This window comes from Chanos chanos, chromosome 5, assembly GCF_902362185.1.
Source record: "Chanos chanos chromosome 5, fChaCha1.1, whole genome shotgun sequence".
Lineage (NCBI taxonomy): Eukaryota > Metazoa > Chordata > Actinopteri > Gonorynchiformes > Chanidae > Chanos > Chanos chanos.
The window spans coordinates 34,857,639-35,001,817 of NC_044499.1; the positions used below are offsets into that span (position 1 = coordinate 34,857,639).

At 41.3% G+C, this 144,179-nt stretch overlaps 2 protein-coding genes and 1 non-coding gene across 3 annotated transcripts; all 3 read right to left on the minus strand.

Annotated features, from left to right (window-relative positions):
- Positions 1–6,726: 6,726 nt before the first annotated feature.
- On the minus strand, positions 6,727–26,283 carry gramd2ab (GRAM domain containing 2Ab). Its single transcript, XM_030774908.1, has 12 exons — positions 26,238–26,283; positions 24,240–24,310; positions 23,201–23,379; positions 15,331–15,388; positions 13,140–13,212; positions 11,880–11,983; positions 10,124–10,219; positions 9,604–9,675; positions 9,174–9,236; positions 8,539–8,698; positions 7,363–7,456; positions 6,727–6,838 (listed from the first exon to the last, which is right to left on the minus strand). The coding sequence occupies exons 1-12, from the start codon at positions 26,281–26,283 to the stop codon at positions 6,727–6,729; spliced, it is 1,128 nt and encodes a 375-aa protein (XP_030630768.1).
- Positions 11,565–11,646, minus strand: trnas-gcu (transfer RNA serine (anticodon GCU)). Its single transcript has one exon. It is a non-coding gene; the product is annotated as a tRNA-Ser (tRNA).
- Positions 26,284–35,546: 9,263 nt separating the features above from the next.
- znf609a (zinc finger protein 609a) lies at positions 35,547–89,131 on the minus strand. Its single transcript, XM_030775276.1, has 8 exons — positions 88,385–89,131; positions 51,954–52,179; positions 41,769–41,856; positions 37,566–39,918; positions 36,882–37,320; positions 36,345–36,680; positions 36,018–36,096; positions 35,547–35,811 (listed from the first exon to the last, which is right to left on the minus strand). The coding sequence occupies exons 1-7, from the start codon at positions 89,129–89,131 to the stop codon at positions 36,023–36,025; spliced, it is 4,263 nt and encodes a 1,420-aa protein (XP_030631136.1). The 3' UTR covers positions 35,547–35,811; positions 36,018–36,022.
- Positions 89,132–144,179: the final 55,048 nt, after the last annotated feature.

Below are 144,179 nucleotides of genomic sequence, written 5' to 3' on the forward strand. Positions count from 1 at the left end.
ACACAGTGTGCACATGACATGTATATATGTCTTACAACATGTTTTGAAATGTCTCTGTGGTTATTTTGTTTAATCAGCAATTCTTTGAGCAAGGAAGTAATGATTCACAATTGCATCATCATTACTGTTCCATTTAAACAGTTAAACAGCAAATAACCGGAAAAGGTCTTTTGAAACATGTATTATGTCATCGACTTTGTGTTGTCGGGGTTACAGGAAGGCAAAAGAACCTCCTGGTCTTGTAAAGAGGGGTACTGACACTGAGCAATGAAAGAAGTGCAGTATACCAGCAGTAAAATGGAGCAGTCAAGTTGACCCTTCTCCTGCCCCCTCTCTACTCCTCCAACCAGGTAGGCCCATAAAAAAACGGACTAGTGTCGTTACATAGGTATAAAACAAGAAGCTTTCATTCTGAGGGCAGTTATGCTTTCATTCATTTAAACTTCCTGCACAGGGAGGTTGCATTTTTAGATTTGAAAAAAACAAAACAAAAAAAAGAATGTATTCGTGTAGTAACTCTATGTTCATAGCAGGCTAATGTAGTGCAGACAAAACGTGGGGAGCAAAGGTCCTGAGAGGAGCATTCCAGAAACAGACTGGGCTCCTGGGATGCTTGTTTGAGACAAAATGTACATCTGTTCATCTGGAACATTCTTCTCTCTGACCAGACTGTCTTCACAGGACAGACTGTGACCACAGCACCTCAGTATGTCGGAACCCTGTGAGGTTTGATGTCTGGTACTTAGTATCCGTCTGAGGTGGCAGGGTGTTTCAGGTAGTAAGATCATATATAAATGCACATTACACACAAAATTTGCCTTGTCAAGGTACTCTTTGATAGTGTCAGTGTCAGAAAGATTGCGCTGGGCTTTTTCATTCTATCTTTTTATTTCCTGATAAATACATTCCACTCCATTCAAGTAAAATCTGCCGCACGTATGCTTGGTTTGTGCTGGGTATATATGGCACGCAAGTCCATTTCACTCTACTAAGGTGGTTTTTTGTTCAGCATGACTGAGAACATGAGACTGCAAATTTACCACCATGATTGTTTTTTTTTTTGTTTTTGGGGGGTTTTTTGCTCCCAGATATATCTCCCAAGTACATTCGTGCATAAAGAGAAATGCCCGATTCATACATAACCACTTTTTAGGCTGAGGCACGGGTGGTCACTCTATAGTGTTGTGCCCACACTGTTCCTAACTCTCTCAGATATCCTGACACCCATTTCAGAGGCCCCACCTGTATGTCCACCATATGCTTTCTTCTGAATAGCCAAGACCTCACTTGGGGATGCTCATAAAGACGGTGTGTGAGGCCCCACAACCCCTGTTAGCTATCATACAGGAATGTCCCATTACAGCACCGCTACAGCAGAGGAGGGCCCCCCTTACTCTCACTCCTCAACATCTTGACTCTTAATGTCATTGCACAGATTCAAAAAGGGCAATTACCCACATAGATGTTTGAAGGCAGTGAGATTTAAGACCTCGTTTTTTCGGTGTTTCCCAAGAAAACATGACATACACAAGTAAGTTTCCCTGCAGATAACACGCCGGAGTCATTCAGTTACACAAGGACAAGGATACAAGTGAAAAAAAACTGTAGTCCCGTCATCCCCCCCCCAATCCAGTTCCCGAGAACCAGGTGTAATCATGACCCTCCCTGCAATGAGGCATGGGAAAGTACACTGAAGCTGATGAGGTGACTGAAAAACTTATTTCCTCTATTTTCCTGATTAAATTTAGATAAGAACACATAATGTACACATGACGAGAACATGCAACAGCAAAATGCTCCACAACACTGCTACATGAATACGTTAAACGCTCTGTATGTGTATATGTGTGTGTGTGTGTGTGTGTGTGTATATATATATATATATATATATATATATATATATATATATATATATATGTATAAAAATGATACATCAGGCAAAAATCTGTCGTTCAGTCTATGAAACTCTCTTACTTTTCGGCATAACTTGTCTGTGTCTGTCGTCCTCGCTCAGACATATACACGCACACACGTTCAAGTCCGAATGCAAAGGCATCACAGTTTTTATGCAAATAGGATTTCTATGCACCGTTTGAGCGGATTCATGACAGCAATGTGACAAGGGAAGCTCCGATGAATATATCTCTTTGGTCAGACTACACCTGGGTCTTGTTTATCATAGAACTGTAAACGAACTCTCGCGCCAGTATATTAGGTTAGAAAAAATGGGATGTACTTCGATATATGTTTTACTTCAGAAACATACAACGATAAAGTTTAACTGTACGGGGAAGAAACACATTTTGTCTTCGCGCCTTCGTCGGTTCGTTTCGTTATTTCGCCCAAACACAACCACTTGTCATATTTAATTTATCAACCTGAACTTCATCTTCTCAAAGACCTGGAAAAGGTGAACATACCAACCAGTGTGCATGTTGCAGCCAACCTAAATGACCTTTGATCTTAAACAAATCATTTATTGTGACAGAGTGGAGAGCCTGCACTTTCTCCAGCATTAAGTCTGTCATCAAGAGAAACAATATCCACAAACGCTGCTAATGCAATCGTGTCAGGTTACAGCCCCATGAACTCGTGTTGTCCCCTCTCTGACTTTACACAGAGATGGACATCTGAATGTTTCACTGTCATTCAAATAATCTTGGAAAAATACATGGGAAGTAGGTGAGGAGAAGCAGGATTTATTAGAACTGTCTAAGAAAGAAAGAAAGAAAGACAGAAAGAATTTTCTTTAAGAGTACAATATCGACTAACCGGGATTTGAACGTCTCCAAATGGTGTCAGTCATGAAGACAGTGTTCGATACAGAGTCTGCGTTGCCCCCTAGTGTCTGAAATGATACCAACAAATGTAAAAGATATTGGGTTATTAGCTCCATATTCCTTTTGAATCTTCGTACCTCTCTTGAGTCATGCAAATCCAAGGACGAACCATGATTTCTATAAGGACTATGAGGTAAAAGAAAACAATCATTTTAAAACTACTTCATGCATCAGTCCTTTCATTGAACATCTTGGCTGGTTTTCAGATGGCCTGCTCCTGTCCTGAACCCTGACGTTGGGGTGTACAGACCACTGGAACATTAAGGCAAAGCACAAAGAAATTACAAACTCCCTGGGATGTAAGCTCTGTGGCGAAGCCCTTATCCGTGTTAACCTCACAAATTGTCACACAGGATAAGAGTCAGTATTCAGTGACACTGTTCTCTCCTTCATATTTCCAATTAAGGATTGAAATCAGAGAACAGAATATCTATATGCATTTGTTTTTTTGTTTTCTCTTAGTTCTATCAATTACATTCTTCATCCATGACAGTTGTTGAGTGCTTGACTTTCTTGGATCATGCAAGTATATATATAGGATTTCTTAGCTAGCCATACAACATGAGTCGTAGCCTTCCAGTTAGCTGACCAGAGCGGATCCTTCCTTCCATCTTTTATACTAACATAGATCAAAGCCATTGGTGATGAACACAGACAGGAATTAACTTAAATGTTGAATTTTCAGCAGATATACAATCACACAGGGTGGATCTTATTACCAGACGCTGAGTTGAGTTATTGCGTTAGTCATAAAGAAACTTTACAGTTAAAAGGCTGCGGCAGTGATTCACCTAGTCTGTTGTTTTTGCTTGCATGTTACTGGAAAACCTCCCCAGTCAAACTTGCATCTCTCTCTGTCTCTGAGGGGTGCAGAAATCCAATAACCCCAACAGGAGGATTCCTTAACCATGAAAAATAATCCATCCAGTGCTTTTCTGGTCTAAACAACAGGGTCCCTCTGAAAATTCAAGATTCCAAACATTTATGATATTTATCTTGAGAGTTATCTTGAGCCGGGAATTAGACAAATACACAAGGGGGTTTTGCTCCTTTTGAGACGGTATAGATAATTAACATAAGCTGCAGCTTCCTCTGCTCTGATTACATGAGACCAGAGAAGTCCTGCTCCTGGATGAAAACTTTTCCCACATTGTTCACTACATACTTCACATAATGAAGTCTCTCTGCAAATAAACCTCTCTTTAGATCTTTTCTGGGCCAAGTACTTCCTCACTTAGTGAAATTTTCCTCAGCATGTCAATCTAAGCAAAAATAATGCTTGTGTGATTTGTAAGCTAAAATGATAACTGTGACAAATTGACATATGACTGTAATATTAAACACAATTTTAGGAAAAGAATGGGTAAGATTAAGTAAACTCCTCTTACTTTGTTTTCAAGTGGGTCATGTAGTAGGTATACAGCATAATTTGTTTAAGTTACTTTTATAGATATGGAGGGGAAATTTGTCTTCTTAAAGAGTACACTTCTCTTGAAAGTCGCAGCCAAATCACTTATTTCTTGTTTCAGAAACAGTAACACTTGTGGCTTTATTTTCCAACATAGTTTATGTATATTAACAATATTTGTCTATGAATATGACCCAAGGCTTGAATTTTCCAAGTGCCAATCCTTGAGACATTAATCAGGCTTGCATTGTAGTACAAATGTTCAGTCTCTCTCACAGACAATGAGAAATACAGGTCATAAAATTGTGTAATTATGAAATGTGTTAGGGGTTATTCAACAACCTCCCAGAATCCATAAATAAATACCCTGAGGGTGCAAGGGCAGTTATCTCCATGCACAAGTGCTGTAACATGAATGTAGCATTAACTAAATGAGATAGTAGCATATCTCTATCAATCACAAACCCTTTGCCCATGTGTGTCAGAAAGTGCTGTTTTCCAGTGTTTTAAATTTATTATTACCTACAGTCCTACAACTACCTTTGGGTCGCGCTATTAACTTTGCATTTACTTTACTGAGTGAACATTGAAAACTATGGATAACATAAACACTCTTACAATTTAACACTGACTGGTTTGTTGTGTTGCCCTGCGATGGACTGGCGACCTGTCAAGGGTGTTTCCCCGCCCTTCGCGCAATGAACTCTGGGATAGGCTCCAGCACCCCCCGCAACCCTAATTAGGATGAGCAGCTTAGAAAAAGAGTGAGTGAGTGAGCGGTTTGTTGTGTAGTGTTTTTGCATGTTTATTGCTGTTTTTTCCCTTTTAGTACAAAGAGCAACGCATATCATCAATCAGTGAAGGCAGTTTATTAGTCATACAGCCAAATAGCCATATTCTACTGTAAGACAGATACACTCCAGAAATTACTGAAGGCCTATTCTCATCTAGGAACAAAATGCCCCTAAAGTGTTGTACAAACGTCACACAAATAAATACAGGAAATAAAAGCACATTCTAATCATCTCTGTGTGTAACTGTCATCTCAAATACAGTCACAAGGGTGAACCAGCATGTTAAAATGGACAGACACTCTTCACAATCAATTGAATAACATATCCCACGTACATTACACTTGATTTTTGTCCAGTATGAAATGCTAGACGACATTCAAGGTACATACACTACACAGCAATGTTTTAGCATGATAAGACTTGGAGTCAACTAATCTTCAACTCTGTCAGTACTGAAAAATGAATTGGTAATCACTTATCATTTACAATTAATGATTTCCATTTTAGTACATTTCCTGGTTTGATACTGAACTGACCTTAAGTGTTTTGAGAGTAAACAGACATGTCATTCAATGGCAAGGTGAACTATCACCTTTTAGCACATCTATTAGTCACACAATGTTCCGTTTGCCTAAACCTGACACCCACATGCACTGTGTCACCTCACAATGGCTTGCATTGTGATTTCACGCCTTTTTCAATTGGTCATGATACAATCATAGAAATCACACAAGACGTCTGAACATCAAACCACATACATGCTGTTCACTTTAGGTTAGAGCTACATTCAAAGGATTGCTGAGTCTTGCAAAATGAACTGAAATACCATTGTAACAGTTATGCTGATGAATTCCATCGTTCAGGCAAACATAAGAAAACAGATCATCTCTTGTGAAATGTTTTTTTTTTTCCTCCTTCAGTGTGACCCACAAAGAGAAACAATGTGTTATCAAAAGTGACACCTCTCATAACCCTGAAAAAGTTTCCTGGTTTTAACAATGGAAAGATAAGACCAGTGTTCCCGCGTGGCATAACACGAAGGTCTGGATTATGTGTGCAATTTATGTCCAGTGAATTTGGCAGTGCTGTGAGAGGCAAACCTCGTGATCCTCTGAATCCTCATCCATTGTCCTTTCGGCTTCATGCAGGTAGGCTGCAATGTCCAAGCATACTATCGCCCTCTGGTGGCACATATGTTAGTTGCTACTTTTGCCTACTTTAGTTCGGTTAACTATACTTTCGGTTCTGTTGTTATCTCTCATCATAAAAACCAGCAGCGAGAATCTTCACTCCAACAGTGAAGTGTCAGTTAATGAATGTTAAAACACGTCCTCCGTGGACTGATTCAGTGTCATATACATTGGGCTCTGAGGACTCAGCATTGAGCCTGTGTTACCTGAAAGCAGGAAAAAATTACGCATTAACAAAATAAGAATGTTAAGTCGTTTATCACACATCTGGAAACCATACATTATTTATTAAGCTATCAGGATGAAACTGTGACGTCCTGCTGTGTATGAAGTATTGAGGATGTTGCTTTAAGCCTCAGTCACTGACTGAATGAATAGTGCGTTACACTGTATGTTTGTGCTGCGTTTGTGGTGTGTGTGTGTGTGTGTGTGTGTGTGTATTTGTTTATGCATCACAGGGGTGTGGGTGTGTAAGACTATGTACATGTGTTTGTTCACCTCTCTTTCATGGGTAGTGTGGGCTGTGTGTTGAGGAAGGACAGCTGCTGCTCCAAACTACACACACGGAAAGCCAGATAACAGGATGACAAGATGAGCAGGATTATACTGCAGAGAGGATGAAACAAATACACATATATTTAATTATAAAGGACATTCCTAAATACAAAGTATCCATTAACTAAAATATCACCATGATGAAATCATGATAAAGATTTCAAACCATGATGAAACATACTTAAATGGTTAGGCATACACAGAGGCAACCATACCAACCCTATGAATTCACACCAGTTTGCACAAACATATAAACATACACATAAACATACACACACAGAGGCAACCATACCAACCCTGTGAATTCACACCAGTTTGCACAAACATCAGAAACATGTATAAATAAACATTTTACAGACATGCCTTTGCTTAAACAGAATTTGGTTCGGCACTATTTATAAACCTAAAGGATTCAATAATTGTCTGTACTATGGTCAGTTTTACTTATTTATTTATTTTATTCTGTACATTTACAAACAGTTAAGAATGAAATGAGAATGGGGCTGGCTTTTGGCCAGTATGGAGTGAGGTTTTCCCCAGAGAGAGATTCAGGTAAAATGGGATGCAATACTCACAGCAGGATGAAGAACTTAAGCAGCTGGTACTCCATATGGCCCAGTTCTGGTACTGGCTCCGTCAGGAGAATCTTTTCCTTCTCAAGACCCCTCTCTAAACAAAACAGATAAGGGTGTCATTCTATTGGCCTAAAGTTTATTCGTAATGTAGATTCAGCCACAAAGTAGCTTCACAACATATCCAGGTGCAATGCCCAGGGAACAGATCAGTGAATACTAATAAAAAATCTCCCTGAGACTGGAGGCAAGAAGTGAATGCACTGTCAGGGCTTTTGAGACTGTCAAACCAAATACCTAGATAACTGGTATTTTCTGAGTTTAAAATTGTTGCTTTATGAAAAAGCCTAAAACAGCATATGTGGCATATAAGGTAAAGTCATTTGCTCAGGGGTCTGATCTTTCATCAGTCTGAAGGCTATCTCCCCCTTATGCAACAATGCACACATCCCCACACAGTGTAAATGACATGAAACAGCCTGGTGGAGAGAAGATGAGAGAGAGAGAGAGAGAGAGAGAGAGAGAGAGAGAGAGAGAGAGAGAGAGAGAGAGAGAGAGAGAGAGAGAGCGAGAGAGAGAGAGAGAGCGCAAGGGGAGACCACTAACCCCTAAAAACTGATGTCACACTGTTATCAGAGTCGACATGCCGATGTTTAAACACTGTCTGTGGAACAGGTCACTAGCCATGTAAATGAACTTATCTGTATGTCAACATTGTTTAACCACTGACATAGAAACTTTTCTTTTGACTGCTAAATGCAGGTAACATCGGCTTAATGCAAACAGATTTAGAGGGAGGGGTGTTACATAATGGTGGTTTCATGTATGTAACAGCTTACATACAGCTTGCATTGTGGCTGATTGTGAAACAGAATTGGTTTGAATAGGAGTGTTTTTGTTGATTCGGTAAGGCTCCGTTGTATGAACATTACACAGGGGACAGGCCCAGTGCTGGATAATTGCCCAGGTTATATAGCCATCTTATGTGGACAATGCTGAATCAGTTTGTAGCCTTTGTGATCTGTCATTATAGCACAGGCTTATAGAAAACCTGACACAGACTGTGATGCACTAAGATGCCAACATAGTTCATGAAAATGATCTTGTAAGTGAACGACTAGGCCAAAAGGTTGGTTTTGGACCGGCATTTTGGACACCTTGATGCTTTGGGAGCCTTACCCTCTAGAGGAGTGTCTGTCTGGAAAGCTGTATCCACTGCACTGAGACTGCTGGAGGAGTTTCCTAGAAGGTCAGGCAGAGAGGAAGACACGGAAGGAACAGATGGCTTCCTTCGCCATTTCAGCACCGGTGGGAAGTCGCCAGGGACAGGAAATTCGTCCTACAAGTGAAGGGGTGTGGGTCAAAGAGAGAGAGAGTGGGGGAGAGAGAGAGAGAGAGAGAGAGAGAGAGGCGGGGGGGGGGGGGTGAGACAGTGAGAAAGAGCGAGAGAAGATTAGGGAGCGGGAAGGAGATCTTATGTAACCTTTCCACTAGTGTCATTACTAATACAATTAATAAAGATCTGATAATTTGACCTCTTAACTGAGTCAGAGTCAGGTTTTGAGAGACTGAAGATTTGAAACATCTCCTAAGCAGTATTTATGAGAAATCCCTCAATAACCCTGCATACACACACCACACACACACACACACACACACAAAGATGCTGAAGTCAGCAGCACATGTTCTACTAGAGCTTGTTCATTCAGCGGTCATTGCCAACTGATCAACAAACAGCAGCAGATGAAGGTAGACTGTGTCAACACTGTTGTGTAAAGTGAGCATAGTTGCCCTACAAAACCAGGGGTCCATACCATTGATAATGAACTTGGCTCCTCCAGGTACTGCTTTAAGCTGAGGCTCTTTTTACCATTGACCTGTACAAGAAAAAGGAAAGTTAACTACGGTCCACCATTCACTGTGAAACATTCGGTCCAGTACATTTCACAGGATCCAGTATACAGTGCATATCAATGGTCAATATAACTCAAGACAGGGCTAGGACAGAACAGCCCTGTGGTCACATATACACTAGAGATATGTAAATCAAGACATTGGATCAAATGAATGGTTATATTGAGGTCAGTCAAGCGGTGTGTGTGTGTCTGTGTGTGTGTGTATGTGTGTGTTTTGTGTATGTGTTGTGTGTGTGTGTGTGTGTGTTTGTGTCTCATGTCAAGGTATAAGTGTATTTCAGTTAAAGGGATCTGCATGTGTTTGTTTGTGTATGTGTGTGTGTCTCACCTGAAGGTGTGTACAGATTCTCCTGAGCACATCATACACACTGTCCCGTGACAGCAGAGACACAAACACATACTGCAGAGAGGAGATCACGGTTATTTTGGTGTCATTTCACTATTGCAAATCACACTGAATATTTGTTCATCTGCACTGATGCATGATGATGCATTGTGTCATCTGTCAGACACTCTTCCACACCTCAGCTTAATATATGTCCTCCTAATCTGCTCTGATCACCGTACAATGTAGTATTAACTATGATGAAAACTCTATGACACATATGTGTGCCATACAAATAAACCTTAGTTACATAATCGATATTTCAATGCTCAGAAGTGGTTGGATTTAAAAACTGGGTTGAAAATACAGGACTGTATTCACATCTAAAGTGATCACACAGGGAAAAGAAATGATATACTTCAATTCTTGGCACAGGTCACAATCTCTTGAGGCCCTGTGCCTTTATGCTGTAGTGGTGTTGAATTGTTTGTCTTTGGCCAACATTTTAGTGTCTGTGCTTTACCTTACTGGTGTCAGTTGTGATGGCCAGTCCGTTTGGCACTAAGCCAGCTGTTTTATGCTTCTTAACTAGTCGAACAGAGACCACTGGTATGACCACCTGAGAGAGAGAGAGATGCTTTCATTTCTGTGATCAAACAACATTTTTCTAATCAAAAATCTAAACTATGAGACGTCCTGTCAGATTTATTCTGATGTGTTTCAGCATGTGAAGTGGTACACACATTAACACAACACTACATTTCCAAAATTGTTATTATTACACTAGCTATTTCTTCTTAAACACCAAAGAGTTTGAGGCGTCAACACTGGAACCAGAAAGAGGTCATGTATCCTGCCCTTTTCTACCTAAAACCTTTGAGCAGTACAAGCCAGCTGGGTTGAACAGGTGAAAAACAAATAACCAAAAAAAGCAGGCCAAACAAAGGTCTAGTCCAGCAGAAGAGCAAACACACAATGAGGGAGGGTAGTGACTGAAAGGGTGCAATGCAACTTCACTACTTCCTCAATTCACTTCAAAGACCAAAGGTACTGTGTTAAAGAGAGGAAGATTCTCTTTAAGATCCTAACCTACATTTTTGTGGACTGACAACAGCAACTGTGATGTTTTAAACATACTGAAGCGTTATTAATATTACAGTCATCCAATTCAAAGGCAAATAAAATAGCTTATTTTGATGTATAAATGCATTTCAAAGATATCTGGGGGTTTTTTTTGTAGGTTTTCAAGAGATGTCTTTCTCACTATTGCTTGAGAAACAATATAAAAGACTGCAACGCTGACAGAACTGAACAAGGTTAAAGGATATAGCTAATATACAGGTATATGAGATTATCTGGACTTTGTTGTTTTGTTTGTGAACACTGTACTTGATTTGTCACATTCTTTGATATCTTACAGGAAAGATTAGCCTTGTCATCTTTTAAGAGATACTCTTTAGTAAACAGTAGAGTAGTGATTAGGAGAACTCAGTGTGTAATTCTGAATTCAGTGTGGCAGCACACATTTTAACATTTGCATTTCTTAAAGGAAAAATCATAAAAAAGATTTCAGAAACACCACAACATCATTAAAGCTCACAAAAATTCATCTTGACTTGACAACAAAAAACAGTTACCTAACAGAGAAACAAATCCCTTTTCCTGAACCTGCTTTAAATTTCCATCCAGGAAGAATTAGAATTAAACTTAGAATCTCTGTGATCACACACACACTGCAAGCAGCGAGTGGTGAATTTAACCTTTGCATTTAACCCATCCTATACAACTAAGTGCCTTGCCCGAGGGACCTACAGCCCGGAATGTGGGAAGGGAAAGCGCTGTTCACCCACTCCCCCCGCCCACATATTTCCTGCTGGTCCCAGGAATTGAACCAGCGACCCTCTGGTCGCAAGTCCGCTTATCTAACTAGCAGGCCATTGCTGGCCCAAAAGCAACAAGTTTCACGACGAGGATGGGATTCGAACCCACGCATGCAGAGCACAATGGATTAGCAGTCCATCGCCTTAACCACTCGGCCACCTCGTCAGCAATAGCGTTATTTCCCCTTCCTCCATAATTAATGTACAATGCTTACCCACACATCAGACGCAAAACCACAATCTAATTAGCTTTCATAAAGGAGCACGCCATCATTCAAGGTCTGGAAATCTCCCATTGGGACATGGCGAGAAGAATACATCTGCATTTGTGTACTGACATCAAAACAGGGGTCAGTTAACAGCAACACAAAAGTGGTTTATCCACTGTGATACACTAACCTTTATGTCCTTGCCAAAGAGGTTGGCATAGAAACACAGCCAGTTGCGAGAGATGTATAGTCGTCCCTGCAGAAGGATGTCCCTGAGCAGAGCACAGGAATACACTGGGAATAGGAGAGAACCAGGAATTAAACCAGGAACAGGCCAAACAGGTTGTACGATCTTTGAGGGCATCCCTCTTTCAACACATCGGACGTTCCCTTCAGTTTTGTCCATAATGTCAGGACAATTAATGCAAATGCACCTTATCCATTCTATCACACATGGACTCGCCCACATACAAATCTACCCAAGTTCCTCTTGGCAATATTAAATAAATACAGAGCGGACAAGGGTGCATTTGAAAGTACTAGGATTTGGAAAATCATTTAAACAAATATAGCAAATATCTAACAGATAGCATGTAGGGATATTAAGAAATAATAATGACACAGGGAATAAGGGACCAACTTGGAACATGATGTGGTTATGAGTTTAAAGAAAAACATTTATAAAAATACTTAAACAGAGTTCACATAATGTAGCGAGCAGAGGAGAGGATTTCTAAGGTGAACGTGATGAGGCAGCTGTTCAGTGCAAGCGGATGTCTAGCCACTGGTTGTATCATATTTAGGTATTACATAAGAGAAAAGAACATGAGGAAGTTACACCACCATCCATCAAATGGAAAGAAATGATGAAATCATCAAGATAGGCGTAATCAGTGAGAATGTGAGCTGTTAGACACGGCCTTAGATCTGGCCAGTAATGACTCAGTTAGTACTGAATTTGCCTGATTGTCTATCATATGAGAATGCAATACTACCTACAATATCAATGTGAATTGGAAAAGACTGGTGGCTTCCATATGAACATACTGTATTGATCTCTAAGGCTGCGAGAGTTTTCTTAATATGGTTTTTCAACTAATAGGTTAGGAGCAAAATATTCTTTCAATTATTCAAAAATGTAATGATAAAAAAAATGTAATTATAAGGTGCATTCACTGAGCAAATTATAGAGGAGAGTCTTATTGCTCCTTGATATGGTTCATATGAAATGTCAACAGCACTGTAATTAACATCATAATAATAAATCCCAAAATAAAAAACTTTACAGTCCAGTCATCAAATTAATTGCTATTACGTGTTACGAAACACATCGTGACAAAAATGACTCAATGAAATCATAGATTTTCATAGTGCATTACTTATGGTACAGTATAGTATCTCAAACCAGCCAAAAAAAAAAAAAAGAGGAGATGAAAGATGGATACTTTACCTTTCATGAGGATCTCTTCCTTGGGGACAGTCTGGAAGAGTTTGTGATACTGAGAGTTGTACTTGCTGACGGTCTGTGAAGGAGGACAAGAGAGTGGCATGAGTGCGTGAGCCGCGCCAACCTGCCGAGAGGTACACTTCTTCTTCCCGGAGCTGGCATTCTGCACCAGGCTGAGCATGTCAATGTCAGATCGCTTTGCTGGCGGTGCGGTTGTGTTCATCAAGCACTTCCTGCCACTCTGTTTTTACTTCTTTGATATGTCACAAGAGGCAATGAGTCCACTTCCTACACTTTGGTCTTACCCAAAACCCTGTAATTTACCTTTTCTTTTTTCTGTTCTGAAGCCTGGGCTTCTGCTTTAAGCCAGATACTACCCTTACTACAACTTCACGGTTATGAGTATTCTTAACTCCAGAGCTGTCCGGGTTCCACTTTAATATCAGTCCAAGAGACATAGAACCACCCATTGCATATTAATCAGGGTCCATCAGTGCTGGAAACTCTTTTGCCACATCACTGGAAACATCTACACTGATTTCCACCAGATGAAAACTCCCACATAGAATTTACTCCTGCTCACAGAGGCAGAAGACAGAGCTGTGTTGTCATGTGACTTTTTAAGACTGGGAGGGGCTGACAGTTTAAACGGCTTGATGAGAGAGTTCTTTTAATATTTAACCTATGTTGTTGCATCAATGGAGCGTGTAAACCATTAAGCTGCTCATTGGTACACAATGAGTGTAATGATGGAAACTCACGAGGTGGGACATGATGGCAAGCCTAGTATCTTTCCTCGTAAGTTTCAAACATACAATGTCCTTGTTTTATAATGAGGGATGGATACCCAACTACACCACACATGTACTAATGACAGTATTTTCTACATGAACCCTACAGACATTTGATGGAGATTAAGCTTATATGTGCACAAATGGAATGTCAATTACCAGAATACAGGTTTAAATGGAACCTACTCTTGCTACCTAATAGGCTATGGTGTTACATCTTTATTAATTAAAATGTTGTGTAACTTGCAATTGTACATTACTGTGTTCAAAGATAAAGATGGTTCCCATCTTAGGTAGTGTACATAGTGTGTGCACAGGGTGAGAGATTTTACAGAAGAGGATTTTTTTGTCTTATTGTAACAGCACTATGTATAACAAAGACCCCCGTAGGAGGTACTCAAGGAAATGAAAACACCTGGTAAAAAGGACTCATATTTTGAAGCAACGAATCTTATATGTGTATCATATGTGTATCTGTTTGATATAATGTATAAATTTCTGTTATATGTGAGTTTCTAAAAGTTGAGATCCAGCAGATTCTGAGTGAAATGAAATGACTGGTGCCTGAATACCTGAATGCCTGAATACCTGGTGCATAAATTACAAAAACTGCAATTGCATGTCACTGTAGAAAGTTTTGATAATCATACACTAAACAAGATAAAACTGCAACATGAACATGAAAGAACATTGAATAGGATAGCTGTTTAAAAAACACAACAGAACTACCTAAAAATTGCTGTAACACTGAACCTACACTCCACATGGCCCGACCTGAGGGAGAAAAAATTGCATGTTGTGTATTTCACAAAGCTGATGTTTATGGTAGGCTTGCCATTTGGAAACAACTTGTCAGATATGCCATTATGCAACATTGCATATCTTAGGGTAGCCAGGCCCCGCCAGGGCCTCTGGGCGGTGGTAGAAGGTAATACAGCCTGATGATTCATCTTTTATCATTTATCCTACGTTTGGACAAGTTTACATTCTGCGAGACCTAAAGTAAATTTACAATTTACTTCCTGTTTCCAGGTTTCAAACGTGGTGTGGAAAATCAGCTCATTGGAAACTTTGGTCTATAACTGATTTATGTTCTACATAGTTGACTTATAACTACAGTTATATTTAACCAATTTTGGTATGACTTATGCAGTAAACATTGTTTCTGCAATATTTATCCTACTGGATATAGCACAAAATTTGTAATACAGTATTCCAATATGGACTGAAGCTGTTCCCAACACAAAAATTGCCATAACTCCTTAGTGAATAAATGTTCCCATATTTTTTTTATATATATATAATTATTTGGGGTTTTTTTCACTGTTTTTTTCAGTCATTTTCAGTATTGCCCCCCACAGCTAAGAAGGAAGAAACTGAAGAAATGAAATAAGAGTACTCACTGAACCACGGTAGCATTTCTTCACATCCTCATAGGACAGGTCATCAATCAGCTGCAGCCTGCCATAAAGAGAGAAGGTCAGTGTCACTGAAACGACAGTGGGGGAGGAGTTTATTAAATCAAAACGGTTACAAAAGCAGTAAACAGATAAACAGAAATACAGATGCTAGATCTTATGGGTAAACATACACCCATACACACACACACACGAACATGCGCCGCGCGCACACACACACACACACACACACACACACACACACACACACACACACACGTTCAGTACGCCCTCTACAGCTCAATACGCACTTGTGAACCACTGTATTATGATATGCCTGTCATTTTCCTGTAATTTCCAAAACTTGCTTATTGCGCTGCAGACTACGCACACATTGTACATTCAGATCCATGTAACATCTCTGGAGCCTATCAGAATTTCTCTGGAGCCTATCAGCGCTCTGTATGCAAATACAAGCTGGAGAAGAGAGGGGAAATCAACAAATACTGTCTCAGCTCTGATCTGACGGTGCGAGCGCTAGTGAGAAGCAAATTAGACGAGGCACCGCCGTCTTTCAAGTCTATGACGGAGTATTAGGGCCACGTTGAGGGACAAAAAATTGAGATTTCGAGACTAAGGTCATAATATTATGAGAATAAAGTTGTAATGTAATGAGAGTAAACCAAAGCTGGTGAGAGAACAGTCAATGGTAGCCTGCTTCTGGCAACTGCTGTTTGTCTCAGGCGCCGTTACCTATGAAACCTATACTAAAGTATAATTTCACAAAGATGCTACATGTTCTTCATTTTAAAGCAAGGAGTAGGTTGTTCCTCTGAAATTTTCCCACTAAAATAACATGTAGCCTAAAATTACGACTTTATTCTCAAAATTTCAGATTTTTTTTTCTCTCAGTGTGGCTCTATAGGCAAAATAAAGAGCTCATTGTTTAAAGGGTGATGTGTTTTTTATTCTTTTTTCTTAAATATAAAGATACCGAAACCGTACCATTACTGTGGCCCAAAAACCGTGATACATACCGAACTGAGGGCCCACTGTACCACTGCATCCCTAACACATACATGCACTCACACCCAGCGCACGCACACACACACACACACACACACACACACACAAAACAGCACGTTGCGCATTTCACAGAGCTGATATTTAGGGTAGGGTTCCCATTTGGATTCCCTACCTGTCCTCAAAGCCACATACACACACATACCAGGGGCAGATGTAAATCTTCCCTGTTTACATGCCCTTACATTTGTACATGCAAACTAGATTTGAATGTTTCCAATGAGAAGCCAACACGCAAGTACTTCACAGTCCATAATTTTCAGGGACAACTGTGAAAAACAAACTAATAATCTGCTGTGTAGACACTAACACAACTATTTCCAATAAACACTCTATTGGATGTTTGTTGCTGACGGTTTTTAGATTTCTGTATGATTTCCTTAAAATATCTTATTACCTCAGGTTTCATTATCAGATTTGGTCATCTCATTACAATTCCAGGATGAAACTGATTCCAGATTTACTCCATTAAATGAACTCTATTAAATTAATTCCACATTCTGAAAATGGGATCCCTTTATGATCTCTCTGTCTTCTCTCTGTAATACCCAAGAGGTATAATTGTGAAGGACTGTCCAGCTATCATTGGTCCTTGTCCAATGCATTATACTGTTCACTCTTCTATTGCATATAATTACAAAGCTCAGTTTAGCATTCGGTGTCATCTAATCTAAGGGTAAAAAAGACATTTCAGAGCTACAAAGGTCCACAACAGAGTCCATGACAGAGTGTAGTGTATCTTGGCCTGGCAGTTGAATGCTTTTTCCTGATTAGGGAGGCTTTGTTGTCCCTATCACTCTTTCCAGGCATATGCAAATTCCTGACATTGAGCACGGAGACAAAGTTTCACTGGAGGTAAGATAACACACGGACTGAAGGCAGCAGCACATGCCAATGTCCGGCTCCATTAATCCGTGGGGAGACCGACACACAATTTTAAAAAAAATGAAACAAAGGCCTAAATATCAGACAGAGGTAAAGCCCATGTTTCCCCGCACAATGCTTTTTTTCCCCCAGCACACTCCCATGTAACAGCAGTCCAAAGTGTTCTAACTCAGTCAGGGGTGCTGTGCCAGATATAGCACCCTCTCAGAAAAGAATCCCTCTATTCACATCCAGCTGGGACAACAACACTGGGCCTGTGTTGCAATGTTTGAAAGTGGATCTGAGAGAGAGGGCATGAGAGTGTTCACTGCTGACCTTCTGGGTAGTCCTTACGAACAGAGAGAAAAGGTCAGGAGGACAGAGATTGCTAAACAAAGATCAAGAGAGAAGGGAGGAAGACATGGAGTATACAACAACAACTTAGACAAATCTTTTACACAACAGAACAACATACACGTACACGTACACACACACACACACACACACACACACACACACATATATACATATACATACATACACACACACACACACACACACACACACACATATATATACATGTACATACACACACACACACACACACACACACACACACACACATACATATATACATATACATACATACACACACACACACACACATATATATACATATACATACACACACACACACACACACACACACACACATATATATGTATGTATTACACTCTGCCTAAGTCCTATGACCTCTTACACAAATTTACGGCAAGTCATATGAGAATCCGTTCTGACGTCAATTCCCAGTGAGCAAACACAACAGTGAAGGATGGTCATAAAACTTGACATCCATGGCTCATTTACTGCTTGCTTCTTGCCCATCCATATTACACACAGAGCTGCTCTTTACAGGAAGCGATTGATATCAGGCGTTTTGTTAATCTTCCAAGGTGGTTAACAAGTTCATAAAATCTTTGTGTATTTTGCAACAAGTTTAAAATGTGCAAACAAAAAAAGGGAGTAGTTGTTAAGTGACTGTAATAGTGACTTTTTCCTGAATGGCACAAGCCAAACTTATTTCTAAATCCAAACTGGTTTCTGATATTGAGTCAAAGAGGTCAGGAGTGTCGATTTTCACATAATTATGAGGAAAAAGGAACAGTATGATACCAACCTTTCTCTTAATATTGAGACTGTGCAAGAAAATTGATAAACGACCACACATTGTTTCATAACTGCAATATAATTTAGTCTGGAGTATAAAGTACCTTAAAAGTAAAGGAGTCTCACATCTTTGTTTGTTTTATTAAGCAAACAAATTAAACAAATTAAACAATGAAATGAGTATCAAATGGCTTTGATTAAAGTTACATTTGGCAGATTAAAGTTATACTTCCTGACGTAAAAAAAAAAAAAAGCAAGCATGGGAAAGATGACTTCTCAAGCAGCAATGGGGTGGAATTTAATAAAGAATTTATCCCTCTTTTAAAGCATATACCAATTCCTGATGTTGAGCACAAGGATACTCAGTATTTAGGGACATTTAAATCTAAAAACTGTTAAGCATTTGTAAAACTAAATTTACGGGAATAGTGATATGAAGGACCATTTTTTATCAACAAATAAAAGTTGATAAAGGCTGAACAAAACACAGATAAAACCTACACAACTGCCAGAACACAACAACACAACCACACAACTGCAAAAATTCTGAAAATGATTTACATATCAATTACATATCAAATCATTTTTGCCCTGGATGCCAGAAATATTGCTATACAACTACTACTGACAACACACATTATCAGTACAGTGTCAAAAGTAAGCAAGTTCTCAAGATTGTTTTTAGCACATGTCTACTGATGGCCATGTGACAGGGTTTTTTGTAGTCCTTGATCTGACTGGATGAAAGGGCCAGTGTTTGTGTGTATGGGATTTGTAGGGCTCCACTATGTGTGAGAAGAGGCGCTCGAGAGTGAGTGTGTGTGTGTGTGTGCATGTGTGTGTGTTTGCACGTTGGCATAGCTCACAAGAATTTGGGTGGCCAAACATGTTGCTTTGATTGGTAACTGAGATCTGCTGGCACAGATAGGCACACGGAGGTCCCTTTAATTCATGCCCCAGATCAAGGCATAAGTATTCCTATTTGCAACCTTTTATCTGATCCTAACCAATGCACGGTGCTGATCCCAGATCAGAGCTTAGAGGCAGAATGTGTCAACTCAAAACAAAAGCCTTAGATTTGGAACCAGAGCCACTGATCAGTATCCCACAGTGACAGAGAGCTAAGGTGTGTAAAAGCACTTTCCTAAATTGTCTTTGAGACTTTGAACTGCATGCTTCTGCATGATAGGGGTGTGAAGTAAAGACAATAATGACAATGTACAATCCATAGGAATTCATGATAAAATCATTCACATAAAGTCCTGCTACTTAATAAAACATTAAAATTAATGTCACAACATGAGGTGGTTCATCACCTCCAAAGAGGTACAAATGTGTTTTGTAATACTTCCCCACACTGTTGTTTCAATTACTCTTAATTCCTTTTTGATTCAGTAATAAGATGGGGGCATTTTTTTCTGTAGTTATTTTGATGATCACACCAACAGGACAGAACAATACCCTCTTTAATCACTTACATGAGCTTTCTCAAACCCTTTCTTTCTACCGCTTTAATGAGATGGGAACTGAATGTTAGCCAACGTTTTGGGGGCTCACTCATCCCAAAATACAAAATTAATGATTGTATAAGCCACCCATGCTGCCACAGACTCTCTCTCTCTGTGAGTGTATGTGTGTGTCCATGTGTGTGTGTGTGTGTGAGTGTATGTGTGTATTTGTATTCTTGCTCACTTTGACATTTGAGTGCCACACCAATGATGACAAAGAAGCATGAGAAGCATTTACGGTAGAAAAAAACCAAAAACATTCAATGGTGCCATTGCACTTTCCATAAAGAACACAAAACCATTTTAACAAACTGACAGCTGGGGGCAAAAATCAGGTCTTTTAGGACATGTTGGAGCACATCAGTTCAACAAAGACTTTACAACACATAAGAAAACCACAAGCCTGCACAGCCGGTATGGAGATGATGAAAGAAGGTAGAGTGGGTGTAGGAGGAGAGAAAAATGAAACCAAAAGGAAATCCGTAGAACCTGACTTAGAAAAATAAAAAGCGGTGTTGGTGTGTGTGTGTGTGTGTGTGCGTGTGTGTGTGTGTGCGTGTGTGTGTGTGTGTGTGTGCACATGTGTATAATATGTAGCTGAGGTGTAAGAGGCAGTACTTTGTCACTGAACCTCATGGTGTCTGTGGTAACAGAAAAAATACAATGACTCTGCAGGCAAAGGCACACTGGGTTATTCTCCTAATATTAAATAAGTATTAAAATGATCCGCAGAGTTAAAATTGGGGAATTAGAGAGATAATTATTGGGTACCTAACTCCAGAAATCCTCTGTAGTGCGAGGACAAACACCCTTTCTGAGATATTTTTCATTAACACGTGTGCCTGTCAAGACACATTCAGCTACTGTGAAAATCAATTACATGGAAAAGTTAATGTGTGAGGCGATATATCCAGGTCTCACTCCAGTCTGGAGTCTCTGGCTCATGTATATTCAAATAACTCTATTTCAAGCCTGTTTGACAAACAGCTGCCTGAACTAGTTCAGTGGAAAGTGCAGGCTCTATTTCAGAATTTTCCTGTAAGATAGAGAAGCTCACCACAGCATTGGGAAATCTCACTCTTAACTGATTCTGTTCTGTTCTGTTCTGTTCTGTTCTGCTCTGCTCTGCTCTGCTCTGCTCTGTTCTGTTCTGTTCTGCTTTGCTCTGCTCTGTTTGCTGTAATAACAGTTGGGATGGTAACTACACAAAGTCAAGCCATATTTTCAAGCTATTTACCCTTGTACCTGTTACTGGTGATGTGTGCATTCACATCTTAACGAAGGTGATCAAGTGCTATTAGCCATATACTGGTGTCACTTTCGCCTCATGCAGGTGGACCCAGGATTTTTAGCAGCTGTGTGTGTCTGTGTATGGATTCTCTTGGAGCACTCTGTTACATAATTGGGACTGCGCTACTAAAAACGTGAGCGACTGGCACGTGGAGTGTGCCGCAGTATTCATGCTGGGGGTGGGGGCTGGGTGCCTTACAGCAGCTCTGCAGTTCCAACATATGTTCCTTCTTCTGGGTGTGATATACGAGCATACAGCAATACAGCAGGTGTTGCAGCTGTAAGCTCAGAGACATTATAAGCTTCTTTTGATTATTCAATCTATTGCCACTGCGTTTGCTCAAAAATGCTGTGTACTTGTAAGCATATAGCGTGATTTTTTTTTTTTTTAAATTTTATTGCAAAGGTGTTGGGTTGAAGGACAACTCTGTAAATGAGGGATGAGAGCAAGAGACTGGTGTATGTAAAATACATTCTCTGAACTGAAAGAGCCCTTTGTGTGAGGAAAAACCTAGATTACGACACTTCCAGTTATATGAGCCACATGTCTCTCTACTGTTTGTAATTGTTCAGCTTCAGTTGCAGACAAATCCAGCCTAATACCACATATATGATTTCCACTAAAACTAAAAAAAAAGAAAAAAAAATCCCATTACTTCTTCATTGAAGACTAGATGGTTTGACTTTCACACTGAGATAGTATGTTCAACTGTTTACTGTATACATAATTGCATTTAAGACCACAATAACAGACCAAAGCAGTAACACACTGAAGTAAAAGTAAATCAGAAGAAGTTCCCTTTCTGCTCCTTTTTCCACTTTTCATAATATGTGCATGCTTGCCACTGTGCTAATGCTGGCACACTTGCAAGATCACCACAAAAGCGTATCTGTTGAGACCAAGACCCTACTGTGATCCCCATACCTCAGATTCTAAGCCCCTGTGGTCCATCTGCATCTCAAACTGTTTAGCTCTACTGTGGAGTCTGAAACAAACAGTGCAACGCTTCTGGATGGAAAATGTGGTACACTGGGTATAAACAGTGAATGGCACTCATATAATAGAGGTGTTTCAGGACATTTTTTACATACTTTTTCTCTCCCCTGTCTTTCACCATTCCATTTACCATGGTCTTTCGGATTTGGCTCAATGAAGAACTAACTAACTAACTAACTATCATGTAGAACAAGCACCTTAAAACCTGGTCGCTACAGTGCACATTTGTTCTATAATTCCATTGACAGCAGTGACTAAGACACTAAATGTGCGGTCTCCAAACAACTCTCTATATACTTATACCACACTGGCATCTGGGATTCTGGGAACTCTTAGGTTCCACAGTGGTCTGTTCCGAAGAAACTGTTCTCCTTACAGTGAGGTAAGGGAGGCAATGTGTTTTCTTATGCCCTCTCAAAAACCATCAACATTATTCACTGGAGACAGTGGAATTAGTGATTCATAAACACCATTCGCTTTGCCAGTATCTGTAAGGATGAATGACAAGTAACTTCAAGCAGGGAGAGTCCTAGGGTAAGTGTTCTGGCAGCACATGCTGCTGACTAGCCCTGAACCAGTCAGAACAGTGCATGCACAAACATGCAGATAGGGAGGAGATTTTCTTGATGATAGAATCGAAAGATGACAGTTGAATAACTGATGTTCAAGTCAGAATTTGAGTAGAGCTCCACTATGTGAGTGTGTGCTTCTATATAGAGAATATCACCACCACTGATCAAAATTTAGCACTCTACAGAGCTAGCAGTTGATACAAGAGCATTCATCTGATATCCCCAAAATGAAGTTTCTAGTCTGGCCCAATATACCTTACACTTAAAAGATGAATCTGTCCAAATGTTTCCCACACAAGATCAACTCTTCTGTTACTAACTACTGATTTTACGACGTTGTAACCGACAAGGTAAAGAGTGTGTATTTGTAGGGATGGTGTGTGTTGTACACTTACATGATGCTTTGATGGAAGTGTGGTGGGCACTGTGGGTCGTCGTCTTTCGCAGTGTCTGTCAACTCCTGTGGGGTCAGGAGGCTGACGTCATCACTCTGCTCCAGGTGCTCTGTCATGGTCCTTGTTTTGGGGAGACAAAGATAGAAAGCAACAGAAGGTGTTATTTTTGGAGATACACACTTTCACCCTGATGAATACTAAACCAAATTAAGCGCAATGTGTTTTCAAGTGACTAACATGTCTTTTTTTTTTTTTTTTTTCCAAAATCACATAGGTTTCTTAGTAACAACACAATATCTGGATACATTCGTTTTACAAATCCGAGAGTGACTGAAGACCTCAGGCTGCTTGCATCACACTTGAGAGGGTGAGATGGAGGAGTGGCCAGTCTCTAATACTTGTCAGGCATGGATCTGTTTACAGTCATCCAGGCAGACAGGGTAAAACTTTCCAGAGTCTCCTTACTAGATTGTACACAGAGTTTAGTCTGAAGGTCCTTTCATAAGGGCTTAAATAAATAACGTAAGAAAATGGGGTAAATTGGTATAAATAGCATTACGCTAATCTTTCAACACGTGAGTCTGAGTTGGCATATAAGAACAACAATTCCTCTGTCTTATAACCTACTTTAAGAAATGTGTGTGAAGAGGGTGACCGAGATCTCAAACAGTTTCTCAGGGTATAAGCAAGAAACTTAAGGCAGGTTATCTATGGGTTTCTTTACTGAATGGGATGGTAGAGCACTCCTAGCTTTGTTGCAGACATGTAACCTTATGAAAGGAGCCGTCAGCCAAGCAGTTCCTCACAATTCACACGCCATAAAAACAATAAACGCCGTAAGACAGAGATGAAAACGTGGTAACACAGTCAACTGAACATCCAAGGAAACTTTGGGACGTCATTTAGATGCTCCAGTGAATCAGCTTTGTCAGAACAAAATATTTTTCTGTTGCCTCCTTTCTCCTCAGCTTGCCGTCTGAGAAAGAGACAGGGATAGAGATGGAGTTGTAAAGCTGAAGATGACAGCTGGCTGTGGTACACTCAGGCACTGTGAGCACAGGTTGAAGATTGAGCTCTCGTTATAGCTCACAGGCAGTGCCCTCTGTGCCTCTAAGGTGCAGGAAGGAGAGAGCGGGAGGGAGATAGAGAGAGAAATGGAGGGATACATCGAGTACTGCTGATAACAAGCTCTAAATATAGAGGTGAGAGTCTGGGAAAAAAAGTAGCCAGAGAGACAGGCTATCATGTGAGCTGAGTGACATTTCAAAGCCTTCGGCATACAACTGGCTCCTTGACTCGCTGAGAACTTTGTGGGAAAATAAATACAGCAAAGTGCTAAACCGGGGCTACTTCTGTTTGTGAAAAAGACAAAATGTGGCATTAAACCGCCCAGCAGTCACAGTGTCAAATCAAACACTTGAAAAGAAGCCACATTAATACTCTTAACCTGCCTGATGAAGCGTATGAGAATGTAGGTTCTTACTGCATTCCATTGCTGTCAGAATCAAGGACAATTTGGTATTTTGTTAGAAAAGTCTTGTCTACCTCTATCAAACAACCAGAAAGATCTACCTCACCCTGGATTAATCTAGAGTCAGGCTGTTCTGCCAGTCTGTAAAAACATGGGTGGCACAGCCGGGAAAGTGTTTTTGTGGAGCGTGTCCAGCATGTGAATGTGCTTCTGGGCAGGCTGGCATTTTGTTTGTGTGTGTGATTAGAATTGGGGCGGCAAGAAAGCAGCTAGAGCTTGGCCCATCATGTGGCCACTAAACAAAAGGGTTTTTATATTTAGTGTCCTAAGAGACTCCAAAACAGTGTAAAAAGAAAAGAGAGCAAAACATGGCTAAGAAGTGGCCATGTCATGAGCTGCATATTACAGAGGAAAAAATAGAAAACCGTGGGGCATAAGGAAATATCTTCAACAGCTAAAGGGTTGGTTGACTCACAGAATGAAGACAATGGAAAAGAAAACATAAACAGGCTTTTCTTTCTTCAGAAATGCCAGCCTTTTTTTCTCTTTTGACAGTTCACATAACTGCTTCAAAGCTTCCTGCATCATTCTGATCAGAAGGAAGAAAAGCTTCGATAAATGAGAAATTGAGAAAAGAGGAAGCTGGTTTGTCCAAAACTGTCTGTGAGGTTTTAACTCATTGACATATCACTCACACCTCTTGCAGCCCATTTACCCTGTCTGATATGGCAAAACCATGAGCATATGGGTTTCTTTCATCACCTTGGAAAAAGTCACAGAAAAGGACATTTGACAAGGCATTTAGTGTAACTTGTCATGTTGACCAACAACAAAAAAAAAGACAATCAACAATAAGATACAATCTGTTTTAATGCTGACTGTAGAGCTCATCATATGAATTTTTATTAAAACATGAGCTTTGTCAGCTACAAATCATGTACATTTAGCCATACCTGAGATTAATCTTTTATGACAAAAAAGAAAAATGCAATTACCATGAATATCAGGTAATCAGATTTTGTTGTTGTTTTTGTGTTTGTTTTTTGTTTTGTTTTTTTTGGGTTGTTTGTGTTCTTGTTTCCAGTAAGGTTGAGACGTTTCTTTGTTATACACTCCGCGTTAAGAACTGTCATATGTGAAAATACCCAAGCTTTCAGTACTCTCAGTGGATGTTTCTAAGATGCCTTATTAGGCATTTGTTGAACAGCAGATATAACTTCATTTTGAAAAGGGGCATATCAGTACCTACGGTGTATTTTATAAATACAACATACATGCAATTTATATCTCACACAAGCCACAATTGTAATATTATAATGTCTCCTTACTCACTAACACTGATGGATCAGTCTCTCATACACAACTGGACAGGACTTGAGGCAACAGTAACAGAGCCCCACAGTGTTTTCAGTGATAGTACAAGGCATATATTCTTTGCATATTGTGCATACTGAATATGAATGTAGCAACAGACCAGTTATTTCATAAAACATACATCCTTCCATACTGCAGTTTCATACTGCGGTGTCTACACAGGCAGAACCTTGGGCTTAAAAAAAAGTGAACCTGATCCTTTGTAAACGTGAGAACCGTGCAGTTCCGGCTTAGCCATTTTCTCAAGCTTGTTTCCTTTTAATACTTGCACATCATTTGTTATTTGCCAGCCCTTCTCTATACCATCATATTAGCCTATAATTAAGAATGATCCAGAATTATCCAAGAGGAATGAACAAAGGAACCCATCATTCGTTAAAGAGATGATTAGAAAAATAAAATCAATCTGTGGTCTTCATGTAACCTTTGGTATACTGGGACATATTACTGAAATCTCTGTTTAAAGAAAAAAAAAAAAACAACAACAACTCCCAAACATTTCATACTTCTGTTCCTTCTCTAAACTAGAACCCCTGGTTTGTATCATATATGACAGCATGAATAATACATACACAGGCTTGAATTGAGTAAATGTTTGAATTAAATAGCAGTAAACCTCAAGGAAAAATGGATACCACACTTGTAGGGGCATGGCATACGAAGCATATTATACAACCTAGGCATCACCAGCAGACTCAGCTGTGTCCATAGAATGTTAGTCACTGACACGCCCCACCTCAGAACTTTCCCCTAATTTGCCAAGTTGGCAGATAGAATTCAGTTAGAGCAGAAGGGGCAACATCCAAGCTCAAAGCACAGTATGTCTATGTGAGACAGCATAAAATTTGATTTTTTGTGGTTACCTTTAGCGGTAACTGACAAATTAGCTGTCATTTTCATGATCATCCTAGCAACCAGGAGAGCCACTGCAAAGAGCAAAGACATACCAACTATTTTGGATTTCAAACTAAATGACATGAGACAGAAATAGATGGGGAGAAAATTCAATACTACTAAAGACAGTGCTAACTAACTGAATTGCTCCTCTGCAAAGTGTACCTGAAAGCAAAGAAAAGACTGCAGAAAATGATCATACTGATATAATATGATACTCTACCTTGAGCTGAGAGTATGAAATAGGGCTACAGGTACATCTTGTGCCAGTGCATATAATTGTATCCTGAGACATGAAAATAATGATGTAAAACGACAGGTACAGTTCTATCCTGGCAAACATCACAGGGCTGTAGTCCAGAGCGTGAGACCATAAATACATGACAATTTCCATGATTTTCAACAGTCCATTTCAAATGATAACATCACGCACAACCATAAGAGTATAATTGACACCTGTCTAGTTATAAAATTCATACTAAATTATGTTAAGAAGAGTTATGTCTAACATATGTTTGCATTTTAGCAACTGGTTTAATAATTAATATACACATAAAACTTCAAACCAAGTCTCACTGAAACAGCAGCAGTGATGGGTCACTTAATTAAAATATTATTCCAATTTCACTTGTAACAGTCAACTGCCATCAAAAGAGGAGGCCAGTCAGCATGAAAGCATAGATTTACCTGTCCATCACAACACTGTCCATCGACACAACCTGTCCATCGACAGACTGAGGAAAGAAACCATGACCCTCACAATTTTCTGCTGTGATATCATTCACCCTTGCTCTCAGACACACACACACACACACACACACACACACACACACACAGACAGACAGACACACACTTGCTGTTTTACCTCAGTCAATACCACAAGAGAGGGCTTAGCTGTAAGATATTTACATAGGCAACAATGCAAAAAAACAATATACCCTTTGTCTACACATTCTGCACCCATTTCAATCTCTTTTTCCATTCTCTTACCACCTACTTTGACAGAAGGTGAGCATAATAAAACAGGCAGCAACAAAGACACAACCCCTGTTGTTTGGATGTTTGGTGACCATTAGGGCACCACAGGAAAGAGATGAACAGCAGTATGTGCACTAAGACTGACTGTGTTGTGAGTCATCTTACAAAAATCCAAAAAAAAAAAAGAGAGTGGTGCTTCCTTCAGTGGGTGACTTGTTTATCTGACCCTGAGTGATCCCTATGCCTCATTGCTCTGTTTGCTAAGAGATGGCGGCTAAACATAAGGGTCTCCCCATTTACGTGGGGCCACTTCTCTGGGCCTGGGCTAAAAAGAAAGAGGGCCTGTTTCACACTCTAACTCTCAGGGTGCCAGTGCAATATCAGCATGTGAGCACTGTATGAGACACTTATTATTATTACTATTATTATTATTGATTGTGCTCTGTGCCTGTAATATCCAGAGCTTAATTTTCTTTTTGTTTCTAGTGTACTACCTGCAAAAGGAACGACTTGGAAACTCTCGACAAAGGGACAAAGACATTTAGTAATGGACAAAAATACTTAATAAATAAATACTAAATAAATACTTACAGGTGCCTATGAAAATAATCAACAAACACACACTGAAGCCCTTCCATAGGTCTGGATCAGGCCTGGTTGCAGAATTCTGTCAAAATTCTGACAGTGACTCTTTTAACTCATGGTTTTGTAGGATGACTGCATGACGATTTAGACGAGAAGTGTTTATGAACGACTCAACAGCGTTTTATTCATGCAGTCTCTGATATATCCATTACAAAACGCAGCCTTCCAAAATGCCCTATAGACTAACTGATCTTTGTCCATTCTGGGTGGAGTAGGTATACGGTGGAAAAATCAACAATTTACCGAGTTGATCTTGGTAGTTTCATATCAAGAGACAGCTCCTGTTTCATTTCACTGAAAATAATAGACCGCGAGCCCGTGTTTACCAGTCTATGCCTACTTTAAACAGGGATTTCAGCCGAACAATGTCATTAGTAATTAGACCTAATAATGGACAGTTCTCAATAAGGCTTTAAGGACGTCACGGGAAGTGCAGGTAAGCCATTCCTATTGTTTTCTGTTCAATATAAATGCCAACGTGCCATTTACAAAGCACAGATGTACACATACGTAGAACTCGTTCTGATCATTTCCACCAGGATAAAAATAGCTGATTAAACAAAATGTCTACATAATCTACTGGAACACTTCTGCCACATTGATATTAACCCAGACACAGAAAGAGGGGCGCTGGTGAAGACTCACAGATAACCAAGACAAAGTAAGTGAACAAAAGTAAATAAACAAAATAATCTGGAAACGGACAGATTTAGTAAAATAAACCCAACAACCATGGTAAAGATGGTAGAAGTTAGCAATTCTGGTCGAGATTTAGATGAGTAACCAAACCAACATCGTTAAGCACTCTAGCCCAGTCAACAATGAGTGAATATTTAATCTATTGAAGCCTATATACGGGCTACGTAACGGAGAGAAAGTAGCCTACGCGTACGCATCTGTCTTTCCCTCTACGTCTTTCTACCACGATAATCAAATTGTAATACTGACTCCGTTACTGGAACCGTTCATACTAGAACTGTTTTGGGGAATATAGCTTGGTGTAGTTATCATATTTCTGAATGTAGGTTTTACTCATGAAATAAACTGTACCGTTTTCATTCGAGATTAAGATTACAGATAGTGAGAAACTCGCTAAACAGTAATGGCCCGTTTCAGTGAATACATTGTGTGGCATTCCATGAAACGGCTCAAGCGATAAATTCTTTGCATCTAGATAATCCATGCTCCACACGACTCTGTATATGAAATCTGTAGGTTATTTATTCAGTCCTGGAAAACACAACAGGGCAGTAACGTCTAATAAACACTGGAATTCACAGTTCGGAGCTGCGGTGTTTCAGAACTGGACGTAATGTACGTAAATTCTGCTGAGAGTCAAGGTGATGAAATGACTCGGAACTTCAAAAGTAATTCTCTACTTCTCTACGCTTGTGCAACGAGAACCTAATTGAAGCACCGTGTTACATGTTCTTTCTTTTCTGATTTATAATTTCACAATTAAACTATTCATTTAAATCATTCAGTTAACTATACCGCGAGGTTCGTTGCATAAAGCCAAATTCAGTTGTGATTGTTAAAACTTGCTGTACTGCAAACCTTGTCAACATACCTCGGGTTTCAGGGGTCGTTAGAGCTCGATCTGTTTATCATTCTTCCGATGCACTCCGTAGGGCCAGGAAATTCCGTTTAGTCGACAAACCCAGCGGCCGTAAAAATGGAGGAGTTACTGGATATTGTTCAGCTGACAGTACACAGGCTACGAAAGCTGCGAGGGACTCGATTCGCATCAGATCGTTTGGACTCGAACTTGTTGCACTGAGCATCCACGAGCGCAGTGGGAAGTGGCTTATTAAACGCGCACGCCTCCAAGGAGGGTAAGCCCGCAGCTCTTCATTATTATCACCTACCTACCTACCTGAGCAATCCTGCACTGAAATAATTTCTGTTCTAATACGATTAAATGATGCGTTATAGTCTTGAAGTGGGACCTTTGTGAGGATCTAAATGTCTAACCGGCAACAGAATATTTGAAATTATAGAAAGCCGCTCGCCACAACGTTACAAAACAGTTTAATGGAGCATTTGTAAACCGAATTGAACAAACCGAATTGAGAGTCACACTCATTCACAGTGTATTACTGAGCTGGCTGAATTGTACCAAATAAAATGAAACATCAGCTAAAGACTCATAAACCTACTGTGAGCACTCGACAGAGCACGCACTTCTCACATAGAATGTACCCAGCATAATGCTAGTGGGCTGTACATGGGAAAGAATGGACAGGCTTGTGAGGCACAACCCTCAAATCCCAACTCAATATTCGATTAATTTATTATTCAGACCTTGCTGTATTGTATGTGTGATGATCACCACCTGGCCATTTTCTAACCTTGTAAAAAACAAAACAAAACAAAACAAAACAAAAGAAACAACAACAACAATCAAATATCAGACCCACTTCATCCACTTTTGCTCTTCCATTTAGTGTGTTCTGTATCTGGCACGTGTTCACGGAACTGACTCAAGTATTCACAGTGCTCTCTTTCTTCTCTTGAAACCTCTCGCGGAGTCTCCATGGCAACCGTTATGTTCGCGGCAGTAATTGTAAGGGGATTTTTATTTTCAGGCTGGTCACCTGATTGCAGGAGAGAGCTGGAAACGAGCTCTATCGAATATCGAACCCCTCCCGACACTGTGATTTTCAGAATGCGCACATTCTAATATGTACAGTTTTCACTCTCAAACTGGTTTGCTCCATTCATTTAACTTTCTTTGAAAATGAAGTTCTTTACAGTCTTGTAATCTTTTACATTCTTGAAAAATTGTCACCTTACATCAAACTTGATAAGTCCATGAATTGAAAGCTTCTTCATTGGAGTGCAGTCCTTAAAACTGTAAGTTCCCAAAATACTGTTGTGTATATAGGCCTACTTCTGATACACCTCTAAGAAAATATACTTCTGTGTTTCTATATATATATATATATATATATATTTTTTTTTTACATATTTATGTTTTCTTACTTTGTAAATTTCACAAGCCAGTCTTATATCTCCAGTGGTGATCCAAGCCCCACTTATTTAATTTAACCAGTTTATGAGCCATGGCTGAAGTGTTCACAGAGCTGCATAAATGGGTAATGCTTCCTGACTGCGTGGCATTAAGTGGATATGCTGAAACATTACATACGGCGAGAAAGTAAACTAGGGCCCCACTGTGGAGAGAAGGCCAAACTGCACTCAAACGCTTAACAGAAACACTGAGTCTAACAGTACAGAGAACCTCCGAGTGCACTTTAGTCTGTCTGACTCCACTGTATTCATAACACCAATACAATACTTTGTTCAAAATACTATTCAGTTAGTGTAATGGAAAACAAAATAATCCCACTTTCATAGCAGTGCCAAGGTGCTAATGGCACTCAACACACATCAACCTCATTGAAAACCAACATTCGTGACCTTACACTTTTGCCTTCTTTCTCTAACATAAAACAGAGACAAGAAGAATAACAGGAGTGATTGTCTCATAAAAAGATTTATTTTTTGCCTAAATGTACAAAGGCAAGTTACAGTATTGTATAAAAAAAAAAGAAAATGTGGCAATGTACACTTTACATAAGAGGACCCCAGAAGAGTGAGGGACTGAGGCAGGGGAACAACAGAAAGTAGATAGAAGACTGTGTATCCAAACATAGAAATTCAAACAAAAAGCTGTAAACATCTTTCTTTCAAGTACCGATGACTGATACTGAGCCATTGCCCTCAAACAGAGGTGGGTGGGGAGAGGTGGAGTAGGACAAACTGGAGGAGGGGGTGGGCAGGGGTGGGTCTGCTGAGAACAGGAAGAGGAGACCGGAACAAACAGAGCACATTTCCTCTTCACCTGGAGGATCACACGGGGCCAGATATAATAGCACCGTCTGAGACGAACGTGAACAATGGCTGCCAAAGTGTCAAATAACAAAACTGACCGAGTCATCTCGCTATGGGTCATAAAGTACTACAAAAATATCCCTCAAAAATAAATTAAACAATCAAGCGCTTTTTTCTTGACATATGAACCAAGTCACCAGACAGCACAGGTTTACTGGTTAAACGTTCAGAGAACAGCTAAAAAATGAAGTTATTACTATATTTATATTTTAATATATATATATTTATATTTATATTTATATCTATATATACTTGTTTTGACTTTCCATCCCACATCCCGTTCCATAGGTACAATAAAAATATCAAAATGATCTGGCCCTGTCCCTTCTGGGTTCAAAAAAAAAAAAAAATGATCATGGATGTCAATCTTCACCAGATCATGAAACAGAGCCAAATCAAAGACAGTTCAATAAACAAACTGAGAGGAACCTATGAGAGCATTTCAAAAAAGAAAAACAAACCTACACAGCTAATACTGCTTGTATTTTAGTGTTTGAGTCAGGGGGATAAAACATGACTGAGACCTCAACAAAATTAGATGTTGTAAATTGAATATTTTGGAACTGAGCACATGCTGATAGATCTGAAATGTTCACAATGACACGTAACCTGCAGCACTCCGCACAGAAAAATGCCTCTCAATTTTTTCTCTTAAATGTCGCTGAAAGGTTAACTGCCCTCAAAAGAAAAAAAAAAGAGAAGGAAAAAAAAAAGAACCCAAGAAATTCTTAACCCTGTAGCATTGCTCAATCACATTTATTTACCGCTGCAAAGTACCAAAACAATTTGAGTTGTTTTCAGCGGTCCATGTCTGTAGATATCGCTTTATAAATGGCAATAAAAGCATCATATTGAATCAAATTAACTAGTTTCCAGCCAGCACCGGACAGGGTGGGATAGATTGATTGGGGTCAGTAGAGAAGAACAAATGATGATACACTATAATGTTCATCTCCATTATTCAGACATGGCTCTTCTTGGAGTGTAGTGAGGAGGGACTGCCTCTTATTCTGACATGGAGGTGGACCAAAGCTCCTGTAAATCACCCCGTATACAGTTTTGAATTCAGTTACTATCTGTGAATGATGGCAAAGTAAAATCAAAATGCACTCTGCTTTTTAAAAACGGGACCAAAAAGGAGGCACAGATTAGGAGGGACAAAGTCATTGGAAAAAAGAGAAATTGAGAAACGGGGGAAAAAAAAACACAACACTTCAGTTATAAAGCCATTACACCAGCTACATATTCATATTATAATCATCAACGGTATAAAAAAAGAGAAGGCTAAGAGACCAAAAAAAGAGTAGGAAATTCCAATAGCATCCAACAACCTTTTTAAAATATTCCTCTGTACAGTATATACAGACACCACATAGTGAGTGCGTGTGTGAGAGGGCATGGGACAGAGACAGTAAGAGAAGCAAACGTGCTAGGCTTGCTCTGCTCAGTGGGGACATTCTGAATTAGTTAATGGTTTAATAGTGCTATTTTACACCATGCAGATGCACACAAGAGAACGGCATCTGGCTCCATTATCTCAGCATTAGGGCACATGCTAACTGCTAACTCCTGTCGCTAGCACCCAATGACTGAGACTCTCAGGTTAAACGTACGTCCAGAAGTGACCCCCAAGTATTTCCATCACAACAAGTCTGCAGCTCCAAAGACAAGTCATACTGGGGCTTGTAGTAGAAGCTGGTGAAGCAGATCCAACCTCAAAGCACACAGACATTCACTTGAACAGCCAAAGCAGTCCTATTCCTCTGGGCCCTACGCTGGGCTGTGTCCAGTGATCTCAGAGCTCTCTAGACAGGCTTGTTTCATTTGCCCTCCCCTGGGTATTCATGTTGTGTGGTGAGTCACAAGATACCAGCAGCAGCAGCAAGGCTGTGAGCACAGGCTGGAGTCCACAATCAGACACACACAGTTCAGGGTGTCCGGCCACTAATGCCACACAGAGCATGCGGCATGTATACACTAAGAATGCAAAATCCCACAGGGAATGACAAACTCAGTCACAGTGCCTGGGCATCAGAGGAGTATCCACACCATGAAGGACTGCAGAGCATTTCTCCACTATTTGCCCCATGGCCTGATAAGTTTGACTGTGTGTGGAGGTGCAGCTGAAGTACTCTCCCGCAACAGATCAGAAAATCCACAGTGCTCGGTGTTACCCTCCAGTGGTAAAGGAAATCAACGACTTTTTCCTCCCCATCCCATGAACCACAGCAGCCATGTATCAAAGAGTCTCCTTCAATCATCACTGAACCCAAACAGGCAGTGACAAATCAAGTGGATGCACTGTTGCTGTTTTAGAAAAACGGTTTTCCCCACCCCCTGGAGGAAAATGTTTCACCACTGCCACTTGCATACACAAGTCAGTGTAGTGTTCAACGCAAAGCAGCAGATGGAGTTTCACCATTTAGGGCTCTGATGATGGGAGCCTGGTCATCAGCTATTATAGATTTAAAAAAAAAAAAAAAAAAAAAAGAAAGAAAGCAAAGGAAAGAAAAAAGCATTTCCCACCACAGAATGAGAAGCCATAGAGCATGGAAACAACAGAGGGGAAAATCAAAAATACATTGGAAACAAAATTGAAAAACATATTAATTACTCCAACTCAAGTGATTGGACAATAACCTTTCTTCACAATGCAGAGTTAATATGAAGTACAGTTTATCCCCTTAAAACTGAGCAGAGAGGAGTTTGACATTGCTTGATAGCACAGGGAGATGAGCAGCATTAGCTTGCATAGACAGCCCAGAGTGTGGGTGTGTAGGGGGGTATGTGGAAAGGGTAAACTAATGAACCCTTTTGAACCTCTCTGAAAAACAAAAATGACAGAAAAAAAGAGGATGTTGTAAGAAAATGCAAAATTAAAAAGAAAAAAAAAAATAGTATCCACCAGTTTTGAAGTCGTCTGGGGGGTGAGTGACAACTCGTCAAGCTGCATACAAAAACCCAGACAAGCAAACAGAGCAGTTTCAATGTAGTGACTTTCATTCCACACTGTCCTTATCTGTATGATCCAAGTCCTCCACACTCCTAAATAGAAGTTGCTAAGCATGGATGTCAGTGTCTGGTTGTGTATCCTCTCACAAGAGTGTATCCACTGGTACAGAGAGGGAAGGGAAGCAGCCAGGCAGGCATTTCCAAAGGAGGGTGAGTTTGACACCCACTGTCCCTTTCTGTCCAAAGTGTTGGAGGATCAAAAATGCCGGGACATCCAGGCGGAGAAACCAAAAAATACAGGAACACCATTGAACTGATGTCTAAACAGGCTCCACACACTTCTTCATGTGATCCAGTCACATGGCTGCAGGCAAGATTGAGGTCAGGCAGTCACTTGTCCCTACAAAATAAGAAAACATTTATGAGAGGTCATGTGTTAATAATGTTGAGGCATAGGTTTTCACCACTAGAGGCCAGTAAAGATTGGGCAGTTTACCTGAGAGGACAGTTGGAACACTGGCTTTATTCAGAACAGTGTACTTACTACTCAATGCAAATTAAGAAAATATTAATTGTAATATGGCAGTTGAGAAGGAAATTCCTCACCATTCTCACCTCCGTGCTGGCGGGTAAAGGGATGGGGCAGAAGCTTGTTGACTGGCAACAATAGCTGATGAGGGGAGACCTAAAAAAGGTGGTAAGAGAAGGGTAAGTAATGAACTGATGTTTTTCCTCATAAGAAGTCACACTGAAATGATTTTACTCTGAGAACATACACAGTGGTCACAAAAATCATTTTTTATGCTAGAATCTAGGCATTTATAACTATACATTCAACAACATACAAACCTAGGGCTTCATCTATGACAACTTGGATATGAGTGTTTGGGAAAAGCACCGATGTCTCAGAGAGGCTGTGCTGGAATCACTAACCTGTGGCATAGGACAGGTCGTACTGCCCTGAGAGCAGTGGGTAGCCAATGTGATGGTGAGGAGGCATGATGCGTTGGGATGGGGAGGAACGAGGACGGTCGATGTCTCGTTCCCGCTCACCTCCACCCCGCTCTCTGTCATGAGGGGTCTTGTCACTGACTGTGGGAGATTTGCTCTTGTACTGGCTGGCATGCTGATGCAGTATGTCCAAGGCCTTGGACTCGGGCGCCGATTTGCCGCTGACCGTTGGGCTAGCTCGAGCCTTCTCTCCTTCCTCACCTGGAGGCATTTTACTTCCATATGGTGAGAAGGAATATCCTGCTGACAGGTAGGAACCTGGAGGGATTACATGAGATCGGACTGGATTAAACAATGTTGATATTCTCCAAGCCTCTATTTTTAAGCAGCAGGATGCATCATGATGAACACAACAAAATGAAACAAGTCACCTCCTCAATTGGAAAACATTATACTACATATGGCAAAATGTAGTTCTTGAAGACAAATCTTGGGTATGGCTTAGACCTGCTGACCAACCTGGATAGTTCTGCATCATCACTGACGGCATTCCACGGTATCCTGGGTGGCTGGGGTCATAGCCCTGGCCGTACGGGTATCCATGCATGTAGGGCATATAGGACTGGTGCTGTGGCAGGGGAGAGGAGAACTGCATGTGTGCCACAGCTCGAGGGTCTTTCCCCATTCCTCTGTGCTCCTCTGAGGCAGAAGAGGTTCGTGGTTCAGCCCCCTCCTTGATCTCCTCTTTTGGTGTTGCCTCTTTGGGACGTGTCCGTTCATCTTTGCCTTTCCTGTCCCTGTCACGGTCTCTCTCTCTGTCTCTTTCCCTATCTCGGTCTCTGTCCCGATCCCGTTCTCTGTCCCGATCTCTCTCTTCCTTCCACCGTTCCTCATCTTGAGGTTTCTGAGCCTCAGGGTATTTACTGTAGACATAGGGCCACAGTCGAGAATCAGGCTCCTAAAAGAAAGGTAAAACCAGTATTAGAACCAAGACGCAATTAGTCTTAATAACTCATTGCAAGCAACTGAAATATTCAGCCTAACAAGCCAGTTATCTGATGCAATATTCCAGATATTTAAATACTATAACACCACTTAGGAACAAAGGCGAACTCCAATTATTATTCTGTTGCCAGCCAAAGGAAGATATACCAAAGGCTAACTTAATATTTATGTGAGGTCCAGGCAGTTGAGACAGTTTACCTGTCTGTACCACATGGCTTGCTCCATAGCTGATGGCCTGCCAGACTCCATTCCAGGCTTCTGTTCCTCTTTAGCATGGTGCCCACTCTCGCTAAGTTTCATCTTCAGTCCTTCAGCCTGTTGAGGTTGTGCCTTAGCATCTTCACCTTTAGGAATTATGACTGACTTGGCTGGTTCTGAAGAGGGGTCTTTGGGCTTTCCCTGCGGTTGAGGTTTGCCCAGGTCTGAGAGGCTAGGGGCCTTAGACAGGGTTGGGGGAACCGAGGCTTTCTGCTTCCACTCCTCTGCCTTCATGGATGCCTCCCTGTCTTTCTGAACACTTTCAGATTTCTTCTCTGCAGCACGGTGCTGTTCAGCTGCCTGCCTCTGGCGATCCTCGCACTGTTGCCTGTAGGCTGGGTTTGTGTTCATCAGATGATTATGGTAGGCTTGGTCTGGGTAGCCATATGGTGGCACATAGGCATACTGGTTATAGTAGAGTGGTTGCATAAACATGTTGGAGCGTTGCTGGATTACTGAGGGCTGTTGTTGCTGTTGCTGGCTGGAAACATTTATCTCCACCTTGCGATCCTCCTGCTGCTCTGGTTTTCCTTTCTCATCTCCTTGCTCCTGCTCTTCCTCTTTCTTCACCTTAACAGGGCCACCATCCTGTAGTGTGGCACCAGAGGTAGAAACACTTGGACTAGGATTGGGGTTGGCATAATTGGGTGAGTAGTAAGTGTCGTAATTGGGGTAGTACGGGGAGTCTTTGCTGGGAGGCTGGGAAGAGAAGAGTGCCTTCTTGGCTCCCTCTCTGCCAGACTGGTCCTCAGTCTTGGTCTTCATGCCCTCCACCTTGCCCTCGCCATCCTCCCCTGCATCAGAGATGTCTGAATATGCTGGACTGTTGGTCTTCACTGAGGAATTATCCGCTCCATTTTGTGTGACCACATGGAGTGGTGTGAGAGGTTGCGTCAAGCCTCCGCTGTCCATTCGGCTGGCCACCCCTATGGACGGACTGGGAGCATTGTCAGTGAAACTGTAGATCTTATCTGCCTCAGCCTTGATGCTAGCCAGGCGACTCTGGTGGGGGTCTGCAGAGCCATTAAGGAGTCCATCACTCTTACTTCCTGGGTCTGAGGACTCAGAGTAAGGGCTCTTTCCCCCCTCAGGTTTTCCTACTTTCCCCTGAGCTTTGGGGCTGTCACCCTCTTTACCACTATCCTTCTTTTTCTTGTCCTTCTTCTTCTTATCCTTGGAAGCACTCAGGACGGGATTCACAGAGGAGGAGTCTCCCATCACTGCAGGCTTGGGCTGAATGGCTTTTAACTGAGGGCTTTTGGGGATGGATTGCACCACTGTAGTCATACCTGGAGAGGAGCCAGGGTTTCCAGAAGGAAATCCAGATGTTTGGAGGGTATAGAGCTGCTGAGGGGGCATAGAGGGTGCTACAGGCCGAGCAGACTTCATGCCCTTCTGGACAAGCTTGTCAGCCTTTGAGCCACTACTGGACTTCTTAGCTTTGTCCTTGTCCATGCCTTTCTTGTCATCAATGCCATCATTGCTGGCCTCATCAGTGAGACAGGGGCCATCTTCACAGCCATCCATGGGTACAGCCCCAGTGTCGTGGTCAGCCTCACATGGCTTCTTTTTGCTTGACTGCTTAGAGGTAAACTTGCCTGAGGAGGGGGATGGGCTCTGAGCATCAAATCCTCTGCCTTTGGGTGTGACAGAACGGGCTGGAGATAGGCAGCCTTTTTGAGAGATGGAGGCCCCATTGCAGTTGCCAGGCTCCGGGTGTAAAGTAGAGTCCTCTCCATATTCACTGTCACCATCCATGTCCAACTTGATGTCATCATCATTGTGGGCACGAGCCTGGTGATATTTCAGACCATTGATGTGCTTGTACTTCTTGTTGCAGTTTGGGTGGGGGCAGTCAATGAGTACCGGTGACGGGCAGCTGCGGTCCAGAGAGGGGGGAAGAGGCTCGGTCTTGATGGTAGGGATGGGGAGGACGGCGTGCGGCATTCCGCTATTAGAGTTGGTGCGCATGCGCTTGCTACCCTTAGTGTCCTCTGAGCTTGAGTTCGGCTCCATATCAGAAGCAGGTTTGTTCTTGCGTTTGTTGGCAGATGATGGGCTGGCTTTGACATCCTCTGTATTGCTGTTGGGAGGAGTTCGCCGCTCAGATGAGTTCTGGCTGCCTCGCCGACCTTTGCTGTTGGATGCTGCACGGGTCTTGCTGCTTCCGCTGCCTTTGTTGTCAGAAGAATTGCTGTTTTCGTTAACTGGAGTGTTGCTGTTGGGTCTCATCCTTTTGCCCCGGCCCCGTCCATTCCTCATCTCTAAATCACTTGTAGGTGACTCACAAAAGCTGGGTAAAAAGGGGAGAAAAATGTCAGGATTTACCAACCTGTGTCAAAAATTACAGACAGATAAAAAATATAAAAAGAGAGATAACTAGTACTGGCAAAACAAAACAAGCCTTTCAAGAACATTCAATTCAACATCTACAACTGTCATAAAATTATCTACATGCAGGGTGTGAACACTGTCAGAGACACTCATGTGAGCAATGGGCTCTCCTCTGTATAATGCCACTCCACTCTGAGTTCTGTAAGTGCTTCTGGAATGGCCCCATGAGAGGCAGCAATGTGCTGTGCTTTTTTATCCTCGCATTATCCCTGATCTTGACAGCTAGTGTGCTCAGATGGATAGCACACAGCGTCAAAGTCCTGCAGGATTAAGCCAGGGTGACCTGGCTACAGATCAGATATGTTGTGATAATATCCTCCAAAAGACAGGATGCAGCCTCAGATAGAAAGAACAGCCGTGGAGTCCAGTCAGAGGACAGATACCTCGCCTAGATCACCAAACCCAGGAAATATAGCAAATCATACTAATACTAATACTTTCCCAAACACTGGTCACAGACACACTATGCTTGTAAGAGTTTTGCAGTACCTGAAAACCTCATCTAAACCTTAACTGGCCTCCCTCACAATACAATCTCATGCAAATGCCAAACCTTTGTGAAAAGGGCTGCCAACACAAGGGGTCCAAATAGAGAGATGTATTAAGCAAAGTGTTGCCACTGTCATCGCAGCTGTCATGAGGCGAGAACTACATATTCATTGCATGCTATCAATGAATGTGTAACACAACTGCATTTTGTCTCATCAAAGGAGTAGAATCTGAATTCCCTGGGTTATATTACTCACAAAATAACAGTCTACATCATTCTGAGCAATAGCTACGGGGGCAGAGAATGCAACACTAGGCAGAGCTCAACAAACAAACTGCTTGGCTTCCTCAGTAGAGCTCTCTCCAGGGACTGCAGCTGTGTTTGCAGAGTTTGATGACGACCTCCTGCAGCCCTCAGATTAAGACTGCCATGGCAACACAGTCTTCCCCTGAGCACGTAGAAATTAAACTAAAAAACATGCACAGCATTCTAGCCTCTATGGCTGAGCCTGTTAAATGTGTGAACCACTTACACCATAAAATCACTTGTTCACTTGATATATATATATATATATGTAAAACCTGTGCGTAATATATCGGTAGATGTGTGGGTTAAGTGCGCACTTTCTTTCACACCAGGTATATGGGGGAATTCAGCACCTACAGCCAAACCTTATCAGAAGCCAGTCTTTCCCCTATTCAATCTCATAAGAGATCTGTGGGTTTTTCTTGTGGTGTAAGGCTCTAAGGCCCAGGGGGCTCAAGGCTGAGCTGAAAATCAGCACAAGCCACTCTGCTTTGATGCCTCTGCCAGGATCGATAGCACAGGAGGAAGAAAAATCAATTCCACCCTGATGTTGCATTTCAAAAGCTTGATGTCAGCAGGGAAACAGTTTTTAGACATTATCCTCAGACATTTCATTCTTAATGATGAATGCAGAGCATACAGATCAGAAAGGACAAGAGGTACTTTCTGCATGTGTAAAAAGTCATTTCCATCAGAAAGGCAACAAAACCATTTTCAAGAAAGTCGAATATAACTTGATGAAGATAATTCTGGCAACACACTAAATATTTCAACACTATACTTTCGTAGTGAAGTGGTAATAATTGTGGACAATCCATCATTATATAAAGTTCAGAAGTAATCAGTACTTTGTTCACATTTATTTCACATATTGCCACTTTGATACACCCTCTGTTTATCTCTGTTATTCAATATTAATATCTACTTGTCTCCACGTTCTTAAGTTGTCTTACCGTGGTGGGGCCCAGTCATGCCGAGTGCAATCCAGAAGAGTGCCCACGTATGTCTTGTTTCTCCATGTGACGTTTACCACCAGCATACCTGATGAAAAAGAGAAGTGTGAGTGAACGGCAGGAACATCTGAAACATTTACTTCATCATTACAAACACTCACATATATGATGATGTTACCTTTAAGTTGCTACCGCATCAAGAGGTGATTTGTGAGCTTTACAATGATTGTTGAATTTTTGCAAGGAAACACCAGACATGTTGAGAGTGAGAGATAAAGCAGTCTCTTGAGTTGGAGATAAAAACTGGCATCTAATGAGAAGTGGTCTCTTATATCTCAGATTAATGCACTATGCTTCTGAAAATAAGATACACTGTAATGTCTAGTCCTTCAGAAACACTGAATGGCTCCCAGAATGGCAGTGTAAAAAGTACACATGCTGCCATTTGTATGCAGCTAAGCAAGCAGGGTGGGGGGAGAAATCATTGGACTGCCAGTGTCCTCCATCTGACATTGCTGCAGTCTGCAGTAGCTCTCTAAAAATGTTGTGTTTTGTGTCAGGGAGGAAACAGCTGAGGCACATAAAAGAGTAGTTCCCCTGGTGGTGAGAGCCCATGTCTGTCAGCTTCAATTTGTCTCTTGAGTAGTTTGTGCATCATCTGCCTAACATTTTGATACCAGTGTGTGTGTGAGAGAGACAGAGAGAGAAGATACTGAGTGAGAAATAGAGTGAGGGGGAGAGGCAGAAGGAGAGACAGAGAGAGGAAGAGAGAGAGAGAGAGACAACAGAAAATGGTTTCAGTATGATCCTCAGCTCTTAACACAAGGTGGCAGCAGCCACTTTTGGAGAAATATGACTCCTGGACAATATATCTTTGGAACACACCCACACAGTGTTTCTCCTACTGAGGCAGCTCTCCAGGGGCATTCCACTCGACTCAAAACTGCTATGCTGCAGACCTTCCAGCAATCACTTCAACTGTCCTCCACATACCCTTTGAAAATTTCTGTAGTTTATCAATGCCAGTATTCATGATCATTTCACTTCAGTCAACAACACACTACAATTCCAGTTGGATTCATGATTACAGATTGCTGTCAGCTTTGAAGCACATATCTGCCAGTCATTATTCGGCCTCTGCATAAACTGCCTACCAGCACAGCATTATAATAAGGTGCTGAGCAGTAAAAATATCACTCTTCTGTCAGTCAGGGGGAACAAAATCTATATTTGGCCAGTCTTTTAAGCAGCACTTCCCTGTTTACTGAAAAGTGGGTAAAGCATTCTAAGAGGAGATAAAAATGGTTAAACAGAATGCAACACTAAAATGATGTATACACTGAACAGCACTGATAATTTGCCTGTGCACAAAGTATGTCGAGGGGAACATGGAAGGAACGGCTGTTACATCTGTATACAAGTAAGGTCATATCAGCTGTTACTGAAAAGATAATTACTGACGCAGAAAATGAACCCAGGGCCGGTCTTTGTGAGAGGTTTACAACAAGTGAACAGGGGTTGCCCAAATAATGCCATTTCCTTTGGATTGTGATGTAATTTCAGAAGACTTGCCAGTTAAGCACTGGACTCCAGTGTCTCATAAGGCAGGTCACAGTGTCACCAGAAGCACTGAAAAGGCCCATCCAAACAACTGTATACTGCATTGCCTTGGCCCTTAAAAGAGTTGAGTGAACTTGAACAGCCTAAATACAACAGAGACCAAAGGAGAACACAATCCCACATCACACTGACTCTGCCATAGCATGTCTCACTGTTTTCACTTCAGCATAACTGTCTGAGTGTGTATGCATACACACAGCTGCAGAGAAAACGCTGTGGTACAAACCGACTTGCCTTACAGAGCTATGACTTATACGTGGGTGTACATATGTAGCCTAAATACTCTTACCTGACCGTAACCTCTGAAAGTCAAGTAAGTCCTTAGTTCTAACTGGAGTCAGAATGAAGCAAGTGTGGTAACATTTGCTAACGGCACAGGAGATCCTCTCCAGCAGCTTGCAGACTAATTTAGTTTTTATTAGCTAGCCTAAGTGAGAGTCCTGCCACCCTTCTCCACTTTCAAGCTTTACACTCCCACCCCACAGCACTCCCTTTCCTGTAGTGCAGAGCGCCTTCTGCTATCAGTCTACAGCACTGTTACACCGATGCCTCTCTGGCATTAGGCCGAGTCCACTGTCTCACAGAAGCATAGGTTTCTACTGGCAAGGAAAGAAACAAATGGAAGTTTCAGCCTCCTGTCCTTTGGTGTGCTAAGCAAATTTTCAGTGTGTTAGCCCTGGTGTAGAACAAACCAACCCAAACACAAACGCACATATGCTTAAGCGTAACAGACCAACCGAAACCTTTCAGCTGGCCTTTAAGACTCAAAGGTTTAGTCTTAGCCAGATTAGGAGTTGTGTTCCTCCGTGAGGCGATTAGGAGGCCAGTTTAGAGGGCAGGCTTGATGGACTGGTGAAGGCCTAAGACAAAGAGAGGTAAAGTGAACCCACCTCCATCTGCTCATGAGGGAGAAACACTGCACAGTCATTAACCAAGTCATGACTCTCTCTGGGGAGCCAACCCAAAGCAGTTTCATTTATCTGAGGACGTGCTCAGGCAGTTACTTATTTTCTTAGAAGTCTAAAGCGTGAAAGGCTCACTGAGCCTGTTAAAATGGATGCAAACCGTAACTCTTCCATGACTAAAGCATGGAACTATATCAGTGCAAAAGCTTAGGCAAAAGCTCTGTAATATTGGGTAAACTGTAATTTGAATCAATATTGTCTTTTTTTATGCTTCACTGAAGACGGTCTGAGATCTAAAACAATTATATTGTTTAAATGTTCATAAACAAGGTTTGTGTGTTTATTTTAGACACTGTTATTGGCTGTGTCTTTGGCTGAAAGATGCTTGAATGGCTCAGGCTAACCAGCTCACTTAGTGAATCCCTTTTCGGAGAATAGCTCATTGTGCTTGCCCTGCATGTTTTTCATACTTGTGGTGTGGGTCTTTCCACTGCTGTTTTGCATACGTCTTGAATGTAAGACTGCCAAGAGCAGCAAATTGGTACGGCGGACAAGCCCAAACTCAAACAGTTCTGAGCTAGCAAAGCTCTGAGGAAGCACATGGCGCTTGACATGACAAGCTCTTTTTTTTTTTTTTTTTTTTTAAGGGCAGGAAGTATATGTTTACTTATTTACCTTTGATATGTTTACAATACAGTCCTGAAAAACACACAGTTTAAGAAGCTTCTGTATGCTGGTGGCAGGATTTTAAAAAAAACAAACAAAAAAAAACCAACCAACAAAAAACACCCTTCTTTTCCCAAGGCCCCTCCCCCCACCTCTTTCTTTCTGTTAAACTACCAGTTACACTAGCCTAAGAGTCAAACGTGACTATGACTACAACTGAGAAGAGACACAGCTGGCCTCTTTGCTCCCATTCTAGCACAACCTGCTTGTCATTTCACATCCCCTTCCCACCCACTGCTCCTCAGAGCAACAAAAGGCCACCTCTGTCGTAGAAGTTTCCCCCAGTTCAGCTACCCCCTTGGTGCTGCCATCAAAGAGCTCCTAAAGGCAACAAAGACCTGACAAGCCCTGCCAAGGGGGCCGGGGGCCTCCTCCTTGCCTGGGTCACCAGTTTCATCTTCCCCATGAAGAGTTTCAAATATGGACAGGAATGGCCCCCATAATCCCCCCCCACCCCCCAACGACTCCCTCCTTCCTTTTCTCCTGCTGCGGGTCAAGTCTCTGGGCCAGGGGCCTCCAAGCACTAACCTCCTGCGCTCTCATCCTTTCTCATTTAACTAGTCTCATTCTGTTCTCCCCTTTTTTCATTGACTGAAGGTCAAACAGACCAAAGCGGGGAAAAGCCATCTATGCAGTGGTGGGACAAAGGGCTGCTAACGTCACCTCTAATGCACAATTCAACACCCCAAGTTTCTTTCCTAATGGTCTTTTAAAGGTCATTGTGCTGTCTACATTATGTAGGATTATGCCAATTTTGAGCACTGATAATGAGAGGCAACAGGATTATGAGAACACAATGAAGGCCATAATCTGTACATACTCAACTGAGGAAGGGAAAGGAGCTGACGTAATGAACTGAAAGGCCACGTATGAAACGAAACTGCTCCAACTCCTAAACTGCACCTTAAAGTCACCTTTCCGTCAATACTGGACAGTTCTCTGGTGATACCTGACTATCACAAATGCAGTATTACAAGTAAATGTTCCAGGAATTTACCAGGACAGGTTTGTGTGCAGACCTAAATGTAAACCAGAGTTGAAATGCTGGGAAAGTTGATCCTGCAATTACTGCAGACCTAGTACAATTCCCGGCAACATTCTGGCCAGACTTATGTGTGAAAGAAAAAAAACAGATAAGAAGATTAAGTTTTTGATGATTTATTTGTCCTACAACATGCCAATGGTAACTCAAGACAGGAAATTTAAAACAGTTAAACAAAAACTAGCAAACCAGCCATATGTATTTGTGAACCCAGTATTGTATACAAATCAGCTGCCATCAAAATGTGTTGTAAGTTAACAACACTGTCAGCAAACCAACACTCAATGGGATCTGTTCACCTGCCATTTTGTTCAAAACAAAGTGTCTTCCAACATGTACTTCTGACAGGCTGATATGGCAATATTCTTGGTTTTGTATGGTGTTTAATTTAATGAGCAGGTCTCTGAAATTCCATAAGAAAATATTTCTGAAATCAAAAAATAAATATTTAGTTATTCAGATGTAGCTGTCTAGTAAAACAAATCATTCAAAATGGTGAGCACTGTGTGTAGAGCTGTTTCAACTGGAAAAATGTGTGCTGACGACCAGTAAAACATATTTCAGATGTATGTTTATATGCTGAGAACAAACAACTGAAATCTGCAATACTGAGACAATAGTCCATCAGTGACAGAGATCCTCAAGCTACTCGTGAGTGATGTGATTTTACAAGGGTTTTGATCCTCTGACACAGCCGCTACGCTGACTGCCTCCTCTGATTATCTGGGTCACATGATCCGGGTGAGCATTCCCCCCCGAGAGTAGGGGGTTGGGGTGTGTTCACAGTGGCTCCTCTTTTGTAATAACCACACTGGTGATTTAGCACAGCTGAATGACCCCCACTCAATAGCAGGGTGAGAACATACCCCTCCCCCATCCCTACTCATTTTTTCAAGCTCCCCTGAAGGGGAAGTATGGTTGCCAGGTGCTGTTTATAAGCCCATGAGTAAAAAGAAAAGGAAAACAGAGAACACGACATACTGATCTAAGAAACTGAGCTGATCCTACAGTGAGAGAACAGGTCGTATGTACCCACATTCTACAAGAATCGGGTATTTGCTTCTGCAGTTTCTGGTACACTTTGTATGTCTAGAATTGGGGGTGGGTTTTCTGCCTACATGTCTTCAGGTTTATGTAAGCTCTCCAACATTCATACCTTATACACATTATAGACTCATTCCTTGCTTCAATTAAGCGAAGAGAGAGAAAGAGAGAGAGAGAGAGTCAAAGACAGAAAGAAGGATCCTTCTGGACAATGTAAATCCCCATTTTAAAACTGGCGGTGCCAAGCACAACATACTTGCTGGACAGTCGCCACACACACAACCTGGCTATAGCCCCAAACAGAGTAAAAAACACTAGGGTGTAAGCACAGAGGGAGAGAGAGAGAGAGAGAGAGAGAGAGAGAGAGGTGCAGAAGAAGGTTCCAAACCACACGCTGAGGGAGGGAGGGTTGGCTGAGCTGAGACCTGACCGCAGGCTCAGAGACAGGGGCAACTCAAGCAGTGGGCATGCAGCCTGGCCCAAGTCTGACAGACAGAATAGCAGAGTCCCAGGCAAACACACCACCCCATCAAGGTCTTTGTGTATTTTGTTTTCCAGACTGGCTTGCCTGAGCAGACATCCACATGTCAAGTGTCTGTCTTCATCACATTCCTCATGAGCAGAGACAATAACAAGAGTCCTTAGAGACTGCTCGTGGTTCCAATGTCTCCATGGAGTTTATGACAGACTGGTTAGAAAAGTGTTCAACACGGTGACTGAGAAGGGAATGCTTTCCGACAGGTCTAAGGACCTTATAAAAGCTGAAAGTAAATAAAAACTAATTGTTTGAAGAATATTCGGCAGCTAGCCAAAACAACAGTTTACGCCTTTTCTCAACACTTCCTTATCAATTCTGTAGATCCATCTTGCCTCTAAGACATCCACCTTGTTCTATTATGACAGAGAGCAGGGTTCAACATAAGCGACGGCCCAGGGCCAGTAAAAAAGCATGTTGGGCAGGTTGGTTGGCCACATGCTGGCCCATTTGGGCCAGTGACCGTGTTTCCGCCAATCACAGTCACAAGTCAGTTCAGCCATGACGCTAAAGCTAACCCTTGATTCCCTGACAAGTTTTTTCTTGCAGTCAGTATTTTCACCTGGTTAAAGTTTCACCTCAGCCAACAGTTCGAAAATAATGTCACAGGAAGTGTATGAGGCTATAAAAAGAAAGAAAGGGGGTACGCCTGGGTGGAAGAAGCTAATTCACCGATGTTGGGAGGCATTTCTCATGCTTAGTAAAAAACCAAACTCTTTTAATTGTGGTTTTGTGTTAATTTGGTGATCAAGTCAGGGATAACAGTTGATGAGCTGTCCCGATATGAAAAAAACTGGATGAGACGTAGGCAAACTCGAGTTTCGAGTCGCGGTGTTGCAAACTCGCCCATGTCGGGAGGCATTTGGCATGCTTAGTAACAAAAGAGCCCCAGATGGCTTTTTAAGAGAAGGAGACATCGTACTTTGTTACCTCGGTTAATTGTAGTGTTGTTAATTTGGTGACTGTCAGGGATGAAGGTTGATGAACTGTCCTGATATGGAAATACTGACCGTGGCGCAGGGAAATTCCGCTTCAAGTCGTGCAGTTTGCTCCGCCAGTGTTTTTCACTGTGTTTAAGCCTATGCATTTACGCCTGCGTGTGTACAAAGGAAATGTTACGGTTAATCTAAAAAAAACCCACCTGTTTGTGGTACTACTTTTGGCAGATTGCTTGGTTCATATAATGATTCTTTGATTCTGCTGTTAAGCCCAAATCCTTTTATAGCTGTTGCTATGACCATGTAGCTTGTGTTAATTTGGTGATATAGCCGTGGGTGCGAGGGCCTGCCATCGCCGCTTGCAGTGAAAGATCCACAGTCCTCACCGAATGTATTAATATGAATAAAATAAAAAATTACTATTAAAATCTTTAAAATGTTGTAAGAAGAAAATGAATCAGTTCTCCGTCGTTTCGATGAATCATTACAATGTATATACGATTAATAAATGAACAGATTTATGAAAAAGTTTTCTGTTCTCTTTTTTTTTTTCCAGGCCAGTAAAAATATACAAGGGGCCAGTAAAACTCTGATCTACTGGCCCGGGGGGGTCAGTGGAGGAAAAAACGTTACATTGGACACTGCAGAGAAAAGATCAAGTCGCTAATTGGCCTGTCTAAGGCTTGTCTAAGGAAAAAAAAAAAAAAAAAAGATGTTATGCACCGAAAAAGAAAAAATCATATAAAATTAAGCAACACAACAACAGAAAGAAGGAAAGGGGTAAAGAAAAAAACTCCTCAAATTGAAGCTTACAACCAGCTGGAGTCATTTATAGACAAAGACTCACAGGGTGAGAGGACGCCTGCCACTGGCACTTGGCCACTGCCACCACTGCCTCGCCTAGCATGGCGCTCCAGCCTACTGTGAGAGGGATTTTCTGGGCAGCACTTGAGGAGCGATAAACCTTCAGAAGATTTAGAGCTGACATTTTCAAGTGCCAGCAGGATGAGCATGCAAGGGCTGATGCTTCACTAACACGACCTGCAGGTCAACATCATATCATTGCACAGGCAGGGGGATTTTAGTGTCAGAGCCGCCTTCAAATGCCACTCTCCCGTCTCTATCTGTCTCCCGAGAGGGGCAAGGGAGCTGTTAGACAACCTTGGCTGGTGATGGGGGGGGGGGGGGGGGGGGGAGGGGTCAGGGCTGACAGGTCAGGGGTACCCTCTGCTCCCTCCTGCACCTCACCCTGACAGACCAGCATGAAGCCACTCATTGATCCAAACAGCTCTCTATAAATAGTGTGCTCAGAAAGGTCACCATTTGGTAGTCAAATTCTTCCGCAAAGGTTGTTCTGTGTTTGGGAGAAAATGAATATAACTTAGTGAGACACAATCGTCTTGGAAATCTCATGCAGGGATATCACCTCAGATCTCTCAGAAATCTCTCTATGAGAGTGCAAAGAGGATTCCAATCAATTAGTACTAACTTTAAACTTCTTTATTACATGACATTACTTACACTCATCACAAATTCACAAATTCCCAGCATCATTAAAAATGTATGCCCTGTAACTATGTTGCTATGAAGTACATTCGTGTGTATAGCAAACCCTAAACCTTTTCCTCACTGAGTCTACTACTTTGCTGCCAGTAGCTAGTCCAATGATGAACTCAAACATTGTCTCTGGATGCTATTGTTCATGTCCAGAGTGCTCTCGGGAGGCTGCTCTAACTCCTTATTCGGCTTATTCTCTACATTTGTCAGGCTGAGGCTGCTGTGCAGCACTGAGCCTCCTGAGGCAGCAGCACTGATAAGACCATGTGAGCAGTGCTGAGGTGTCAAAGTGATGCACTGAATCATGAGATCTGAGGAGCAGGAGGAAAAGAGAGGAGGAGGAGGAGGGGGGCATGGAGGTGGGAGTGGGGGGGGGGGGGGGGGGGGGGGGCTGAGTATGAGTGAGAGAGCTGGCTTGTCACGCATTCCCCTCCTGGGTTAGCCACAAGGTTTAAATCTCGTATGCTGTAGCTAATGGAATGTGTGGGAGGGTCCGAGCGCACACACCAGCAGTGTAACGCCTCTTGACCTTGTCTGCTGTTTTAAATCACAGTCGTTTTGAAAGCACATTATGAGACAACCAGCTATCAGTCATAAAGGGGGAGGGCTGGAAATACGACAAACATATATCTATTAGAAGTGCTTCCAGCCAGCACGGTACATTGACTTAGTTGGACTAACAAGTAACCACTTAGCCTGCAAATGAGCTTTGATTTTTTTTTTGTTGTTTTTTTTCTCCCCTTTCACATCACAGCTCTGGTAAGCAATTGTAAACAAATTGCTGCTTGTGCAAGCTCATGAAAGGCAGCATGAGCTGAGCCTCTTCTTTTCAGCTAAAACAAATTAACACTGCAGCAGGGAAATCATGTCAGAGCATGCACGCAAGATGTGCTCAGGGAGGTGCTTCTTCAAAACAACCAACCTGGGAAAAAAAAATAATGAAATGGAATCACACAGAAGAGATGTAGTATTTTGGTGCTGCAAGAAGCAGGTATTATGATACCCTCTGGTCTGTAACCTCAGCCAGTCAATTCACCACAGAGCTGTGGGAAGGTTCAGCAGAATAAAATACCAAGAGACTGGGGAGTTGAATCTGAGCTTGGCAGAGTTACTACTTTACAATTACTCCAGTTTAAAAGAAAGACAGCATAATGAGGTGGACAGTAACATTACTGTCAATCATCGTAAGCTCTTAGTCCCAGAGCGCTTATGCTAAAGTCCCAGGGACTATACTATACTTAGTCCCAGGGAGCTTATAGTAAAAACCACATGTCAAACTGAAATTAATGTCTGGATCGAAACATTTGTAAATAATGGCACACCTTAACAATTAACGATGCTTGTATGAGTTCACTACATCTTTGTTACATCCAGTCTCACTTGCCATTTCAGTGGACAACATTTTTGTTTTGATAATGCGAAACAGAAAGCCCTTGTTCTGGCAAGACAATAGTGAAAAACACAGCAGGGTCTAAGTCCTTTCTCATTTTGTTAACTTGGTTCAGGGGTAAGCTTGTAGTTCTTTTTCTTATTCGGGTGCATACGTTTTCAGTGAACACTCTAGCACTAGTTTCCTCTTGCCATATTAAACAGCTGCACAAAGTTAAGACACTTAAAACATGGCAAGTTGGACTGAATTTGCAGCTCAGAGTGAGGACAACAGGAGACCACACCTACACCCAATGGCTTCCGAAATGACGTTACTAAGTTTCAGTTTCCCAGTTTGCATGACCCCCCAATAACTGTCATTAAAATGTCTTCATTTCCATTGGAATCCAGCCATCCACATAATAACTGAGCTAAAATGGCGGTACTTACCATCCTCTGTCTCCTGCCACACAATTCCTTCCAGGTTTACACTAGTGCCTGGTTCACAAGGCCCTAAGCATTCTGGTTCAGTTGCCAGGGCCACGTCTGAGGTGTTGACGGCCACGGAGCGTGTGCGCACCATGATCTGCTCGCAGGGAGAGGAGATGTCACTGTTGCCCACAGGAGCCAAGAGGTGCAGAGGTGGAGGTGCTGGTGTGGAGACTGGAGACTCCATCTGCAAAGACAACACATATGAAGTTTAGTCACGGTTAAGAGACTCAAAAACCATAAGACAACACAAACAGATATTCACCGTCCCCATGTGTAACATGCTAATGCTAATACAACTATCAACAACTATAACAAGCCATAGAATGACTATATACTTTGCATCAAGTGTTTTCTGGGTCTCAGTGATACCTAAGATAGTTAACAGTAAGCATGAAAGCAAAAGACAGAAAGCAAAGACTATAGTCACCCCAACCATTAACAAAGTCAGTTATACAGAGAAAACATGGAGAAAAGGAAGCAGATAAGGCCATACAGGCAGAAGAAGATAAGTCTATACAAGCAGATGGTTTGATAAAACGAATGAGCACAAAAAAGAGCATAAGATGCAAATCTAAGTAAACATGAAGACGCCTGGCCGAAACTAAAATTGCACAAAAGGATCAAATAAAAACTATATCAAACCTGAAACCATCTACGCTGACAAGCGTAAAAAATATCTAAGCTATTGCCTTGAACAGTTACTCTGGCTAATTTAACCTTTATGGTGAGGATCATTAACGATCCCCATGATTGTTATTCATGGTTGACAACGTTTAAAGCACGCAGTATGATTAGAATATTTAAGCCAAGCCAAAGAGGTAATGAAGCATCACAGCTGTTTTTGCTGCCTCAAAAAACCCATCTGATTTCATACATGTTATTGCAACTTCAGCATAACACAGAAAAGAGAATATGATAATCTAATTACATAAGTTTATTGACTTTGCTCACATGAAGAGTGCAGTATTTAGTGAACTTCTTCTTGGAAGGCCTTCTCTGCCACCAGCCCACACAAAGAGAAATAAATGCATTGACAAGCTGAAGGCCAAAGGGAAACAATGGTCATCAACCTTCTGCTGTTAGCAGATACATAACCTCAAGCTTAGAGATTTCATCATAGGGAGCACAGCCAGGTCAGACAATCTACAGTCAATGACATGTTGTTGATCTGATTGTGCTGGTGCTAAGCAACAGATATTGACATCATATGCACCTATCCTGAAGGAAGGCTGAAGGAACAAATGCTGTACCAATGAGAGACGAACCATCAGCAAGGACGCAATAAATCAAAGGCAGTCCACAGATGGTCCAAACTAAGTCTCTCAGGCCGTCAGCGTGGGACCACCTGCTTTTTGTTCCAGTTGCTTTCCTGGAAAACGAGCCCCTTGTCACAACTGGCAAAAGCCTAAGTTCAAAAAACCAAGTGATCTAATTATTTAGCCGCACTCAAAAGCAGCCAAACGACTGGTCAAAATCCACTGAAGGCATCTGAGTTTACCATTATGAAAGAAAGGCCCGTTTAAATGACTGCGAAGTTCAGCCTCAGTCTTACTGGTTACCGTACAATTTCTGAGAATGGGGGCAGTTTTCTCATTGTTTGGTCAAATTTGCAAGATCTGTGGCCTAGATTCTACACTTATGCATTTCTTTGATCAAGAACTATATCTGAATACAATGCCTTGCCACAATATTTTCAATGCCAATGTTTTTTGACTGAGATACAACAGTCATCTTGTAATTCATTCCCTGTTTTTCATGGTTTCTAAGTGGACTCTATGTTCTGAGGCTATGTTGACTATTCTTTATTACAACACTCCGTTTCAGAAATATGCTGAAAACACACTGTAAGAGAGGATCATAGTGGAGGAGTTTGCCAGGTAATCTCAAGGACTCTTCAAGAAGAATAAGAAAGAAATCATTTGAAAAAACACTTCTACCTTTTCAAAATATAAAGCCCTAGACCCTGAAGATACTCAATGTGGCTAAATATGAAAAAGGCAAGATCAGATAAGGGGGTTGTTGATGGAAACAGTGAAAGGCCTTAAAATGTTTGTGGGTATTGTGACTAAGTTGTATGTTCACCAGAGGCGACACAACCTCTAATGAATTGAGCTGAAAGAAAGGCTTTTACCGATGGCTGAGCAGCTGGTGTTTTCATCAGCTGAGAGACCTCTGGTGTCAATCACCAAAGCTCCCATCAAGGATGTTACTGACCCAATAGAGACTACCACAATAAAGCTTGCACAAGCATTATGTGGAGAGCATAGCAAATCGTGGATTTCATGCAGGTTGGAGAATGAAAATACCAATTACGAAGAGCTATTCTATAGGGATTAAAAGTGATAAAACAAAGGACCTCACATCCAAAGTGATGTCTTCAACTGAATTAAAAAAAAATCTCAAAAAGGAATTAAAACAAAACAACAATCAACCCTCCCCTTGCCTATTTGTGGAAAATGTGTGTCAGTTCAATAATGCCAGTGCAATGTTCGACGTTCGTTTCTCACCCTGCCTTGTTCTACTGAGCACTCAGAATTTACAGCCCGGTTGCTAAAAATTCACAAGACCACAGTGTTTGCGAGGGCTCTGCGGAGTCACGCACTCTAATTCCAGTTCAGTGTGAGAGCCACCCTGTCTATGTGTCTCAACCAAACCCACCCTATAGGCCTCCTCTCTCTCTTACATAAAAGGAGAAGGGTTCAGCGGGCTCCAGAATGAGGTTAATCTTGTTGAACGACGGCATGTGGCAGGCATTCTCCACTGGCTTCTATGACAGTGAAGCTGTGGGGGGGGGGGGGGTGTGAACAGAGTTGCTTCCCCCCTTGGTCCACTTAATCTTGAGCCCTGTTCTTTTTAGACCTGCTGGCAGCAGGGCTGCTTGTACTGCTGGACGTGAACCCTTGACCATACTTTGCTGTTTACTCACTACGGCTGTAAGAAACTGAGCACATGGCAGCAGACAGGATTACCGGGGGATTACACCAAGGGTGTCGCATTCAAACACCTGTCCACTAGCACACTTCTTTTAAGTGTTGTTTACGTAGATACCATTACGAAAAATCTTGCAAGCAATGGGCTGTCGAAAAGGTCAAATAAAATGCATGGCTTCAGGCAAGCCAGTAAATAAATTAATAAAAACTGACAAAGCAGCAGAGGTTTTTTAGGCTATTATGCAGCAGTGTAACCAATCCAAGCAAAACGGATCTGCGAACAGCAACTGTGAGGACTTCCTACGTACAACCGGCGGCACGTTGCTTACTGACCCGAACTGAGACTGGTCCAAAGCACCCCTGCCTCCCCTCAGTGTCAAGCATGAACCATAGGCAGTGCTGAGACAGAGAAACAGCGTGAGAAACAGAGAGAAAGAAATAATGCTAAGCACAAACCCACCCTGAGCTTACACACACAGTAAAATCCTGAAAGAGGAGGAGCAGGAGGAGGTAGAGGCACTGGAAACAAGAGCTAAATTAATGCATAACCTCAGTGGGAGCGACAGCAGTGTTCAACAAAAACAAAATCCACTTCCTGGCTGTGTTTCTTCTTTGCGGGCTCAAGCACACCATTAGCGGTTCAGTGCTAGTTTTTCTTCAAGGGGTTTAGGTTTTGCCAAGTAACATACACTAGTCTTGCATGCTGTCCACACCCTGGATCTTTAAGCCTGCTTTGTGGTTAACAAGAGATTGAGTCTTTCAAACAACTGACGGGCAAAGCCAAAAAAATAAGCTTAGGGCTTTTTCTCCTTCCTACACCTATCATTTAAATTGTTTTGAAACTACATTATGGTGATGGGAAATGTTCTGATGACAGGTTTTACTTATCAGATGTTGCACATTAATCCTGGAGTCAACTGGGAACAATGGTTTTTGGAAAACAACTGAAAAAACCAAACAAACAAAAAAAAAGCATGCCTGGCCCTACACTGAGCGAATTTAATGTTAAAAACCCAGCTTCAGACTAAAAAGCAAAAGACAGAGCACCACTTGCAAATCTGGCTCTGTATTGTCCCAGTTACCACAGAGAGGCCTGAGGTCTCAGCAGTCCCAAGACACCGTTTAGAGGCCCCTCCTCCTTTGGGATTTGCCTGCTGCTACTCAGGTCTGGAAAGCATCAAACAACTGTATCCCCTTTCAGCCCAGTGGGGTGTGGAGAATCAGTGCCCCTTTGGATAGCATTTCAGCAGTGGAAAATGATGGCTCTGCCAGACAGACAGAGAGAGAGAGAGAGAGAGAGAGAGAGAGAGAGAGAGAGAGAGAGAGAGAGAGAGAGAATGTAGGGGAAGTTGGAAATGCTCTGAGGCTGAAGATGGGTATAATAGGAAAGGAATCTTTCCCAATGGTATAAGACATTAGGCTTTGGCAGGGATGTGTGTGTTTCAGCTTCAACTCCACTGAGTTCATACAACATTCCCCTCAGGCCCCCCACACCCTCTTTTCAGCTGTGAAGTAAGTGTTTCGGGTTCAAGAATGTTCCACAGACCCCCAGCTGTATGATGTCATCTTCCCAGTGTCATATGCTGAATGCTGGGAGCGCTGGAAATGGTTCTCCAGCCATGCTGAAGGCCTGAGTCAGGCCAAGGTTAGAGGGTAGAGTTCAGACCAGGCCACACATCTCTGGCAACCACAACCTGGCCTCTAACCGTGATAATTATACCAGCTAAAGAAATGGGTTGCACACCAACAAGTGAAGGGAGGAATCCTGTTTCTTGCTAAAATTACACGGAAGCAGAAGAGTATCTGCTATTCACAGAAAATGGCAGGCTAAAAGAGTCTCACAGTAAGCAGCTAAAGTGAGTTAGTATGTTCCAGTGTGTCTTATGTCGTTTGTCCTATTTGTCCTATAAATAAATCAGTATACATGTGCGTTTTCTGATGTGAATAGAACATCAGATATTTAAAGGGCTTTGTGCTCTCACTCTACTATTTCTGATCTAGATTTTTAAAGCAAACTTTAATGTACAATTCAGTACCAGTTAATCCTATGGGTGTGGCCACAATTATTCCAATCATGTTTTTCCCTTATGTCTGCAACTGATGAAGGACGGGGGAGAAAAAAAATGCAAAAAATTAGGCCATGTTTACAAAAATATCACAGCGCTTCCCTGTGAGAAGCTATGTGTATCCTTCATCAATCACGTGTGACCTTTCAACTTAAGCCACGAGGTGTTGACACACTAACTAATGTCACACTATGTTTAGATAAGACTTTTCTCCAAGTAGCCTTTCAGGTTTGGAATGCTAATCCAAACAATGCAAGCAACAGGGTACTAAGGTTTTAAGGTAATGAAACCTTAAGGGGGACACAGAATGGAAAAAGAAAGGTGTTTGGAGACCTTAAACACCCTACTGTCATCCTTAACATCCTGTAAGGTGGGAGTTATGTTAGTGGATCTAGAGCTGAGAAGCCCCATAACACTGGCCTCCTATAGCCTGAATCCCATTCATTTCCACGCAAGAAAAAAGGAAAGTCTGGAAAGCCAATCCCAGCTGAAAAACAAAGGATAAGAACAGCCAACTAAAACACTTTTCCACAGCTTTGCACAATAGTCAGATTCTTAGTACAGGAAGTGTAACATGAACATTCAGTCAGAATTAGAGGGGACCGAGCTAAATTCTTTTACGTGTTGAAAACACTGGACGTTTAAAGCATATGACTTGTTGCCAAAATATTTATGGCCGAGATTTACGTACCGCAAAAAGAATTCATTTAAGATTAGAAAATAATGCCATTCTCAAGAGGTGAGTCCATCTTACTTTTAAGAAGTTCAATCAAGTTGAGTGTATCTAGGCAAAACAACCAGCAAGTATTTGTTAGTGTCTATGTCTCAAGCCTTCTCTGAGTTAGACAGCTCAGAACAATACTCGAGTCAAAACCGACACGACAGAGTTATTTTATAACACATCAAAAAGACTACATTTATTCATGTAGACCTACTCACAACACACAAACACTTGAATCACAAAGAAAACCCATTAGTTTCAAAATTAGCCTTGGGGCTTCCTCAGAATACCACCATCACTAAACACAGCTTTAAACAGTACCACTAGTTGTTTCTTTTTTTTTTTTGTAGAATGTAACGCCAGCATCTGCAAAACACAAGGCGCAAATGCTGATGGACAATTACCCAGAGAATCCTTATGGTGAAACTGAGATATTCGGTGGTGAATTGCATTCAGTGGGCCTCTGGACTGTGGCAACTTTCAGTGGCAACTCACTACAATTTATTGCTTGCACCAAGTCTGCCAATTCAGCGAAAAGGTAAAATAAAGCAGCTTAGTAAATGTTGCGAGTGGTTAAAATGTTTATGTTGAGCGCTAACTGGCAAACAAAACTGAAGTCTTAAGAATACGACAATACCTCCGAGCTGTAAAACAAATCAGGCTCTAACTGCCCGTGCCTATAATTAGAGAGCAGGACTGATCGAAAATCTGATTCATGGAAACCAAAAGCCATCTGTAATTTGAGTTTCTTTGGTCTCTGGAACCCGTTCAGGTGACCACATTTGAGGAACTAAATTGGCATGTATAAAACAGCAGAACCCTGTGCCAGTCTGTTGGGGGAGGGGGGAGGGAGGTAGGCTGAATCTGCACCAGCCATTTTACGATGACATGCCGAACTGTCGATGACTGACTCTCCGGCAAACAAGATAAACAGCTCTGTCATAACCGAGGAAATGAACGATCCACAACCCGTTTCCTATGACCCAATTCACAAAATGACACTAACCCACAATGAAAAGAAAACAGGTACAGAAATTGACACATTGGTGACAAATAAGACAGACAAGACAGTCATAAAACAATAATAAGGAACAACCTCAAATCAATCCCAAACCCGTAGCATAAGAACAAGCTCTGATTTTCTGAGCAACGAAAAGAGTGAAAAAAAAAAAAGAGGGGGTGGGGGGAAAAAAAAAAAGAGGACAACCGCCACAGTTACAGTGCCTTTACAGTGGGTAAACAAAGCATGCAGACTTACAGACAGTCATTACCCTCTCCCTTGTAACCTGGATTCATGTAGAGCTACTGCTTATTCACAATAACCAAGCACATCATTAAAGAAAGAAAAGGCATCTTTCAAAAACGATAACGTCCTTTCCTAACATATGGCTGCTAGCAAGAAGTGCATCTGTCAAACACACATACCGTAATGCACAACCTAAGCCACGAAAGCGAATCTTCATTGTTCTCTAAGAGAGACAAAGCTGCTTTAAAACGTAACCTAGTCAAGTCTAGCAATTATTCTTGGACACATGCAATTAAGATAACAAAGATGCAAGCTGATAGCTTTTTTTTTTTTTTGAGAGAAATACATCTCACCTTCTTTAAGACAGCACTGCTGTTTATCTAACACAAATTAGGACTAAAACAGACAAACAAATGAGCAAAGAATGAAATCAAATCACAGTTTGATTTTTGCAGCAGCAGGACTCCAGCAGGTCTCCTTATCCTCTCATCTTGACAACGAGAAACTGGTCTTTGAATTGAGGCCACACACACACACAACAGGTTTTTATCATTAGTGAGACTGTCGTTAGTTCTCGGTGTGAGAGCGTGGGAGCTTGCTGCAGATGAAAGTCAGACAAAGATGCAGGCTAACAGGTGAGTGAGAAAACAGTGGGCAGGAAAAGCCTGTCTGGGTAATTTAGCCTCGTGTACCACAGAAACCGTACTCCCATACTTCAGTCAGCGTGCAGCACTGCAGGCATGTCAGTCAAATAAGCAACATACACCACACACAATTTCTGACATTTGATGCGTGTGTAAGTCAGGTGTTTAAAAATTTCAAGAAATCACAAGTCTTCAGGCAAACAAACAAACAAACAAACAAGTAAAAAAACATTATCTAATGTAGGTTACAAGTATTAATCAGGCTTTATCTGTATTTCCCAATCAAGACAGATTAATAACCTTAATAACCTTAAAAAAAACCCAAAAACAACAACATCAATAACAAAAACAACATACATATTTTCAATACCTTCTCATTGATCAAGCCCTTCCCCACTTAACTAAAATATGTGCTGAACTAGGCCGTTTCATTTGGACCTAGCAGGGAGCCAATCACTTTCTTTGGTTTCTGAGCAAAAGTTGACTGAGCGGGCAAGAGACCAAACAGACAAACTCTTAGAAAACAGAGAGGTGGAGCCTGTCTGCAGCTCAAAGGAGGGAGTCTCCTGCATCGTTTAGCCCTTAGCAACAGCCTCGCTGAATCTAGTCACCTGTTGCTAAGAACAGAGAGTCTGTTCTCAGCTGCCTTACTTCCTAGCAACACCAAAAAGTGTTAGCAGAAGAACAAAAGACACAGAAATACATTATCAGCTATAGGCTACTGTGCAAAGACTATTTCCCTAAAGGCAAGGAGGGAACGCTCACTGACATAAAACACTACCCCGTTTATTGACAATTCCACAGGTAATACGATCTCAAATGCTAAATATTGGTTTATAAAGCTAATAAACACCACCAGTCAATCTTTACCTGAAAAAAACCTTTTGTTCGCCACATAGGAAAACACAGCTTCCATTAAACAGAAAGAGCTCCCTCTTTCCATAACAGTTACTTCTACTGTGAATTCAGTCAATGTTTATGTGTGTGGGGGGGTGTGAATGACTGTGTGTGTGTGTGTGTGTGTGTGTGTGTGTGTGTGTGTGTGTGTGTGCGCACGACAGAAAGCACCTTAGAGAGAAATAAGGAGTGGTAAGCTTGACACCACCTCTGCACAGTCACTATCAACTCCAGTAGCCTGCTTCTCTCCCAATCAGCAGAGGTTAAATTTGGAGACACTTAAACACAGAGAGAAAACCACTGAGTATATTTTCTCCTCGTTAATTCTTTACTCATCAATGACTGTCAATTACCAGTAACACAGAATTATTGGAGGTAATGGTTTATTCCTCTAATTAAAATGTCACCAGGTGGGTGGACCGCTTATGGTAGAAAATGAACCACAAATGTATCTTACGACATTTATACTGCTCTAATAAAAACCAGGACATTTGTACAATACATTTACTTAGAAAACAACCTCTCATTTGTGATGGGACTAAGAGTACTGTACTGTATAAGCTTTGTGCTTTGAGATGAGCCATGAATGGAGACAGCGCCTGTAACACACTAGCACTAATACAGACATCAGACAACAATGGCGCTATTCAGAGTTTAAGAGCCAAAGCAGTCAAGCACATCGCCAGCAGATTAGACGATGTGGGATTTACAGACAAGATGCATGGGGGGAGGGTAACAAGCAATAACCAAAGCCTTATTCAACTCTCACCTTCACCTGCAGAAACCGAAAGGAGTCAGCTTTGTGAGAAAACGATGTCCACACTACCGGTTTAAAAATAACTGAGGAAACTGTGGTACATGTGAAACACACATCACATTGTACAAAAAAGACATTTTTTAAAAATTTTTTTGTTTTGCCTGAGTTTCACTATGAAGAATCGCTGCCAACTCCACCTCCAAAAAGGCTCTTGAATTTTAGTACAGGCAGGAAATCAAGCAATCAGAGAGAAAGAGTAGTGAAAGAAAGATGCGCGTGTGTGAGACGACAGGAGGGAGGGTTTGTGAAGCACTACTGTGTGTGTGTAACATGACCTTAACCTAAGCGACAGCAGACAGGGAAATGTTTTCTACAGTAGGCACGACAATCAACATTTTTGCAAAAGAAGAAAAGAAAGTTGCAAGCTTATCAGTGTTCTGGGCCAGGAATCTGCGTGTGAGCATATGGCAACAGGGCAAGCCTGTCCTATCAAAGCAACCTCAGATCATCTGATAACCATAAGACCTTCGACAGATGGCTTTGCATCTATTGATTCCGTAAGGGGAGTCTTCTTTGCACTTTTTCATCTCATCAGTTAGAGGTCTAAAAGAGGGAATGGGGGAGGGAACAATCTCAAATTAAAAGAGTGTGTGTGTGTGTGTGTGTGTGAGGGGGGCACACTTGTTACAAAGCAACTGAAGGGAGGAAAAAAGATGGGGGGGTTGAGAAATCTTTCCCTCCTTATGTGCCTCTCTTTGCTTCCTCTCAGCTGCACCCCAGTGCAGCCTGGAAAAGCCCCTAGCTCTGTAATACAATGATGAGTGAAGAGAGCTGTCCTGCAGCTGCGAGCTCTGATTCCTCTCCTCTAAGTCAGCAGGGGTTCTCTCCGTTTATTGTGTGGTCACAGTGCAAGCCTGGCTGACAACTTCCTTGTAACTTCATTCTAAACCGAGGGGTCCATTTCTTCTTCATACGAGTGAGATAGACTAGATCCGGATATGTGCACTAACTGCACTGGGCGAGAACATCCACTTTAAGAGAATTCTCATACTGTTGTGTGTTTCCAGTGTGTGTCTGTGTGTATGTGTGTGTGTGTGTGTGTACGTGTGAGTGTGGGTGGGTTTTGTTAAGCAACAGCACAAACCGGATTCCAGGATACTTCAGATACTGTGTTGAATGCTATATGTGTCAGACTTTCCAAATGTAGAACCTCAGTTCACCAAAAAGAATGACATCTTTACGTAGTTCCAAAGTGGTTTGACAGTAGCACCGGTTCAGCCATGACGACAAAGCGATTCCGTACCTGTTTTTAAAACCTTTTGAAGAAAGCAAGTCTTAAAAGTTATACTTCTAAAATCATATTTATTTCCTCATTCACTTCCTCAAGGACATGACCGTTAGATCCTCACAGATAAAGACACTCCACACTGTGAAGCACAACTTCTTAGATACTCCCCAAAGAAGTCCATTGAGGTTGAAAAATCTAGTAAAGAAGGTAAAGACAATGTTCTTGGACCAAAACTGATCTGTTTGAAAGAGAAAAAAAAAAAGAGAGAGAGAGAGGCTGGTGTGCTGTTCTCACAAGGCCAGTCTCTCAGTGACACGCTTCAACAAAGTTCCATCTGTGCTGAGAAAAATACCGGAAATCCCCCATTCCCTCCCCCTCTCTATCCACTCTGCCTTGTCTCCCCCCTCCGACCTCAAGCCATTCCACAAGAGCGGTATTTATTACAATAATAATCCACATTCTTGTCAAGGTCAGCCTCCGAAGCAGTATGGCAGGTTGGGGGAGGCGGGGGGGGGGGGGGGGGAGACAGGGCACGCAGAGATCCAGATAAGAAACCCAGAGGAAAGGGGGAGTTCTTCCTGGCCAGGCCGGACCGCTTAGTCATGCACCTTATTTTTCCGCAGCGTGCCCCTGTACAAAGACAAATCGCTGAGCCTTGGGAAAACAGCAGCTCAACCACCTATTACAGCACAAGCCAGCCAGTATACACAACAAACAACGCTGGGGCCAAAGGCAACTTGAGCAGCTCGACTAAAAGAGGTAATCAACAAACAGACAAATGGAGCAAAGCTGGGAAGTTGTAATTTAAATGATTAACCAGGGGAAGGGAAATCTAAATATCTAAATGTGTGACAAACCAAAGGAGTGATTAATAAACAGAACAACAAACAAGCAAACTTGATTTTATGAAAAGCAGGCACGTGCCAGCCAAAAATGTAAACTCAAAAATGCGTTCCATTACCCAAACATGTTAAAAAAAATTCAACAACGCCCCATGTGGAAATGCAAGGTCAAAAGGACAAGCGGTAGTTATCGTGGTTTGCTATTACAATTCTCAGCTATTGCAAAATTCTATTTATAGAAATGCCAGTTTAACTCAATTTCTCCACTCCACTTACAATGTTTAGGCCTAAGGTCAGCTGAGTGTAATCTGTCATCAACTTGTCATTCAAGTGAAATGAAATCAAATTAGCAAAAAAAAAAAAGTGTTTTATGTCTGAGAAAGAAGAATGTTGGGGGGTGTTAACGGAGAGAAAAGAGGGAGCAGTTTAGAGAGAGAACGACAAAGAAGAATTAAGAGGGTGAGGCCAGAAGGGGGATGAGAGGTGAAGCCAGCCGTGCATTCCTGTCGACCCTCACGCTTGGCTGCTTCTCTTGCCCTGGTTCAAGCCTCGGTTTTAAGACCTTACATCACCTCACTGCAGTGGAGATCACATAAATACACACACAAAAAACCACACACACACACAGACAGGCAGACACACACAAAGTTTTATCTGTCTATGAGAGCACTTACTAATCTTACCTCTCAGTGCAGCCTGGCCTTCAAGAAACACTTATTCTCTTTGTCTTCTTTTCCTCTTTCTGCCCCTCCCCCTTCTTCCTCAACTCACTCACACTCTTTCTTTCTCTCCTTCCCTCCCTCCCTAGAGGCAAATCTCTGCATAAAAAAAACCCTGTACAAATTAACACAATTCTTCCACAGTGACGAATAGTTATAGAGGACATCTCTGGCAATCACAATAAAGAATTGTAGGGGTTTTTTTCCCCTTCTCTCTCTCTTTTTTTTTTTTTATGAGACAAGCATCAAGACCGGTTGAACCCACCGAGTGGAGATCTTTTGTCATACTTTATCTCCCACTCTCCGGCAGGCTGCTTCAGCCGGGGAGAGTTGGCCCCTTGCTGCTGAGAGAGCCAAAAGAGTCTGAGAAAAAGGCTTTAACTGCATGTTCAATCAGTAAACGCGCTGTAGCTCTGGCTTTGCTGCCACCTCCCAGGAGAGCCCCACCGCAAGCTAAGCTATTTATAGCTGTCCTCTGTCTTCGCTTGGGCTTCCTGTTCTACTGCAAGAGCCCAGGTGGGAGGGGTGCTCTCCCTAAGAGAGAAAGCAGCCAGCAAAAAAACCAAGAAAAAAACAAAACAACAAAAAACTACCCTCTCTTCCTACTCCAGCTACCCCCCCCCCCCACCTACCCCCTTTTCCCCCACATCCTGATGACCCCCTACCACCCCGCCTGACAGCTTACACTCTTTGACTGCCAGAGACTGGAAAACATGGTCACCCATACGGCATATGCAGGAGCTATGCAGTACAGTGAAAAGAAGAGACAGGGATATGTTTCAGAATAGAGCGGACATCATTAAACTGGACAGATATGTAGCGTTAGTAACAACAAATGTCATATTTTAAAGAGTGGCCCATATTTTGAGACCATAACTCGAAGAGAATCAGTGACATTATCTGTCTAATAACTAGCATATGAAGTGCAGGGTAGCCTTTCATTTTTAGTCTAAGCAGCACTTGACCGTGTAACAGCCTCCTAACCAAATGAATGGATGATTCATAACATCATATATATATATATTCTACTCTTAAAGAAAAAAATATGCTTTGAGCATTTCTTAGTCACTCTAGACCCAGAGGTTCCCACATACTCTTGAAAACCGTGGTGGGAGTGTGTTGTAAAGGTTACCCATGCTTTAAATTACAACATAACTGAAAGTATACTGTTTTCCCATTTCCAAAAGAGGGCACTATGGGAATATGAGTGTCTGTTCACATATTCAAGCTAGAGTCACCACCGCTCTTCTTAATGATGTATCTGTGCAGTCCACCAATGAAGGGAATTATCAGCAGGGAACATCACCCAGGGTTAGCCATGGCAACAAGCTCAGATTGGCTCTCAGAGGAGAACAAGACTACACCACACTGCTGATGAGGAGGTTTTTATGCACAGTAACTGAGTAAGGAAAAACGCGGTGACGCTTTAGAGAAAAGTGTGAGAAAAAGCTCACATACAACAAAGAGCCACAACTCCATGCTTAGGGCTCCACATTTGACAGCTGCTACATTAGACATGTGTGCTACATCAGATATGTGTATTTACATTACATAGTCTTTGGCATGAATGTTTTACACTGTGGGACAGCAGTATAAACGATAAAAAAAGCTCTTGGCAAAAATAGAGGGGAAAGGACCAACTGTAGACAGAGTGAGTGAGATTACACACTCAGGACCCGCTGCAAAGGTGGTGACAACTGAATTGCTCATACTCACTATGCAAATCCCGCCTGTCTGTCATCCTCTCAAGGACAATTTTTTCCCATCCAACCCATTCACTGAGTGATAGGCAAAAACAGGGGGTGAGCAAGTGGGCTCAAAGCCAGATCCAAATGGGGGAGCAAGCACCCCCCCCCCCCCCCCCCCCCCCCCCCCCCCCCCCCCCCGTCTGATTAAAACAGAAACAGGACAGGGGAGGGAGACACTCTAACCGCCAAAGCGTCCTTCAACACAGTTGGGCAGCTTAAACGCCTAGGGGGGTGGGGGTGGGTAGTCAATGGACAGGAGGAGGAGTATTTAAAGAGCTGGACTGTTTCGCTCTTTCTCTCTTTGCCTCTGGGCTCTTCTGCCTCCTTTGAGGGGGGGCTCACAGTTTGATGACCTCGTTAGTTCAAGCACTTAATCTGTTAATGCCTAGATAAAAATAAAAAGGGTTATGTAGGGCCCTGCGGTTACCTTGATGCAGAGAACACGAATGGAATCACAGAATTCAGTCTTTAACATAGGATTCAGAGATCCACACAAAATTCATGAATGCTTAAAAATACAACCCAACATTGTTGAAATAATGTGAATTCAGTGGAAGGTGTTAGTCGTGTGCTTCAGTTAATCTGACCATGCAATACTGATTTTAATGAATAGAGATGATATTGTGATGCAACCCACACATGTGCCATGAAATCAAGACACGCATACACTAGCTACACAGTTTGTTGAGCTCTGCAGCTGCGTCTCAATTTACATACTATCTATCTTTTCTCTTCGTATACAAGCACTAATGTGATAAGAATGCAGAGTTTAAATACGCAAGAATTCAGTTTTAGATTTATTTCAAGTTCTGTCATAATTCTTATAGATATGAAAGTCACTTCAGTGAAGTGCTGGAGACAAACAAGCTTTAAATCTGAAAATGCTGAAACCTTATGGTAATATGAATTTCATAGGTCTCCCTTGAAAATGGGCTGCTCTATCATCCTGCATGAGGAGGTAGTATAGATAAATCCACACATCAGTGATGGTGGAACAAAGATAGGAGGCAACGAAAATACACAAAGCAATTACTGAAAGAAAATATGTTAAAGCATACTGTCTGCTTCTAGAGTACGAACAATACACTGCTAATTCACATTATAGGCAAACTGCATTGAAATGAAACTGTGGACTTACGACAGAGATGAGTCTGTGTTATATGTACCTCTCATTTTCTATGGCACTTTTCCTGCCCGTGTGCATATGCAATCCCACTGCAGCCCCACCACCCCCCCCAAATCCTACTCTATCCTTCTGCAACACCTCCTGGTAACTGGTTCTATCAAGCTCTGTAATCAGTCCCATGAGGCTAATGCCTGCTGCCTCAGTAGACAGTGAGTTAGAGCATTACTCACATCGGGGTGCGCGGCCCATTTAATGTGGTGCCATGCATTTGGAGAGGCTGAGGCTGTGGCCAATTTCCTCTTAGAATGGAGGCACTTGTGGAGACCAGCAGTTGTCTTCTGACGCTGCTGTTAAGTCATTTTGATCTCAGACCACAGGGATCAATTTCCAGGGCATAGTGACAAAAGGAAATGGAACCTCAGGTACGCCCTCTCTGTGTGAAGAGGTGAGCTACAGATTATAGTCTGTAAGTATAAGGCAGAACAAGAGGAGGGGTAGGAGAGGGAGACCGAACTGGCTCTGATCCTGGGCAGGCTTTGTTGCTTTGATGTGTGGGTCAGCATTTGTCGTGTCACCATCTTGCCAGTTCTGACACCAAACAGTGCAAACAGAGCTTTCAGTCACTACGGGCCCAAAGACTGCAGTCATCCTTAGACGGTAAAAACAAGGACAATGACGCAAGGTCTGTATTTGAAGTGAGACTGACAGTTCTGATTGGGTTACTGAAAAAAAATCCCACCTTTTCTTGCAGTTGTTAGAGCAATTTTCACACACACACACAAAATAAAAACTTGGAATATTGACAAAAGCAGGCACATGATGGCCGGTGGATTCTTTTTTTTTTTTTTTTTTACCTTGTGTGGAACATTGATCTGCTTACAAATGTGGCTGACTGGATGAGCCACTCCTCAAGGTCTCAATCAATCCTTCAAAACACAGGCACACAGATACATAACAGGATCCTTCCAGCCTATGGTTGAGCTCAGCAACCATCAGCCACCACTGCGGGGCCAATTCGCATCAGGGCGATGAATCTGTTGAAGAGTAAATAAACGGGATCCTAGGGACAGCTGTGACTGAATGGAAACAAGCACAGTTCTCTACCCTTAGGGGAGCCTTTCAAAGGCCTTAGGAAAACAAAGAAATGGAGACAGATATACAGGAACCATCCTGCTCTCCTGTTTCAAGTCTCTCTTTAGTCCCCTGTCTCTTTGCCTTCATCCTTCATTTTCCTACAATCCTCTGCAGGTAGTCAGGGAGAAAAAAAAAAAAAAAAAGGGGGGGGAGGAGGGGGGATCAGACAATGTCATTCAAGATGATGTCTGAAAAAATGTGTGGCTGATATCATTGCTGATAAGGGTGAACCAGGGGTCAGAGTGCACAGACAGATCTTGAGAACTTTGATGAACAACATGATTTATTCTGACCGCACTGCCAGAACGAGCGTAGCAGAGGGACGCTCAAGCCAACATATCGACAGAGTAATGATCCACTTTCAGTGGGCAGCAAGCTTCTCAGCTGGCATGGTGAATGTATGAACAGCCACCATGACTGGTTCATGTGGAGGACTTGATTACTGATGCCTATCAAGAGGACATGGAAAAGTACTCAAGTGGACTCTGGAGGGAAGCCTGAGGGAAAATGCTCAGGGACATGAACCCCTTCAATCACTTACGAGAAGGGAAGAGGGGGTAACATTGCACTGCTAGAATGCAGGCTGTATATAAATGGGAGAACAGGTGCTGCTGTGATAGAAGAGGCCCATGTACTTCTTGTGGCCAAATATATTGTCCATGAATCAGGAGTCATTTAGCACAAAACATAAGGCATTCACCATCAACTGAAGGAAAAACATAGAGACCTTATCACAGTAGCTGCAGATATTTGTCAAAGAGGGGCAGACCACAAAGTTCTAGCAGTTGCCTCGCAGTATTGGATAAAACAAGAGGAATGTGAAAAATGAGGCAGTAGGCAGGCCTTTTTTGTGAAGGGGCTGAGGGTTTGCTTTATCGCTCTGTTAGGCTTAGGCTTGGGTCATTTATGTGGTCAGCAGACCCTCCTCTGTTTGGTCAGAGGTCCAGACTGATCTTCTAGGAGTCACTGACTGTTGTGAGCAAAAAGAGGGAAGGGCTGTCCCTTGCCTCTAGTACAAAAAGGGGCAAACTTTGGGAGCAGGCGACAAATGCTCCTCAGAACTGTGTTTGCTGTCTCTATTCCATGACTCTTCTAACCTTAGTCAAATGTGCAGTCATGCTGAGAAACGCTCACTCCACCTCTCACCCTAATGCTTTCCACAGTTACAATCTTTCAATGAGCTCTTAATGAAAGGGTTCGAAATCAGGGCATTCTGAGACACAATTTTAGTCTATTTTTTTAATCTGTCTGCCAGTTGAAAAACCTATTCTAAGAGCAGGTCCAAAAATAAAATCATAACCCTCATTAGAAATAATGCTGACTTGGGGTTGACATGTAGGTCATGCTTGGAACATCCCAGTCAGTTTAATCACAGATGGTACCAACAATGGCCCGATAGAACTGCAGATGGGATGGCTGAACATGTGATGCATTGCAAACAGGCAGGCTGCTTCCAGGAAACTGGATTCCAAGGCACTAAGCCAGGAGGGGCTCTGCGTCCAGGAACGCTGGCAAGTCCCAACCGCTGAGAACACAAGCCCACTTTGTGCCCTTTACGCACCTCGCTGTGGCTCCACATCAGCCAGAATGTTGAGCTGCCGGTCCCAATAGGATGAGTGCATTCTCTCTTTAATTTTTCTCCTGGCTGTAATCCCCTGCCGAAAGCCCTTTTAGGGTGAATTAGAACGGCCCCTGCATTCAGGGAGATGAGTGCTCGGGGACGTGGCTGAGGGTAACACCAGTCACATGAGTCTGGCTCTCTACATGGATTAGTGCAGGACTGGGGTGGTGGGGCGGGGTCCTTTCATCTCAGATTGCCACTTCTCAGTCCAACAACGTGTCCGACAGAGGCCATTTTCTTACTCTGCCAGCCATACAGTTTAATCCCAACCATACTCTCTAATGAAAGTAGATAAGGATTGATCACAGCTAGGCGAGGACAGAGGACACTGGCGGTCTGGCACTCCTACAGGCACAGAAACACAGCTCAACACAGGATGTCCAGGTTGCAAAAGAGGGCTTTACTAGGTTGTCCTGAGAAGAACTGCCTGGAGCCAAGGAGAAAAATGGTTCAAAGGATCTTTGACTCTTGTGCTGGCTTAGAAAAGGCAGTGGAACATGCCTTAACAGACACTGGGATACACGGTTGAAAGATAAACACTGAACCAAAAAACACATTCCACACCAGAGGAGTAACCAGGAGCAACTGCTTTTACACAAATGGAGTTCACGACTAGCCCACAACATTCTCTGAGACGTGGAGGCCGGAGGGGGCCGGTTAAAGCAACACTCCATAAATCTCCTTTCCCCTGCTCTACCTTTACAACACTGCTTGAACAGCAGACAATTAGTCATTGATAGAGCAAGGGAAAAAGAGAGCAGAGGATATCCCAACAAATTCGATGAAAACATTTAGTGACATTTTCTTGTAAAATACTTTGTTTTCCCTTCACCTTAACAGAAAGGCACATTAACAGCTTTTTTTCTTTTCCAGCTTTTAATTGTTCGACACATACATGCACACATACACACACTTGCTCTCCGACAGCTCTCTTTGAAGTGCCAGACTGAAAAAACACAAGAGACTTGTTAAGCCATCATACTGAAACTTGATACTAAAGACTGACAGGAAACATGAGCAAAACAGATCAGGGAAAGATGCTGGTGGTTTTGAGAAGGGACGCAGAATGAGTCATGAGAGCACTGCCTAACAAAGAAAAAAAAGATGAAGGAACAAGGTAGAGGATCAGAGCGGGACTGTGCTTAAGGAATGAGGAATACATTGTAGAGGAATGGGGAGAAATGAATCTCCTGAGGGATTGCTTAAGTAAACACCCAGTGTGAGAGGGATGGGGAATCTCAGCTACTCAAAACTCAACATATGACAGCTGATGTGTGAGTGGACGCCCTGATGACTTTACCAGTTGGTCTTCATGCCAGTCTGCAAACACAGTGTGTGTGTCTGTGGAATGTACAGGCAATGTGGTTCCACTCATCTAAGCATATTAAATCTAACTGAGCCTCATAGAGCACGTCGATGGCCTAAGAAATATAGGACAGGGTTAATGGGCATGATTCATCTAAGTGAATACTCACTCATTTTCAGTTAAACATGTCTGACAGCCACAAGCCCCTTCACAGACCCTTCTCTATATAAAGTGCGCAGTATTATTAAACAACCAAGTATTTTAGTATCGATTATTTCCTCTTCTCCCAAAACCTTTATTGATGTGTTTCATCCTGCTCAATTCTCCAAGCGATACAATCATATCACAATCCAGTTTATCCGCAAATCTATTCTGGATTTTGGGTTAAAAAGTCATCGCAATAGAGATTCAATATTTTCCCATTACAAAATAAAAAATTTCTAGCTGAATTTGAAGAAAGATTACAGGAGGTGATATTTTTTATTAATTGATAAAGAACCTGTGGATGACTCAGTTGGGAAGGCCACTAAGGGCTTTTTTATTCCTCTTTTGCTTCACATTTGAACACAAACTGTGGACTTATTGCTTTGTAACAACAATGTAAATAACTGGAACAGGAAGTTCAGTGAGGCTATACAAAATAATCTATTGGCAGCTAAATTAGACCTGAATAATCTATTAAGAAAGCAGAGTTAATTGTGCATAGAGTATGGCAAAGATATTTTACCAAAGCAGACCAAATAGATTCCTTGCTCTAAAATGAAAGCATCAACAGAGTTCATCCAGCCACTTTCAAATGGTTTGTGCTTGACCCTACCAAAATTAATAATATTTTGAGTCATTTAATGGAGGTTTACATACATCTTACTGTAACTTTAAAATAGAGAGTTGTAAATAGTGTTGGATACTCTTGACATTTTATAATTACGTGAAACAGAATTAAGTGACTTGGACCGTCCAAGTCCTTTGGAAGAACTGCGGTTCACGTTGTAAAGTACCACTACATGTAAAGCCCTAAGTCCAGACTGTACACAGTATATGAGTTGCTGCTGCACTTTTGAGATATTCTTGGTACAGTTTTATAAGAGGCCATACTGTTTGCAATTGAGAGGGGCTCGTCATGATCATATGAATACTGCCTTGATATCTTTGAAGTCCAAAAAAGGTACAGACCTCAAGGAATGTGTAGACTATTTTGTTAATGAGCTCTGATATAAAATTTTGTCCTAAGGTTCTGGCTGTAACACTTGAAAAGTACATGAAAAGGCCAATAAATTCTGAGCAGTCTTGTTTTATGAAGGGTCACAAACGGTCTGCATTCTCACCCATTCTTTGCAGAACGCACCAGGGTTTGCTTCTGACTCCTGCCTTATTTATTCTACTGAGACATTTTAGACAGCAACACAATTATGTCTCCTATCCAGAATACATCATCGCTTCACATCACATAAACATACACCGAAGATGTTATCCTCTGTATGACAGAAAATTAGAAGTCCATATTCAAATCTTTTACCAACCTTTGAAGAATTCAGCAGTATATCAGCTTGTAAAATTAACTGGATGAAATCTGCTCAGATGCTTGTAAATAATGTTGGGGCTTTTTTTCCCAAACAATTCCTGTCAGTTAAACTACTTGTGTTTATATATCATATCATATCATATATCATATCATATCATATATATATATATATATGATATATATATACATACACACACACACACATATATATAAGCATATATATATATATATATATATGCTCACTGAGAAAGAATTGATGTTCCAAGACTACAAGATATCCTCCAATATATTTAACATTAGATAATGCACACTTGACTTTAGACCTGTTACAACAAATAAAATAGCAGAAGAATTGAGAACTGGCTGCAGTGTAACATGAAAAGCTGTGTTCATATGCCATTGTGGCACAACAAAGATATCAGTTCATTTGAATCCAAATCCTTGACCTCAAAGGTATTAATGCACTTGGTGATGTACATACTTTGAAATTGCTCCTCAGTTTTCAAGAGTCTTTTGTTTGATATCTCTACAGTATCATTTTTTCTGTACTCGAAACTAGAATCTGTACTTCAGGCATACATAGTTCCATGGGGATCTGGATTTGTGCTGCAACCATTCACACAGAAGGTATTGAATTTTCCCTCTAGAGGATTTGTCTCAGTTATATATTCCTGGCTTTTAGATACAACTTCTACAGATCTTAACATAAAAAAAAAAAACAACAATGAGGAGAAAGACTCAGAGGTTGATACAGAATCCACTGATTCGGACATGTTTGAGAAAACACTTTCAAGGCATCAAAAACCCTGAACCTCCGATCAATTTAATTCAAGCTGTGTCATAGGATATACTGAATGCCACTTGAAAAATATCATTCTAAACAGACATCAATTCCTAATTGTGAACTATGTCCACAAGAGACTCCTGGCACTTTGAAGCATATGGTTTGGGGCTGTCCAGAGGTTTACTCATTTTGAAAGAAGGTGACTTCTAAACTGTCAGAGATAACAGAGAAATATGCTTCTTTCAACCAGTTCATCTCTTGCTTAATGATGATTCATGAATGCAGTAGAATGAGAAACGACGTAAAGTATGGCTTGGTGGCTTAACAGCAGCAAAAATGATTATTCTACAGTGTTGGCTACCTCCACATAAGCTTACCATTAGAAAATGGTTACAATATTATACAAGATGTTTGGTGGAGCTCTGCACTGCTAGAATTCATTAGGCTAAGGCTTCTACAATACAAATGTAGGAAGGTACTGCCTGTAATATCAGAACCGGTACAACAGCACACTGACTGTTTCTCCATTTAAAGATGGAAGGAAACAGACATGAAATGACATTTGTTGTGGCATAAGAGTGTGTGATAGGAATTCTTATCATTAGTTCTAGTCTTATCCTTGTACCATTCTCCTACAGTCCTGTTTTGAATTTAGTTGATTTTGATTGTATAACAAACTGAGGTGGGGAGGTACAGGAGAGGGGTAGAATATAATTGTTTCATATTTCAGACTGTTACTTCTGTCTTGTTAACCTTATTTGTCTGATTACCTCTGAAATAAATAATAATAATAAAAAAAAAACAATTTCAAAAAGAACCAGAATGAAAAAGACTAGCTTGGAAGACAAAGCTTTCTTGAAACTCTCTCATGTGCCGACAGTTTTTCTGCACTTTCGGCTGCTTCTAAAGTTTCAGGCATCAGTGATGTTAGGAGAGATAAGAGCATCACCTAGCTTTTAGAGACACTAATCTGAAATGGCAGCTGCTTCTAAAACATTCATGGCTGGTGCATTTTTAAAAGGCTAATATAAAAGAGACATGGCTCACTTGTTTTCTTGCTCCTCACTCCCCATCCACTCTGCAGGGCTGTAATGTAAGGCACACCTAGGGGACACTGCTCTCGTTCACTTCTTTTCTTTCCCCCAATAAGATAAAGAGAGAAGAAATTACGGTCAAAGAATCCAGAGCTCTTAGGTCTCTCTGTTTCTGACAATGGGGCTGCTTTTCTCTTAGCAACACTTGTTCTGAAGCTGTCCTGTTCGGCTTGGCCAATAATCTCATTAAAGGAGCCTTCCCCGTGACACTGACCCCATCAGAGCAAGACCAGCTCCGAGCACAAGGCCAACGAGAGATGGCTGCTAACCTATCACAGTACCAGTCGAAAGGGAATGACAAGCACCAGCAAACTCCTGCTCAGCCAGCCTACGCACTTAACTGAAACCTAACTTGAGGGGACCAATTAAGGGGAACTAGACTGAGTGGATGTCTCAACAGCATAGACTGTCAGTTCAGTGCGGTGTATGACTTAAAATAAAACATAATTTGATCTGTCAAAAAAAAAAAAAAAAAGATTAAGACTGTTGTTTGGTCTCAAAATGGACTTTCTGATCATGTAAGACTCGCAACTTATCTGATAAAAAGTTTACAACATCTTCTTTGTCCCATACCTCTCACTGACAATGACTAGCCTATGATATAAAGAATCCAAATAACTGGCCAAAGGAACTCAAATATCTCTCCTCAGCCAACCCTAGGCTCATGTCATTATACAGGAGTAAGAACATCAGTTGTCAGCCGTGATCAAATGAATCAAGCTGTGGGGCTGAGCATTCTTTCTTCGAGATTTTTTAACACATTTCCAAAGAAGATACTGATGATCCTTTTCTTCAGCACAGTTTAAGGAAACAATACCCTAAATCCTACACAATCCATCCATTACGGGAGCGATGAATTCACTTCATTGTCACAAATCAAATTTTAGTTTTATTTTAGAAGGAATATAGGAATACTCATCTTGTCTATCTCATACTACACAAATCACTGGAGAACAACTTGGGATGGTTGGTGTTGCAATCCAATTTTCTGTATGATTTTGGAAGGAACAACCCGATAAATTATAATACATGACTTAGAATAATGGAGCATGTAATGTCATAATTGCCTTTTTGGAACAGCAAACCAAACTTGCCAGCAATATCAACACAAAACCATGAATTTGTATCCAATCAAGACCCCTCCTCTGCAAAAGACTGTATGCACACCAGATGGTTATGTTAGCTTTCATCCATCCATCTATCCACCCATCAAGAGAGTAAAAAAAAAATTAAGCCACGCCAGAGACTTGCAATAACGTTTTTAAAAATCTTATTTATACTTGGTTTTTTTTTTCATTACATGGTTTACAACAATCAAAAGTAGAAAAGCCGCCTTCTTTTTTTTTTGTCAAGGTACCTTAAGTTCAGTGACACAGTGACAGCACAGACGGTTTTGAAATTTGGAAAGAAATACTGCGAGGACGTGTTCTTTTGTGTGTTGAGGAGCTGGCTACAGCTTTGGCTCTTCTATGATTGGGGCTCTAACAACACACTACTCATGGAGGCCAAATTCACTCCGAGTTCACGTTAAACAAGAGGTCCATTTCAGCTTCAACAAAGGCTCGAGATTCAAAATTCAGACGTGGCAGCTGCAGAATATTCAGGGTTTTTTTTTTTTTGTATGGTCAAGAACACCATAGTTATGGATTTGATTAAGCTATCTCTTTGTTTATTATCTAATGTTCAACATGTTTCCAGCAAGAGAGCGTAGGAAAAGGGCCACCATGTCCAGCAACAGAACGCATGTTCTAAGCATTCACAGATGACAGAGAAAAGAAAAAAAAAGAAAAAAAGTTCAACAATTCTCAGCTGTGTCACATGCTCATATTTCTCCTTCTTTCAACCCCTTTTCATTCCTGCCTGTCTCGTTTTTCTCTCTCACTTTTTCTCTCACAGTGGAAAAATGAACAAGAGCAGTGTGAGCAGAGCTTTACCACAGGCCGACACATTAAAAACTCTCCTTGTTTAGGCCTCTCTCTGACACCTCAGTGTGAAGAGTCTAGCTCTAGGCTGCGGCGGCTGGACAGAGTGTGTGTGTGTGTGTGTGTGTGTGAGGGTGGGGAAAGAGGTACATAAATGAATAAACCATTGTGGCTTTTCAAGCCCTGACCTCAGTTAACATCACTCTGTCTACACACAACAGCAGCATGAACCCATTCAGGGAAGGGTCACATTTGGCAATGAAGCATGCCCTGGTGTCTCTCTAACACACACACACACACACACAATGAAACAAAGAGAATCATCCAGCTCATGCTCTTATTCACGATACATCAAGCAGACTCTCTGTTAGCCACCAGAAAAAATTTCCCTCTTTCTTTCCACTGAAAAATGATTTTTAACTCATCTTAAAACAGATCTTCATGAGACAACCTCTACCGCGAAAGGAAACTCAAGTTTTATAATGATATTTTGAACTTGAACAGGAAATGATAAGAGCATAAGAGTGAAAAACTGTTATGCACAACACTGTATTTCAGTTTTGTTTCAGTAGCATCAAACTGCAAAAACTCAGTCCTGAAGGTTTGCCTTTTATAGCACAGAGGGAACAACAAACAGCTTAGAGAGATCACAATTCAAGTATTGGGACAATCTTATACCAATGTGTCCATTGTCTATCGCCATTAATTACTTAAGCAAAGGTTGAGGCTTTCCCTGCCTACCCCCATTTGCCTATAGTTTCTGAAAGACTAACAGACTCTACCTAATGGTAGCTCCAGGGTCAGAGGTTACCCCAAGCATACGGACCTATGAGGGGAGCACTGATTTTCCACGCCTTTGTCCCCGCTCATTTCAGTTTCTACTGGAAGGATCCATGCAGACATTTTCTTTCCTCTCAAAAAAACGATTATAACCCCTAAACTCTCCATTCTCAACTGAGGAGCGAAAAGCAGAGGCGTTCCCTCCAACATACAGCAGAGAGTAAAGGCTTAAAATACCCTCAGGCAGGTTCACAAATTGTGTGGTGAGGGAGTTTAACAGGCTGATGGTTCTGATCTATGCCAAAGTTACATTAGGGAAAGAGGAGGGGTGAAAGAGAACTGACAGAAATCTCTGCAGCACTTCATGTAAACAGCAGTGAGGATATACAAAATAGAGCAAAGCTCCCCCCATCCCCCCTTTTCCGCCCTTGCAGACGGCTGGGGAACACAAACAGTTGGTCACCTCTTCTTCACTTGGCCTCACTGAGGTAAATCTCAGCACAGTTTGAGAGGAGAGGAGCTGTGTAAGAGACCACAAAATGAACACACATTCTTCGTTCAGGCAAGTAACATTTCGTACGATTACTATAGACATTTTTATTCTTCCCTCTCTCTCTCTCTCTCTCTTCCTTCCTTGCTCTGATTACTGTGTGCGAGTCTCCTTTCCTTTTCAAAGAGTGTACAACCCTGTCTGTCACGCTACAGAGGCTTCGAGTACAGCACACTGAGCTTGAAAAATTCCAGCCATTCATAAGATGTGTCTCTGTATCTCTCTCTCTCTCTCTGTCTCCTTCTCTCCACCTCTCTCTTTCTCCTCCCCTCTTTCCCGCTCTTCCCCCACTTCCTCCCCTCCCAAAGACTCCCCTTACAGTGCTCTCTTCACCAGACAGCAAAAGCAGCATGGTCGGCCACTCTCCTATACACACCCAGAGAGGCATTAACACATTAAAGGCAGAGTGACTGACAGAGGGGGGAGGGGGGAGAGAGACAGACAGAGAGGGGGAGAGAGAGAGAGATTTAGAGAGGGAACGAGATTGAGAGTGAGGGAGTGAGAGAGCGAGGGGGAGAGAGAGAGAGAGAGAGAGAGAGAGAGAGAGAGGAGAGAAGAGAACTGACCACCTTTTCCCATGGCAGGCCAAGCTCCCCACTGGCGGCAGTCACAGATCCTCCCAGCCTCCCCTCATATCTCCTCCAGGGCTGTTGGTGTGTGCTTGCCTCTCTCTCTCTCTCTCTCCCTCTCTCTTCTTTTTCTCTCCTACTCCTCCCCCTTCTTTGCTTTCTCGCTACTCACGCATTGAGAGGCGAAATGAGGCGCGGTGGAAATGTGCTGGCTTACAATGGAGGACAGCTGCTCTGACTGCATAAGGCTTTCAGGAGCTGAATTAGCAGAGCTGGTCTCTCTCTCTCTCTCTCTCCCTCTCTTTTTTCCCTTCCCCCAATGCCTCGCTGTACAGCACTCCAGACACACACACTGCTTACAGAGAGCTAAGAGACAGAAAGAGGGAGGGAGAGAAACAGAGAGAGAGAGGGAGAGAGAGAGAGGGAGAGGGAGGGAGGGGAGAGCAGGCTATGAAAGGGCTTTGTTTTCCCAAGCTCTGTGATGGCTTCTACAGGCCTAGCAGACATGTTCTGTGTCTTCACCATTTCTCTTCCCCTTTTACCTGGAGGCTTTCAATAGCAATTCACCCCCAGTGTGTGTGGATGTAACTACTTTCTCGTTACACCATGCTGCGAAAATGCACTGAATCCTTCAAAACAGGGGTTTTCTTTCTTTCTTTTTTCAATAAATGAAAAATGAAAAACAGCAAAATAAAATAAAAAAAATCTGTTTCATCAGAATTAATGGCTGGTTGTTATTTGGCGAGGTCTAAATTTGGCTGCAAATTCTCAACAGTGGGTGAGAGATGGCAAGTCATTATAAAAGCAATCACGACATAGTGGACCAAATATATCAGATAAATCCTGTTTCTATCCCCTCAACCCCTTCAACCTTTCTTCAATCCTCATGATTTATCGCCTTCAGGATTTATACGCAAGGATGCAGCAATTACGCACAGGCAAAACAAGCAGACAATCATGAATCTTTCAAAAGGGACTGTCTCCTGAGTGAAGTGGCTGAGGCCCCTGCTAGCCCCAAACTGCACGCTGATAAATAGAAACCTAATCCTGTAGCAGCATGTCAACTGGGATTATGCCAAACTATAGGCTTACAGGGCCTCCAAAAGCTCAGCAATATAGAGATTACCTCTGGTGAACACATATTCTCCAAATAATTAAGTCTTATGGAATGTTATGAAAAAGAAGAAACAGCACCTTTGGTAGATCTGCCTTGGAGAGATTAAGCCTGCAAAGATGACTGGGTAAGCGGAGCAGAGATATGAACTACTGAACTCCCACCCCCAGTAATTTCCAACCAGACAGAGAATTCCATGTCATTACAGTTGGAAGTGGAAGGTTGAAATAATATGCATTATAATTTCCAGTGGAGATTTGGTGATCGACGGTGGAGCGCTAAGAAAAACAGTCACGCTGTTTTCACCGATATGCATGTAAAGTCAGAGCTTTTGTTAAATGGAAACAGAAGTAAATACAGATTCAAAACACTGAAGATTTTTGACAGATTTAAAACTAAATCTCTAGAGCACTTGTATAGCTGAGAAAATACTGCAGTTCACTGAAAGCATTAACTGCCTAAAAGAAAAACTGTTTGGGTCAGGGGGGCGGGGGGGGGTCACATAAGTTTTACAATATCTCATAAGTTCCAAGTCTTTAATTATGTTTAAGCAAGCAAAACTAATCCAGCCTACTCCTAATAATACTACAGTAAAAATCATTAAAAGACGCAGTGAGGAGGGACTCAGGCTGCCTCCATTTCGTGACCTTGTTCTGAGATGCAGTGATCCACAGAGCAAACGCTGATGTTCCCAGACCTTTCGCTTCAGTTTATCTTGCTGCAAGCTTATTCACTGTCTGCTTGGCAAATCCACCAAGTCGCACACAATGGTAGCTAATTCCCTACTTGTGTTAGTGACAAAGAGGCGGGAGCGAGAACAGGCGGCAGACCAGGGCTGACACTCTGCAGGTCGAGCAGACTGCCAGATGTTGGAAAACAAAGTTTATGACCAGCAAAGATCCCCGATATTAAATGTTTCCACACTGAGCTTTCCTTCAACTCTCGACAAGGATTTCCTGGCTCGTCATCCGATGGGGTAATAAACTTAGCAACTCACATCAGTCCAAGCTAAAACTGTACACCCTGACCGACCTGGGCAAGACAGAATTTACTGTGTAACGTGTGTTGAGAGAAGCTCCAGACACTGTACCACTGACAGAGGATCTGGAAGCAAGGCTCCAAAACCCCTATATTTTCATCCAGGCAAAACTCCAAAAACTGACAAGACCACAGGCATAAGGCATACTGTGTCTCCATTCAGTGGGTCATTACAACCTGTGTGTGATGGCTATCAGTTTGGCTCCCCTCACCCTGTGTTCTCGCTCTCTCTCTGTCAAATTTTGAATCAACTCAGCATTAAAGGTACTGACAAGGTTTTAATGCAGCTTCAAAACAAGGGTGTTTTTTTTTTTTTGGTACTGCTCTGTCATATTTCCTTCTATTGGTTATACAGATATTTTGGGTCATAAATACATGAAAAACAATCAAAGAGACAAATATCTGGGACCAGTTCAACCATTTTAATACTTCAAAAACATATGGGGGCCATATCTGGTCCTGACCACAGCCTAAGCCACACTGACTAATACTGAACACTGAAACATATTAGTAACATATTAGTAAGCACAAGATCAAAAGGAACAAGGAGGATTGCTCTCTCCTAAACAGTCAGAAAATAACTTTTAAACCCTCAGCAGTTAAGCCAACACGCAATATCCCAATGAAAAGATGTTTTAGCATTTGTAATGGCAAAATTATGCTGTTTTTCCAAAAACAGTTTTTCCTTATGTCATCACTGTTTATTTGGCTTTGCTGATTTTATGAGGTAAGAAACAAAAGCCATGGCTGAGAGCACTGGGAATACGGTGCCAAGAAATACAGGTAACAGCCAAAATAAAGAATCCACCTAAGTAAATGAGGGATGTAAAAGAAAACAGGTGCTTTAATACCAGGTGTGGTTCTTGACTTAATGAAGCAATTAAAATCGCATCATTTTTAGGTTCATGCATGAAAACGCTGGACATGCTCAGTTGACCATTTTTCTGGCTATCACCACTGCCAGCGGTCAAAATTAATGGGGGCAAAGGGCAAGAATACCCCAGGAAATCTCAGAATTCCCCTAAAAACCATGATCGAGGGGCAAAAATTGCCCCCAAAAATAATAATAATAATATTTAGCTACCAGTTTAGGCCAATATCCTAATCCTACATTAAGTCATCCTTGCATTTTTATTCATTTCATTTCCTAGCGGAAACCCTGGTGCGAACGTAACTGTATGTAACTGTAAGGCCCCCCAACAACAAAACCACATGAAAAAAAAGGGCACAGCCCTCCAAATCAGCTGCACCAACAGAAAGAGACAACACAGAGTCTGACAGTGAAACCCATGTATAATCTGAACAGAACTCCACTTGAGTAGCCCGTGAAATATGGCTGGTTGCTGCAACTAACTTACTGAATAATTTAATGTTTAATGGCTATAACTGTAGCAATTTGCAGTGTTGATACTTGAATTCAATTCTGTTAATGCTGTTGTTTGTAAGGTCACCGGTTTGCATTTACAGTTGTGAAACTGCCTCTTATTTTCCCAAAAATTTTTAATAGACCCTCTACAGTTTCTAAAGAGGACATTTAAAAAAAAATTACTAGTTCATTTGAAAGACTGCGATAAAGCTTTCAATTTATCTATAAACTAATGTACTATAAATATATGAAGGCCATTAAGAGCTGAATAAAAGCCTAAATAGTTAGAACTGTCTCCTGCTTTCTCTCACACATACAGATGGTATTCTATACACACAGATGACTGTACACTCTGGAACAGCAATAGTATGCTTTTTATTGACTCGTGTTGGCACAAGGTGGTGATTACTCTATGCATTTTAATCTGGGCTCATTTCACATTAAAACCAGCAACTTTATGCACTAATTACTATCTTTTAAAAGTGCCCCCAACATTTTGTAAATGCCCCAATTTTATAGATAGTGGGGGCAAAAGTTGCCCCCTAAATATTTTTTAAATTTCCTCCACTGACCACTACAGTCATAGACTGCAGCAACTTGGCTGGAGGAGTGATTGTTAGGGCACATTTAACAGTAGTTTAAATAATGAAGAGTGCTTCATTTGTGGATGTTTTAAGAGAAATAGTGGCTACGATCATGTTACCGCAGAAGTCTGTGGGAAGGACATCCTCAACCACGGTCATCTGTGGTCAAAAATCACAGAATTCTCTGTCGTGACATACTAACTCGAACTGCAAAGCAAGACCAACAACCTACTCTGCAAACACAAATCTAGGGCATGAGGAGGCAGCTTCACTCTGTCCAGACATAGAGAGGGACACAAGTGCTGGACTGAAAAACATGAATCACTCATTAGACCTGAAGATGCGTGCATGTGAGTAAAGTGGTAAAACGAACGCAGGCCATTTTTAGTGAAAACGTTCTTCTTATGGTGAAGCGTTCTAACCTGATGGGAACAGTCCAGTACAGAATGACAGCACTGTCATTCTTAAGGCATGAGTGCTCATGGAATGCTTTGTTCACAAAAAACCATGCAAACCATATGTCATGACTGTATCCGCCATAAGAACTCAACTGATCTGAACGCTGATGAGAGATTCTGGTGCAGTACCAGAGACACCGTTCTTCAACAACAACAAAACAAAAAAAATGGATGGGATTTCTCACAGAACAATGTGGCTTCCAAGTATCAGTAGACTCTATTTAATCTATGTAATGTTTCCTTTATTTTGGCAGTTAACCCAGGTAATTTGGGTAAGGTAAGTGCCATAGAGAGGGTCCATTACTTTTACTAATAAATCTATATCTATGAAAATACCTGATCTTTAAATGCTTAGGTTCAAGTATTAGAAGTAGGCTGTTTGTCTTCTGAAATACCTGGAGAAATTGTTTGAACTTTCAAAACCACAAAAGGAATGTTTCTAGATTTACAAAAAAACAACAAAAAAACCCCCCTAAACTAAAGGGTGCAGATCTGGTTATGATAGAGACTTGCTCAATGAAAAATGCCTACTGAAAGCATTCATCCAAAGAATGAATGTAATACTGTTTTAATTTGAAACAGCATACAAATTGTTTGGGTTGATCCCAATGGACATGGCACTGTTGAGGATTGTTACACTAAGCATAGCCATCAACAAATCTGAAACTTGGCAGAGCCCAGGACTTTCCATCCATGTTTTCAATTATCCACCAGCTCATTTCAAAGGAAGTCACAAACACTTAACTTCAAGAGTTGCATGCACTTCAATGGCACCCATTCAGAATGGAGTGGAGCCGAAGACCACAATGGATGCTTGTTTACTTGCTGAAAAGGCAGCAGAGTCATTTTGTAATCTGTGGGTGAGAGCACTGCTCTTGAGCAGCAATGAACATGACAAAAGGAAATGGCTTTCACAGACTGACTCAAATTTAAAGGAATGCTTTATCGCTTTGACCATAATAGAGGTTAGCTTTACATTTCACCTTAAGCTGTTCCAGTCAATATTTTCCAATTGTTTGCTTCAGAATAAAAGCCTTCTTTACGTATTCAAAAGCAAAAGACAAGCGCTGCCAAAGACAAAAAAAAAAAAAAAAAGAGAGAGAGGCAGCATCCTTCTATTAAAGGAGCAGATCTGCCATTTCAGAGTTAAAAAAGACTAGAACCTCAGAGGCACACATGACTTGACCTTTTCTGCCAAATTGCTGCTGTAATCAGAATGTGACTCTTGAGTTTCACAGTGCAGAGCAGATGACTGGAAACAACTTCTCGAGCTGGCCTCAGAACACCAAGCGCTCTGTCCTCAAAAGGGAGCCGACAAAGTGAGGAGAGAGCCTGAAACACCAGCCTTGGGGTCATTTGAAAGCATGAGTGTAAGCCGTAGATAAGGGCAGAGCTCTGGGTTGATTTTAAATTAGCCCATGTTAGAGAGAGAGAGAGAGAGAGAGAGAGAGAGAGAGAGAAAGAATGAGAGTGTGTGTGGTGTTAGATATGCCAGTCTGGTAGGGCCTGCACAGTGGTGCCTCACAGTGTGATTTTAGCAGGCTTGCATTCCACCGTGACCATGTGAGAGTTTCTGTGGGGAGGGGAAAACTAGGTCCTGCCGTTCCACTGATCATTCCCTGCCTTAGCCGTGGGATACGGAAAGCGAAAACCATGTTAACCAGAGCTGAAAGTCGGTCCCCTGTCATCCGATAGCATCCGCTCGCACCTCCAGACCTGTTTGTTCAGAGGTACAGAGAAAGGGGGGGGGGGGGTGCGAGATTTTCATGTTTTGTTTGTCCTACCACCACCCCTCCTCCAAAGCCCGAACAAACCTCAGTGCTTGTTTAAGGAATGTGCTGGAATACAATAGCACCAGTCAGAAGTGGCCATGAATGAGGAGGGGAGGGAGATGAGGTGGGGGGGGGGGGGGGGGGGGGGGGAGTATTTGCTGGAGAACCTCTTGAGAGCGCGATCTCTCCCAGGTGCACAGCAGTCTCTCAGTTCCTTGGTGGCCATGCGGTGAAAGCAACACTGGGGGCCATGCAGCCAGTGGACTGGGTGGAAAACTGCCTTTCTCTTAAATGGTTTCAGTATGCAAACAAACACATGCATTACAAACAGCTTAGACGGACAGGCTCATAATGGGACTGGGATGACAAAGAGAGATGAAATGGCCAGATTGTCTGGATACTGCAAGCCATGCAAGTGGTCTTAGACTGCACTTGGTTTAAGATTCATTAAAACCTTTTATAAATGCTTGAAGACATGTGCAATAGTTTCAGGAAAATGAAAAATAAATGAGGAACAACAACTGGTTAAAAAAAAAAAGTGTGCATGGAAATTAAGCCATTAAGGATAAGAACATGAACAAGAACAAGGCTAAATACATTCAGCGTTTAAACGATATCATATCTTATTTCCCTAGGATCCAAGTCAAAGAAAACAAAAATTTGATCAGCACAGCACGTGTCTTAGTGTCCACCCAAAGCCTGCAGTTAACCAGGGTTTGTCTAGGAGCCATCCTCTCACACATTACTACGAAAACAGCTAAAACAATCTTTGAAGATGAATCGTTCAGAAACTGACTGACTGGTTTCACTGAGAGTGTCAGACTTTGGGTAGGGTATCACTAATGTTCTGCTGAGAAAAATGAAAGGTCTTCCTAAGGTTTTGTGAAACGTAACTGTCAAGGTTTACTGTCAAGGTAGCATTAGAGGACCTGAACTTCAAAGGTTTTAAGAGAGAGATGGTGGTGGTGAAACACCATAGTTGAACTATGACTAAACCCAGGAGCAGTAGGAGGCTTTGCTTCAAAAGCTCTGGCATTTCATACACCTACTGCCACAGTCAAATCAGATTCTCTGCCATCCGAGAGTGAGCCATAAAGCAAAGGTCAACAGAAAACCAGAGACCAAAATCATGTCTGAAGGACTCCCTTATACGTTTCACCAGTTTATTTGTCTCAGCATTATAATTGATGCTTAGACGTGCCAAAGAGGGTTACATTTCAATGGCTCCCAGAGGACCTTTATTCTGGCAGACAGAACACACTGGGGCTAAATGAGACTCAGATTTGACTGAAAAACATTGATCCCTTCCACGAATAAGGGAAAATAGCACAATGTAGAAGAGAAGAGATATTCAGCTATTTGATTTCTACTCTGCACTCTTCTTATCCACATGCCTGTCTGTAATGTGTCTTTTTTGCCTCTGTCTAAATTACCAAAAAATAAACGATCACAAATAATTTCTCTAAAAATATGAAAATATGTGGAAATATTCTGTACAATGGTTTGATAAGATGATGATTGTTTCATCCTTTTCTTAATAATTATCATCACCTTGATTTGTAAAACAAATTATTCTAACAAAAATATCTCAATAAAGACCAGTGATTCAAAACATTCTTGTTAAAGGGGTTTAAAACCCCCCAAAAACAGCAAGCTGTGGCAACTTAGAGACAATGACGAATCACAAACAGAAGCAACCAACACACTAACATATTAAAAGCAAGCGGGTTACAAAGGAGATTATCTTGTTGAAAAATTTCAAGTGCTTGGAAATTGTAGCTAAAATAAACCTCGCTTAACATCTGCGCTTCTGTGTTTTGGCATCGACACGCAGTTCAAAAGAAGCAAAGGAAGGTACTGATCCAGTATTTTACAGCAAGCATATACATATACAGTGGCGGGCATTTTAGTCATCCCTATTCAACACTCATAAAAGCTTCCAAACCAGACAGTGCAACATGACAGCGCATACAATCCAACTGCCGTCAGACACTGCCACACACTGGGGTGCACCTGCTCGGTACAAATTCTGCTTGGTGTCAGTGGGGGGAGGGGGCTTGGATTTTGTTTCAAGTGTTTTGTGCAGCTGAGCAGACACACACAAGCACTCCCCTGCTGCTCTCCTCTGACAGCCCGTCATCCATATCTGTTCTCCTGCAAACATATTTTTTGGAGGGGAAACATCCACTAATCGGCACCACAGAGAGTAAATATTTCCCTACTTGACTGCAGAGGACATTTTGGTTTTTTTTTCTTTCTTCTCTGGTAACCCTATCGTCCGGCAACAATTCTTACTGGAGTATTTTGGACGTTCATCAAAATCTCAAAAAGATATCTTGAAGATATAAAATGTATAACACAAGAGAAAATATTTCAGTCTTTCTCCACAGGATATTACGACTCAGATTTTCCCCCCCTCATGTCCTGGGATTTCCCGGCCTCTCCAAAATCCGTAAACAGATCGTGATGAAAAAAGGTTTGAACCTTTCTTCCCCTCTTTTTCCTGTACTTCCTCGCCCATCCTCCACTCTGGCATTATCAGCGTGAAAGAGCTCTATTTGAACTGAGTGAGGTTCAGAATGGGTCAAAAGTACAAAAGAAAAGAAAAGGGTCCTGTTCTCAATCCTGCTGGCTCTGCTCTGAAGGATCAACCAGCAAAGAGGACTGGAACAAAAGGCAATGAGAACCTAATGGCCAGTTCTGCTCCAACAGTCACAAAGCACCAAGTTTCAGCCAACACGCCTCAGATCAAGCTCTCAGACGAGAGCTGTTAATCATGTCTAATAGCTATTTCCTATTTAAAAAAAAAGAAAGAAAGAAAGAAAGAAAGAAAAAAAATCCTCTCACTGGACAACTGCATCCACAAAGGTTTGATAAAAATCTGTTGGCAGAGACGTTTGACCCTGATCCTTCTTGCAGTCCCCAGTAACTCACGACTGCCAAATACTTGGTGAGATGGCTTTTCAGATCTCTCCATGTTACAGGCTCTTGCCTGCAACCCTAATCCAGAATAATATAACCTCCAGCATGCCAGATCCTGACATATGACACACTGAACCCTTGGCAGGCAAAAATGTTGAATGCTGATTCATTAGCTTGGTGAAGAAGTGTAAAGACTTAGAACAAATAAATGGAGTCTCATACCAACATTCAAGTGCGAACTGCTTGATCTGAAGCAAATCTGAGTTGATCGCTACACTTCACAGAAAAATCTCCCTAAAACGGTCTTTAATATCCATGAATGTCTATGAAAACATTTCATTAGCTCATGCCAAGATCATGGTTACAGTTAATGCTGGAGGAACAATATGAGAGGTGGTCCACATAAGATAAACCGGACTGAAGCTGAATAGAAGCTGTAAAAAAAAAAAAGATTTAGAGGTGCCCAGATAGTTTTAGTATATATACCCAAGAGCAAAACAGAAATTCCAGGCAACACACACCCACCCACACCCACCTCAGTCAGAAACAAAGAAACTAAGGGCTTATAGCCTTAAAGTAACAAGTTAACGCATCTAAATGCCTCAGAGTCCCAAACAGAACATTTTCCGATTTCCTCCTGGTATCCAAATGTGCATTATTCAGTAGAACTTAATGTCTCTCTACTCTTCAGAAAGACTAGAAGAGGAGGAAATCAATAGGCCAACATAATGGATATGTCAGATCCATTAAAACACTCCACCAAAATGATCACTACATGAGTAACCCCTTAGTCATACATAATGAACGATCATCAACCAAAACATCACAAAAACCTAAATTTAAACGAGTGTCAGTATATCTAAACTCACCTTTTCACTTTTCACTTTCTTCAAGTTCCTGCAGTCGCCGTTGTCCATCTCTTCAGGTTCACTTTTAATAGTCAAAGGTGGGACAATCCCAGCAGACTCCAATGCAATATTTCCCAGCTGCTCAGCACCTGCCAAGTCTGTAGTTTGTGCTCCCTCAAATGGGGCACTGCGGGTGGTCCCCATGGGCAAAACTGAAGCCACCCCATCTTTTTCAGCAGGCACAGTCCCTGTCGTTCCTCCCTCAATTTTTTCCTTTTTACTTTTCCCGGATCCTGCTTCTTTTTCCTTCTTTCCGCTAGGGACATTACGGGAGGCCTTGCTGCTTTTCTCCACACCTTTTCCGGAGTTGGCAATGGGTGTAGTGCCCGTGCCTGCAGCTGGTCCTGTACCCTCACCCTGGGTTCGCCCTTGGGTGTCTTTCTTGGCCCCATCTGTGGCCGAGGCCTTGCCACTGTCCTTAGAGTTTTTGCTACGTTTGGATTTGGATTTGCTCTCCTTGCCTTGAGGGGCGGGCACAGGGCTGACAAATTTGATGTTGTCCGGCAGTGCCGCCACAGCGCTGGGAGGGGCTGCCATTCCACCCCCCTCCTTTGTGCCAGACATCTCAAGTTTGTCCTTCTCTAGGTCGGCGTCAAGGTCAATGATCAGATTGCCAACACCAATGTCCCATTCATCGCCGCTGTCGTAAGTGTCCACCGCATTCGAGTCCACACCTTTCCCGCCTGCAGTGCCACTGCTTAGGGACATCTTAGTGCCAGCGGCCCAGGCGTGCCACAGGATGGTCTGACCTTTTCAGACGACTGGGTCAGTGGGAGTTCGGATACAGCTGCCTCAGGGTCGTCTTGGTTTCCCCTTCCCAGTTACCCACATTTTTGCCCTACATAAAGAAAAAAAACAAAAAAAAACAAGGGAGGGACAGAAAGAGAAGAAAATGTGTTATCATCTTGACATCTAATTCTTGTATCAAATATCCTGACCTAACCCATTAGTGAATCATTCAGCACACGCCAAGCCGCCGAGAAGCCCTGAAGTGAAATGGCCTTTGATGTCAAGTATAATTATCAGCTATTTCTGCCAGAGAAGAAAAACACATGTTTTCAGAAAGACTCCGAACATGCATCCAGCAAGGCTCGTTTGAAAATCGGTGATGTCGTAAACTCCAGTGTTTCACATCGCAACGTATTTTTATATTGGCTAGTCCCTATCAAATTAGAAATTGTTGCCCCATTATCTATTGCACGTATAGTGAAACACAATGCAAAAGCTATGCAGACCTTGGGAATGCTATGCAATTATAACCAGTTGTTGTGTAGGTTGTGTTCAGGAAAGACAAGGGGTTCTCTTAAACTCCAAACACATATGGAGTCAATTTCCTCATCTACCACCGGGTCAACGTCAAGAGAGCAGACTAAAAAGACCAGTGAAACCATCAAAGCCACAACCCTGACCTCCAGACCTTTCAGGCAGAGCTCACCTGACAGTGGATATTTAGTCTAATTCACATCACTTATCATTACAGTTCAGGAACAGCAAAGTAACACCACTGACTTATCATTAAACACTACCGCCCCCCCCCCCAATGATCACTAAATGATAGAGGCAAAGACTCTTCAGTGGAGCCTACACTGGACATTTTTAAGCCATCACTAGGCTATTAGATATGAACGCATGATAAAAAAAAAATTGGAGCGGGACAAAAACTTAATTGATTACAGAATGCTTATTAAGTCTAAGGGGCCCTTTATACTGGCAGAATATACACTGTTTTGACTTTCTTATGAAAACAACATATGCATATGAGCGTCACAGTCTCTCAGTTGGTCTACATGCCAATGATGTTTAGCAACAATGGAGATCAATAGTGTACTTGTACTGGTACGTAAGCTGATAATGATATCCAGACCAATCATATGGATTTGTGTCAGCATGACCAAGTCCCAAAGATAGCTCATCTAAACATTAATTTAGCAAAGGTTATTGATATTACATCTAACAAGGCCTTACTGTTGTTCTTCCAAGTGTGAAATTCAGTTCCTTTGTAACTCATTATCAATTTTACTATCAATTTCAATTTAACTCAGTTATTCACTACAACAGTCTGTTTAATTTGCATTCTCTTCTGTATCTTCCAAGACAGGATAAGGACAAAATGCTAATATCCTAATTTTTTTTATGAAATGAACTACATTTTCTGATTCTCCATTCTCTTAAGCAGCAGAAGCCGGTCATATGGTTCAACTTGAGAAAATGAACGCGCATTTTATGGTACAAAATGCATGTCTTTGACGGGGGTAAAAAAATAACTGGCTATGGCTGTGTTCAGTAATCATGTGATTGTGTTTAAGAGATATTTACAGCTGAGACAATTACAGCAAGCTTTCAGATAGCCCAAGGCCAAATGCTTTCTCCGCCGCTAGAGCATGTTTCTCACTGGGCTGTTTACATGTGACAGACAAATAAAAGAGGAGAAACAAGACAGAGCCATATTATAACAACACAAAGGCTCCTTTGAGGAAGATCAGAGACTGTTGCTACACTTGCCGTCCTATCGCTGGGTCAGAAAAAAAAGGGGGGAAAAAAAACAGAAAGAAGTGCAATGGTTTCACATGCTTGCCTTTAACAGCACTTATCAAATGAATCATTCTAGACAATGAGGATGCTTTTCTTGGAGAAGAGAGAAAAGGGGGGGGGGGGGGGGGTAAGACAGGTCATTTACCCTAAAACAGAGATAACCAGCAGATACTATGAGGTTATAAAAAAAAAAAAAAGAGAGAGAGAGTGAATCACAATTATGATGAAGCCAATTGATTCTGCTAAGTGTTAACTTTAGTCACCGATTCATTTCTTCTTTTGTGCGCTGATACACTCCTGTCTGACTTCCATTCAAGTGTTGGGACAAAGGAATATTTGTCTGCACACATATGAACACGACAAAAGTCCTTCATCAAACTACCATTTGGTTTATCCTCCGTTTATGCGTAACTCTGCGAATACAAACGTTGTATTGGTACCAAGACTGCCTAAAGAGATCAAATTCTCAATCTGAGTATGTGTGTCTGTGAAGACAGATGGTCAAACAGAAGAGTAAATAACAACCAGTTACATCTAATCCTTTTGTTCACTGCGGAGCTTCATCCTTTTCGTGACCACAAACATTCCCGACCTAATACACTAAGGTGGTACAGAGGACTAAATAGTCTAGTAATACACTAGACTGGTATTAGAATGAGAAATACAAATATTTCCATGCCTCACTTTGCTCTCTCACAGCCTATTCATTAGCGTTAAAGTCAGATCTTTGTTAAAACAGGAGGCATCTTTCATCAATGTTTTTATGCAACACTTGCTTTAAAGACTATGAACTACAGAACAGTCAATTTGTATCATTTTTTCCTAGAATATCATACAGAGTTCTGTAACCTTAAAGACCTAACCTGTCTACCTTGTGGCTAGATACTGTGAAAATATCCACTATATGCCAGTTACATCATTTTTTTTTTTTTAACACATCATTTTTCATGACTGATTATACATAGAATATCCTGTGTTGATCTATGTAGATAACTAGAATAAATAATATAAAACAGCATGATATAAATGTTAAAATATTCCAGTCTATCGGCTAACATTCAGAGTTTTGCACCTTTCTGTAAAAATCGCAATGATATTTTCCATTCTAGCAGTTGCTTCAAAACAGGCTTAATTTCTGAGAACAGATCTCCTAGGATTTGGACTTACAGATGGCAAGACATCAGGAGTGCAACACAAGGGTGTTCAACTGCATGACAAATTATGTCTACAGCATAAATCATCGCTCTGCCTGGCTTGCCACAACAATCAGATAAACAATACTCTATTACAGACCAGGCTGACAGGAGGAAACCTTTTGATGCTAGCTAATAATCTCATCCTCTCTACTCAGGGAGTTTAAGCACTTCCAATCAAAGACTTTACAATCAAATCAAACAAGAACTTTGAGGGTTTAGCCGTGGCTCCCACTTCAAGTAATAAGCACAGAGAGGAAGGATAAGGAGAGTCTTAATTGAAATTTCCATCCGCAGGAGCTGCTAACTTATCTGTCACGCTTTGTGTTTGCTCATAAACCCTGCTCAACTTCATTACTGTAACAACATGACTAATTCCTGATGGACAGATGTGACGGTAGGCTGGTTCAAAGTCATCCCTCCCCCTTGCTCTCAGCAGGAACCTGCACAATAACACACCCACCCTTTCTGCCAGAGAAGTATCTTTGTGGTGGTGAGCCACTCTAAAACAAAAACAAACAAACATTTATTATCACCATGACCAAAAGAAAATCAAATGAAAAATAAAATGAAATAAAAATATTCACTGCCATGCTCACAAATGTGGACAAGAAATATAACGCATATTAAAGCATACAAGCATGCTGACTACTTTCACACATTGTCATAAGCATTTAATTTATTTTTTGTCATAGAAGTTATAAATCCTCTGCCATCAAGACAACTGGGGAAGCATTAAGTACATTAACATTGCAAGCTAACATCTAGTAGCTATTTTTGCGATGACACAGGGTTGGCCAGGTCTTAGTTTGTCTCCAGAAACATCTACCCAAAGTCAACAAAATGGATTCACATAAACTGGAATGGGCCAATTCCAGAGGGTACTGTGAAACCTAAAATTCACACTCTTTCAATTTCAAACAATTTCCTTTATGGATTTCATACCACATTACAGTCTGGAAGACTCTCCATTTGATTTCCTTTCCAGAGACTTTTAACCAAAATCACGACCAAAAAAGTCTTGGGCTGTGCATTTCAGTGAAAATCCTTAGACCGTTTTTCTTAATAAGGACAAAAAGAGAAGGAAATGCAAAATTTTACTTGGTAACTGCATTCTTCAGATTTGAAAATGAGTAACAAAAGAGTATACCAACATTTAGCAGATGGTATTCCTATGCAGCTGCTGGCACACGTTAGCAGAAGTGGAAAAAAAGACAATGAAGACAAAAAGATAGGACCATGAGGGAAAAAAAGATAGGACCATGAAGACTATTGGTAAGAAATGTTCTATTTAGTTAGATGTAGGAGCTAGTAAGACTATTATCAATTATCATTTTTTGAAGTGAAACTTAACATTTTAAATGGAATTTTTACACAATAAAACAATCTAAACAGAGTAAACCTCACTGGCACACCACTGGCTTAGCAATAGTGGTATAAGCAGGAGATGGAAATCACTTCTAAGTACAACTTTTTCACAGTATTTTTTGTGTGCCAACGGTTAGGATTAGGCTAATACCTTAATAAATACGATTTTGCGTAGATCAAAGCACTAATTAACAGTGGGACTTAAACACATTCATATGGCCAGCACTATGTGCAAAAAACCAGCCAAAGCAACTGATAAAAGCAAGAAAGCTGAAATATTTGTTTGTAATCACAGGCGTCAAAATGTCCTGATGTGCAGTTACAACGGTGCACTCAAAACAACATTTAACATCTTAACTGGGGTGACAACAATGCTTTATCTAACAATATTTGTCAAACTCCAGAATGGATGAAATATTGTGCATTACAAATAAATAAGTCTAAGTCTGACGTGGGAATGATTCAGCAGTACACATCATTGATCGTACCAAACCCTAATTAATCAGCAATGAAATATTACACTTGTACACATTGTGCATAATTTGATCAAAATACTGAGCAAGGAGTAGCCAAAACCATGGTAATGTTAACCTTTTGGCATGGGTCAGAAACAAGCTTGGGCTGTAAAAAAAAAGTGGTAAATCTGGACCAGAAGCGTGATGAGCCTCTATTAGGGTATGATCATTTGCTGTTAATCCTGAATCTTCAACCTGCTGATTTTGCAGCGCTGGAAACATCTGCCTTTGGCAGCGATTTCTAAACAGTTCCCTTTTATTTTGTTGTTGCAATTTTCACCTTTACTCAATGAGAGCCACACTGCAAGCTGTGAATGGTTGTTAGGCCTAATTACCTCTGTTACAGTAAATAAACCAGTCTTTGAATGGCCAAAAAAAAAAAAATCATGACATTAAAAGACAACCATCCCATGCAACATTCAAATTCATGAGAGGCCATCCGTCCATATTTAAAATAAATCATCTCTAGATGAAGTAAAAACCCCGATATAACTGTCAGGGTCTGAAGGACAAACACAATTAGCCTAGCTCAGAGACCAGAACAAAGACCAACAGTCATCCTGACCAAGAGTATTAAATACGTATTAATTCAGCTCCTTATCTGTCCCTGTATTTTCAGCACACATCAGTTTGTCAGCTCCTTTCCTCAGGCTCATTACAAATACTAATGTTTAAGGTGATTTCAAGGAAAGTGCTCGCAAGTCTATTTAAGTCAGTGTTCAAAAGCAATCTCTATTCTTTAATTCAAAGGTAAATCTTCCTTTTTTTCAGCGAGCAGAGAATTCCTGGAGAGTTTAGAATATAACTGGGTTTTTAAAAGGAGCCAAACATGAACATATGGAGCGCACACATTTCACACAGTTGACCTTGCCACATCAAAGCCCTTCTACCAACTGCTTAAAAAAACCATTCATTCAGACAGAATAATAATCTACCACCAATTTTTGATTAATTGGAAATCATGGTCCGCTCCTCGTCACCCCGTCATTCAACATCTCTAACATTTACCATCTTGGATCACACTTTAAAACACCCACGGTCAGCAGGTACAGCGGTTTTGTTGCTTCTGGCTCTACAGATCATTGCACAGCTACAAATGCTCTCTTTCCCTCGCTCCGCAAGCACATTCAATAGCTTCAGAACAGGTTGTCCTCTTCATTACAGCCGCACATAAACCCTCCCGGCAGCTTGGTGTGGTGCTACTGGTGCCCTTCCAGGGGCTGTAAATAACAGCTCTAAACTAATTTAGTTTTCCCTGCCACATGCCCGTGAGCTGTGGGAGAGCACAGAGGAGGAGGAGGTGGTGGAGGAGAAGAGCCAGTAGAGCTGTGTAGCTTGCCTCCACGACCCCCCCCCCCCCCCACCCACCTCCCTCTGTTGCACGGGCCTAATTAACACAGGCATCCGCAGCGGACGCCTCAGCCTGATGAGAAAACGTGTAAGGAAAATAAAGCAGAGGGCCTTGCCGAGATGGCAGCCCTAACGATCGATGCTCGTCTCGGTTTCATCTGCCCCCCCCCCCTCCTTTGATGGTTTAAAATGAGGAGGGTGAGGGGGAACAGATACACAACCTAGCAATGAAAGAAGGAAAAAGATAAAAACTGAAAACAAGTGCCATTACACAAGAGAGCCCCCCTGACCTGATTGTGGAGAGCTTTCCGCCTCCATCTGCAGCACAACCTTTCATTTTTAATTCCCCCTTCACTGCAGAGTAATTGAGGAGCTCTAATAAAGAATGAGGTTTCAAAAGCGTGATGGTGTGAGAGAGAGAGAGAGAGAAAGAGAGAGCAAGCGAAAAAAAAAAAGTGACAGTCTCTCTGTGTGAATCACAGTTCTCTGAAGAGCTTTGAGCGGTGGAGGGAGGGAGTAAGACAGAGCCACTTCCCCTTGGTTAAATTACGCAGTGCATCAGATGAAAGATTCACTCTTGTGTTTTCATCTTCCTCTTTGGCCTGTTTAGTCTTTTTTTTCCCCCTTTTTTCTGAGGGATACAGCGCAGTACAGATATCTCTGAGCAGGCAGCTCCTCTGAGGGGATGGTGAGATTTATCTTATACTCACTTCTCTGAAACGATGACACACTGAGCGATAGTGACGACCTCTCCTCCTCATACTCCAAGCCCAGGCTGTCAGTTCTTCCATCGATTGCCCATCGATGTGCCTGATCTCGCCCACACCCTTGCTCTGTCCTGCACAGGCCCTCAGCCCCCTCTGGACCCAGGGAGCTCTGCCTGCATTATTCAGCGCTCATTAAGAGAGACAGGCAGCTCCCAAATGGTCACCAGCTCCTGGCTGTCATGAACATACGTCTCAGGTTTAGCCCAGCAGCCAATTCAAACAGAGGCCACCTCTAGTGACTGCGTTAGCGCCAAGTGCGGAGAAATTTGATAGCGCCGCTAGCTCACAAATGGAGAGGGAGAGAGAGAGAGAGGTGAACAGCTGTCCTATCTGAACAGAGCTTGGATTCCCCACTGCCAATCGTCCCACCACCTCACAGAGAGGGGATTTGTAACACTATCCATGCTTGACCCACTGTACTGCCCTTACCAGGAAACACAAAGTAAGTCATTCCCACACCAGGATTCTCTCAGGTGGCAACTGCACTGTTTAGCCATGGGTCTCTGCAGGCATACCTCCATGTTGACAATGAAAATTCTGAAACAAATTGTTTACACAGAGAAGCTGACATTTTGAAGGGCTGGGGAAAGACTGCTGTCAGCATTTTGAATGCTGACTAATGAGGAACTCAATATACAAGACCTGGTAAAATTAACCTGATCGGTGATCCTTTTACCTCACATATGGATATGCCCTAAACTCAGCTGTACTGACACTTAAAAAAAAAAAAAATCCACATCAAGACCAAAGAAACTATGCACTGTTTAATAGGGTTGCAGCTGAAATATAATTATTAGGCAAATTCCAGATTCACCAGATATAGTCTACAGTGCAGCTGGGTATGGTGACATGGACAGAAATCAAAATAATTGGACTGCGCATCATTTACACAGTTCATTAATTTCCACAATCCCTAGCCAGCATCAAAGACGTATTCCAGAATAAAACGCAAGATCATTTTACAGAGCAACACACACTAATTCAGCGTTGCAATGGCAGCGCTCCATATGTACTGATAGAGATATGACAGCTTTCCACTACACTAAGTGTTCTTCTGGCATGCAAACAAATGGTCTCTAAGATCATTCACCACATAAGCCCTGGAAGACATTCTTCAGAAAACCAATGTGTAACAATAATGATCCAGCTTATCACATTTTAGCAATCAATTCGGGATACGAACTAAACATTTCAAAATATCTGAAATCATATGGAAACCATCTGACACAGTTTCAGAACCATTTGTCTCTGATCGTTACATCAAATCAATCAACATGAAAAACATCTTGTTTGTTCCCCGGATAAACATTGGCTCATACCAGACGTGAGGGAGACCGTAACCTCATATTCTGTCATCAGCCTTTCAAGAAAGCTGAGAATGTCTTCACGGTGCCTATGCTACAAGGCGGAGAGAATGAAAAATTCCTCTCTGATCCCATCCTCATGTGTCTTCAAAGTAACTACAGAGAGGATGAATAAAACTGACCCAGTCTCAAGCACCCAGTCCAGAAGAAGTCTTAGAGGCACTGCAGCCTTGGGAGGTATTTTAGCACTGCAGAATAACAACTCAATAAGAACTTCAATTACATGAGCAGAGCCTTGCTAACGAGCAATTTCTGTGTGCCTGCTGGTTAGAGGCCAGGCTTTTTCCGAGCCGAGATCCATGCTGAGACTGGGCCCCATGTAATTGGATTGTGTGCTTGAGCCGCTGACTGAAATAGACATTTTTTTGCAGCGAGCTTCAGGTGACGGTGAATCAAGCTCCTGAGAGGTCAGCCAGACTCCATCTCAGCAAAATGTCAGGAGTGCCAGTGGAAAAAGAAAAGAAAAAAAAAAAAAAAAGAAAAAAGAAGAAGAACAAGAAGAAGCAACAGGACTTCAATTTGCGCCGGCACGCGATGTACCATTTCAAGGGTATTCAAGCCCCAAACAGAATGTTTGGACTCTGTGGACTGCCAGACCTGTCGAATAGGTGAACCTTCTGTGCAAGCAAGCATGTGCAGAGAAAAACCAGAGGATCTCACCATGCCAGAGCTTTTACTGCAGCTAAACCTGGACTCCACTCCAATCTTCAGTCTAGTGTGAAGCAGAGAGGGAGGGAGAGAGAGAAAGAGAGAGAGAGGTAGGTGGGGGGGGGGGGGGGGGGTGCAGGAGAGAGAGACAGCGTGCTTTGATATTACCTTGTGCTCTCAGATAAGGACCAGTGAGGCAGAAATGAAACATTTCCCTCTGCTTTCATCTAAATCCCTATCCCACATATCAATATGAATAACACACGGGGACAGAGACTGCGCATGTATGATTTTCATTCAGCCCAGTGATTTAGAGAGAGGAGCAGGAGTGACTGAAACGAGGAAGCTGCATCCCAACACTCCATCGACCAAGAACACGAATTCGGGAGGGAGACAGATGGGGGTGGGGTGAGGTGGGGGAGGCGAACGAGAAGGCTGTTACAGACTCCATGGCAGATCATTTCCAACCCATTCTCAGCCCAAGAGAAAACATGTTCTCTCTGCACCTATAGCCTCAGAAAACTCCACACTTAAGAAAGACTGACAAGGTGCCAGATTGATTTTTCTAAAGGTGAAGGTGGAGGTGGTGGTGATGGCGATGGTGGATGCAATACAGAACTGCAGACAGCTCCAGTTGAGAGTGCAGCTATAAAATACATAAGGAAAAAAAAAGAAGATATTGAATAAGGCAGAGACATAGAATGCTCCACTGAAATCCACTCTCAAGAGAAATACAGCAGGCGCACTCTTCCCTTAAGACACACTTGACAGATTTGGTAAGCTTGGCTGTGGCTGAATGTTTTATCAATCACTGCATTCCAGCTGTAGAAGAGAGCATTGCACTGGAAAAAAATCTCATCAGCTTCACAATGCCAGCAATTCAAACAGTACAACCAAAAGGTCTGTAGCCTTGTAAGTTTCAGCATGGCATGTGACACAAATCAAGCAGGTTTATGTTACTCTCTTTCAGTGCTCTTTAGACCAAGGATAGTGATCCAACAGATAACTTCATGAAATTATGTATGAAGTTAATCTTAAAACATTGATAATATGCGGCATAGTTCAGATTTTTCATTAATATGTGGCTAGGGGGCGCTTGGGTGGAGCAGTGGTTAATTACTCTGTGCACCATCACTGGGTTCATGAATTTAGATCCCATCAGTATTGGTGGTTGAGTTGGGCATCGCAAAAAGGAAACAAACGGTTATGTTCTGGGAGGGCCCAAATAGGACAGGGCATGCACCCTAACAAGGATTACTGAATAGAAATGTTCCACCATCATTTTAAACAACTTAAAAAAAAAAGGAGGCAGGCAATACAAAAACACCTGTCAAAGTAATCCAGTATATACTGCCTTAGTAAAGGGTTACGCCAAAGCATGCACTTTGGCATCGATCCTTTAGATGTGTGGAATTCTACAGAGAAGGCTGCTACAACAAATTAAAGTTTTGAATGAATTCCAGGATACATCCTCTGGTTATTTCACTGTTATGTGACCCAAATAATGCAATAACAGGCTACCGTCCCTTTGCTGATCCGGTGTCGAACTGATGCTGTAGCTGACAGCAGGCTGACAATCTAATCCCTCCCAAAATGACCGACTGTCCAGTCGTAGTTTAGCTGAACTCAGCTGGGCTTGAAGACTTCCAACATTTTGACAGGACCAATGGGACAGTGTCAAGCACTTTTCTCTTTACCAACACAAAATGAAAACTCCAGTGAAAACCAAACACGTGGCAGTTTAACGTTATGGGCATTTTTCAAAGGTACAACACCACTTCTCACGACACTGCCCAATTCAGTTTGGATTTTTAACGTCCGAAAGCCAACTTGATTTCGCAACTGTAAATCAACATGGGCAGGGCGTCCTCTGATAGGATAGGTACTTTTCCGTCACGCTACAGAGTGAACGTGGGCATTGGAAACATCTTTGACAAAAAAAAAAAAGCGTGACCATGCTTTGACCCATCTCATTTAAAAAAAAGAAAAAGTTTCTACTGCAGTTGCCAAAGAAACCGTGATCGCGTCAAAAATTATGAAACAATTGTTACAGGCCTACCTTGGATCCTTGTTATCCTTGTTAAATATCAGCAAATTGAGTAATCTTTATAACTGAAGCTCTTGCCAAATATGCCTCAACAATCACTCCTTTTCCAAATGATCAAACAGCTTCTTGGAAGCCCTAACAATGTATTATCAGTAGCTGTAATATCCCAAATATCATTTCTTCCCTCCAATTGTTTAAGGGATTTTAGAAGTGACATTTTTTTACTAGAATTTTTGCGTTTTAACAGGCATTCTTTGTTCACCCTTTGATATTTACACAATTATGTAAAACTAATTTTCTCTAGAGAGGACAGACGGAACTCGATAAATGTCGTCTTTGTGTATGAATCTTTAAACTACGAGATCTTGTACAACCTTTCAGAAGTGCCCACATAAATACTCCTACTCAGCTTAGTGAAAGAACTTGTCTGTTCATTAAGTTTATTGTTGGCCTGCGTTAAGAAAACAATTATCAAATCTGCTTGTTACAAACAGAGAAAAGTTCCTCGAGTCCAAGTGACAGAATTCTACATGGAGATGGCACTGAGTGCAGGCATCAGTGAGAATGTATTTGTATGCTGCTCAACTAAAAAAAAGTCAAAGTGGTATGCAATTCACAGCTTGTGGCAAAATACTGTCTAAAAAGCTCATAGCCATCAATTACCCTTCTTAAACCGGCATTTCAAGGCCGGTGGGAGCAGACTGAAGTAAAATACATTTTGGGCAAAATGCTTCTGATGGTAAGTGTTTTATCCAGTTCTGAGAGAACAAAGCATCCAAGTTTCCTTTTCCAATACCCAACACTGTGCGCCTCTGAGAGAGGAACACAGCTAAGATGTGGTGTTAATAACACGCCTAATGACACACACACACATGACTGGCACCCAATCTTGGTTGACTTAAACACTTGACATTAATCTGTTCTAATGCAAATCAAACTGACAGGCAACTGCTGTGAGAATTCACAGTAGGTAAAGATAGAGAAAAACAACAAGCAGGCTACTGCAGAAAATATAACAGTGACAAGGTGTGTTAAGGTTGTAGTTATAACCATGTTTGCATATATTTTGCTGATCTTTCTTGGGGTTTTTGTGGGGGTTTTTTTCTTTTCTTTTTTTGCAACAAATACAAAATTCAGCCCACTTAAGATCAACATCAAGAGGAAAGAGTAGAAATGCTTCTTAGATAAAATAATAGCACTCAAAGTGAAGGACGTTAACTGGTACATTAAATAAAAGAAATTCTCTCTTATTTGGACGTGTTCTTTTAAAAACATTTCTTAGAATAAGCTGTGACTGTATAGTATTACAAAGCTGTTACTGGGAAATTCATCATGTATCATCCAGTGAAAAGACGATGATGGAGAGTCCATTTCTTTGATTATCCAGTAATCAAGTTCATCTTAATTTAAAAGGTGATCCCATTTTTATCATTAATTTCCAAGTTAGCTAGCCTATTAAAGCAACGAAGGCAAGGTCTGTGATGTTTATTTTTTATATATGTATTTTTTCAACCAAAACATGTTTATCCTCCACAACAGCATAAAAAGCTTTCAAAACTACATTGATTTATTGTGTCATTAAGTGTGGTGGCTGTGATGACGGTGAATTTCCAACTCAAAGCTTTTTCAAATGTCAAACATGTGGAAAAAAAAAACAAAGTTCGGTTTCCGCGCTAACACAGAATTTTCTGTCTAATGCGTAACGTTGTTGATACTTGCTCTCAGAAGGCAGGACAAAGCAGAATATATCTTACCACTGGTCTTTCAGACAGGATGTAAAGCTTCTGTTCAATCTACCCACAGAAGACATCCACTGATGTACTTTCTGGATTTCACTACGTATTCAAAAAAAAAAAAAAAAAAACTTGTTTAAAATGACTGTCAGACAAATTGTGTAAAAATTTAATTACAAGGAGATAACTGTCAAAATAGACAAGCAAGAAAAAAAGGATAAGATTACAGAATGGATGTCTTAAATCAAAACTGTCAGTGTTTTAAAAGCATAAGCGGCAACTGGACGTTTACCTTAGAATCTGGTCTACTTATGGGCACCGTTGCTACAGTGTTGCACTCAACTGACAGAAACCTTACTCAAAGAGACAACACATTCAAGAATCTGTGGTCAGATATTAGAAGGGAAATTTAGGCACAGATTAATCTGACTCGAAAAGAGACAATGTGACGGTAGACAACACACTGTACTTACAGGTTCATAAATAACCACCAGCAGTTGTCAGTGGGAATTAAGACAGTCAACACTTTACACTCTGATAAATGCCATTACATCTGCTAGATCCTGGCAACAACAAGCAAGAGGAGATGGGATTTCCCCACATACCTAAACCGTGATTTTCCTACATATTTCCAAACAACTCTGCAGCTAACTGTAGCCTCAGCCCCCTAAATCACTGGGCTCTATTTCCTGGCACACCTTATGGATCAATTAAACACTTAAATGAAGCCAAGGGTAGCGAGTTTCAGTCCTTAAGGGCCAGTTTAGGCCTCAGCAGATTTCCAAATGACCGTAATTCAATAAATCACCTTTAATAACTTTACCCATCCTCCACAAATACACCAGCTGTTGCTGCGGAAAAAAAAAAATCATAGTGCACAGCTTGCAGTAGAAAAGCTTGGCATTTAGGTCACACCCAAGAGAGGACATCAAGTTCAGATGTGGTTTCTCCTGGAATCTCAGGCACTCATAATCGGCACAAAAAACAAAACCACAACCAGCTGCCATCTGTTTTGATGAGGCCAATCTGTTATTTATTGTTGGTTTCAAGACGTAGGCTATACATAATAAATTGCTGGATATCCGCTACCAACCCTACATCCTGGACAAGGACTGGGACTCTACGTACAAATCACGGTAGGAAACAGGTCAATTCTGTTTTAGCTCTTTTCCACCAGGACAGTGTCGGTGCCAGTGCCAAGCCAGTTCTGCCTTGGTAACTTTTGAGAACCGGCCCGCATTTTGACAGGTTTGAGAAACGAACGTTACGTAGCGAACGTTGGGGTAAGTTTCGGCACGCCCGGGGGGGGGGGGGGGGGGATCATGGCAGACAGAATGCATCTGCTTGTTCTTTATAAATTTACTTTTACGCGAGGCTTCCACACAGCGAAACACCTTGCGAATTTTGCCCTACCACTTTTCGTTTTGAGGACGAACTTCACGAAAACAGTACGCCTGTCACCTAGCTCAAAAGTTCGAGTGCTTAAAGGAAGGTCTACAGTGGTCTATTTGCCCCGACCAGAGCCATCGAGAGAGTTTTTTTCTATCGCTCTGGCCCCGACTATGTTCATATAACGGGTAAACACCCCGTGTTGATGTAGACACAAACGGTTGCGCATACATCTTTTAATCACCTACATATTTTCATGCTACATGTAGCTTTTAGCCTCCGCCATCTTGGTCAGACTCTTTTAGGTACTCCCACCCCTCTAGAGAACGTCACATACCAAACACATCACACGCTGAACTGACTGGTTCTCGTGTGGTTCTCATTTGCATAGCCACTGATGTCAGCGGCTCTAACTTTTGGACCAGCTATTTTGGGGAGCTGTGCCAGCGCCAGCCTTTTGGCACCAGCACTAGTCTTTTTTCTGTGGAAGTACATGGAACTGGTTCTAGATTAGGCACTGGCACCACATCAGTGGAAATGGGCTACTGGTAAAAGCCACCTGTCAAACGACAGCCTGAATTTTGCATTAAACATCAATGCTTTGCAAGCTGAATGCAAAAACCACAAACAATGTACTTAAGGATATTCTTCTTCGTGTTCCATTGCATTTCTTGCTGACACCTTTAATCTACTTTCATACCACATCAAACCATATGGTTTTGAGACAAAGAGGGGGAAAAAAAAAACCTCCACATGTAGGAGTGTAAAATGATAGCCAGCTGTCCGTAGCCAGTGTAAGTCCAGCTAATCTTCCCGTGCTAGCCAGTATTACTGTAGCTAATCTCCCCATGACCAGATGACACAACAGTACATTGATGCCTGAAGCATCTAAAGCAACACAGTACTTGATAGCCGGTCATTCCAAATACTACTTTTCCTTAAACTGCACTTTCTGATGTTTAAAGAAGGTTAAGTGTGGACAGCTAACAGGCACAAACTAACAGCGATGCTTCCTGTGACGGAAACAGTTGTATGCATTGATATGCACTTCGTCCCTTGACCAATTCCATTTGTGTAGGAATAGTACATCCAGGTTAGAACCATTCCACAGACACCACCTAGTCTATTTGTAAACATCTTTTCCATATGAGAAAAGTGTGTAGAACGCCTTGCTTCTCCACAGGACCACCTACAACTCCTCCACAACCTAGGATTTATTAGGTTTGACCCATACAAATGGAGGGCCTGCATTAGCTTTTGTATATTTGTGGTTTGTGGGTTGTAGCACCTTAATGAAAACCTGAGCAATGCCACAATCGATGTGCTGTGGAAACATTCACAGGATTGCCTGCAGCTGCTTCCATCTTCTGCAGAATCTCTGCACTCTTGTGAAATACAGTCTCTGCCTCGTAGGTGTGTTTGTTCTTGGCAGTCAGTCAGTATTTTTAGCAGGTCAGCTGTTGAATTTGTTGTTATCCGTGGGCTTTTATTTCCACATCCAGTTATAAGCAGACACCCTGGGAATGCTAAATGACATCTATTACCATCATTCTGAAACTTTCTTGGCTCAGCGTGTGTACTCATCAATCAACGTGAAAGTTCACAATGACTGCCGAGTATCCACTCAGCACCTTTAACAGGCAATTTATTAGGATGCTTTTAAATAACATACAATTTCTTGAAATCAGATGGGACTGCAGTTACAGATTGAGGCAGGGTAGTGAATGGTAACTATCCTGCGGACAGACATGGAATACTATCTAGACTGTGAAAGTTCAGAAGTCTATTAAGAGAGTGTGAGCAGCTGCAGTGCCAAGGGGTGAACAGAGGAATGTGTTGTATCAACACTGACAAGAGGAAAAAACTTACTAAGCAGATAAGACCATACCCTTTGCTCTGGTTAGTTAAATCACTAATGTTCTGGTCTCTTCCCTTACAGCAGCAGCACACATTCACTGTGCTCTAGCCTTTAAGAACTGAACAGCAGAGAGACAGTCCTGCTATAAAACCCAACATCTTATAGACAGTGTTAAATGTGTCAGTAGAATCTTGTGGAAGTTTACAGATCTATCAAATTCAGAGCTCAGATGGCTGTGAAACAGAAATATCTGAAATCTATGACTCGTTAACCTGAAATAAATGACCAGGACAGACCAATATCTTAATGTCATAAAACTCAACCTACAGCCAGTGAAGACCATATAGGAACATGCATTACAAGTCTTCATCAAGTCTTAAGTATCTGGTTCTGAGCAAGTGACAATGGCATGAGCTTTTGTTACACTCTAAAAAGAAATGGTCTCGGTGTAAGTACAACAAATAAATAAATATATATATAAATAAACCATGGATTTCCCATGTATAATTACAAAATGGGTGAGGTATATGGCCAAATATACGAGCTTGATATCGTCAGACGTTCTGGAAAAAAATTATATATATAATATTTCACAGTTTTCTTTAGAATGTGTAAAGGAACAAGGTTTGTGAGGTCAAAGTTCATAAGCCAGCTATTTCCATGACTGTTTTAAAATTCAGGTTTAACCAAAAATAGCTGAGAGACTAGACTTAACAGACCGCCGAGGTAACAAGCATCAGTTATTTTCAATCCAATTCTTTATCACAAATGTGTGTTCCATTCAGCATTTTTGTAAAACAAAATAAGGACCTTACTGACAGCTTGTGTCATCGAAACATACTTAGTTTCTTCCCATTCATTTTTTTAATGATTCTATAGGTATTAAACTTCAGTGATACTGCATACCAGACACCTTTGTTACAGGCTACTTGCCTCCATCCAGATATGTCCACTCAGCACTATATAGTACAATATTGTGTATAGTCAATGAGGCCCTCTGAGGCATTGTGGACAAAGGGTATTCAGTATTATTGACGATATGACATTACATCTCCCAGCACTATTATAGAAAGCAGCCTAACAGCTTGCAAAACATCAAAACACTTTTCCTGCTGACTCCCTGTCTAAACATTCTGCTGAAAAAATGTGAGGCAAACAAAAAAAATACCTGATTATTCCGTTTCTTTTGGTGAAACAGCTCTTTCATGAGCTGTAATAACAGTGAAGCAGGAATTCCGGGTGCATTCTGATAGTATCAGTAAGAGGCCTGTTGGGGTTATATTTGGCATCGCAAATTCGGATGCTTCTACTTGAGACCAGCATTTTCATAAAAAGTTAGCCATACGTTAGGAAGTTATAGCCCAGAGGAAGAAGACGACAAATACTAACCAAACAAAAGGGCGTGTGCATATAGTGCCATGTAGTCATGAACATCATCAGCATGCACAATTTAGATGAACAAAAAATAAATAATTAGGGCTAAACCAATACGGGCCACTATTTGGCTTTGACTGGTTGATCAGTATTGGTGTTTACAGCTTTGATAACTTTTTTGTACCAAATTAGCTATACTATATATTAACTATACAGAGAACACAACATAAGCAACATGCATGTTTTTAGATGTGACTATGCAATAAGTGGAGTTCATAAGTGTATTCATAGCATTTTCCCCCGTTTTCACCCTATTTAACCTCACCCAACCCCATGCTTACAGAGGTTGTGTCCCCTCACATACAAGTGGAATCACCGACTGCTTCTTTCCACCTGACCACTCAGGGTTTCTCTGAGAAGCCGTAACGCACATGTAACTTCATGCAATGCTATCCAGGTACACCCACTGTTAATCAAACATCCTGACAAATCAACAGAATTCCCTGTAATAGAGACGGGGATTCGACCCTCCAATGGCTTCCCACCTGCAAATTGCGTTTGTATGGACACCCACTCAGGCCAGAAGCACTGTTGGCTATAATCACCTAGTTACCATCTATAAGCAAAAATAAATGCATCTTGGAAGCAAATGCATGTCTGAGAGCACTGACAATGTTTATATTAAGCTCAATAAGGTTATGAACGTAAACTGACAATCTAGTAACTATCTGATTCAACTCCATTTTGTATATTCAGTTCTTAGTCCAGTGGATATTGGCATGAAGCAGCTTTAAAGAATACAAGGCCTAATAACTCCAACAAGCTTCTTTCCTAGACGATCTGTCTAACATTGGAGGAAACCTTTAGAGGAGACAGGGATCAAAACAGGGAACCTATTCTCCTCTGGCTGGCACTGGGCTGTTAAAAGTAGTGTCTTAGAGTTGTAGGCCCTAGGTCAATTTTAAGGTGTAGGCCCAAGTACACAGATAAATAACTGAGGAATGAACTTCATCTTAGGTCACCCTTCATGGGGGGCTAAAGATGTATGTTATGAGTTACTTTGTTAACCTTTGAAGAAGAAAAAAAAAACAGCATGTACTTCCTAGTGCATCGCTTTGCTTGACTCTCAGTATAGACACTCAACACAGACATTCAGTCTAACTGGTTCCTACTAGTAGCCTATTATTTTAGCTGAACAAAGAAAATGTGAATGCTTTCAAAAAAAAAAAAAAAAAAAAAAAGTAGATAAAAATGATTAAATCTCCAGACCATGGACTCATAAACAAAGTTACTGGCTTGTCAGCTATCAATGATGCATTCATCCACATGAAAGCAATTTGCCTAACTCCCTTGATAAAAGATGTGAAAATTTTTTCAGAATTTTACCTGGCTATCTAATTTTTTCAATTACTGTGTATTGTTCACTTTATACATTGTTACTGTGTGTATTGTTCATTTTAAACATTGTTTCTTTACTATTACTTTCAAAAGATTAATTATGATTTCTGAAAACCCTATTTTATGTGATCATTGCAATTTCCATTGTAATTTGTGTTGTTAATGGTTCAAAATTATAGCAAAATGCATAACACAAAATTTTCTCGGGGGAGCCCCCCTAGCTTTTAATGAAAATGCAGAAAAGCCAGGATATTTTTATATTATTAGGCTATTCTTAACTGTGTAGTCACATTTACATTAGGTATCCACTGGGTCTAGATATGATCTGTTTGTCTAATACTCAATTAGCTTCTGTAAGAATTTGACAAAATCTTTGTATTATTGTTTCATTGTGCACTGGTTGTTTATCTGGAGCAGTGATTACTCAACAAGCAAGTTTAACAGTATCAACACGTATATTATGCAAGTTCTGACAGGCAAATATTGTCTAATGTTTAAAGCAAAACTAATTTAATATTAAAAGCAAACACATGCAAAACCTGCTATCTGATGAGCAGACACCTGCATATAGGATACTCTTCCTAAGTGTATGCATTAAACAAATCAGTGGAGAGAGCTCAGTTAATGAATACATTAAAAAAAGCAAACCACTGACAAAATCATCTAAAAGGTGACAAGATGATTAAGGTGATACCTTTGTCACCTATGACTCAACAGCCACCTTCACATTTTAACACTGGAAAAAGACTTCATTAATAATGGGTTTTTTCATTATTCAATGATGTTGGCATGGCAACAATAAACAATATTCCAGCTACTCTGAAGGGTAGAACAAGCTTCAAAGAGATGTAAAAACATCTGTCTTCAAATTTGCCAATGGGGTACATTACTGAAGACAGAACACATCAGTCTGAGTTAATATGGGTACACATATATATATGCATCTATTGCAGCATTTGTTCACACATAGGCATGTCAACAGAAGTACAGAAATCCTGTGTTTACCTCCTTCATGATGCAGGTTCTGTATGAATTATGTGCGACAGTCTGTATATCCTTTTAGGACAAACATACAAGGAAATGTGGAAGAACACAAGGCAATGTTTCACAACTTGTCAAGGCAGTCTGCTAGTTGCAACATAGCAACAATGTCTATGATAACATAGACGTAAAAGTGAGCATCATACCACCCAGGGCTGCCAAAGCAAACAGAGCTCATTAATAAGCACCCTTTGAAGTGCATTCAGCTACATCTAACTGAAAAAAAAAAATCACATTCATTGTTTAATCTTTTACATGTATGACAGAAAATTTCCACAAACCAGTCAGCCCATCCATTCCACAAGCCACAAAGGAAAAAGAGTTGATAAATGGTTAGGTAGATGTAACACGCTTCTGCTTGCAATGCACAAGACACCACAGCAAATCCACACAATACTATTATTCTACAAACACAGTAATGTAACAGTGACATACTAAACAAGTGATCACTGAAATTGAAGCAGGCCCCTTTAGCAATACGATGACTTCCAATCTGCCACGAGTTGACACTTGTCAGCTAATCTCACAGAAAGTCACTAAGGTCTGCTGTAATTACAAACGCTACCTACAAAGGTGCAAAGCTTTTGTCTCGTAAGACATTCTCTGACAGATGTCACAGAGAAAAACAAGTCTGTGAAGTAAGTTTGATGACGACTTCAAATTAAGAACACAAATTTTACTACAGGCTAATTACATTCATTCTGATATTTAACTGAAGACTGTTTACAACAGCCCAAACTCTCCACATTTTTTTAATGAGGTGTGATACCATGTTACTTACAGCTCATTCTTTGACCAGGATGGTAAAGACAGATTTTAACTTGACTAATGCTACCAAGATCTCACTACATAAACATACTCAAATTAACACTAGTTCAAGCCATGCAAAGTTCAAACTGATGTCCAGTTGAAGTTAACAGTGGCCATACTGCAGTAGCTTCAAGTCATCAATAGTAGATCATTAATATTTTCGCTGCTTGGTCCTTTTTATTCCCTAACACCACATCTACAGTTCAATTTTTGTAGAAATGCTTCCTGGCTGCTGTACAGGCTCAGTGAGCTCAAGTGTGAGCATTCAGTACAGTCACTGTTAAAAATCACAGTTTCTGATGCAGTGTGCAAACAATGCAAACACATTCTGTCAAAAGAAACGAGTGTTATTTGGAAACTTGTAATTGTCTGTGTTTGTCCAGGTAGGCTATTCCATGTGCTCCACTCATATGTTCTGTCAGAAGAGCAGAACTTGAAGTGGTGATGATATTTATACATCCATCTTATTTTTTTATTCATTTGTATTCAATAAAAAAAAAACACTCAAGATTAAAACAAAGGGAAGGATGCCAAATTAGTCAAATATTACTCAAAATTTCAACCAATCTGTTCAGTGAAAATAGAGGCAGAACATCTATTTTACTGGATTTTCATTTACCACTTGAATTCAGAATTTTCAACGTCTTTCAGGAATCCCTAGCTTCTCAATGCAGATTCGCTTTGAGACATACACATAGTGTTTTGCAAGCGGCAAAGAAGACAGAGTAAGACATCCAAACCAACAAGACAGCTTCTGGTTAAAGCTGACAGTGCTCGGGGGAGAGGCTAAGTCAGCCGAGATGGCATGAAGAAAGCCTCTTCTCTCAGCAGCTACCACCCTCACCCACTCAGTGTCTCTCATGACGAAAAACCCACATCAGACTGCAGTAAACGAGGAGGAAATAAAAATCTCACATGGTAGCTAATGCTGGACAAAAAAACCAAACAAACAAAAAAAACAGCATGATTTTTCTGTTTCAATAAAAACAAACGGTCCCATCTGATAGTCAGTAAGGTCCTATTTGATCTCAATAAAAATGTTTCCCCACAAACATAACAGACTTGGAGACCATACATATTATCCAGTGAAAAAGAAATGATTCAGCCGCTTATGCTAAGTGAACTTCAAAGATGATGGCTGTGTAAGAACCAGGTATCCATAAGCAACAAACAGGAAGAGGTCTGCATTTGTTGATGACCTCCCACCAGGCATTGTTTGAGTCACCCCACCCTCGCCGCACTGTGACCCAGTTCAGAGGAAGCATGTAATTGCCTTCCCCATGGGGAATTTACCAGGGGGTGGAAAAGTACTGTTGACATCAATGAACGACTAAAGCCAATCTATCACTTTCACGTTCAATCTGAGGCAAAAGAGTAAATTCCACAAAAAAAAAAAAAAAAAAAAGCAATTTGTGGTGGAGAGAAGAATAACATGTCAGAAGACAGGGGTCGATTATCTCTGCTTCAGTGTCCAACACATCATATTTCAGCATAATGTGCTGATAAAAGTTTAAATTCAGTGTGCAAATTGCTAAAAAGAAAAGCCCCTCTAAAGCCAACACTTACGTTTTCTGCCTTGGTCCCTGTCGAGTGTCCTCCTTAAATCAGGACCGAGGTTAAACTGTCTTCCACAAACTGATCTAGGTTAACCAGGTGCAAATTAAATACAGATCACTGCAGCAGACAATCAGAGCAGAACAATGAAAATGGAGAGCAGAGGGAGGAAAGCGTGATCGTCATCATTTGTGGGCAGAGGGAACTGCTGTGGTTATGCAAAAAAAGCCTCTTAGTCTTAAAATAAAGGTGAGATTTTACTCAACTTCACTCTTCAAGTGTAAGCTACGGTTTACACATATGAAGAAAGGGCCATTTTAGTGTTACACCCACTATTTTCTTTTAAGAACAGGATGTTATTGATATATTTCCTATGAAAAAGATCTGCCCTGTATGGTAATCAGTGACAGCTCTGTCGCTCTAACCTGTTTGCTGGTTGTTTATGTTTGTTACATATATAACATATAATACTAGCTTCAAAATGTGCACATCCAGCATCCAGTGGAACTGACTGTCTATTCTTGCATCCATTGTCAGAATATGAAGGAAATTACATGTTCAAAAAATGCTATGTCTGTGAAAAACAAAGTGTTAGGTTTCCACTTTAAAATTTTGAAGTCATTATCCACGGTGTTTCAGAAAAGCAGCACCCCTGCTATTTACCTTAGAGAGTAAAACACATCCTGGCTGCTGAATTTTCTCAATACACTAGAATTACTGCTGGAGGACAGGGAGAAAGGGATGGCTAAAGAAGCCAAAGTCACAACAGCCCTGGCTTCAACCGTTACGCTCTGGTATTTGTGTTGGAAGGGAACTAATAATATCACTTTTCATTCTGTCCTCTGTTTTAACCATCACATACATCAGACACAGAGTAGTCAGAATGCAAACATGACCAATTCTGAATTTCAAAAAAATCCCCCACGCTTTCCTATCTTTGTAGTTCCTGTGAACTAGCCTTCATTAACTCAACTGTGATGATCTTTGTAGAGATATTTAGAAAATAAAATTAAACCATCTGTGCGGTCCCGTTACGAGGGAAAATGTCTCTCTCAAGCAAAGATTCAATAGTGAGAATGAAGACGCCTTAAAAACAATTCTTGATAAACCTCAAGATCACCACCCCACACACACACACACAAAGACACAAACACATGCACGCGAACACACACACACACACATACACACACAAATCTAACCACAGCAAAAAAAAAATATGCAGTAATCATTACATTAGAAAGTGGGCCACATATTCAAACATCGTGAGCAACATACTTCACATACATGTGGAGTCAGGTACGATTTATACGAAGAGAAAAAAAAAAAACCCCACATATTTCTCAACCACAGTCAAAGCAAAGGTCCCATTTGATCTACACCTCTGTTGTGTGGCTGAGCACAGATCCTCTCCTCCTCCACACATTTGAGTCCAGGGCTGCGGAGTGGGGGAAGGGAGAAACAAATGGCTTTGCGGGGGAGGGGGAAAGGGGCAGGCAAGCCTGTGCTCATTGGAGCTGTTTCCTCCAAGCGCAGTCATTCTCACTGCCTGGTTCTCTGATCCCAAGATAGAGGTTTAGGTTCTGTAATCGAGGCACGGAATAACACGGGAACGTCTCCCGAATGGCTTACACGCAGTGAGTCATCTTCGAGGAGACAAAGTGACGATGCTAATGGCCTGGAAGCGAAATGATCTTCCCAAACAAGGCAGCCCTTGTCTCATTTCAAACGTGTACTTCACAACCAGCCTGGTTTGGTGCTAGCATTTAATCAGGAGAAACAACATTCATTCTGACAGACATTATTTTACTCTCATGTGTCAACACTGCAGGAGTCCTCAGACAAATTTAAAAAGCAACTGATCATCCAACTGTCAAATGCAATTAGTTGCTATGTGTTTTTACTTCTGTGAACTGACACAAATTCTTAAGCAAGACAGTCGCCAATATCAGCCACACATATACTAGCCTGTTGGTCTGAAACTGGTGTGCTGGGAGTGAAAATAATGGAAAATACAATCTAAGATAACTGTCCAGAAATCACATAGCCCACTACAGAAAAGTGCCCAGAGAATGAAAATGACTTGTATTAATATACTTCAATTGAACGTAACACTCATTCAGAGGGCAATTATTTTGGCTAGGTCCCAAATGAGTACATTGAATAAGTCAAATAACAAATTAGAGACTCAACATTTCACCGGGGTTCAATTCCAATGAAATTATCTTACAAATGACTGTACATTTCACGTGGTTCTGATTTCACCGCACAGCATTCTAGGGCCAGTAATCATCAAATCATTATTGTTGTTTTCTCTCTTTTTCTTCCTCCATGAATAGCTCACAAAATTGACTATTCAAATTAAATGCCCTGAAAAGGTTTTTGCAAAATCCACCTCTGTCCTCCATTCCACTCTAACAATCTGACAGTAGTTTTTTTTTTTCTTTTTTTTTTTTTAATCCCTCCTAACCTTGTCCAGTCCAGTTGAGTGTCCACACTCATTCAAAGCCCATGGGAAAAGCTCTGAAGTAATTATAAGGTTCTGACTCCATGACCAAAATGATGGGTGGTGTGACGTACACCACACACCTGCCAGCTACAGAACATTCCAGATGTATTTTGGGCAGGCTAAGAATGGCTGGAAACTGGAGCAGTGTGACATTCTCCTCACAAGATATTATTGATGGTCTTGCAGAGCTTATTCATAATATAAAACACTAGAAGTCCATTAGCAGACAGGCTTGTCAGGGCCGAGCTGAAGACAGCAGACTTACCCTTGTCCACGTCTTTTCTCTCCCTCTGAACGTCTAACATCTCATTTCACTCTTCTGTCAGACCCCGGGTTCAGTCGACGGGCACGGGACGGAGTAAGAACACGTTTTCAATTTAACTGTTCGAGACTGAGGAGCGGAATGAGCCTCTAAACACCATGTCATTTTGATTACTTAATACTTTAGTGTAAATGAGCAGGCAGGTAGCAGGCGCAGTGAACTCAACCAGTATTTCTCAGTCAGACAGAACTACATACACAAGGTGAGGATGAAGTTGGATCTCAAATCTACTGACCGGTTGTTTAAATGTGGATTTGGGCACAAAGTGAGATTTTACAACCAATGCTCTGATATTCACAAACCGTATTAAATTACAAAGAACCAGGGAAATCATTTGTGTGCAACTAAGAGAGTTAGAATTGACTAACTGGGACAATTTAAACAAACAAGAAAAAAAATCTTCCAGCAATTTTATTACTGACACGCCATAATTTTATCAGTGCTTTTCCTACGAAGCTAAAAATCACTGTTTACTTTTAGACTGTGATGTGCTCCTTGCTGTAACAATCTTTTAAAATGGCACTTTCGGGCTAGCAATTAAATGAATTATTGGCTTTGTAACCCAAGACCTGCTAAAGCTCAAGTTAGGAGTTCAAGAGGCCAAACTCATTCCTCAGCCGTACAAGCGAAAAGAAACAAATTGTCAACGAATCCCTTATCTTCCTTAAGACCTCTTTCTGATAAGTACAGGACAAATGGAGATAAGGGAAGTTTGATGTGGCAAGAGACCACATACATCACAACTGTTATTTGACAAAGGGCCATCTGTGCTGCAAACAATTCTGTCATATGTATAATCCTATTGGCTCAATATTTCTTAACACTACCCTGGGCATGCAAGAGCTTTCATGTAGCCTACTTTGGGAGAAGGGGGGAAAAATGTTTGAAAATCTGTTGAAAACTTGAAAAAAAACGAAGACGACTGTGCCATGACACTAACTCCAGAATTCCCCTCGAGCGATTAAATCTTACACATCATCAGCTGGTTTGCTGCCACAGGACTTTTTCTGTGCTGAGGATATGATATGAAGGCAATGCTATCAGCATGAGAGAACTGTTTTGATCTTTGAGACTATGCTAGACTTGGTTTTACTTATGGTGCAGGATACTTCTTGAGTGAGAACAATCATTTAGAGGAGCTGTATTCCCAAGTTTACTTATGCACTGGTCTGCCTACAGACTATAGTTGTTCTGATTGTTTTCACATCTCATTCTTGGATATAAAAGAAGCCTTTGCTCTCAAGAATTTCTTTAGTTGGGTCCTATTTCCATGGTGTTTGAACAGTATATCAACTTAATATTGAGATTTTTGAGGCTCCTTCACAAGCTGAAGCGAAGCAAAGGAAAGCCGTGAATACGTGTACAGGCTGGACCACATTTTTCACAAGGAAACATCAACTGTCTGCTGATATGTGTCGAAACAAGGATTTCAACAGAACTCTCCGCCACAGTTTAAAAAAAACCTACAATTTCACGTGTTCTGGGTAGCTGATATGATCACGCAAGCATGAATTCCTATCGCTGAGGCATAAAGCAGTGGTGATTAGAGTACATCACTTGTCCACAACAACTCATCAAGAGCAAAAAAACAAACAAACAAAAAAAGCCCTCGCTTTAAGGCCATCCTTCTCCGCGTCTCATTAGCTTCCATGATTTTACAATGAGAGATGCAACAATGAGCTGTTTTTTGTTTTGTTTTGTTTTTTTTTGTTTTAAAGCAGGCTAACATGCTAAACCCTAAATCTACTGGGAGTACATATCATAAAAGGGCTGCCAATGGCAGTTAATAGAGACTATTCAATGGATCGCAGTCTTAAGGGATCCATCACTCACAGCCCTGCTGTGTAGTACAGCCAAAATGAGATATCGTTTCCGCCGATATATTGCCGATATTTGGCTTTGACTTAAGTCCCAGTCTTTATGGCAACAATATGCTCCTAAAAATTATGCTTGCACAGTCAAAACACATTACGTCTTACTGTGCCTATTTGCGTGGTGTTTCTTCTTGACTGGTCCCAGTGGTAGGCTTACATGCACACATTATGTCAGTGTGAAGAGTTATTTAGCTGACTAGTGGGTTCAACAAAGCATCTAATAAGACCAGTGTGCAGGTATTGCTAATTAAAAGCATTTAAGCGATAAGTGAAGTTTTTTTTTAATAGATTGACATCAATCTAGTAGCCAGGAAGCAATAAATTAAAAGCATGCTTGAAACAAAGCCACGCCTAACTCAATCTCTTCAGCATTCAACACAAGCCTTATACAGTCACGCAAGCATACTGATGGAGTGTTTCTAAATTAATTACTTGTGCATTATCAGAAGCCTTCAGAGAGAAAAAAAAGACAATCACTGTCTGGAGCTCCTTTAAATTTTTACTTGAAGCAGATATAGAAACCTCTGCTTAACAGCGTCCAATAATGTCATTCTAATCACAGACTACAACTAAACAACACACATTCAGATGTTTAGGAGTCACAGGTTGTGTCAATATTTGCAAAAGTCATGCAGCTTATGATACACCAAGTTGTGTTAAAACATCAGTCATCATACACATAGTGTTTCTTAGGATGGAAGACTCCAGAATCAGTATTGCATCAGAGAGAAAAATCTTGCACTGTCCTTGCCCTGTAACCACTGACTATGCCACTCTTGTAATTACCTTACAGTTGACAGTATTAATTACCAAATGAAGGAATGCTATTTGTACTTGGTTTGTGAAGTGTACACTTTTATGCCACAATTCCTGAGACAAAATTCTTGAGACTCAAGCTGGATTTGACTTGCAAATAATAAAAATAAAAATAAAAGAGCAGTGAACAAATCAGGTAACTTGGGTAAATTATGAAAATCATTTATGAACAATTCATGTGCTGACATACTTCTAGACAATGGAAAATTTAAAAGCAAACGTGAGGACTGAGGCCAAAGAAAATTCCTCCCTGCTGAGCCAACCACCATCCTGTTTTATATTAAAGTTCCTGCACATATTAGCACATTTTCCTAAAGGCTTTCCCTCACAAAGTACCTACATCACACACATAAACCTGACATTACTTATATAAAAAACCTGACATTATTTCTAACATCTCACACACCCATTTAGTCACTAACCTGTTTATCGGAAGGCAGTCTATAACCCCTCCTCAAAGGACACATTAGCAAAAATGTGCTTTATAAACATGTGATTTATCTCTTGACAACGAGTGAGGAATCTTGTGTCAGGTCTGTGAGTACTGGAGCAGAGACTGAGTTAATACTGAAGGTGCTGATGTGTAGTCAAAACGTTTGTTATTGAGCCTTTAAGAGCTTTTATGTTTTTGATGACTACCCCTATAATCCTTTAAGCTGACTATCAAAGTTAAGTGGCAGATCCAATAAAATCAAATACTAAGAAGGCTGCTAAAAATACATACTATCCCATGGGCCATTAGAATGTAATGCAACCACTGTCATAACAACTGAAGGACTTTTACTGCTCTTAGCATTATGTTCATCTTTCATCATGCCAGCTTTACTTTTCCCAATAATCAAGAGGCAAAAAGAAAAGTAATGTGAAACAGTCACACTCTTCGAAAAGAAAAGAAAAAATGTTTTTCCAGTTTTACATTTTTCCAGGATTAGCAAACCGCAATATATTTCCATTAAGGGTGCAACAAACTGTTGAGGAAAGTTGTTCCTGAAAATACACTGTAGTTATTTTGTGTAAGACTTTTTCCTGAACCCATATCAGTGCTGTGTGGGCCCATAGGATTAACTTCATTTCTTTTCCTATTTGTCACTGTATAAAATAGGCACTCTCCCCGTGAGGTTCAGTCAGCAGGGCCGGGAGCGCTGGACTCTGTTAGAATATGGTGAGGACTTGTAATTGAGCTTCTTTCAGGCACTTTGCAGACAATGCCAAACGGAACCTCATTTTTGATTACCTTGCCACAATCATCCTGCCCTCTAAATCAAATTCAATTTAGCACGACTAATGGACCAGAATGACAAGAACCTGCCATTTTGCCAGTGATTCTTATCACAGGTGACCAGGATAGGAAATGATATCTGGACATAAGCCACAATCTCTCAGCCTCATTCAGAGGCAGTGATTCAAGAGGGCAAGTACAAGGTAAAGAACTGTTTGAAAGCAAAGCTCAGATGTCAGCTGCAGTGCTTGTAACTCACTGCCTCTCTCAAGTTACTTTAACTTTAAGGGTAACAATACATTCTGAGCTAAAGGAGGGAGCCTGTTCAACATTGTCCAAGATAACATTTGTCCTGACAGTGCTCCTATCATCTGCCAAGCTTCTCTCTCAAACTGAAGATGCACACCAGATGTGCGTTGTTTCAGTAACGTCGCATTAAAACAACACTTAAGCTGCAAACAAATGCTAACATAATAATAAATTTCAGAGAGACAAATGACTCAGTAGACTTTTTCCTCCAATCTCCTCACAACACAGGGTGATACCAGATTTCTAAGGCTCAGGATCTAGCTGTGAAATAAAGAATTCTGGTCCAGAATCTAACATTAAATTACAACTAAATACTGTATCAAATATCATTGAAAGCAGACAACTGCAGAGAGTAATAACATGGGATCATAACATTTTAAATGGACTATATTAGATGCTCTGAAATGATATACTGATACACTGAGAATCATGGAGGACACTTCTAGCTTTTATTTATTTGGCTTATCCTCACTTTGCTGACTAAAAATACAAAGAAACTAAGAGTTGTGGTGAAAAGGTATCTAACCCTTTCACAAAGCAAGAGACATATAAGAGATAACATATATCTGGAGTCTGTTTGAAGTGAAAAGGACTTTTAGGATCTTGGGAGCCAATGTCATTAAGAGTGAAGTGAACTGCCCTTGCCTTAAACTCTACTCCTTCCAGTTCTAGCTAAGTATAGACACAAATTGTCAAAAATTCATGAGAGTGAGGGACCTTAGATTTGAAAATGAAAATAGCCAAAAAAAATTATCAACTGAACTGCTAATTGTTTGATTACGAGTGTAGTAATCACTGATGCATACATTCATACATAGCTGTGCACTTTAGATATAAACTCACATAAACAAGATGTATACTCTTGTAGTCCTGTCCTACTGCAGAGAAAAAAAACGTGCATGGTCTCTCCTGCGTGTTGCCCAGGTCAGATCAACAGCACAACTAACTACTTTAGAAAGCTTTTGTCTTCCACTGTGCTGATTCAAAGGACCTCCAATGAACACTTCCTCCACATGAATGAAAGGCAAAAACTTACACTTAAGTGGCAGGTCAGCAACAGAACACCTGTATTTGCCTTTATTTCTATGTGCAAACATAGAACACAACATACGTTTATATTCATTTCCCACCAAGGGGAAAAACTGAACATATTAAACATGATACAAACAGGATTTGTAGAACTATGCCATTACAGCACTACTACTCCAATAGAAACTATTTAAACACCTGCACAGCATTCTCCTTTTTCTTTAAGCTGTAATCATCAGTACATTTGTACAAAAGCCACAGCAATTTAATGTGATCTTCTGCTCCTATACCAGATGAGATATGCCTTCAGAAGACAAATGCTATTTAAAAAAATCTGTTTGGTGTGTAGTATTTAAGAGAGTGTACAAATAACATGTTGTTTCGATGGAATTAATGCTCTCAGGTCTTTTCCCCCCCTCCATTCCACAGAACATTTATGTGTTTAATGAATAAAACCACGAATCACCATGTCCCCTAGGGAGAAACTTTAGCTTCCCATCCACAGTCAGTTTACATCACTGACTCTTGGTTGTTGGACTCAAGGGATTTACAATATTGAAAAGTATACCTCCATAAACTCAAGGGTTACAAATGTACTACATCCTTTACTTGAAACTGTTACAAGTCAAAAATACTGGGTTAATATAAATCCATGGACCACCGATAGTCAAACATTTCAATACAGATACAATCCCTACTTACCCACAGCAAATAACTCTACAACATTAAGATCACAAGACATTTAGTTACATCACAATAGAAGACTTAGGAAAAACACAGGCTACTTGCAGTGATGTCTGTCATGTGGAAGACATATTAGGTGTTAAAATCCAACCACCTTGTCTTGGAACGATCTTTATCTTCCATAACGCTCCAGAACAGGTTTGCTTGAAGTTTTGTTAATTGTTAGCTTGTATTTCTCATTATTTTTCTTTAAACATAGTATGTGTGTCCTCTGACTTGGCTCATGTATGCTTGTGCAATTTTCAAAGATTTTCATGTCTACCTCTTGATGGGACTGGTTTAACCACACAGCTCGATGGGAACATTCTTAAGCATGCCCCTGCCACTGTAAATCAAAAACCATCTTAAATTACCATAGTAATTACACAGACCACTTTGTGAAAGGGTGAGTAGTCAACCAAGTGTCAAATATTCACTAACAAATCATTTTCGAAGGCACAAAGTGGACACAGGGAAATGACCACAGTGGACACAAATTTGTCAAGTCACATTTTCTTGAAAAGCATTCTCAATTCTCAGATCTCTAACTTGCTAATGAGAGCAATGTACTTTATCACAGCAAGTTTTACTGCGGGTAGCTCTTTTAACGTGTCTGGCTACATCAAAAGAAACTAACACTGGCGACATAACTGAAGGCTGACTTGGAAGAGGGACCAACCTGTTCGTTTTCTTTGGTGTAAAAACGTCTTTTACTTCGCTGATTTAAGGTTTAAACAACTCTGCTGTGATACATCAGAATTACTGAAAGACACCAATAGGCAGTATAAAGAAATGTGTCAACAAGCCAGCCAGTTATACATTCCTTAAAACATCAACCAGCTTACTGATTTAATGCTGTGCTGGCGTAACACAAAGGGGGGGCTGACAAAGACGGAACCTGTAGGCATAGGAGCTTGCAGCACCTGAGATATTGATTAGTTGTGTGGTGTCCATAACTAGCTAGAACAACCGCGGTCTTGCTACAACGGCAGGCTACCTAGCTAGCCACCATAAATATCAAGAGGCGTCCATGATGAAACGTCTATTTCTGTGACTTGCTAACAGTTAACCCATTCAAATACACACATGCTGCAACATCAAATTCAGCTAATATTTAAACTAGAGGCTTCAGCGTTGAAGCATAACAAACTGTATGAGCGTAAAGCCTCAAAGTACTCGGCGGTCGAGTTAAAATGATACCTGTGTGTTCTTCAGACAAAGGGTTTTCAGCAAGACACAACATGAGGGCAATAGCTCGCCAGACATATAGCTAGCTTGCTGAGGTTGGCTAGCTTGCTAACATTAGCCAGCTAACATTTGTTAGCTTTCTCGTTTTAAAAGTATAGAAAAATTCCTGTACTAGATCCGCATTGGTGGATACTTACCCCACTTCCAGACCCCGATCCCACGAATGTTTAAGTACACTCCATAGATCCAAATGATGAAGGTAAAATTAATATTAACGACCCCAAATTGTTGAACTACACAAATCAATCAACGTGCTCCACACAAATCCAGAGGCAAGGGGAGGAAAGGCCAATTCACTGGACCGCAGCCATCACACGTTGAGATCCCTTTGAAAATTGAAAAATACCGGCTGCGTTGAACATTTCACGTTCAGTTTCAAACCCGGTTTGAACTTAAGCAGGTGACTGCAGATTTCCGTATCGTAAATCCCGATAATCACCCAGATTAAATACCGGTTTGATTCCTCGCCTTGCTTTCGTTGAATCTCTAATATATCTTAATGGCTGTTTGCATCTTTCAATGCCGAGAGATTGATACAATGTAACCAGCAAGCAGAACGAGCTGCCTGTAAGACTCGGGAGCAAGACTCGGGAGCACTTGGATTGGAAGCGCGGCTGAGTAGGAATAAAATACGGAACTGGAGTGTTAGGGTTCCAGGGAATGATAGAGATAGGAGATAATGATGCTTGCATAAAAAATGTTATTAATACTTTTGAATAAGGTGAAGTATATCTGGCATCAAAGTTTTACTTGCATGTAAAAATCTGTGTGTTTTTTTTTTATTTTTATAGCTGTTTTTATTTATCAGAGAAGTTAACTCTCTCTCTCTCTCTCTCTCTTTCTCTCTCTCTCTCTCTCTTTCTCTCTCATGTTAAAGAGGGAGAAAAAAGGGTTTAAGTAAAAGCAGGTTTAAAAAAATGTCTAATGGGGCAAAAACACTAGACAAACATTTGTTCAGCTCCTACTGTAGAGCCATCACAGGCTGTTGGGTTAAATCAACAGTCTAAGTACATGAACACTAAAAAAAAAAAAAAACTCCCACTCTGGAATGACTCACAAACAGACTTTCTGCTTTCATAGTACATGGCAATAGTAACTTTCCTTCTGCAAACACAAATGTTAGAGCTACTTTTAAAGGATATAAATTGTGGCTTATCTCTATAATATCACTGGAGCTCACATAACCTTTCTTCACAGCATTTATCATAATCTTTTTTCAGTTCTGAAGCTCATCTCCCATGCTTATTCTACACAGTACTAGACAGCAAGATACATATAGATCATACCTACATCTATATTGTTTAAAAAAAAAAACACCTGTGTAAACACCTGTACATGTTGTCTCGGGTATTCAGAAAATCCTTTCAGGCGACTGGCTAGTGGAGATCCACCCTTGGACCAGTGGTTAAAGGACCTTGTCTGCAGCGTGTTCATGAATAGATGATAGGACTTTCAGCCTAACTCTAAATAGCCCCCTTTACATTGGAGCTTCATCACCAGGATCAAATGTGCCAGTCCCTATCAGTCACTGTGCTGCCGCAAGGAGAAGTGGGTGTCAAAAGAAGATGAATGTTATGAAGCTCAGTAAGTGGACCTCTAGAACAGTTATGACTGGAACAGGTAGACATCCACTCAAGGAGACATGAAGAGCGCTGTTAGGCATTTGGCTATGCTGGCTTACCTTGACTTGATCCAACGAGGAAAGTTCAAGTCCGCTGCATGTCAACACTTGTTATATGCACTCGGAGGAGAACAAATACAACACTGTTAGAATTCAAATCCTAAAATGTATCTTTCCATTGCATGATAGAGGTGCTGGTATTCATGGATATTTTATTTCATGGGAAAAAGTGAGATGGGAAGGTTTGGGGAAAAAATTCATTGTACTTGGAAGTTCTAACTGAATTACAATTTGTGCTAAACTATTTAAAGATTTGTGCAGAATTATGCAATTCCTCAGAGCAATATTGTATGTTTCTCAAATCCAGGGTGTCTGGCATATAATGGAGACTAATCCTAACCATAATCAACATACGACACTTTCCTGGCAAAGGTATTTAAAAAATTACTGATACATCTATAGATAAATGTATAGTCAGGAATACTTTGAATAACAAGATCAAAAAGATACCAAGCCTCACTCTTTGAAAACTGACCTGAAACACCAACCACAATTGTAACAGAATCTATCTGATAGAGTCATACCAGTTTGGATATACTGAACAATTAAAACAGATGCTGATAATGCAAAACCAAGACTGTCCTGTTCATGACAAATTCAGATGTAACTAATATCAGATTTTTCACATTTTCTCTAAGCTATTCTGTTTTGTACAGAGCAGAGAAATACCACTAATTGCAAAAGGTAATTGCACTTGACATTATGAGGGGACTCTGACCACTGGCTGGGATCCATGCCAGAGTCAGGACCACAACGGCTGAAATCGCTGACAAAATATATGTCAGAAAAAAGCCAAGGCATAATTTTTATCAAAGCAGTAAGTGATTTGTCAAATGTTATTACACAAGGAGATGCGTGTCCATTGTGCAGAAGTTACCAGGACTGGGTTGCTGTATTTTTTAGTTGGGTTCCTCTAGATAGGTTCTTACATCTGACAGTGTATCCTGCACTCAAAGAAATAAACATAATAATTTGCCAGATAGGCATGAAAAATAAACGATTTAATGAACGTTGAAAAAATATCTGTGAGGCGACACAAAATGTAAAGAGAGAAGCAACACTGGAAAAAGACGTACTGATTACACAAGTCATCTGTAGGAAAATTCTCCTTTGAAATCGTACAAATCATTGCATGTATTAACCACTGTTTCTGTTGTTACTGTTGTCTGTTTTCATTCTGTGTCTATTGGTAATTTTTCTTTCTCAAACAAGAGATCAAAGTATAAAAGGATTAAACGATTTAAATGTTTTGTTATTTTCATTTGATCCAAGAACACCACAGCACATTCAGGATTCGCGTTTGGCATGGTAAACTTGGTGTAATTAAAGAACAGGGCCAATTCTTGTCGTAGTATCTCCCTTTGCTCTTTATTAGCCTAGAACAAATTTAAACTGGAGACTTGTTTTTTTCACGTTTTCTGGTAAATATTGTTCCACATGAATTGTTTACATCTCTGAAATGTTCTGGAGTCAAATGAACAATGGAGATGTTTGTTCTTTATTGAGAACCTAGTGAGACAGATGATAAATACACCCCTTGCTAATGTTGGCTGAATCTTTAATATAACACATATTTAGGTATCAAATTTGAATGCATTGATAGTGGTGTGTTTGCCTCTGAATAATAGGTATCAAATCCAAAGTTATGGCTCAGATTTGGTTTCTACTTGTCATTACCAGCTGTATTTTTGAAAAGGCAATAGACAGAGGCTTTTGTTATCAGAGAAACCAGCAACCAGCAGCCAGTGAGAGGCAACCAGCCCTTAAGACAGGCAAACATGTCATGCTATTTGTCATACAGCACAGGAAGATAACCCTTTATGTTTACTCTGCTTTTGTGGTAGTCGTGGTGCGAGGGGGGGTGATGGTGGTGGTGGGGATTGAGGCATTCCAAGCTGGTTGCCTGGGCAACAAGGATATGATAATGTTGCTTTGAAGTGACAGGGGGAATCATCTCGGTAGCACTCAGAGGCGGAGGGGACAAGGGGAGGCCAGGGGAAACTGAATTAATGGGATAATTTTCACACACAGAGCGAGGGTGGCTGTTGGGCCCAACACTCCATCTTCTCATCTCCTCTACTGCTCTCATGCTGACTTAACATGCTCATCCACATGGAAACAGCTTCCATTTTGAAGGAAGGCTCTGTCTTTTTTTTTCTTTTTTTCTTCCAAAGCTATACAGCAGAGCGCACAGCATGGAAACTGGTATTGCTGTAGATACACGCTACATGTCGGAGGCTTCAAACTGTGCCTGTCAAACACGCCAGGCCAAAGCCCAAATTAACAAGCTCTGTCAGTAACATACTCTTCCATTGCTTGCAGTTGTAAATCAGTCATTATGTGTGACAGATCTACGAGTTTGATTCATGACAGCAATGCCTCTGATGCGTGAATGTGACACAGCATGCCTTGTGGGTAAAATGGAATCAGATAAATCACATGCTTATTAAAGGAACATTCTAGATCACCTGTAAGTGAATATGTGTATGCGTGTTTTTCTCTGTCCTTCTCATCCCATTTTTTGATCCATGTTTGTGCCACAACAAAAGAACTAAAGCAGAATTTACATTCTCATTTTGTTTTCCCTTTTTCTGGTCCGGCTGGCGCCTGCTATGCTAATTAATCAGTAATTCTAATGAGCTGTAGGAGAACAAATATCTGAGAGACTAATGAATTGGGATAAAGGGAGCGCAGGCTCTTGATTTCTTTCGGCCTTTATACAATCTGTACAGCATTATCATGGAAAACCAACACATTTCATGGTGGAACCTTTTCTCCTGCTCTTTATACACTGCAGATGTTCTCTTCTGTTATGTTTCCCATCCAATTTGACAGAGAAAAGAAACAAGAGGCCATGATGACAGCAGATACTGCATGTGATTTGAAATGAGAAAAGCCAAGCATGAGGACTGAATCACAACAGAGCCATAGCACGCCTCAAATACATATCAATTAGCTATGATGTCACAAACAAACCAGGAGTGCCCTTGAGTGTCCAGTATCCTTGATCAAGAATAACCTTTTTTTTTTTTAAGTGTCCACAGGTGCACAGACACAGACCCACACACACACACACACACACGCACACACACACACACACAAATTCTGCTTGTATCACATGCATACACAAACCCCTTAATTAACCTTGTTTGGCTGAAATCCTGAATTGATCTTAAAATTTCCATGGAAAGTCAGACCTTCCCAAGGTAGAGGCAGAGATAAAACAGACTGAGAATCATATGAGACAGTGAGCAAGCATAGATAATGGTGGCTGATGCTTCGCTTCAGAAACATCTGCCACAGTACATTCTTCAATTACTGCCCACACAGTAATACACCCAAGCATGAACAGAAGTCTCCTGCTTGGTTTGATATCATGACACACTAGTCCTGTTTTGGTTACTTGGACCATGAAAGGAAGCAAGCCATGGAGTGTGTGTTGCTGCAATAAAGCAAGCGGTCCCACACCACATCCATCATACTTTCAGTAATCCCCCATAATAAATGTCCACAGAAGTCTGCAGGGAACCCACTTAAGTGATTAAACTGAGAGTTCCTTCTGTAGCTTTGCGATGCAAAGGACATCTCCATGAAGGAGCCATGTGTTCTCTTTTACATGTGGAAGGTGGAACAGAAAACAAGCACTTGGTACTTAAATGATTTATTTACTCGATCTTAATATTTGTTATTAAGTAGGTTGGACAGGCAGGGGTGAAGTAGAGTGGCTCCATTGGAAGACATGAACAGTTGTTTTCCCTCTCTGGCTGCCTGAGGACGTCTAGCATGAAGGGAAATGACTTTGCTCAGTGCTTGGGGGCAGTTGCAATGTCAGATCTTTTTCCTGAGCCGTGTTTACAGATTCTGTTCACTTGACCAATCGCGGCACGGAGTCTACACCCCTAGAGTGCTGACAGACAGGCTCTTCAGCTTGACAGAGAGCAGCAACCAAAGAAGAACCCTTTTGATTGTGCAGCTGGGCTGTAGTCTAAGCCCCCCGCACACTTCCAAAATAACACATGGTTTGCTCACAGCTCTGTGTTCTGGAGCTGACACCCCCACTGGGCTGTCAGCGAAGGTGTCCAGGTATGTCAACAGCACAGGTGGTAAATGGCCATGGCGTTAGGGAAAATACACACCCGTCTCCATTTACAGTGAGTGGGTATTTGTGGTGGTGGTTTTGGGGGGGGGGGGTGTTGGATTGTCCATGTCCCTGCTAGCATGTATGAGCATGTCTACTGACAACACAGCATTGGCTGAGAGCACAAACGAAAACATATGGGCTTAGCAAGAATATGTGGGCGGTGTGAATTAAGACCGTGCCACTTTGCGAAAAGAAGTGCTTTTGGCAGTCCAAGCCATGTCCCATGGGACCACAGTTGGCCTCTGAACTATGCCAAAATACCCCCTCCCCCGATCCCAAAACCTCCTCTGAATTTCCCAAGACTGTCCTTGAGCTTCAGCAGCTGTGTTCTAACATTCTCTTGTGTGCAAAGTGGGCTTGTCAGATATCACAGTAAACCCGGAGCCTTGGGGGAGCCAGACGTTCAAAAGTTCATGCACTTCAGTTCCCCTGAAATGTCACAGCTCTCAACACACACATATATCCGCACAAAAAAACAGAACAGACAACCTGCAAGAAGCTAACTGAGATATAGCATTCCAAATTCAAGGTTGGCTAAGTCACATCACTGAAAAAAGAGCGACCGTTCCAATCATACAGCACCTGAACAAAATTGAATAGCACTTCATCTACGAAAGTTAGTCTGGGAGTACCACTGTGAGAAATCAAGGGCAGATTCAAGAAAGTCTCTCTCTTTGAAGACACTGATATTAGCACATCAAAAGCATTGCTTTCCAGCTGCTTTTTCAAACTGTCGTGAAATACAGAGAGGAGAGAGTAAAAGAGAGAAAATAAAAAAGAGAGATCAGTAAGAGAGAGAGAGCAAGAAGTGGGGGGAGGGGAATCACCTTATACAAGATTCAGGTTGCAACACAAAGCAATTCAAATGACAAATCCATGATTTCTTTCCTCCCTTGACCAAGCAAACCCACATTTCTCATCTTTAATGTTCAAAGGTGAGAATACCTATTTCTCCCCTCCTCATTCCCACCAAGACTTAATCCCTGTGTATGTGATATTTCCTGCTGCACTGCTTGGTTGACATTTTCACTGCATGCATTGTAGCAGCAAGTCAGCTCTGAGCTGAAACTGAGTAGAAGAGGAGACCTTTCAACATTCTTTCTACCTCCCTCTTTTCTTTCACTTGGTGAAGGGGATGGTGGGGGTGGGGTGGGTGAGTAATCTTTTAACCTTGTATCACCCCCCACCTCTTAACAAAAGGTTCCTTTTAACACCACAGGAGTGAAAGTCAGACACTGACAGTTGAGTTGTGACCACAGTGTGGCTCATTCCAGACTGCCAAGCCAATGACTGTTTCCATTGGACTGCTCGCATAGTCTGGCTTACTCCGACATTCTTTGGAGAAAATGTGTGTGGTGTTTCCCGAGGAACTTCTGGGAAAAAAAGAACCCCACCTCACTTCAAACCACCCAATTTCAAACCACAGTCAGTCTTGTTGTGGAACAATTTCTGTCAACAGTGGCTTGAGAATCCCAACTGTGTCTTTAATTCAAATTATAGAAGACTGTATAATAACTCCCACAGACTTGCTGCGGTTCTTGATAGATCAGTTTCCGTTTAGATAGCCAAGGACCTTATTCTTTAACATGTTCTTGTTTTTAAATGGAGTAAAACACTAAAACAGCCAAGATTTTGTTACATATGTCACAGCCTGCACCTCCATTTTGGACTCTTGTTTTGTTCTGTCTTTGTGCTCTTGTTCTGTCTGTCTCCGCCCCTCACCTGTTCCTGTTTGTCCCAATTATTAACCTCATTAATTTGTACCAATCCTGTTTCGCCCTGCGTAGTTCTCCCTCTGTATTTAAGCCCTTGTGTTTGCCTTGTCCTTGGTCTATTGTTGTTTGTGTTTTGTATGCACACTGTTTCGCCGTGCCTTTTTGTTATCAGTTTGCACGTGATCTTTAGTTTGTAAGTAAAGTCCTCCTTTTGTCACCTTCAATCTTCGTGTCTTGCGCATGGGTCCTGCACCACTCCATCAGTGTGACAACATACCAGCCATTGGTCATGTTAATGGATTTGCATCACAACCGTTTTGAGATATATTGTGGTAGAAAGCTTTGGGAAATCCAATGCAGCGTGTGCATTTAAAGCATGAAGTGTGAGGGAGATTACCTGTTACCAGAGGATGTGTTGATCTGCTCGTGCAGCTCCACCCATGTCTATTCACATGCCTGAACCTTGTCTGTCTCTTTCACCAGAACACAGGAAGCATTCTTAGCACGAAGGCAAGAAGTCTTTTCTGCACAGTTTACTTGCTCCCATTGGCTGAAGTGTTGTTTCACACATATTCAAATGAGTGAATAATTCATGTTCAAATCTGTAAAACCTTTCAAGCATATTGTCATTTGGAGCATTCACACTTTTATCTTGGCACACTTATCTTTATCTTTTATCTTGGGTTTTTTTTTCCACTAAGTGTATCAGTATGGCCAAGATTCACCATTTTCCCAACATCATGACAAGGGTCCTTTTACGCCGATATGCATGTGTGGATCATGGACTGGGGGTTGAGGAGGGTTAGAAGTAGTTATGGGTGTTTTACAGTTCTTTTTTCTCTTAAGCTTCTGTGATGGGGGTGGGGGAAACACTGATTTATGCAGAATTCTCACAGGAGCCTGAGTCTGTCCACCATATAAATGGCGCACAGCTCTCTCTCTCTCTCCCTCTTACTCCATTCTCTATTCTCTCTCTTTTCCCTCTCTGTCTTCCTTGGCTGTGGTTTGCTGTGAAACTTAAAACATGTTGTCCCCAAAAGAAATGCTTTGGTTGGTTGAGTTTTACAGTATTTTCACTGAACGATTTCAAAATCTGTTGATGGTGTAGCTCGGGTAGCTTATAGTAGGTCTGTAAAGTGGATTGAAGCCCAAGCTGCCGCTCTCATGCTGGGAATTCAGATGTTTCACAGAAGGCTGACTACTCTCTCACATTGAGATAGGCCTGCCATAAATCTCAAAGGCATGCACTTGGCACATTTCCTTCTGGCGGAGGTAACAGAAAATTTCTGGCCTCTTCATTAGTTGTTCCATAGTCCAAATCAAAGCCAATATACTGGGAATGGACAAAATAATTGAAACGCCACATGAAACAGCAATAAGACTTTGAAATGACTAAATCAACAGTAACTAAATTAGAAGTAACTGAAACTATTTTCTTTAAACCGTATTCAATTGTGCATTTGACTATTTTTATAGTTTTCAATTTCTACTCATTCAAAATATCTAAACGGCCCACAAAATGCAATTACATTATATTTTATGAAATTCAGTTCAGCTTCCTGTAATTCCAATTCAGTTTCCTCAGTCATTTGTCACATTTCAATTCATATTTCAGTTAGATTGGAAGTGATAAATTCATTCATGGTCTGGCTTCAGTCCTAAGGATGAGACTTCCAACAGATTTTGAACAAAGCCAAATATCCAGTGCTTTAAACAGGTGTTCCCAAGTGATGAATCAAGTTAAGGCAGTGCTTAACAGTGTAGCACATGCCACATTTGCTACATTTGCAGACCACAGTCAAGAGTCAATGTGCAAAAAATTTGGTGTAATGACCAAAAACTCTGGGCCTCTCAGTGAGCAATGAAGTAATATCATCTCATGATTTGTCTTTTGTGATTTTCCCATGTCCAGACAAATTATGCTACAAGAAAGCTAAAAGATGCCTTGGACCCACATTTCCTGTTCCCAGTGGTTAAACATAATGGATTTGTTATGGTGTCTTGTGGAGGCCTCTGGATTCAACAATGTCTTTGAACATTAGAATAAAGTCTTCATAATATGAAGCCATTTGAGATATTTCTTCAAAATGTTCACTTATTCCAAGATGGCGAGGATCCCACACAGACCACTAAACAGTTCAGAGTGGTTTGATGAACATCAGGAGAGAATCAAACATCTTTCATGGCTTCCCCAATCTCTAGATCTAAACATCTCTGAGACATTAAGTGAAGTTCTGGAACAAGGTGCGTGAATTAGATTTCTGTCCTCTTCATCCCTTAAAGTACTGCATCATGAAAACAACATTTATATATTGTTTAGTCTTTATTTACTTGTTACTTTGTCCTTAATGTCAGTATATCCAAATGGCCCTGTGTGGCGAAAAGCTCGTGTCTACTTCTTTTTAAATAATCCATTTCTTCTCCTTCTCCCTGCCCTGAAAACAATGATATTTATTCCATACAATGGCTGGGGTCTAGGCTCCAAAGAGTGGATAGGATTTACATGCATCATATCCGAGAAACGTTGGGAGAAACTACTGCCGATCAGTAAGTGAGAATGAATTCTAATTCTGATCACAATACAGAGAAAGTACATACCTGTATCTGAAGAACATTATGCCCATGCACACACTGAAAAACACAAACACCTGCATGTCTGCCCATACACGCACAAAAAACACAGTGTGCACTGAATTCACCCTTGGCTGAGAACAGAGGTGTAAGTCCTAATGAAAGCTCTAGTCATGGTTCAGAAATTGTTTGGATAAAATAATTTCAAGATGTGTCCCACAGATCCTGTTCACTGAACCATTACACCTATGAGTCTGATTGCTTTTCCACACTCTGTGAGTATTTGTGTGTGTCCACACAGCAGTGTCTGCTCTTTTGATTTATTTTACAAAGACCTTCTCACTATGATGAGCCACTGAGCTGAAATGAAACGCTCCCTTGGATATTTCATATATTAGAGGTTGGTAGTGGAGCAAGTGAATGGAAGGAGCTTCTCTAACAAGGAATGTGTTACTGAAATGCTAAACATGACCTATTAAAAACCCTGTAGTGCAAAAAAGTGTCTGTGAAATGGATGGCAGTGGGGTACTGCTGGATTCACTACAGTAATTCAGTAACATAAGCTCATGATAGCTGAAAAGGGGGATATAGATGAAGGACAGCAATTCTTTCTGAACCATCTTGCTTCAGAGAACTATCTAACACTGTTAAAGGCTGCGATCTGGAGACAGTTAAATATAGGCAGAAATGTATTTTATAAGCAAGCAGAGCTTGACAACACTTATGTAGAGAGTGTGAGAATGACATGTGTGCTCTCTCCAGTGAATTCTGACACTTCCAAAATGCCCAAGGCTGATAATGTGTCAAGGAGCCACCTCAAATGTGATTGGATGAGCAAAGCAGTGTCCCTGGCTGCTGACTGGCTGGCAGCTGAAGTGTTTTTCTCTGTGTGAGTGTGAGTGAATGAATGTGTTATGTGTATGTGAGAGAGTGAGTGAGAGAGAGAGAGAGAGAGGGAGAGAGAGAGAGGGTGAGAACAAGAGAAGCATGAGAACTGTCATTCAACACCCACACTAAAAATCCAGGGAACAAAAAATTAACCTAAGGGTGTTCAAGGGCTTCTATGGCCACAGGACCAAGAAGAAGCGAACATGAAACACTTTTCATTGCCATACGGACATAAATCCTGTATTAATGGGAGTGAAACTTCTCCATACATAAACGAAACATCCTTAAGCTAGAGACACGCTAGATTTTCTTTAGCTTCAGTGATGAGAACACACTAAGGTAAAAACCCATTCATGGCCCCAAAGACAGTGCTACTGAATAATTAACAGAAAAGTTATTCTGTACAGTATCTGAGTGATAGATTTTCAAACTAAAAGAGTAAACATGTGAACATTGTTCTCAAACCTCAACAGCTAAGCATGTCCTCATTGACATTGTTGTAATTTCTACCTGTTATTTTTTCCTTTAACACTTTTTAGTTTGCTTCGGTTTTCTTTGTTCCAACCTTGACTGCAGCTGAACCTCCACAGACTCAGACCTCAGACCCGCCAGTTTAACGCTGGGCGCAAGTCCATGCCACTTTGCCCAGCAGCCATTGCGTTTTTCTTTTCTTTCTTTCTTTTTTTTGTTTTTTTTTTTGTTTTAATCCTCCACGCCTTTCATAGCAGCCATACCCAATTAGCCATGAAAGACTCTGGCTGGTTACCTAGCCAGAGGAAGGACAAAGAGCTGCCAACCAGGCATTCCAGCTCAGGAACACAAAGACACGTTAATCTCCACAGAAGCACGGGGGTCAGTCAACTTCAGGGCAGCCGCCAGCCAGTTTCTGAGCTTCCCAAAGCCTTCAGCTCCCTCCCCTCCTCTGGCCCAGGGTGCAGCTGAGCACTTTTTATAGTCAGGCACGACAGCCATCTCTCCGGCCTACATGGTCAGTGGTTAGGGGAAATGGAATCATTAGCAAGGAAGATATGCTGGGCAGCAGCTCAGGCTATCATTAGTATTCCTTGGCAGAGCTCCAAGTTTGCTGCTCTCTCTCTCTCTCTCTCTCTCTCTCTCTCTCTCTCTCTCTCTCTCTCATACACACATACACACACATACACACACACACACCAGCAAAAGTATGTCTCTCTCAAAGGGCATATGCAGGAAATAGATGATGTAAGTCCCAGGCGGGCGAGCTTGTCGGCTGTGTTTGCTATCTGTCCGATCGCATTAAACCTGTGGAAATGTAGGCATGCTTTTTCACAGACACCCTTCCATTCACCCCCTCTGGCCCCACAAGACAGAACAGTCAAGCTCAGAGGAGATCCCATGCTGTCAGCTCAGCCAGGAGAAACTCTTTTAGTCATTCCTCAAGGCTAAAGCTTCAGAGGCAGGAGAGACAAACACAGAAGTACATTTGATGGTGTGCCTCGGCTGTGTAAAAACCATTGCATCAACATGGACAATTTATGAGTCTGTGATTCATGCCCTTAAAACATTTTTATTGTTTTTGTATTATTTGTATATGGCTCTCCAACAACGGTAGCATTCAGACAACCAAGGTCCCGACAGATTTATTTTCTGGAGATGGATCCTTTTCAAAACTTGGCTGAAGCAAAAGCAGCTTTTCTAATCTCATCCTGCGGTTGCCCAGGAAACCAAAAAATATTACTACTAACATATTAAGACTGTATTTGTAGTGCTGCGATAAATGTGAATAAATAGCTAATATGACCAGACTAAAGGAATATGACAGCAGACATGATGAAAATAACACCCACTATAAGTTTATGACATTCAACCGCATTCAAATCATCTGCATTCTTAGGACACGGTTCTAAAATGACCGTGGCAGATTTTGACAATGTTATGGATGTACTCTGGATGTGCCATGAATATGTTGCACCACATATTAGTCACGCCATAAGCTACAGCGAGGTAGTTTTATGAAAGAACATTCTCAATAGTAAATATTATCATAGTGAAGAGTCAAATTCAGTTTAGCCTTACAGCTACAGCTGAATTGCTTGTCATCCAGGCTGTAGTTCATATACAGAATTGGACCAAATTTTGTTTGTGCCCGCTGAGCCGCAGTATGTTAAAACTTTCATTGAGGTTAAGGTACTTAGGGTATGTGTTATATCTCCTGTCTGCAAACATATCTTCTCTGGGGGAAATCCCCCCTCCCCCAACTGCCCTCCTTTTGCAAGAACCCAAACTAACTGCCCTCCTTTTGCGAGAACACTTCACATGTGTTCAGCAGACTCAACCAGCGGCTGCAGGAGTGAAAACATTCACGATCCATATACAATCCACTGGTTTTTCAAAAAGGTTCTCAAAATACGAAATGATGACAGTTTTGCTAGTGCGTGTATGAGACTATGAAGGAACAGGATCAGTTACAGTTTATTTCCCAGTATTACATCTACATCTGTTTTGAATTTTCTGCTCCTAGGTGCAGCACAACCCAGTAGATAAAGTAAAACACTGACACGGTAAAGAGTAAAAAATATGTAATAGGATTCACACAGGGAGATGCTAGGTGAAGAATAAATATTCCAGCAACAACTGTAGAGGTATTCCATCAAATTTAGACAGAGAGGAATCTACATATATGTGGGTGTTCTTTACTGAGATGGACAGCAGTGGTGCAAATTAACAGAATCTCTAAAGGGCAAAACTTAAAATCAACCATAAGACCAGCAATTTGGTTTTGAACTGAATGATAGTAATTGAACATACCAAAAAAATCAATTCGTCTAGATCATTTTTATTTGGGATTCTCATGCTAATCTTTTTCTATTCTCTTTGAGAATGGCAGCAAGTGTTAGACATCCAAACTTCGTCCAAGAGCAGTTTTTAGAACTAATGTCATCACTTTTACTTTTCCATTTCAGAGCAATGGCAAAAAAAACAACAACAACAAAAAACATCAATGTGAGGATTCAGATCAAAACTTAGTGTCAACTCTAAATACTTCTTTTTTTTTTGTGGACTTTAACAGTTGACTTCAACAGCTGTAGCAGTGTTAGAGTGTTAAACAAAACCTTTCCTTTTAAGGTTTCTACCAGGAGATACTAAGAGCCCTATGAAATGGAAGTAGAGCACGGTCAGAGGAGGAGTGAAGAATGGAGAAAACATGCAGGCGCTGAACTCTTGGGCTCAATCAGAGACCATGGGCCCTGGACCACCCGCCGTGTGTCCCACTGCTGCAGAGCTGAGAAAAAGCTTCTGATGAAATCAAGCCATTCGTCTGCCTCTCCTCGCTTGCCCCGTTGGTCCTGTAACAGTCAAAGCAGCCGCTCAGGACCTTCACTGAGTGTTCCCAGGTGTCACACACATTCAAACACACACACACAAACACACACACACACACACACACACACAAAAGGACTTAGGGCCTCATCAGGGACCCCATGCCATTTAGACGTGAGAGAGGCGAGGAAAGAAATGGATATGGAGGGAAAACTCTCCAGCAGCCATGCTGAAAAGCTCTCCGGTTACACAACCACACGAATCAAATGCTTCACTAACTCAGACTGACACAGTTAAATAGAGTGGAAGAGCTGTAAAGAGGAAGCAATTTCATAATTGAATAGAAGCCTTACACACACACACACACATTCACACACACCTACCTCATCAATATCAACAAACTGATTTAGATGAGTAATTTTAAAGATGGCTAAAACACTGTTAGCTCCTTTTTAATGCAAGGATTTAACACACACACACACACACACACACACACACCATTAATGTCAAAGAAAATGGCAAATTTCCCAGTGCTGGTTTGCCAGGATGTGGAAGTAGCCCACCGTTACATCCTCTGCTAACTCATTAGTGATTCCACCCCCACATCCCCACTGCCTCAGTAATTAATCAGCTACCCCCAGCCTGTAATGAGAGTGTTTAGTGAAACATTATGCAGGGAGCAAATTCCACTCTGTGGCAGTCACAGCCTGAACCTCAGCCACCACTGACCTCAAAACCCAAGAGTTCAGCCCCCAGAGCACAGGCACTACTGTCTCCCCAACCCTCTCTCTCTCTCTCTCTCTCTCTCTCTCTCTCACTCACTCTTGTGATTACATTAGCCTGGGTCACATGCAGCCTGATAAGCTAAGAGGGATATTGTTATGGAAACATAATGTTTCAAAGGGTAAATGTATGTTACATGTATTATGTGATTCCAAAAATACTTGGTAATTATTCACAGATATGACTCAAACCACAACATGGTATAAATAAAACATACAATAATTTAACAATAGAAAAATCCCATGATTATTGAACATTATCTGTCTTTTGACAGCTTATGCTGAGAGGGAACATAATTTATTACTGATTTCACTCAGAATCAATTCAGTTCATTCATTTCATTGTGTACATAAAATTATTTTATATGTATCTCAGTAATTATGTGCACAGTTTAAAAAAAAAGGAATTATAGAATATAATCTCTCAGTATTACACTGCCTAGAGTTTGCCCTCGTATGTCACTTTTCCTGAAAGCAAAATGAGTTCAGGGGTTTAATTACCCAACTGGACTGCAAGGTTGTAAGGTTGTAGTAGTACTCCTCACACACGCTGTCTGTCTCTGTGCACATATGGTTATTGCTAACATTTTAATATAGAAGACAGGATCTACCACAGGATTATAATCACTTCCCAGGTCTTCGCATGAAGATGACACTACCCCAAATGACATCTTGGATTTGCGGCTAAGTTCTAAATTTAAAAAAAAGAAAAAAAAGAAAAAAAAGAAAAAGGACATGGCACTGTGACTAGTATCAGAAATATAAGAATTATTTATGGAACATTAAATGCCAAATGAATGATTTACAATATTATGGCCTGATTTCAAATGTAGCATGGAGATACTACAATGACCAAAATGTGTCGATCTTATTACATTGTCAACCTTCATTATCTATTTCCTCATGTGGTATTATCAATGTCTTTTTCAAATCAGATATGCTTATACATATGACAGATCTTTCTTTGGCCTCTAATTCACTCTTGTAGGTTATTTCTAGTACAGACATCAGCACTCATTTGATTAGGTAAGACCATTACCATGGACGCAATCTGCCCTTGTCACAGAGTTTAAATAAGTGCTGAATGTAACAGAAGCTATAATTGGTTTGCCATTTTACAAGACTTTTAATACACACACACACTCACACACACTCACTCACACCTCTCAATGAGTATGGGGACCTGCTAAGCTCTTTATATGATCTCTGATGCGTGAAGGTAGAAAAGATCTTCATTAGAGGCAGAGTATGGAACCACGTAGGTCTACTGAGGGCAGTAAATACATTCAAGCCAATCTTGTGCCAAGGGACCCTGAACAAGAGTTAGCATATCTTGCAGAATAGCAGGGGAAGGGCAGAAATCGGTGTCGGTTCTGATAGCCTGTAGAATACATAAAAGCTGGAGTGCTGCTGATGCTGTAGCGACCTGTTCTGCTGTGAACAGAACCAGAGAGGCTGTGAGGTCATCCAAAGAGAGCCTTTGTTCTGAGAGAGAGTAGCAGTAGTAGCTCACTTAACAATCAGACTTAAACACAAGGCTCCTCTCCAGGGAGCCACCACCATACTGTTATCCACACAGCAAGGATAAGAGGACATAGAAGCTTTCTTTGTGCTCCTCCGCCTGAGAGAGAGAGAGAGAAAAAGAGAGAGAGAGAGAGACAGACAGACAGAAATTAGTTTGACTACTGCTTTTTAAAGACAGACAGCAAACGCTCAATCACTACAGCGATAACATCATAAGAAGGAAAGGATAAAGCATTTAATACATCTACCAGACATCTCACCACACATTTATTGCCTGATGGTGCTTTATTATGAAATTATGGTGGAAAATAAGTAAGTTATGACATTCAGCTTAAGACAACAAAATAGCAGGCTACCTAAAATAGCCAGGTACAACAAAGCATAGCTATTCTATATTCATAATTTTAGATATTTTAGAGTAATTTTTAAATGTCATTTTTGCAATATCAGCCTTGCTAATTGAATATATCCTCCAAAATAAGTCTTCCCTGTTTTTTCACGAGAGGACTAAAACCGCATAACATGCACCAACCAATCAATAAAATCCTGTAATTCAGAGTATCCTTTTTCCATTGCTTCTCATGCTTTAATTGCCTAATGGATTAGCGTGTCCTTGTGGAGCCAGTTAATTGCTCCATAGCTCTCTCTTTCTGTCTGGATCGTGCCTCTCTATTGACATCCCTCATAAATGGGGTCTTTATCGGAGAGCCGATACCACACAGAAGCTCACACTGAATGGCTTTGTTTACTTGTGCTGATCTGCACATCTCCCAGCTAAATGGTGTCTGTGTATGAATGAAATACAAGAATAATGATGTGTTTTATCTTACACTGTCAGTGGAAAATCTACTTACAGTCCAGGCTGCAAGGGGAGCAACAAAAGGTGAAGATTTTGAGAGGATTTTTTTTCTACTGTTTTTTTTTTTTTTGGAGGAGAGACAATGATATTACCAATGGGAGGGACTGTTAATAATCCTAAAAATGTCTTCAGTATACTGCCACTAATGACTATGTCAGAGGTTAACAATTAAAACAGTTCACATTTACCCTCTTTATGACACATTCTTACTGTTTATCAAAAAAAAAATGAAGACAGATTATATTATTGTGCAATATGAGTTATCTAGTTTGAAGATCTCAGTTCAGTTTTGTCCGATGTAAAAACAGTCAGTTAATGCTGTAGGCTGGAGACTGGAGACCGGAGGCTATTACTACAGAGGATATTCCAATCATCAAAAAACTGCAGCCTTATATCTCTCAAAGTGCACACTGAAAAGTTGTAAGACCGTTCAGCAAGATATCTAACCTAATTTCTCCTTACTAAACTATATGAATATAAATTCCCCCAAAGCAAAACGGCAATTGGAAAACAGCAACAAAAACACATATTTGAATCTGAGTACATGCACTCAGGTATGGGAGAGTCTGTCTGGCCATTCAGTAACTCACATAATAACGTTCATGATAGCACCGCTCCCCTTGGCGAGAGCTCGTTGGCATTCAGCAGGCGGAGTGACATTGATCTGGCAGTGCTGCTCCATTCGTCTCCCTGACAGAGGTAACCTGATTGTTAATAAAAATGGAAATCAAGCAGCACCCCCCCACCACCCCCAACCACCAACACAGCCACAGAGACATCTGAGCTCTGCCAGCCAGCAACCACTGATATTTAGCCAAGACAGTCTCAGTGCACAAACAACCCCCCCTCTTTCTTTTTTTCCCCCCTCTCTCTGTCTGTCTCGCTCTCTCTCAAACTCCAGTCGAGAATACCTCTGTCACCCCTACCTTCCAAGAACTGATAAAGAGGTAGCTGTCATGTCACAGATTAAAGAAGTCTAATAGGGTTAATGGTCCAGAGTCCAGGCAGTATGCGAATGAGAGGAGATGGCTCAGACCAAATTGGAACAGCCAAGCAGAGAATTTATTTTAAGTTAACAAATATGTTTTGAAATTGCTTTGCTCATATGCTCATATGACACGCGATTAGAATAAAATGAGAGGGGTTAAATGAAAGAATATCTTAAATGTAATGACCAATATGCACGTATACATTATAAACACAACAAATTATGAGTGTTCAGAATGTGCATAACCATTTTTCTCTTGAGGACTGATAACTACTCCAACAGGCAAAAAAACAGGTTCTAATTTGGTCTTCTTCTGCATGACAAGAGAGGTCTGTGTGGGTGGCTCTATGCATGTTTCTCTGTGTTAATGTGATTCACTGCCTACTCTTTTGAAAACAGATAAATATTCAACACAGCCCTGGGAGGTTCTCCCTCACTTTTCTCCCCATTTCTCTGCCCTTGCCTCACAGGGACGGAGGTCTGATCGAGTTTTCTTTTTTAAAAAATAAAATGGAGATGTTGAGAAGGGAAAAATCTCTCTCTCTCTCTTTCTCTTTGCAGACTCTGTTCTGTTTTCTCCCTACAGGACCACTCTGAGAGAATGGCAATAGTAAGCAGTTTGACTCCCAGAAGCCATCATTCCTGAAAGTGGTCTGATACTTAATCAATTAGCCCCACCCCTTGTGTCTCTCTCACAATCTCCAGCAACAAAAGGAGACTACCAATGAGCCATAAGGCAAGATTGATTTTTTTCTCTCTCTCTCTATCTCTGTCTCTCTCTCTCTCTCTCTCTCTCTATATATATATATACATATACATATATCCTTCCATCTCTCTCTCTCTCTCTCTCTCTCTCTTTCTCTCTCTCTCTCTCTCTCTCTCTCTCTTTCTCTCCCTGTCTCTCTCTCCCTCTTTGCCCAAATGTTCTCTGGAAAGCTGTGTCATTAAAGCAAGACTGTGCCAGAGGGACACTTGTCATCCAACATCCCTAATCAGCCATTTTAGTTTCTAGCAGACTGCCAAACGCTGGCACACAGAAAGCTCAAAGCCAGCACTCTGTAGCCTCTTGCACACCCATAAAGGATTTGCTGTGAGTTCTATGGGAGTGCACTGAAAAACCACCTCTTAGATCATAATTAACCACATTTTAGACATACTGATGTCATACACTGTAAATAATGAAATATTTTACTTGAATGCGACTCAAAACAATTTACAAGTATTTTTTGTAACTCCTCAAAGTTACCTAATTATGATGGTAGATGACATATGGCTTTTCAAGGTCGACCATTCTGCTGTCCATCTCTACCTGACCCCGACGGGCCATGACACGGAACAGTGCTTAAGGGCGGCAGGATGACTCTGGAGGCCAGGTTGGTGATTATCCTGTGCAGGAGGTCTGATCCCTGGTTAATCTACTTACAGGAGGCACTTCGAGCGTAAACACACTGGTCCATCTGAGCATCATCAGTTAGCTGAGCCCATACCAAGCCTGGTGCGATGGAAACAGAGGGGAATAATTTAAGCACTGCCAATGATAGACTACCCTGGTCATTTTATTCACTGATTCTTCAGTGTAGGCATAGTGGGTAAAGCATGAGTTTATGCTAAAGTAATTGTAGCATGTAATGATACTATACACACATTTAAGAGCCCTTCATAGACGCACTAATGCAAAAACCAGCTTATCTTCTTTTATTACATCGTGTTTGGCAAGATAAAATGAGCTTTCAAGTGCAGTTTGGGAAAATATTCTTGTAAACAGGTTTAAAGGAGCTTTAACTGCGAGGATTTCAATGCAGCAAGCAGATTTGTCCCCTAAAAGGAAATTGAATTAGGTTTTAATGCATTTTAAAGACCATTTACACAGTGTACGTTGTTGATTATGTACAACGTCTAAGAATTTCACCTTATCACGTCATTCTGTATGGCTGAGATAAACATTTGAAAACATTTTAAGATATGGTGATGTTTGTTTTCTGTAATACAAATTGAAAAGGGGGAAATTTAGGGAACATTCCACAAGCAACAAGACTAATAAAGAAAGAGAGTAAAGAGAAAATTATCAGCAAGCCTAGAGTACATGTCTGGGATATAGACAAGTCAACATGAGCAAGGTCAAACGAAGCAGTTTAGGTCAACTGTGGGGGTCCTGGAGATCAGCCAGCCCTGTCTGTATCACGCACACACGCATGCCCTAACATAGACCTCATATTTCCAATCCTATTTAACCCTCTGCACTACGCGATCAGTGCTTAAACATCTATTTTTCGATCCATGGATCCTCCTATCTCTCTCACTCTCTCTATAAATGTGCATTGTATTGATATCAGGTGTGAGTCTGGGTCACAGAAACTGGAATGGATCCAAATGTGCCTAAGGGGCTCAGTAGGACAATGTAAACAGACAAGTGTACTCTGATCTGTTTCTCTGTCATAATGTCACAGTAATGTCCTGTGCGCTTCAGCACAGACCTGGGGCAAACACGCATATGAAGCGTGTGAGTGACTGGCAGAGTTCCAGTCCTCTTAATCGGTCTTTTCCCTTTTGTCCTTGCTCTCTTTTGTCAAAAAAAATCTAAACAGACAAGAAAAATGAATAAGTCATGAGAAAGATTCCATGTTAGGTCTGAGTGAATTTGCCTTGTGTCACAACCAGCTAGCGGGCAAGATAAGAATGTATTGGGTTTGGATTTTTTCCTTATGATGTACTCTATGATTCTTGGCTATCAAAGTGTCCTAGCCCAAAAAATAATCTATATCTGTATTCTTCACAAATAAAAAGAATAAAAAATCATAATTTAACATGCTCTCAGTGGTGTGCAGTTAGCCTACAGTTATCTCATAATTAAAGGACCACAGGAATAATAACCCCATTTGACACTGGCACTTATGAGACTGTCAGTCAGTGTCCACAGGATGTAATCAATAGCCAGACAGAAATGCTGCCTTTCCTTTTGAAATCCAATTAGCCACCACACCAGCACAGCTCAGCACAATATGATTTAGCTTTGAGTGTCTGCCAGGGTACCCAGTCTCAGTCTGGGTTTACAGGGTTATAATAACTGCCATGGTGGTAAAAATATTACCAGTGCCTCTAACTATCACATTCTTTTTCTCTCCTCTCCATGTCTCCAATTTTCTTTCCTTCTCCTTTTTTTCCATTGCACACTGTCTCTCTCCTTATTTTCACCAGCTCTCTCTTCCTTTCTTCCCTTTACCTCCCCCCTTGCCTTTTTTTTCTCTCTCTCTTTCTCTCTTGCCCTTCCTTCCCCACCCCCAACACATCCTCTTTCATTTGCAGGCAGGGCTTAAATGGCTGCATTGGCAGAGAGGAGCTGAGAGGGGGTGGAGGTGGAAGGAGTGGGGAGGGGGGGGGGGGTAGTGGAGTGGAGAGAGCTAGACTGGAGCACAGCTGTTGCTAAGTGGCCGCGAGTTGGGAGCTCTTTCCCTTCTGCTACACACACACACACACACACACACACACACAGAAACTGCAAGAGCCCGCAGCACTGTCTTTCCTCTGAGACCTTCCTGCTGTATTAAGAGAACTCACTAAAATCTTGACACTTCTCTCCAGCTCCAGTTTTGCAAAGATGTGAACTCAGTGGTATGGATCACCAATTTCATGAGGGGCACCAGACTCATGCCACTTCCTGCCCACTCATGCCTCCTCATCTTTGGGGTGTCGTGTTGCAGTAGAGTATATGGCTGGGACCCCTCTATGGAAACTGAACGTTCAGGCAGCAACGCCCCTCCAGAGCTGATAACGCTTGAGCAGTCTCCCCATTCCTCTGAACTCTGTGTGTTCTGTGTGAAGGTATTTATTTGTCCGTTTTGGGTGGTCTCTGACCGCTGCTACTGTGAAGGGAAGGACCGGTCATGGTCTGCTCCGGTCTGTTGGTGACCGGCTACTGCATATCTGGACCTGTGATCGTCCCACAAGATTCCTCTGAAAAACAGCTCTCTGTAAACAATCAGGGAAGCCCAATCTTGGTAAACTTATCTACTTGCTTACGACGGCATTGAAAATAAACACGGAAATTGCAGGGCTATTTCTTTTTTTTGTTGTTGTTTTTTATTTTTGCTTTGATGATGTAATGGGTTGTTTACTGGTCATAGTCACCAGGCCACCAAAGCTGGAAAGAAAGGCATGTTGTTGATCTTCTCATCAGATATAATGAATGCACTTTGGGTAAGTCATGCTGACCACTGTAAGCATAACATGTTGTATTTGGGTTAAAATACACTGAGACGTGTCACTAGTCATGTAATTACTCCACTGAAAGCACATTGTAAAAAGTACAAAATATGATCTTTAAGA

What these genes read in the sequence shown, in the direction of transcription:
- gramd2ab (XM_030774908.1), bottom strand. Translation starts at nt 26,283, where the DNA reads ATGGCTAAGCCGGAACTGCACGGTTCTCACGTTTACAAAGGATCAG. An exon ending in TCACGTTTACAAAGGATCAG is followed by an intron (nt 24,311 to 26,237) that starts GTTCACTTTTTT and finishes CCTGCACCTTAG; the next exon opens with AGGCACAGAGGGCACTGCCT. An exon ending in GACAGACACTCCTCTAGAGG is followed by an intron (nt 7,457 to 8,538) that starts GTAAGGCTCCCA and finishes TGTTTTGTTTAG; the next exon opens with AGAGGGGTCTTGAGAAGGAA.
- znf609a (XM_030775276.1), bottom strand. Translation starts at nt 89,131, where the DNA reads ATGTCCCTAAGCAGTGGCACTGCAGGCGGGAAAGGTGTGGACTCGAAT. An exon ending in GTGGCAGGAGACAGAGGATG is followed by an intron (nt 41,857 to 51,953) that starts GTAAGTACCGCC and finishes CTTTTTCATCAG; the next exon opens with GTATGCTGGTGGTAAACGTC. An exon ending in CGACCTGTCCTATGCCACAG is followed by an intron (nt 36,097 to 36,344) that starts GTTAGTGATTCC and finishes CACCTTTTTTAG; the next exon opens with GTCTCCCCTCATCAGCTATT.